Source organism: Nelumbo nucifera, chromosome 7, assembly GCF_055504915.1.
Source record: "Nelumbo nucifera cultivar China Antique chromosome 7, China Antique-T2T, whole genome shotgun sequence".
Lineage (NCBI taxonomy): Eukaryota > Viridiplantae > Streptophyta > Magnoliopsida > Proteales > Nelumbonaceae > Nelumbo > Nelumbo nucifera.
The window spans coordinates 58,900,833-59,045,011 of record NC_142655.1 but is presented as its reverse complement, the minus strand read 5'-3'; the positions used below and the strand labels follow the sequence as shown (position 1 = coordinate 59,045,011).

At 38.5% G+C, this 144,179-nt stretch overlaps 2 protein-coding genes, 1 long non-coding RNA gene and 1 pseudogene across 5 annotated transcripts; 2 read left to right on the top strand and 2 right to left on the bottom strand.

The window, feature by feature from the left end:
- Positions 1-8,035: 8,035 nt before the first annotated feature.
- On the top strand, positions 8,036-21,858 carry LOC148790527 (uncharacterized). Its single transcript, XR_016078483.1, has 2 exons — positions 8,036-8,652; positions 21,625-21,858. It is a non-coding gene; the product is annotated as an uncharacterized LOC148790527 (long non-coding RNA).
- A 13,080-nt stretch (positions 21,859-34,938) lies between these two features.
- Positions 34,939-47,812, top strand: LOC104599774 (peptidyl-prolyl cis-trans isomerase FKBP13, chloroplastic-like). 2 transcript variants are annotated; one of them, XM_010262474.3, is made up of 5 exons: positions 34,947-35,443; positions 35,792-35,884; positions 47,179-47,239; positions 47,351-47,419; positions 47,571-47,812. In XM_010262474.3, exons 1-5 carry the CDS (start codon positions 35,093-35,095, stop codon positions 47,633-47,635), a joined length of 639 nt encoding a protein of 212 aa, XP_010260776.1. In that variant the 5' UTR covers positions 34,947-35,092; the 3' UTR covers positions 47,636-47,812. The 2 variants fall into 2 exon arrangements, with proteins under 2 accessions (XP_010260777.1, XP_010260776.1); XM_010262475.3 differs by lacking the exon at positions 35,792-35,884 and having other exon boundaries at positions 34,939-35,443.
- A 3,291-nt stretch (positions 47,813-51,103) lies between these two features.
- Positions 51,104-112,559, bottom strand: PNG1 (peptide-N-glycanase 1). 2 transcript variants are annotated; one of them, XM_019198189.2, is made up of 17 exons: positions 112,471-112,559; positions 112,248-112,301; positions 111,975-112,145; positions 111,773-111,871; positions 111,575-111,661; positions 100,424-100,506; positions 94,849-94,962; positions 92,861-92,915; positions 92,666-92,752; positions 86,849-86,904; positions 86,652-86,711; positions 86,416-86,503; positions 85,549-86,280; positions 85,413-85,473; positions 63,768-63,870; positions 51,469-51,603; positions 51,104-51,377 (listed from the first exon to the last, which is right to left on the bottom strand). In XM_019198189.2, the coding sequence occupies exons 1-17, from the start codon at positions 112,471-112,473 to the stop codon at positions 51,293-51,295; spliced, it is 2,073 nt and encodes a 690-aa protein (XP_019053734.1). In that variant the 5' UTR covers positions 112,474-112,559; the 3' UTR covers positions 51,104-51,292. The 2 variants fall into 2 exon arrangements, with proteins under 2 accessions (XP_019053734.1, XP_010260774.1); XM_010262472.3 differs by having other exon boundaries at positions 112,396-112,555.
- A 1,159-nt stretch (positions 112,560-113,718) lies between these two features.
- LOC104599772 (ubiquitin-conjugating enzyme E2 28 pseudogene) lies at positions 113,719-114,156 on the bottom strand (annotated as a pseudogene).
- Between the last annotated feature and the right edge of the window lie 30,023 nt (positions 114,157-144,179).

Sequence of the window (144,179 nt, the reverse complement as noted above, 5' to 3'; positions counted from 1 at the left end):
AAGTCATTTTATTCAAATCTGACTGCTAGTTCGGCTCAGGCTTTTCCTTGAAAAGAGATTTGGCTTCCTCACATTCCTACTAAATCTCCTTCTTGGTCTGGACTGCAGTGCATGGTAAATGTCTCTCCAAGGAGCAGTTAATCAGGAGGGGTCTGGTGCTGCCCTCCACAAGTTGTGTGATGTGCAATGGAGAAGTTGAATCGGTGGATCACCTATTTATTCATTGTGAGGCTGCCCATCTGCTGCTCTGTCATTTCTGCTCCCTGCTAAATGTGAGGTGGTGCTGCCCCAAGTCTTTAGGTGAACTGCTTTTCTCTTAGAAGTTGAGAGGCTTAAGTAACAGGGGTAAGGTGTTATGGTGTATGATCCCTCATGTAGTGTGTTGGGTCCTGTGGAAAAAAAGAAATAGTAGGATTTTGGTCAAAGGTGCTCCTTAGATGAGTTAGTGGTTCGAGCATTGGGTACTTTACATTTCTGGCTGTCAGCAAAGGACTCGTTTAAGCATATCCCCCACCATCAATACTTTGATTTGGATTTTTTGTTTTAGTTGGGGTCTCTTGTATGTATTTGGGAGAGACTGGTTTTTTGGTAACTTTTTGTATAGTTGTTGGCTGTACATGGAGTTTTGTGGACCAAAGGTTGTAATATGTTACAATTATACGCATTAATACAATTACCTTACTTTTTCTCAAAAAAAAAATACCAATAATATCAAAATTATTAAAATGTGAAAAATAAATTTATATTTATTGAAATAAATTTTTCAATGAAAATTTACCAACAGTTTTTAATTAATAAATTTGTATTTATTAGTATTTTAATTAATTATCAAATTTTCAGTAATTATTGATTTCAATAATTAATTTTCAAAATTTCTGAAATTAAATTACCAAAATCAGTAATTTTCAGCATGTAATTTTTAGTAATTAAATTTTCCAATTTACCAAAATTATGAAAATTTATAGTTTATGTGTTGATATTTACTAAATAATATTCAATAATATCAAAAGTTATTAAAAATATCAAAAATATTTTACAATTTACCCAAATTAATTTAACCACGTTTTTCGGTTTTGAGATTGTTTATTGGGCATGTAATATAGATTAAGAGGTGTTTTATGAGGAATTTTAGGTGGGATAGATAGTTTAGGAGAAATTTTAGGAAGGGGTTGATTAAGTGTTTGGGAACATGAGAGAGAGAGAGAGAGTTGGAGTGGCACTCTAATGAAGAAGAGAAGGCTGCCACCACATGACTACATGGAAGGGCTGAGTTATAAGTAGGGGTGCAAGTCAGGCAGGTTGGGTTGGTTTATGGTCAACCTAGGCTCAGCCCTAAATTTGAACTTAAGGCTCAAGCCCGAGGTCAAGCCCAATTTTCTCAACCTGAGCCCAGCCCGCCCTGTAATTTGATGCACTCGGGTTGGGCTCGAGCCTGGGCCAGGCTCGGGTTGGTCAATGAACCCACTCTAAAATTATACATATATAAATATATTTATGCAAATATATATATATATATATACATATGTTTATAAATGTATGTAAATATGTATGCAAAATATCTATATAAATGTTATATATACAAATATGTATGTATGTATGTATGTATGTATGTATGTATGTATGTATGTATGTATGTATGTATGTATGTATGTATGTATGTATGTGTATATATATATAGTAAATATGTATGCAACATTTACATATATGCACATATATATGTATAAATGTATATAATTGGGTCGGGCTTGAGCCATGTTCAGGCTACCTAAGGGCTAGGCTCGAACTTGGCACCCTAGTTATAAGCAATGTTTTCAAAACTAGACTAGACCGGATGGTCGGACCAGAAAATCTAGGAATCGGACATGGCCAAAAGCCATTGATTTGGTCAATGAACCGCTAACCCGGGCGATTGGACCATTGAACCGTTCAACCTGGGAACGGTTTTTGGCCATTTTTTGGGTTTTTAAGAGCGAGTTGTCCGTTTGGACTGGACGATCAGACCGCTCGACCTAGGAATTGGACCTTAGAACAGTTCCCTATTCGGTCCGGTTTTAACACACACACGCACACTATCGGGGACTCGTGCGATGCATAGGATTTGTTAAGTTAAAGATAAATGATAAAAACATGTAAGATTATACAATTGTTTTATATAATAATTAATAATCATTTATATTTTATATACTACTTTTAATAATTTTTTTACAATAAAAAATAACAATAGTTAATTTTAGATAGGGTTGTTTATCAAACTTAGTGACAATAATTTTCTCCATTTCCCCAATCCCCGTGGGGATCCTACCCCATTCGGGGCGGGGATGGGGATGATTTTCCCCCCGTGGGGACGGAGATGAGAAAATTTTCATCCCCGTTGGCAGGGACGGCACGGGACAGGGAGAGAACTCCTTGCCCCACAGGGACCCCGATCCCCATCCCAAGGGATTCCTGTTAATATATGTATATATACGCATACGTTTATATATGTATATATGTATACATACGTCTATATGTTAATATTTTTAAAAATATGGTTGAATATGTTTGCATCTTTTCTAATAGGATTATAAACTTTAATTATTTTATTTTTATTTTTTAAATAAAATAAAAAACAAAAACATAATGGTTGACATTATAAAGAAACATGGGGAGTGGGGATCCCTGTGGAGATAGGGATGGGGAGAGGCTCCTCGCCCCCACCTTGCCTTGTTGCCATTCATAATCAAACAAATGAAACTGACCAACCCAATTTCTAGTATTTCCAATCGGCTTTGGTTCAACAATTTCCTAACACGAATGGTTTGGATTAGTTTCGCTTTGGCCATTTGTAAAATGACTAAAATCAAATGACCTAACCATAAATATATATTAATATTTTATGTTTTAAATATATTTGTTAATATAGGAAAGTGGGAGAATTCCAATATTTCCTAGGCTAAAATATTTTATATCATAAATTAAATTTTTAAATTTATATTTTTAATAATGCCATTGTAATTTTTTTAAAATTTAAATTTAATTTTTTAAGTTTAAATCTTTTGAACTGATCGACCAAACCGAAAATTGACCTAAACTGATATAACCTAAGCGACCAACTCCCTAACCTGACCAGGTCGATTTGGTTAGCCAAACAACTTACAACTAAATCGAACCAACCTGTGAACATTAATTTTAGTATATATAAATATATAATAAATATAGATTAAGGTTTAAAATTATTGTTAATAAACATTAATTTTTGAAATTTATTTTTCTAGAATTATTAATTGGTATAAATGAAACTAGTTATTTACAATATTATTTATTTATTGAAATAATATCATTATTTAAATTTTAAAATATTAATTACTTGTTGAATTTAATAATCCATAAAATTATATTACTATTTGATGATGCGCGATCTGGACTCTCCTAGCTAGATGGTAGATCGAACGTCAGACTATCACGTGGTCGGTCGAATTGCATGACAAGTAGATTAGAGGACCCGATGTGCTTTACCCCGTTGTGGCATTCCGATGCTTAAGTTAGCAAAGGGTTTGTAGCGAGCTGATTACTTGTAAGCGAGAGAGTTCTAAGAGCTAAATCGCGCGTACCTTCTGAGGTTGGAGGTAATGCCCTTATATAGGTGAGCTGCCATAAGCCTCGTGAAACATATCCGAGATCCCCGGGATGCGTTACCTGGAGTCCGTTTCACACCTAGAGATGGACTTCATGTGAGTTGATAAAGCTTATCAAGTCCGTCCGATCCGGGCGGGATAAGGATAAGGCTCACTAACATGCGGTGTGATCCCAGAAAGGTTGGAGATAGCCGGCTCGAGGTAGGCTATGTCGCACCTCGGTAGGTTGGAACACCACAAGTTGTTCGGACCTCGATCTTAGCCGAGGTGCTTAAGATGCCCGAGCTGACCTAGCCTGCTGAGGTGTCTGAAAATGTTGAGCTATCGTCCAATCATCAAGTCGCTCCACGTGTTTGCATGTTAACAGGTAGGGCCAAATTACCCCTCATCACTATTAATACATAATTTTGTTATTTTAACTATTTAATATCTAGTTATGTTAAATATTTCATTATTGAAAATATTTAGTTATTTAACTAAATATTTAAAATCTTAATCTATGTATTATAATTGAAAGTTATTCACTAACTATTTAAAATATATTATTAATTGATTTAATAATTATTGAAAATTTTCTATTAAATAACAAAACAAAAATAGATTTATACATAATTACTGAAAATATAATTATCACAAAAAATAAATAATTACTAAAATACAATAAATATTAGTTTAGTATATATAAATATATAATAAACATAGATTGAGTCTTTAAAATTATTATTAATAAACATTAATTTTTTTAAAAGCTATTTTCTAGAATTATTAATTCATATAAATGAAATTAGTTATTTACAATATTATTTATTTATTGAAATAATATTGTTATTTAAATTTTAAAATATTAATTACTTGTTGAATTTAATAATCAATAAAATTATATTACTATTAATAGATAATTCTGTTATTTTAACTATTTAAAATCTAGTTATTCATTATTTAAAATATATTATTAATTGATTTAAAATATTAATTTTAATATTTTGTTACTTAAGATATTTAGTTATTGAAATATTTAAATAATTTTTCATTTTTAGTGTTAGATTTCTATTATCTGAATAACATTTAGATTGAATAATCCAAAAAAGCATAATTTATATTGTTTGCACCTAATTTTGTGATGAATTTTGTAAAAATATATAATTATTAATAATATGAATATTATTAAATCAATTATAATTATTTTTTATCTTTTTAATAAATATTTTAAAGTTATTATATAATTTTGTTAGAATGTTTAAATAATTCTTAAATTTTTTAAGAATTAGAAATATTTTTTAGGAGAGAAACTCTCTACTAAATTAGATATAGTTTAGGAGAAAGTTGGGAATAGTGGGGGAGGTTGTTTAAAAGAAATTTTAGGAGAGAGAGAGAGATTTTAGGAAGATTTTTTTTGGGAAAAGTATAGTTTCTAATTGGTAGTTTCAAAAATGACATTGATTAAAAATTCAAAAAATTCAAAAAAAAAGAGAAAATTTGTAGACTTCCTTGTTTTAATATATACTAGCAGGGACCTTTGCGATGCACGGGATTTATTAAGCAAAACCTAAATAATAGAAAGTATCATTTACTAAAATACCCCTTACAGTTTCTTGGATTTATTAAAATCTATCCTATAGTTAAAATTTTACTAAAACACCATTTATAATTTGCAATGGATTTAATCAATCTTCTATTAGATGACAGTGTTGACCCTAATGTTCATTTAAATAAATTTAATCAAAAGAAAATAAAAAAAATACCATTTTTTCCCTCTATAAGACACGGACAACCACTCTATTGGCTATATTTGGTTAATTTTGTTTTCTGTACAAAAAAGTGTTAAGGGTACTTTTGGAATAAAAAGTCATGAGCCTAATGACAAAACAAACACTTCTTAATGAAAGGTTGATTAAGTAAATAAGTTGTAAAATATATGGGATGTTTTAATAAAATGAAAACTATAAGGTAAGTTTAAGTAAATATGTAAAACTATAAGATGTGTTCTAGTAAATGACCCTTAGGCTCTGTTTGGTTTGTGGGAAGATTTAGGTGGGATGGGATGAGAAAGTGTAAAAATTTAACTTTCCATTGTTTGGTTTTATATGGGAAAATAGTAGGAAAATTACCCAACACAAAAAAAGAGTCCACCCTGCCAGTCTCAAAGGACCTACCTCCTACAAAACTGGAATTGGCGGATTACTTGTTGGTGTTGGACACCCCAATTCTTCAAACTATCAATGGTTCTAAGAGCCGGTAAGCACATCAAGTGGTGAGCTGCATTAAAATGACCTTCCCATGAGTCGAGTATGGGGTCAACAAAAGGGGGACCGACATGGCATTGTTCACCTTCCTCTTTTGTCACAAAAATAATAAATACTTACTGAAATACAATAAATACTAATTTTATTATTAATAAATATTAATTTTTTTTGAAAGTTATTTTCTCGAATTATTACTTGACATAAGTGAAATTATTTATTTACGATATTATGTAAAAATATTAATTTACAATTAATTTTAATATTATGTTATATTTATTTTTGTACTTTTCAGATTTTTTTTCAAAATTTATTACATAATTCTTTATTTTAACTCTTTAAAATCTAGTTATTTTAATTATTTTGTTATTTAAAATACCCAGTTATTTAAATACTTAAATAATATATAAAATATTTAAATACTAGTTATTTATGGAATTTAATTATCCATAAAATAATAATTTATACTATTATTATATAATTTCATTATTAATTTTATAATATATTAAATTATTATTAATTTAAATATTATGTTATAATTATTTTTCTGCTTTAATTTTTTTTAATTTATTACATAATTTCGTTATTTTAACTATTTAAAAGATAGTTATGATAAATATCTAGTTATTTAAATATTTAAATTTTTTTATTTGAATTTTGTTTGTTTAAAGCTATTACATATTATTAAATGTTTGAAAAACATTTAAATTGATGATCTGAAAAAACATAACTTAAATTGTTAGTACATAATTGCGTGATATTTATTGTAAAAAAGTAAAATTATTTATTAGATAATTTGGATATTTTAACTATTTAAAATATAGTTGATAAATATTTAGTTATTTAAATATTTAAATAATCTATAAAATATTTATTTTTTTGTTACTTGAATTTTATTTATTTAAAGATATTACATATTATTAAATATTTGAAAAGCATTTAAATTGATAATCCAGAAACACATAATCTAAATTGTTTATACATAATTTTGTGATATATTTTATAAAAATATAAAATTAATTTTTATGTTTTTAATAAATATTTTAAAGTTATTATATAATTTTGTTAGAGTATTTAAATAATTCTTAAATTTTTTAATCCAAACTTTCTTTAGATAGATATAGATAAAAAGTAAGGGAGATAAACTCTCTACTAAATTAGAGATAATTGTGGAGATAAATAGGAAGTAGAGATAATTTAGAAGACAAATAAGAATTAGATATAATTCTGGAGAAAGTGGGGGAGGTAGTTTAGGATAAATTTTGTGGAAAGAGATTATTTAGGTTATTGGGAAAGTGCATCTTATTGATTGTTTAAAAAATGACCTAGAATAAAAAAAAACAAAAAAAGAAAAAAAAAGAATTTCTTGAGAGAGAGAATATAAGACAAAAAAGGGAAGATTGTCATGCCCAGTGACAATTCCATGGGCTTCTAGAGAGAATCTTGCATCTCCTTTAGAATTGCTCAGTTTAGGTAATGGGGCAAAGAGAAACCATCTGATGTGACAAGTTTTACTTATATATATATATATGGTGGTAATTCTATACTGATCCAATTGTACCGCATTATCTTGTGTTTGGTATCATTGCCATTTCAGTGGATGATATTTCATGTAAAAAAGTGTTTTGAGCAATATTGTGTTGGGTATTGTCATTGTTACCTAAAAGTTCAAATGAAATTATTTGTACTCAATGTGATACTATTAATTCTCATCCAATGGTCGAATTTAAAAATACCTTTTTCTTCATGATTGGCTCATTATTACAGATAAATTGTTTGTTTTGAAGGTAAGGTTAATGGGTATTGATGGTGTGATCTTTATCGGTGTTTTCAATTCATTGTTGATCTGAGTCTGGCTAAAACTCAGAATTTGGTAAAAAAAAATCCAATCCGAAACAGTTTAACTGCTGCCTCGTTCAACTTAATCACAAACTAACAGGTTGCACACTATATATGTCAACTTCTGGATGTCATGACTTTATGCTTGGATGTTTGATTAGGATGATGTTTTTTATTTTGGATAAATTTTCAAGATCTTGATCCATTTGAAATTTCTAGTTAACGTTATATATATACCCCACAAATGCAACAAGTCTGTTATTATGAAATTCACTCAGAGAATCCAAAGAAACATTAATCCCACATGGAGCATGGAAGATTAAAAATAGAAAGCTTACCAATGTTGTGATAAAGCATGAAGTAGACTCAGGATGCAATGAGGAAAGGAAGCCATCTAAATGATGATAAAGCCTTCCGAGGACGGCACCGGAGGTCGGAAACGCCGGCGCATCGAACACGAAAATCCCTCTTTGCCGGTGATTCAAAACTCATCGACCCAGCAGCCTGCAAACGAGTCGCCTCGCCAGCAGAACATCCCCATGCAACATGCACGTACGTGGCCTCACATGTACGCCACGTAATAAGCATGCAACACCGGCCCTTACGAACTTCAACCGCCCACCTCTTGTACAGCCTGATCCAATACCGCCACGTGCATTACATGCACCTCTCACCCGTCTACCTATACACAACCCTCATCAGTTCTGCCACGTTCGTCTCATCCCCCATCCAAGTTAAAAATCAGTATCAGCCCCATTAATCACCACGAAGGCACTCAAGATCATGAAGCTGTTCAACAAATAGACCTTCTTTCGGTTCCAATCATGAATTGGGGAATCTGGAGTCTGGACTTGACAAACCAAGTGATAGGTTTGTTATGGGTCAATACACTGCTGGTTGATCATCCTACTGAACCACACCAACTCTCTCTTTATCCAACCCTGGCCACCACCACTGAGGTATGCTTTAATTTATTAGTTCCATTTTCGTTGATCCTCATCCTCTTTTATATCATATTTACTCCGTCAATACCTTCAAAAAAAACAAGGAAAATTCTGGCTTGGAATATTAGAAAAGCACAGGATAAAAAAAAAAAAAAACGTGAGCTAGCTACTTGCTTAATCTATCCCGCCAAGAAAGGCCTGATATCGTCTGACAAATCAAAAATACTGCCCAGGCAACTTTGGCGCACAAACTATGTTTTCTGAGAAGCCTAAGGTCTATCAGGGGACTATATTGGATGGAATGATCACATAAACATCTCTGTCCCAATCAACGTACCATGGAACATTAGCCTTTTCTATGGACACCCACAAAGACATAAAACAAAGGGAAGCTTGGGATTCTCTAGAAACTTGGATCTTGATAGGAGACATCAATGATATCTACCTACTATAAGATCACAAAAATTATAACGGGAATTCACTCTCAACGTACATGAAATGGTTCATCCAGTGGTTTTCAAAATTGGATCGGACCAGAAAAACTGGTAAGTGTTCAGCCCCGGGTCCGGTTATAAAAACTGCTATCTGAGTGGTTGAACCGCAGCGGTTCGTGAGTTATATTTTTATTTTTGCTGATTCAAATAAAAAATAAAAATAAATAAATAAATAAAATGAACCCATATCCCCGATCCCACCTCTTACGTTTAGGGTGAGAATGCCCCCATTTTCGTTGTAACCCTTCCCTTCTCTTAGCCCTCACACCCAACCGATCACTTGTGGCAGCCACGACCTATGATGTCTGACGGCGACACATAATGATCGGTGGTGATTCATGGCAACCGGAAACGGCGGTGAGATTCATCTATAGCGATCAGTGTTGATTTTGCAACAGGTCCAGTAGTAATAGGTCTATCGACCAATTTGCAACAACGGCCAACGATTTTGTAGCGGTGGGTGGGGGTTTCTAGTGGCACTAATAGTTGCAACAACACTTGCAATGGCAACCACTTGCATCCAAGCCCGAGCCCACCGGCGGCGATTTTTGTAAGTTTAACACTATCACACCACCATTACCAGCAGTGAAACCGTAAAGGACCTGATGGTATAAAATGGTTACTTTGAATTTTTTTGTGAGTTTAATTGATTCTTTGAGTTTTTGCTTAATTATTTCTTTAATTAATCTTGCTTGATTCACATACTCACATTGGCTTAATTAATTTTGCTTAATTATTATTTTTTTTTTCAATTCGTCAAAGAGTGATAAAATTTCTTTTTTTTAGATTTTTTTTTGTATTTTCTACAAACATATGGTTTTTGTATTTTCTGCAAGCAATTCTCTGCAAAGAATATGATAAAATCATATTGGTTTTCTGTATTTGTTTGCAACTTTCTGTTTTATTTTTTTGTATTTATTTCCAATTTTTTGCTTTATTTTTTGTATTTATTTGTACTTTTCCGTATTTATTTTCACTTTTTTGTTTTATTTTTCTATATTTATTTGAAATTTTCTGTTTTATTTTTCTACACTTTCTATTTTATTTTTGTATTTTTTCAGTATTTATTTGTAATTTTTGTTTTATTTTTTTATATTTTTCTGTATTTATTTGCACTTTTATGTTCTATTTTTTTTGTATTTTTTAGAATGTTTCTGTACTTTTTTGTATTTTCTATTTGTTATGTACTTTGTTATTTTTTGTATTTAGATAGTTTTATTTTTCTGTTTTTTTTTTAATTTTTTTGTATTTTTTTTTTATATTTTTTATGTGTTTTGTATTGTATTATTTTTGTATTTAGATATTTTATTTTCTGTATTTTTTTCTTTTTATTTAATTTTATATTATTTTTTATTATTTATAAATATATTTTTTATTTTAATTTATTTATGACGTCTTAAGTCGAACCATTTGACCCGGATGATTGAACCGCTTAATTTCTGGTTCGTTTTTAAAAACCTTGGTTCATCCATAACCACCAACTCATTGACCTATGACTTCTCTGGACCCTCTTATCACATGGACAAATGGGCAACAAGGAGCCTATAAGGTACTTGAACGTTTCGACAGCTCTGGCCACTCATAGTTGGTTTCAGTTACAATTCATCTTATATCATTTAACCATTAACTCCTCGGACCATTGTCGAATAAAACTATTCACTACCCCACCATAAAGAAAAGAAAGAAAAACACAATTCCACTTTCAGATTTTCTTGTCCGAACACCTTGACCATAAGAAAATCATTATGGAGTCTTGGATTCTCCCCTCACAAAGCACCAATAATTCCTCTGTTCCAAAAAATAAATAGGGGAACTGTAAAAAATGTTGGCTAAAAAGATGACTTCTAAACATAAAAAAAAGTATCATAGGAGCATTCTAAGCTCTGAAACGAACTGAAATGAAGAACCACCGACTTTGAGCTATTGAGGTAAAGCTGGTGTCTATGGTTCTATTATTTGGTGTTAGAGACCTTCAGAAACACTTTTTTAGCCTTGTCACCTTCTCTTTTATTATTTTTTATAAGAAACTGAACCAGAGAACACTTTTTTCTGTATTGAACTGCAAAACCGGAAACAGAGCACAAGGAGACTCTTCTCTCTTGTCATGGTTGCTCTCAACCGATGGATGGTTAGTGTGTAATGGGGTTCTATTTATAAAGCTCAAATCACTTAGAGTAGGGCTTTCCTTCATGGTTAAGGAACTACAAAAACCAGAGGCTCCATCAACCTCTATTTTACAAACCATTAAATCGGAAACCATGCACTCCCTCTCTCAATGGGAGCCTTAGGTGGGCTTCTACAAATAATGTAACTTGCCCTTTCATCAGCTAGCTCCAGACACTATTGGGTCTCCAATGTCTAATTCACCTCAAGCCACTATGAACTCTTGGCTGAATGAGTCTCCAGACATTATACACTACACAGGTGTATCCTACCAATCGTGCATATCGGGTTCGATATGCCACCGTATCGGCGCGTATCACATAATATCAGTTGATATGCACCGAAGCATATTGATTAGCATCTCACTATAAAAAAAAAGAGGAGCGTGACTCGAATTTAAGTTGGTGAATGCCCATTTATATTAACCACAAAGCCATTTGGTATTTCATGTTAATATGTGCAATAAAATAATTTTTATTAAACTTAATGTTTACATGCAAATAAAAAACTATATTTATTTTTGAAAACATTAATTATAAATTAAAAAGAACAATATTCAAAATTAGTATTTTATAAATCAATGGAATAAATAATTTATAAAAACCACACACACAGGCATATTATATATATATATATATATCAAAAATGAATTTTAATTTAAAAATTTATACAAATATAATATTCATTACAAAATAATTATTTTAATACTTAAATTATATAAATTTGAATAAGGTATATATATCTTAAATTTTTATAAATTATTAATTAATATTTTAATTTGCATTAAATAATAATGTATTTCTTATTTACAAAAATAAAAGTATCATTTACAAAGTATTTGAAAATACAATATAAATTGAATCTATGAAATCCATTAATCTACATTTTATACAAAAAATAAATTTTAACTTCAAAATTTTATAAAAATAAAATATTAATAATGGATTAATTATTTTAGTAATTAAAATTTATGAATTTTCATATGATATGCATTTTCAAAATTTTAATAGATTTGATATATTTTAAGTTAAGATTGTATACTTTTATAAATTATTAATTAATATTTTAATTTATAATTTATAATAACATATTTATTGTTTACAAAAATATAAATATTATTTATCAAGCATTTAAAAATTAATGTTTTAGTTGAATTTTTTGTTAAAATAAAAAAATAAAAATAGTAAATACAAAAAAATGATATAATAATTCAAATATAATAGTTGCATATGCTTTATGCCTTACACTTTAATAGAAAATAAAATAATATTGACTTTTTGCATGTATTAATTTGTAAAAATCTATATTATATTTGCCTTGGACTCTTGATAGATGTATTATTAATAAAACTGTATAATATCCACATGTCTTGTTATATTAATTATAATATATTTTTTCATATTATATATATATATTATTTAAATATACAATTCCTATGTATTTATATTATTTATAGTTGTTTTGACATTAAATTAATGCTATTGATATATTTATGGAATTTGTGTGCATTTTCTTAGGGTATCCAAGCGTTTTTATGTTTTTACATTCGTATTCATGTGTTTCCCAAGCGTATCCATATCCAAGTTGTTCAATATGATACCCGATACCGATACATTAATCCTTGGTGTACCCACTAAAATTGAGAGAAAAGATAGAGATATATTTATCAGAATAAGTAACTTTATTGTGATCACATACCATGGTGTCAACAAGAACCATTACACTCAATATAAATCCAATTTATCAACAATGTCCACCAACCTAATGTGCGCTACATGCTCTAAAAAGAGCTTGGGTGGAAGTCCTTTCGTTAATGGATCAGCCAACATGAGTGTAGTACTAATATGTTCTATTGACACAATCTGATCTTGAATCCTTTCCCTTACAATGAGGTACTTGATGTCAATGTGCTTCGACCTTGTTCTTGTCTTATTATTCTTTGAGTAAAACACGACAACAACATTATCACAATAAATCCTCATCGATCTCTGAATGGAGTCCACTACACGAAGACTTGAGATAAAATTATGCAACCATATGGCATGATTGGTTGTTTCATAATAGGCTATGAATTCTGCTTCCATAGTGGATGAAGCAATCCTTGCAGTTTGTTTTGCACTTCTCCATAAAATTGACCCTTCCACCATCATGAAGATATAACCAGAGGTAGATGCATGAGTATCCTGACATCCAACAAAGTCAGAATCTATATACCCTATTACCTCTAAGTTTTCTGAGTGCTTATAAGTGAGTATATAATTCATAGTCCCTTGCAAATAGAGCATGACTTTCTTGGCTGCCTTCCACTTATCGATATCGAGATTCTTTTGGTATCTTCCAAGCATACCAACAATAAATAAATGCTATATCAGGATGGGTACATACATCTTCATACATAAGACTTCCCACAACCGATGCATAGCGAATGTTGTTCATTTGCTCTTGTTCTAACTGGTTCTTAGGGCATCAGAGCAAACTAAACTTATCTCCTTTTACTACAGGGGCTGTAGTGCTAGCACAATTTTGCATGTTAAACCTTTTAAGCACCTTTTCTATATATGCTTTCTGGGATAAACCTAGGATAATGCGGGACCGATCTCGAAAAATCTAAATGCCTAAAACATAAGAAGCTTTACCGAGATCCTTTGTATCAAAATTATTTGATAAAAACCTTTTGACCTCACGTAACATTGCAAGATTATTACTAGCAAGCAAGATATCATCAACATATACGGTTAAGATTATATAATTGCTCCCACTAGCCTTTAGGTATATACACCAGTCAACAATATTTTCCTTAAATCCATAATTAGACAACATATTATAGAATTTTAGGTACCACTGGAGAGATGCCTGCTTCAGACCATAAATGGATTTCTTTAATTTATAAATTAAACCTTTCTTCCAATCTACTTCAAAACCTTCTAGTTGTTGCATGTAGACTTTTCATGTAGATCTCCATTTAGAAAGGCTATTTTGACATCCATTTGAGTTCTAAATCAAAATGAGCAACTAGGGCCATGATTATCCTAAATGAGACATTTGATACTGGAGATAAGGTCTTTGTATAGTCTATTCCTTCTTTCTGAGTGTATCATTTCACAATGAGCCAGGCTTTATATCTTTCAATGTTCTCCTTAGGGTCTTGTTTGGTTTTAAAAACCCATTTACAGCATATTGGCTTGACTCCTTCAGGTAGAACAATGAGATCCCAGACATCATTGTTTTTCATGGATTCCAGCTTATACTTCATGATTGTTAACCAATGAGCTGATTCCTTTGAGTTGATGACCTCAGCAAATGATATAGGATCATTTTCCAAATTCAGCTCATGCTCACACTAACTTGTGTATCAGTCTCAAGAGTTTTATTGGTATGATCACCGAATTTTCCTGAACAGTGATATGCCTGGATCTAGAGCTCTCTCTAGAATTCCCAAATTCTATAAATTCGACTTGTCTAGATTCCACAATTTTGGTATTCAAAGTAGGGTAAAAGAATCTATAACACTTAGATTTTTTACGGTAACCAACAAAATAACCACTAATTGTTTTGGGATCCAGTTTACCTGATTGTAGCTTATGAATTTTTACCTCAGTTGGACAACCCCAAACACACAAATACCCTAATTTGGGTTTCCTACCAGTCCACAATTCATATGGGGTATTAGGGACTGCTTTAGTAGGAACCTTGTTAAGAATATGTACAACTGTTTTTAAGGCTTCTCCCTATAAATTCTCAGGTAAACTTGGATTACACAACATACTTCTTACCATGTCCATGAGAGTATGGTTTTGTCGCTCCGCTACTCCATTCTGCTCAAGTGTACATGGCATGGTGTAGTTTGCAACAATCCCATGTTCTCGTAGAAATAAGGCAAAGGCACTTGGATTATGGCCTGTTTTGGTGTATCTACCGTAATATTCACCTCCTCTATTAGATCATATATTTTTTATCTTCTTATTGAGCAGATTTTCAACTTCTGCCTTAAAGATCTTGAAAACATCAAGTGCCTCTGATTTCTCATGAATCAGATACACGTAACTGTATCTGGAGAAATTATTTATAAAGGTAATGAAGTATCTGTGTCCTCCCATAGTAGGAGTAGGGAATGGTCCACAAATATCGGTGTATTGTTTCTAGTAACTCTACACATCTTGTGTTTCCCCTTTTAATGGTCTTGGTGGATTTTTCCATTATGCAATTCATACACGTGTCAAAGTTAGAATAATCCAGTGAATTGAGGATTCCATCTTTTGTGAGACGTTCCATTCATACTCTAGAAATGTGGCCTAATTTTTTATGCCACAGAATGGATGAATTCTCATTCACTTGATTTGTTTTATATCTGACCATATAATTCTCATGCAAGTTATATGTGCTATAGGGAAAAATAGGTCCAAATTAATCTTGTAAAGATTTTCGATAACACACCACACCCAACTTGAATGGAATCATGGAATAGAGTGAAACTTTTGTTCTTAAACTTAAATTTAAAGCCAAAGGAAACAAGTTTAAGAACTGAAATAAGGTTTCTCTTAAATGTAGGTACATATAGTGTATATAATAAGTCTAGATGAAAGCCATTATCCAAAATGAGATGATATATCCCTACGGATTCAATCTATCTCTATTCCATTGCCAACAACTATGGTACATTCTCCCTTATGTTGTCATCAACTTGTGAAAAGGCCCTACAGAGAAACTGCGACATGAGTTGTAATGTCTGTATCCGCCCACCATGTATTAGGTTTGCTAACTAGATAAGATTCAGAAAACATAAAGATAGAATTCTTACCTTTTTTTGTCGAGCCATGTCACATATTTGGGGCATTCTTTCTTTACATGTCCCTTCCTTTTATAGAAGAAGTTGCATGCTTTATGATCCCCGCCTTCTGCAGCTGCAACTTTTTCTTTGCCCTTCCTTTGACCTTTCCTCCTAAAGTGTCTCTTATGTGGTTCATTGGTTAGGTATGCACTTTCAGGCATTTTACTTTTAAGCCTTTTCTCTTCTTGAACACACATGGTGGTTAGCTTGCTCAACTTCCATTTCTCTTTCTGCATATTATAGTTGATCTTAAATGGACTAAATTGTGCAGGAAAAGAAGCCATAATGAAATGCACAAGGAAACCTTCAGATATTTTAATATCCATTCCTTTTAATTAGTTCACCATGTCAATCATCTTCATAATGTGCTCACGTTCCCCACTATGATCATATTTCATGGTGATCATTTTGATCATGAGGGTACTCGCTAATGTTTTAGTGGAGCCAACAAAGTGTTCTTTTACTGCTCTTAAATGATCCATTGTACTTTCTTTCTTAGGAATTGCATCACGAATTGCGTTTAGAGTGTTTCCACTTTTCATAAAGTGCCTTTTGCTCACTAGTATTGGCACCAGTGATTTTAGTGGGTTTTTTCTATCCTAATTGCAAGGTCTAGATCCATACACCCTAGAACAATCATAATCTGGTCCTTCCACTTGTTAAAGTTTGTACCAATTAACATTTCAATGCTAGATAAGTAACCAATAACCATTGCTGGATTAACAACTGCAAGTTTCATAATAAATGCAGAAAAAAGTCATGCCACATAAAACATACACACATATGAATAATCTAATTCAAAATAGGGTAATTATCAATTAGATCTCATCAAAACCGTTACATTATCCTGATTAGGTCTTGACCCAAGATTGATGTAGGATATCGTTCCTCCGTTGGGCTGAACAATAATTCTACAAATGATCTCAATGGTCCAGACTAAGTAAGTGATTATGCCGGTTGGGTAAGCCCATCACCGTTGGTTATGAGTTTCCCCAAATAGAACTCCTTATTTATTTTTTCCATCGCACTCTAACTACTCAAAGTAGCATCCTTCCGTTGGGCCAATCCGTTACCCATCGTAGTTAAGTGCATCTTATTTATGGAGGAGAACCTCAATCATACCCCAAATAAAGACAATATAAGTCTTATATACGCATAGTAATCATTGCCACATGCCTTTTCAAGAGAGCAAATAGTAGACATTTTAAAAATTGATAAACAATTATGCAAAACTGCAAAAACCAGTAGAACAATCACTAAATTGTAATGAAATGTGCATATCTATAGGTTAGTTTTGAATGAAATTTTGAACAAAAATTGAAAATAGGGTCCTCTATGATCCCTCCAAATTTTAGTTCAATTCGAGGTCGAAACCCCCCTAAACCAGCCTCTAGAAGTTATCAGTATGATAGTAAAACAACAGATCAATCATAGAACCAGTCTAATATCTCCTTATCCAAAGGGAGTTTTTATCTAAAATTTCATACATAAGAGGGTCATAATGGAGGCCCACAAACTTTCAGTCAAATCAGAGTTCAAAAACCCCTTGAACCAGCCACACAAATGCAACCTTGTCATGGTCTATTGGGTTGAACCAAACCGGTTCTAATAGCACCAACCAAATCTGGGCAGAATCGAACCGATTCAAACCAAAACCCTAATCGATCGGGTTGGACCAGACTAGATTGGGTCAGACCAGATCGAATCGGAATGACATGGCATAAGTTAATCGGGTCAGGTTGGGTATCCAGGGCATCTGACCCTCAAACTTCATCTTCTTCACCTGAATCTGGGTGCTATAGTGTTCATTTGATTGAGTGAACAAAACAACACCGATCGGGTGTTGAATAATAGTTGTTATGTCACTGTCGACCACACAGGAGTCCTTTTCTGGCAAGAAACTGGCCGAAAATTGCTGGAATCCGGTGATTTTCAGATATGAAATTCTTTTCAAAATCAGGAAGAAAACAATAAAATTTCATCTGTTTTAGAGCTTAGAGTGGCTTTGGTACCAATTGTTAGTTAGAAAGATGACTTCTAAACATAAAAGAAGCATCATAGGAGCATTCTAAGCTCTAGAAACGAAGTGAAATGAAGAACCACCGACCTTGGGCTATTGAGGTAAAGTTGGTGTACATGGCTCTATTTCGGTGTTAGAGACTTGGCTCTATTCCAGTGTTAGAGACCTTCAGAAACACCTCTTTGCCTTTGACACCTTCTCTTCTACTCTTCTCTACAAGAAACCGAACTAGAGAACACCTTTCTCCTTTTTGAACTACAACACCAAAAATAGAGCTAAAGGGAGACTCTTCTCTCTAGTCACTGTTGCTCTCAACCAATGGATGGCTAGTGCGTGTATATGGGGTTCTATTTATAGAGCCCAAACCACCTAGAGAGGGGCCTTCCTTCATTGTTAAGGAACTGCAAAACCAGAGGCTCTGTCAACCTCTATTGTACAAACTATTAAACCTGAAACCATGCACTCCCTCTCTCAATGGGATCCTGAGGTAGGCTTCTAGAAACAACTTGCCATTTCAGCAGTTAGTTCCAAACACTACTGGGTCCCTAGTGTCTGGTTCACCTCGAGCCACTATGAAATCTTGCTAACTCTAAACGGAATGGATACCCTTAGGTTCACCATACTGGGTCATTGATGGCCATATTAAGTTAAATAGAAAGATTCATCTCAACCAAGTGGGGGATTGTTAGAATTCATTCAACCAAGAGTTCATAGTGGCTTGAGATGAATCAGACACTAGGACCCAGTAGTGTCTGAAGCTAGTTGCTGAAATTGCAATATGTTTCTAGAAGGCTCCCACTGAGAGAGAGAGAGAGTGCATGGTTTCAAGTTTAATGATTTGTAAAATAGAGGTTGATGGAGACTCTAGTTTTAGCTCCTAAACCATGAAGGAAGGCCCCTCTCTAGGCGGTTTGGGCTCTATAAATAGAATTCCATACATACACTAGCCATCCATTGGTTGAGAGCAACTGTGACTAGAGTGAAGAGTCTCCCTTGCGCTTTATTTTCAGTTTTGCAGTTCGTCAAGGAGAAAGGTGTTCTCTGGTTCAGTTTCTTGTAGAGAAGAGTAGAAGAGAAGGTGACAATGCCAAAGAGGTGTTTCTAAAGGTCTCTAACACCAGAATAGAGCCATGGATGCCATCTTTATCTCAATAGCTTAAGGTCTATGGTTCTTCATTTCAGTTTGTTTCTAAAGCTTAGAATGCTCCTATGATGCTTCTTTTATGTTTAGAAGTCATCTTTCTTGCTAACAATTGGTATCGGAGCCACTTTATGCTTTTTAAACAGCTAAAAATTTGTTGTTTTCTTCTCAGCTTTGAAAAGAACTTTATCTGAAAATTGCCGGATTCCAACAATTTCCAGCCGGTTTCATGCTGGAATATGACTCTTGGGTGGTCAGCGGCAACATATCGACCAATCACCGTTGACTATCCACCCTTCAACACCCGTTTGGTGCTGCTGTGTTCGCCAATCAAATGAACATTGTAGCACCCAGATTCGAGCGAAGAAGATGAAGCTTGAGGGTCGGGTGACTTAGATACCCAACCCGACTTGGTTAACTTATGCTACGCCATTATGGTCTGACTTGGCCTAGTCCAGTCCAATCCCAGTTTGGTATGGGTTTTGGTTTAAATCGATTTGAGTTCGCATGGCTTTGGCCAACGCTGTCATAACCGATTGGGTTTGGATCTGGTTCAGTTTGGTTCAACCCAATATACTATGACAAGGTCACATTTGTGTGGCCAGTTCAAGGGTTTTTTAACTCCAATTTTGTTGACATTTTGTGGGCCCCCCAGATCCTAGGACTCTCTTATGTATGAAATTTTAGATAAAAACTTCCTTTGGATACAGAGATATTGGACCGATTCAATGACTGATCCGTCGGTTCACTATAATATTGATAACTTTTGGAGGCTGGTTCAGGGGTTTCCAACCTCAGGTTGAACTGAAATTTGGAGGGATCATAGAGGACCGTATTTTCTATTCTTGTTCAAAATTTCTTTCAAAAATAACCTATAGATATGCATATTTCATTATGGTTAGTAATTATTCTACTAGTTTATGCAGTTTTGCATAATTGTTTATCAATTTTTGAAATGCTTGCTATTTGCTCACTTGAAAAGGCCTGTGATAATGATTATTGTGCATATATATATATATTGTCTTTATTTGGGGTATGACTGTGAGACTCTCCTCCATTAATAAGTCATGTATTTGCACCTAACTACAATGGTTAGCGGTCTAACACAACGAAATGATGCTACTTTGAATAGTTAGAGTGGGATGGAAAGACTAAATTAGGGGTTCTGTTTGGGAAAATTTGTGACCCAACGGTTATGAGATTACCCAACCGGAAGGATCACTTAATTACTTTGGGCCATTGAGATCATTGTGGAATTATAATTCAGCCCAACGGAGGAATGATATCCTACACCGATCTTGGGTCAAGACCTAATCAGGATTATGCAATGGTCTTGATGAGATCTAATTGATGATTACCTCATTTTGAGTTAGATTATTGATATGTGTGTGTGTTTTATGTGGCATGACATTTTTTTTGCGTTTATTATGAAACATGCAATTGTCAATCCAACAATGGTTACTGGTTACTTATCTGGCATTGAAATGCTAACTAGTATGAACTTTAACAAGTGGAAGCACCAGATTATGATTGTTCTAGGGTGCATGGATCTGGACTTGCAATTAGGACAGAAAAACCCACTGAAATCATTGATGCCAGTACTAGTGAGCAAAAGGCACTTTATGAAAAGTGGGAATGCCCTAATTGCATGAGTCTCATGATCATAAGGAGCACCATTTCCACTGTAATCCGTGATGCAATTCCTGAAAAGGAAAGGACAATGGATTGTTTAAGGGCAATAGAAGAACAGTTTGTTGGCTCCACTAAAGCATTAGTAAATACCCTCATGATCAAAATGATCACCGTGAAATATGATGGTCGTAGTGGGGTACGTGAGCACATTATGAAGATGATTGACATGGTGAACCATTTTAAAGGAATGGATATAGAAATATCCGAAGGTTTCCTTGTGCACTTCATTATGACTTCTCTTCCTACACAATTTGGTCCATTTAAGATGAACTATAATATGCAGAAAGAGAAATGGAAGATGAGTGAGCTGACCGCCATGTGTGTTCAAGAAGAAAAAATGCTTAAAAGTGAAATGTCTGAAAGTGCAGACCTAACGAATGGACCACATAAGTGACATTTCAAGAGGAAAGGTCAAAAGAAGGGCAAAGAAAAGGTCGTAGCTATAGAACGAGGGGATCATAAAGCATGCTACTTCTTATATAAAAAGATGGGACACATAAAGAAAGAATGCCCCAAATATGCGACATGGGTCGACAAAAAAGATAAAAATTTTATCTTTATGTTTTCTGAATCCTGTCTAGTTAGCAAACCATCTAATACATGGTGGGTGGATATAGGCACTACAACTCATGTCGTGGTTTCTTTGTAGGGCTTTCTGACAAGTTGACGACAACACAAGGGAGAATGCACCATAGTCATTGGCAATGGAATAGAGATAGGTATTGAAGCCGTAGGGACATATCGTCTCATTTTGGAAACCAACTTTCATCTAGACTTAGTAGATACGCTATATGTAAGTACATTTAAGATAAACCTTATTTCAGTTCCTGAACATGATTCCTTTGGCTTTGAATTGAAGTTTAAAAACAAAAATTTCACTCTATTCCATGATTCCATTGAAGTTGGGTGTGGTGTGTTATGCGAAAATCTTTACAAGATTAATTTGCACCCTATTTTTGCTTATGGCCCATATATAGCTTGTATGAGGATTATATGATCAAAAATAAAAGAAACCAAGTGAATGAGAATTCATCCATTTTGTGGCATAAAAGATTAGCCTACATTTCTAGAGTAAGAATAGAATGTCTCACAAAAGATGGCATCCTTAATTCATTGGATTATTCTGACTTTGACATGCGTGTAGATTGTATAAAGGGAAAATTCACCAAAACCACTAAAAGGGGAGCCATAAGATGTGTAGAGTTAATGGAAACAATACACGTAGATATTTGTGGATCATTCCCTACTCCTACTATGGGAGGACACAAATAATTCATTTCCTTTATAGAAGATTTCTCCAAATACAGTTTCGTGTATTTGATTCATGTGAAATCAGAGGCAATTGATGTTTTCAAGATCTTTGAAGGCAGAAGTTGAAAAACAACTCAATAAGAATATCAAAAGTATACAATTTGATAGAGGAGGTGAATATTATGGTAGATGCACCAAAACTAGAAAAAATCCAAGTGTCTTTGCCTTATTTTTATGAGAACATGGGATTGTTGCAAATTACACCATGCTAGGTACACCTGAGCAAATGGAGTAGAAGAGCAACAAAACCATACTCTCATGGACATGGTAAGAAGTATGCTATGTAATTCAAGTTTACCTGAGATTTATGGGGAGAAGCCTTACAAACAACTGTACATATTCTTAACAAGGTTCCTACTAAAGCAGCCCCTAATATCCCATATGAATTGTGGACTGGTAGAAAACCCAAATTATGGTATTTGTGTGTTTGGGGTTGTCCAATTAAGGTAAAAGTTCATAATCCGCAATCAGGTAAAGTAGATCCCAAAACAATTAATGGTTATTTGTTGGTTACCCTGAAAGATCTAAGGGTTACAGATTCTTCTGCCCTACTTTCAATACTAGAATTGTGAATCTAGGCAAGCCGAATTTTTAGAATTTGGGAATTCTAATGGGGAGCTTTGGATCCAAGAAGATCACCTTTCAAGAAAATTTGGTGATCATACATGTACTAGTCATACAGGAAAGAGTTGTACCAATTGAAACTCTTGAGATTGATGCGCAAGTTATCTAGAATAATGAAATCGCTGAAAATACAAAACCAGTAAAACAAATCCCATTAACATCTCAAAGAATTCGGAGATCGGCATTATCAAATGACTATGAAGTCTATTTAAATGAGTGTGAGCACGAGTTGAATTTGGAAAATGATTCTGTATCATTTGCTAAGGCCATTAACTCATGGAATCAGCTCATTGGTTATAAGCCATGAAGGATGATCTAGAATCCATGAAAAGCAATGATGTCTGGGATCTCGTTGTTCTACCTGAAGGAGTCAAGCCAATCGGCTCTAAACGGGTTTCTAAAACCAAACAGGATTCTAAGGGGAACACTGAAAGATATAAAGCCTGGCTCGTTGCAAAATGATACACTCAGAAAGAAGGAATAGACTGTACAGAGACATTCTTATGTACGTAGATGTATGCACCCGTCCTGATATAACATTTATTGTTGGCATGCTTGGAAGATACCAAAAGAATCCTAGTATCAACCAATGGATGGAAGCCAAGAAAGCCATGCGCTATTTGCAAGGGACTAGGAATTATATGCTCACTTATAAGCCCTCAGGAAACTTGGAGGTAATAGGGTATAAAGATTGCGACTTTGTTAGATGTCGGGATACTTGTGCATCTACCTATGGTTATATCTTCATGATGACGGGAGGACCTATTTCATGGAAAAGTGCAAAACAAACCGCAAGGCTGCTTCATCCACTATGGAAGTAGAATTCATAGCGTATTATGAAGCAACCAGTCATGTCACATAGTTGCGTAATTTTATCTCAGGTGTTCGAATAGTGGATTCAATTCAAAAACCGATGAGGATTTATTGTGATAATGTTGCTACCGTGTTTTTTCAAAGAATAAGACAAGAATAGGGTCGAAGCACATTGACATCGAATACCTCATCGTAAGGGAAATGATTCAGGATCATATTGTGTCAATAGAACTGTTAGACAGTTTTGTATGCCCTTAGTTTCAATCAGAATGATGTACATTATGAGTTTATTGTAAATAAATAAAGATACATATTTGATTCATGTTCCCTTGTAAATAAATAAACTGGACACTTAATGAGACTCGTGTTAGTTTAGAATGTTCACAGCCAGTGGGTCGGTCTGGGGAGACCTATCCTGACAAGGCTGACACTGTGGTGCCACCAAGTCGGTTGGGGTGGCCTGTCTCAGCTGCCAGGGTGAGACCCTAGGCACATACAGTGTAGGATTAATTGAATCTTTGAACTGGACCAGATTTCCAGTATTGCCCTGGACCTTGGAGATTGATGGGCAAAACTGGAAAGTTACACCCGACCCCTAGACTCGATTATGATACTGCACTAGGTGTCGGATTGGGCTATCTTTGATGTACCAATCAGTGAGATCCTTAGCGGGGGTCAAAACCTAGGTATGTTGGGACAGTCCGAGAATTCATCTGAGTGGGTGATCATAGTGACAGGATCAGCCCCTTTGTCGGACAAAGGTAATGATCGGGGATGCACTCTCACTGATGGAAACCAAGACTGCCGGCAACCGATTTCAATCATTGATATTTGTTTTGCAAAATATATTTTATATAAGATATAAAAGTATATATATGGTTTCTAAAATGTTTGCAAAAGGTTTTAATTCCCGGGATCCATATGAGTGGAGAGTGCAACACTGTTCTTTGCAGCCGATGGAGAGGTCCTCTCTTGTCGGGTAGTGTATGATCATTATGGGCTGAGAGGTTAAGTGTAAGACCATTGGGGATAATACTTGATGGGCTAATCTTGCATCTGCCCACAATCCCTGGGTGTTACAAGGTGGCTTGGCCCAGGGACCTCTTAGGGTAAGTGTTGGGCCCGTAGAGCCCATTTGATGGGTTTCAGGGGGTGTACTGTCTTTAACAGTGTATTCGGCCAGGCCTTGTAACAAAGGCTGGGCCGAACCCATGTGGCTGATGTGTAGATCAATGCTTGGGTCCCACGCCATACAAGGAAGCCCAACTGGGCAGCAGTTAAGAGGGTTAAGTGAGCACATAAGCTTAATGGGCCTAAAGCCCATTTCGAATGGGGCTGTTTATTTAGTTAATAAAGGGGCGAAATCTGAAGTGGATCAGCTAATAGGATTGGGCTTAGACCCTATCCACTTAGAGAGTCCAAGATCTAAATAAGATTTAGATCTGGAAACCTCCTAATCAGATTAGGAGATGGCTGATCTGATCTCCAGATAAGATAAGGATTATCCCTTATCAGATTTGGATTAGCAACTCCTAATCAGATTTGGATTAGCAACTCCTAATCTGATTAGGGGCTGATCCCTTTAAGATTATAAAAGAAGAAGGGGGCGGCAGCCTTTAGAGACAATAGACACACACAGATCATCAGGTTTTCTTTAGTGCCGAAATCAAGAAGAGAGAATTCTGCTCCCTGCAAATACTCTCTTGCCGCCTCCCTGTTCTTGCCGCCCTGTTTGCCAGTTCGATCTCCACTTGTGGGACAAGTCAAGATTGGATCTTGACATCAGTCCTTTGAGAAAGGATTGAAAGGAAGTTATGCTCACGTACCATCTTGCTGATTCTTGCGAATGACAGAGTTCTTGGAGAAGAACACTGCTGATTCTGCTCCACCTGCACTGCGCCATCTTTAGTGGGAGCAGTCTTTGGATCCTTCCTTGGGCGTGAACACCTTCGTTGGGAGATATTACTTCTCCATATCAGGTATAATCCTTCCCACTCCTTTTTGGTTCAGATCTGGTTCAGTTTATGGTTCAAGATTGATCCTTGAAAATATGATTTTCTAAATGGGGAATACGATTCCCAGTTGAAGGGAGAGAAAAATTTTTGAAATTCGCCCCTTATTCCGCAATCTTTTGGGCATCCATAGGATGGATCTCTCATCCCTTCAGTGGTATCAGAGCCATGGTTCAAATCTTGAACCAGTTTGTTTCAGATCTGAACCTGCGCAATTGGGCAGAAGGTGTTCTACCCAGTTTGCGCAGATATGGGTTTTGGGAAATTTGTTCCCAAAATTAATGGGCGAATAATCTGAAATTAATTTTATATAAATCTGATTATTATTTAGAATTGATCTTTATGATTTTCTTGATTTATGGGCTATTCGTACAAGAGGAGATCGAAATCTTGGTTTGCGCAGGGAACCTGCAAGATTTGCAGTTTCTTGATTTATTTATTACATTTGGTCTGTAAATAATTTTTTTTTTTATTTTCTAGACTCAATGTATAGGCATTCGATCTGATGTAATTATTAATAGAAATAGGATTTCTATTTATTTTAATTTTGGATCGAAGATGGCGGCGCACAAAGGGAGATTTCGCAGAGAAGAAGATTTCGCAGATGGGAGAATCGCTATCTGCGATTTGCAGTTTGTGAAACTGCATTCTGTGATCTAACCTCTGTTTTGCAGGATGGATTGTGCGAAAAGCCCTGATTTACTGATTGTTGTTTTTCTTTTATCAGTGATTAATTTCAAATTATTTTCTTGAATTAAAGATTTAATTAAAGATCAAACCCTAGACCCATTCGAACCAAGATTGGTTCAAACTATTTGGACCGAATCTAGGGTTCAATCAAGGCTGAAAGTCAGCCCTAATTTTCCCACTGATGGGCCTAAGGATTGATATTTAATTAAATGGTTAATTCGGCCCAACCTGTAAAGGCCCAGTTTTAAACAGTTAAAACTGCTAAAAGCCCACTTAACCCTTAAAGCTATATGGGTTGAACCGTTCGGCCCACATACCTGAATATTAATGGTTAATATTATGGATTTAAAATGGGCTTCAAATGGGCTTTACAGATAATTAATTGATTGGATCAATTTATCCCTGCATGTGATGTATGGATGTGTGATGTGCTACGTACATGGGCCATAAGTACTTGGCCCATGCTCAATCGACAGTGGCTCTTTCGCACACCATGGCTGAATGCACATCATTGCCATGGTGTCCCTTTTGGTCATTGGATGACCTCCCTCAGTGGTGGGCCCCACACCTCATCATGAGGTCTCGTGCGGAACCCTAGCCGATTTAGGCCCACCAAAATCTGACTTTATGAAAGTCAGTGGGAGCCACTTTGGTTTGACTTAAAGATAGAACTAGGGCGTAATTATCTGTTCCCTCCAGATGATATGAGTGCATGTGATAGGGAGATTCATATGATGAACTCTCTAAAGGCCTTCCATCATTAGCACGAGGATGGGTCCTTCAGTAATGAGGAAACGCACCAGAAAATGGGCTATCCATTTGCTGTTGGGCTTGTCTAAGTGTTTCATAAAATGATAGGGGCGTCATAGACCGATGTGGGAGGGGCTTCACCAGAAAATGGGAACTCTCTCACGGTACCTTGGCGTTCACGAATATGATGGGTAAGCACTCACTGAACGGAATGGTTTACCTGAAAACGGCTCTGAACCTTGTTTGACAGAGGCCAAAGGGAAAACTCATATGATGAGTGGATATGATCCTTCACAGAAAGGTGGTGGGGTTATGCAGCTGAAACAGTTGGTTTCATGCACCCTATGTGATTTCCCACATTTCCAGAGACAACCCGTAGTCTCCGTCACTGAGAAAGGAGGGAAATCTCAGAGACGAATAAATGGAAATGGATCGTAGATTAAAATCCATATCTATGAAATGAACATGAATCAAATTAGGTCGTGGACTGATGTTTGCTCTTTTATCAGAAAATGGCAAACGGATCATTTGCAAAGGTACTTGATGACAACAAGTTGAAGGGCCCAAACTATGCTGACTGGTATAGGAACCTTATGTTGGTCTTAACCTCTGAGAAATTGGACAAGGTAGCAAAGAATCCTGCCCCGGATCATCCGGGAGATAGGGCTTCTGAGGCCCGAAGAAGAGAATACCAAGAGTGGGAGGAGAAAAACTCCCTTGCCCGCTACTATATCATTGCCTCCTTAGACAATCCAATTCAGAGGCAGTTCGATCAGATCGAACTTGCTAAGGATGTATTGGACAGTCTTAGGACAATGTACGAAGAGTAGAATCGTTTACTCGGCAGAAGGTCTTGAAACAGTTCATGACCGCGCAGATGACCAAGGGCCAACAAGTTCACGACCATTGTCTCCGGATGATGGGCTATATCAACGAACTAGAGGCTCTTGGATCCGGGCTGGATCTGGTAACTCAGATCGATGCTATTCTCAACTCTCTGCCTCCATCCTTTAATCCATTCATCATGAACTACAACATGAACAAGCTGAACGTCAGCTTCCAGGAACTCAGCAATATGTTGCAGAGGGCCGAAGAATTGATTAAAAAGGATGAGCCCATTGCCATGCTTGTTGAAACTGGCAAATTGGGCAAGAAAAGGAAGGTGAAGAGAAAGCCCCAGAAAAAGGCTGCCAAACCCAAGAAACAGAGGAAGGACAAGGCATCAGATGCCTGTCATTTTTGCAAGAAGACCGGCCACTGGAAAAGGAATTGTCCTGCCTACCTGGAATCCAAGAAAGGTAATTTCAAAACTTGTGTTATAGAAACCAATTTGTTGGTAGCTTCTGCGTCCTGGTGTATTGACTTCGGGGCTTCAACTCATGCGTGTAACTCACTGCAGGGGTTCAAGGTAAGCAGAAGGCTGAGTGAAGGAGAAGTCACACTCTACTTGGGGACTACTGCAACTGTTGCAGCCGCGGCCATAGGAACCGTGGAATTATATTTTTGAGAAGGAATAATTGTACTGAAAGATTGTCTTTATGTACAAAATTTAAGAAGAAATTTGATTTCTGTCTCAAAACTGTGTGCAGATGGTTATTCTGTCTTCTTTAGTAATACGATTACTATTAAAAGAAATAACAGATTCATCGCATACGGGGAACTGGAGAACGGTCTCTATGTTCTACATCCTTCTCTAGAAACTAACATAACCAAAACTAAGTCGGTTGAAAACCCCAAGAAGAGAGCCCGTGATACAGTTAATCCCACGTGTCTGTGGCATTACCGACTTGGCCACATCGGTGTTGACCGAATCACAAGGTTGGTAAAGGATGGTCCTTTGGATTTTCTAGCTGTAGAAGATCTTCCCACCTGTGAGCCTTGCCTACAAGGCAAGATGACGAAACGGCCATTTAACGGTAAGCCTGAAAGATGTACGGGCACACTTGACATAATACATACTGATGTATGTGGTCCCCTGAGTGTTAGGACACGAAATCAACACGTGTATTTCATCACCTTCACAGATGATTTTTCACGATATGGTTACGTGTACTTAATGAGACACAAGTCTGAATCCTTTGAAAAGTTCAAAGAGTTTAGACAAGAGGTCGAGAAACAGTTAGGGAGAGAAATTAAAGCCCTTCGATCAGATCGAGGTGGCGAATATCTCTCTGACGAATTCAGGGACTACTTAAAGGACAATGGGATAGTATCACAATTAGCTCCTCCTGCTACACCACAACTTAACGGTGTTTCAGAGAGGAGGAATAAGACCTTATTAGATATGGTCCGGTCGCTTCTCATACACTCAGAGTTACCCACATCCTTTTGGGGTTACGCATTAGAGACTGCGATTTACGTGCTAAATCGGGTTCCAACCAAATCGGTTCCGAATACTCCATATGAACTTTGGACCGGAAAGAAACCAAGTGTCAGACACTTGAAGATTTGGGGTTGTCCAGCACACGTTAAAAGAACGAGTGCAGACAAGTTGGAATCTAAGACCAGCCGTTGCCTATTTGTAGGCTACCCAAAAGGCTCTGTAGGTTACCTTTTCTATGACCCAAGTGAGCAGAAAGTGTTCTGCAGTCGAAATGCACAATTCTTGGAAACCGACTATATCCTGGACACCCATCGTCAAGAAGTTGTTCTTGATGAGGAGAGCTCAGGAGCAGTAGGAGATGTCCCACAAGTTCCAGGTAGTGACCAACTTAGAAGATCCACTCGGGCATCCAGGCCACCAGTCCGTTATGGTTATGATCAGGATAGTTACCTGGTGGAAACCTTGACTAGTGAGGAGGATCCCGTGACTTACGCGGAAGCTATGTTGGACATAGATTCCCAGAAGTTGGTGGAGGCCATGAGAGCAGAGATGGACTCAATGGAGGCCAATGGAGTCTGGACTCTAGTAGATCCACCCTCCGGGGTAAAAGCAATCGGTTGCAAATGGATTTACAAGAGGAAGAAGGGCCCCGATGGCAGGATTGAGATCTTCAACGCTCGTCTAGTGGCGAAAGGGTACACTCAGAAAGAAGGCATCGATTATGAGGAAACCTTTTCGCCTGTGGCCATGCTTAAGTCCATTAGGATCTTGCTAGCTGTAGCAGCATACCATGATTATGAGATTTGGCAGATGGATGTCAAAACTGCATTCCTGAATGGAGATCTTACTGAAGATATCTATATGCAGCAGCCGCAAGGCTTCATTGCTACGGGTCAGGAAAACATGGTATGTAAACTTAATAGATCCATTTATGGACTTAAGCAAGCTTCTAGAAGTTGGAACATCCGTTTTGACTCTGCTGTCAAATCGTTTGACTTCGAGTAGAATCCGGATGAACCCTGTGTCTACAGGAAGTTCAGTGGAGATAAGGTTACCTTCTTGGTTCTATATGTAGATGACATTCTACTCATTGGGAATGATGTAGGAATGTTAAATACAGTGAAAGTATGGCTTTCGCAGCAATTCTCCATGAAAGATCTTGGAGAAGCCTCCTATATACTGGGTCTTCGACTCTATAGAGATAGATCGAAGCGGATAATTGGATTATCCCAATCTGCTTATATTAACAAAATAGTCAAAAGATACAGCATGGAAAACTCCAAGAAAGGAAATGTTACTTTCAGGCACGGAGTCACTCTCTCCAAGAAGATGTCTCCCAAGACTTCTGAGGAGATTGATGGCATGAAAGATGTTCCCTATGCCTCTGCTGTAGGGAGCATCATGTATGCCATGTTGTGCACTCATCCTGACATTGCTCAGGCAGTGAGTGTAGTAAGCAGATTTTAGGCCAACCCAGGGCAGGAGCATTGGACTGCTGTGCAAAACATACTTAAGTACCTTCGAAAGACAAAAGAGTTTTGTCTGGTGTTCAACGGTAGCTCACTACAGATCCTGGGGTTTACAGATGCCGACTTCCAGTCAGACTCAGATGATAGAAAGTCTACATCTGGATATGGTTTCACGATAGGATCGTGTGTTGTTTCATGAATGTCAGCAAACAGGGGTCCTAAGTAGCAAATTAATAGTCCACAACCCAAGCCGAAAGCATTGCCGTAAGTGAGGCTGCCTTATGAATGAAGGTGTTCATTCCTGAATTTGGAATTCAGCACATCACCCATTCCACTGTTGTATGACAACGCTGGACCTACGGGAGGATAGTGTAAAGAGGTAGCATCAGCGGAGAATGTGGTAGACCCATTGACTAAGCCACTATCACAGAAAGTGTTTGAGAAACACGTGGAAAGCATGAGACTACGACTAGTACCTGATTGGACCTAAGTGCAAGTGGGAGCTGTTAGACAGTTTTGTATGCCCTTAGTTTCAATCAGAATGATGTACATTATGAGTTTATTGTAAATAAATAAAGATACATATTTGATTCATGTTCCCTTGTAAATAAATAAACTGGACACTTAATGAGACTCGTGTTAGTTTAGAATGTTCACAGCCAGTGGGTCGGTCTGGGGAGACCTATCCTGACAAGGCTGACACTGTGGTGCCACCAAGTCGGTTGGGGTGGCCTGTCTCAGCTGCCAGGGTGAGACCCTAGGCACATACAGTGTAGGATTAATTGAATCTTTGAACTGGACCAGATTTCCAGTATTGCCCTGGACCTTGGAGATTGATGGGCAAAACTGGAAAGTTACACCCGACCCCTAGACTCGATTATGATACTGCACTAGGTGTCGGATTGGGCTATCTTTGATGTACCAATCAGTGAGATCCTTAGCGGGGGTCAAAACCTAGGTATGTTGGGACAGTCCGAGAATTCATCTGAGTGGGTGATCATAGTGACAGGATCAGCCCCTTTGTCGGACAAAGGTAATGATCGGGGATGCACTCTCACTGATGGAAACCAAGACTGCCGGCAACCGATTTCAATCATTGATATTTGTTTTGCAAAATATATTTTATATAAGATATAAAAGTATATATATGGTTTCTAAAATGTTTGCAAAAGGTTTTAATTCCCGGGATCCATATGAGTGGAGAGTGCAACACTGTTCTTTGCAGCCGATGGAGAGGTCCTCTCTTGTCGGGTAGTGTATGATCATTATGGGCTGAGAGGTTAAGTGTAAGACCATTGGGGATAATACTTGATGGGCTAATCTTGCATCTGCCCACAATCCCTGGGTGTTACAAGGTGGCTTGGCCCAGGGACCTCTTAGGGTAAGTGTTGGGCCCGTAGAGCCCATTTGATGGGTTTCAGGGGGTGTACTGTCTTTAACAGTGTATTCGGCCAGGCCTTGTAACAAAGGCTGGGCCGAACCCATGTGGCTGATGTGTAGATCAATGCTTGGGTCCCACGCCATACAAGGAAGCCCAACTGGGCAGCAGTTAAGAGGGTTAAGTGAGCACATAAGCTTAATGGGCCTAAAGCCCATTTCGAATGGGGCTGTTTATTTAGTTAATAAAGGGGCGAAATCTGAAGTGGATCAGCTAATAGGATTGGGCTTAGACCCTATCCACTTAGAGCGTCCAAGATCTAAATAAGATTTAGATCTGGAAACCTCCTAATCAGATTAGGAGATGGCTGATCTGATTTCCTGATAAGATAAGGATTATCCCTTATCACTTAAAGGGACTTCATGCTCATAAAGAAGAAATAGACAATCTGAATCAAATCCCTTTTAAATTTCAGGCAACCTCTGGTCAATTGATTAATATGGAGGAATCTGGTGTTTATTGTAGTAAAAATATTCATCTGAAACATCAGCGTATGAACAGACAACAACTTCACATAGGCCCTCTTAATAAAAACTCTAAATATTTAGGACTTCCTCTAATCTCAGGGCTAAACTTAACAATTGGAGGGCCTCTGCAATTAGCCAAGCAGGAAAGAAAATTCTAATTCAATCTATTGTCCAAGCCATTCCTCTCCATGCCATGACTCTTGTCAAGATTCCTAAAAAAACCATTGATCGTATGGAAAAAATAATTAGAGATTTCTGGTGGAGCATGTCTAGCACTTGAAAACACCCTTATTGTTGGTGTTCCTAGCAAAAACTTATGTTACCCAAAGCTTTTGGAGGACTAGGATTTATAAATTTAAATCTAGTAAATCATGCCCTCCTTATGGGCTCAAATTTGGAAGACAAAATTCCTTAAAAACCAGAGTCATATACCCTATTCAATGGCTTCCTCAGGTTCTATCCATTGGAAAGTTATTTGCCCAAAGCTCATTGAACTGACCTTAGAAAGCGGATATCTAGTAAATGAGAATTCTTCCTTCCTTGTGCATCAGGTCCCCTGGGTTCAGTCTAACAACGATTTTTTTTTTTTTAGATTTCCTTCCCCCTAGATCCTCAGATGAGGAACATGAATATTTCACATCTTCTTACCTTAGATTAGTGGAATATCAATCTAATTAGGTCTCTGTTTTCAACAGATGAAGCTTCAAAAATTTTGAGAACACCTATCTTTCCTTCAAACAATGAAATCTCTTGGCTCTGGACAAGTCATAAATCTGGCAAATATACAGTGAAAGAGGAATACAAGAAAAAACAACTAAACTCCCTTCCAAATATCTCCTCTGATCTTAAATTCTGCCTATTTAAAATCTGGAAACTTTCTGTTCCTTCTCGATATCAATTATTTTTTTTTTTGAGAGTAGTTAATGATTTTATCCTAGTAAAAGATTTACTCTGTGGAAATTCTGGATAAACTCTGCAATAATGATATGGAATCTTCAACCCACCTTTTTATTAATTGTCAATTTTCTCAAGCTATTCTCTTTGGAAATCCTTGGAACTTATATTTGCATAATATATTTCAAGGTTCTTGGATCTCGTGTATAAAGAATTTATATAATCTAATTTCTGATAATCAACTTTTTCTGAGAATATTATGGTGGATAGCCATCGCCTGCTATCATATTTGATATGCTCGAAATGAGAAATGTTTCATGAATAGACAAATCTTGCCACAAATAATCATCAATATTGTTAACCAAACTTTACAGCAAACCATGGATTCATTAAATGAACCCACAACATACTACTGATTTAATTATCTTTTTCTGATGCAGGGAAAATTTTCAATTCCTTATTTAGTTTTGGTATTATTATCCTATCTAAAAATTTATCCTGCCTAAAAATTATTGGAGGCCAAACTAATCAAACTACTTCTGTTGGCCAAGCTGAATTATTTGCGATTATGCAAGCTTTAATGGAGCTTCACAATTGGAATTACGAAGAAATATGTATAAGTTCGGATGCTCAACAAATCGTAAAGGCTTTGAAGAAAAAAGCAGATCTCCCCTGATCCTGCCAATTGCTTTTGTCTAGAACCAGGAATTTAATTTCGAACTCTGTTAATGTTAAGTTTTATAATGTAAATAGAAACTTTAACTGCCCTGCCCATAAGGTTTCCGAGCTAGCTAAAACTCACTCCCAGTCGTTTTTTGTCTTAAATGATTATTTTGCTAGGATCCGTAGGATATAATTATTTTATCTTCCAAAAAAAATCTAAATAAATAAAGTTAGTTTCCTTTCAAAAAAAAAAAAAAAAAGAAGCTTTTATGCTTGAGTCATTTAAATTAGTGGGGAGTCTAGGTAATGGGGAAGGGGTCCACCCTATACGTGTAGTATGTGATATCAACCATTGGATGAATGTAATCATCCACTAATGGATATTTTGATTTTTGGACAGGGCGATTTTTCTGACATGCCCGCCCATTGGATGGGCGGAATTGCTCCGGGTCATATCCTAGCCTGACTTCGTGGCATCATGGACCTCACATTATTAACGACTCTCTCTCTCTCTCTCTTTCCACTCCATGACTCCAGAACCAAGGCCCCGTCAGGATTTGTTGCCTTTCCTTTCCTGCTTCTCCCGCTCTATTTATATAATTATATCTAACAAAATAACAATATATTGAGGCCTATCTCAAAGGAAATTTTTGGTTGGAGGAGATGAGCGCGTCAGCGTTTGCACCCTGGTCTTGCTGTCTCAAGAAGCTAGGCACACCCAGAAGAAGAAGAGACCTCGACACGACAGAACCAACAACAGTAACAATCTCAACCCATCGCCGCCATGACAGACCCCCTCGCCCTCTGCAACAGAAAGAAAGCTCCAGGTTGTCAAGAAGACTAGTAATCGAACTCGGCTTCTGCTTGGGACTAGTCGATGCTTTTATTCAGCAACCACGAGAAGGGTTCGCAGCAGAATCACAGTGCGAACTCACACTTGCTCCTTCGGGCCTCGCCTATTGCGATAGAGTAGTTGGGACTGGTCCAGAAGCCACCAAAGGCCAGCTCATCAAGGTAACTCTGTTTCTAATTATTTCATGTTTCTCCTAACCAGAATAACATTCCCGCTCTCACTGCAAAATTTTCTTGCCCAGTTTGCCATTTGTTTGATGTAATGTCGTCCAGATAGTTAAAATTAATGATTACCAGACGGGCATTATTCCACCTTCCAGCAGAATTGCAATGTTGTATGCAGACAAGTGAAAACTCCGATTTCTTTGAAGATGAATGCTTTATTATTATCATTTACTATTTAGATTCATTTTAAATCATCATATCATGTAGTTTGGTTCTGGAATGTGATTAAAACTATGCACTTTTGTTGGCTTCATGATTTCTAAATTCGACCGATGCTGTATATAGGCACATTACGTAGGAAAATTGGAAAATGGGAAGGTTTTTGATAGCAGCTATAACCGTGGGAAGCCGCTTACTTTTCGAGTAGGTGTTGGTGAGGTATACCTCTCTCTCTCTCTCTCTCAAAGAATCAAACCATTGCTTTAAAAGCGCGTGAGGTTTCGTGATTCTAAAATCCTTCTGTTGTTTAATTTTACATTAACTGCTTCTATAATGTATACGGAAGACAGTACCTGAAACAGAATGTTTCACCTGGTTTGGTGGCGCAGAGGTGGGTGGGTGGTGGTAGACTAAATCTAAATGAATTCACTAGATGAAGTGATGAACACCTAGCATACAACATGAAGGTGGTTCGGTTATATAATAATTGCTTAAGAATCATATCATTATTTATTAGAGATAAATAATTGCTTTAATCAACCATTTGAATGGCTCCTACAAGAGCTAGTAACTAGTAATTAATGCAAAAAAAAAGATAATAAATTGAGCATATATAAATGAAAATTTCTTTTTGAAAAAAAGCACTTGTTATGAACAATTATTCTTAATAGAAAGATCATCAAATGAAATTAAGAACATCATAAGAAAAATACTAAATCAATCAATATCATATGATAAATTCTAATAAATACAAGCATCAAGACTGCTATCAACTTTGAACCCTAACAGATTTCAGGTTCGAAAAAGGAGAAAAAAGGTATAGAGGAGAGAGGAGAGAGGAGAAAGAGTAGAGAGAGAGAGCAGTAGAACACAAGATTTGAAAGGAATGGCATAATCTGAATGTTCTGCCGCCGCCACTTCTATTTAGTGTTTATAGGTTATGCTAGTTACATGAAAGGACAAATCTGCCCTTGGTATTTACATAACACATAAAACAATATAAAATTGAAATATAAATAACAACTGGAGTAACAGATTGACCATTAGCTAACCCTAGGATGACTAGGGCACATTCTACCCTATGGGCAGAGTGGGACCACGACTGTGGGGCCCACATCAGTGTTCTCTACACTCCCCCTCAAGTAGGGAATAAATGTTTATCATTCCCAACTTGGATAGATCCATCTCTAACTTCTTTCTTGAAACGGCTTTAGTGAGGATATCTGCTAGTTGCATATTGGATGTGATGTAAGGAAGGCATACTTCTTGAGATGAGACCCTCTCTCGTACAAAATGTCGGTCAACTTCAATGTGTTTGGTTCTGTCATGCTGCACTGGATTATGCGCTATATTAATAGCTGCTTAATTATCACAATACAGCATCAGGGGCTTCTCATACTCAATACCCAACTCCTCAAGTAGAGATCTCAGCCACTCCGTTAGCCATTGACCTATATTCTACTTCAACACTAGATCGGGAGACAACACTTTGTTTCTTATTTCTCCAAGAGACAAGATTACCTCCCACAAGAGCACAATATCCTGAGGTAGCCCTTCTGTCATCAACACTCCCAGCCCAATCGGCATCCGTATAGACCTCCACCTTCATGTGGTTATTGTTCTTGAACAATATACCCCTACCCGAGCATCTCTTCAAGTATGATAATATTCTTTCTGCCGCAAGAAGATGTGTGGTTCTAGGAGAATGCATGTACTGGCTGACAACACTAACAACATAAGTAATATCTGGCCGAGTGAGGCAGAGATATAGGAGCTTTCCTACCAATCGTTGGAACATAACCTTGTCTTCAAGAGGCTCCCCACTCTCTGCACTAATCCTGTGGTTCTGTTCAATGGGTGTATCCGCAGGCTTGACACCTAACTTTCTAGTTTCTGCCAGCAGATCTAGGACATATTTCCTCTAAGAGATAAAGATCCCCTGTTTGGATCTAGCAACCTCAATACCCAAAAAATACCGAAGTACACTAAGGTCCTTCACCTCAAATTCTTGATGAATGAGCTGTTTAAGGGACTCAACCTCATGGCTATCATTCCTTGTCACCACAATATCATCAACATATACTGCAAGTAGTGTCAAGGAGGACTCTACCCTCTTGATGAATAGAGTATGATCTGATTGGGCCTATACGTAACCGAACTTCACAAGGGATAGTCTGAATCTATCGAACCAAGCCCTAGGTGACTGCTTCAAACCATACAAAGCCTTGTTGAGCCGGCAAACCTTCTTACCTGTTTCTGCATCATAGAATCCAGGAGGCAAACACATGTAAACCTCTTCATGTAGGTCTCCATTCAGAAAAGCATTTTTCACGTCCATTTGGTATAAAGGCCAAGTGTGACTTGTTGCAAGGGATAATAGGACTCGAATGGTGGTCATCTTGGCTACCGGGGCAAAGGTCTCCAAGTAATATATACCATAAGTCTGGGTGAACCCTTTTGCAACTAACCGAGCTTTATACCTCTCAATGGATCCATTTGCATTGTGCTTCACGGTAAATACCCATCTGCAGCCAACTGGTTTCTTTCCTTTGGGCAGATCAACTAGCTCCCAGGTGTTATTTTTCAACAGGGCATCCATCTCAACCTGCATTGCATCTTTCCATTTTGGGACGGATAGGGATTCTTGCATTGTTCTTGGAATAGGGACATTGGCAACGGAACTAAGGTAGGACCTGTAGGTAGGAGATAAGTGATCATAGGATAAAAACTGGGAAATACAATGGGCTGTAGATGTGGTACAATGTCGTTTCCCTTTACGGACGACAATCAGAAGGTCAAGGTCATCTGCAGGAGGTGAAATAAAAACAATAGAGGAAGTCTCTGTGGGCCCTGGGACTGTAATACCTGGACTTGGAGCTGCATATGAGATTGGAGCTGGCCTGGACTGCTAATGATCGGGATCAACCTGCCTACATCGCCTGTGATAGACCCTCAACTCCTGATCCCTCTGACCACCCTCACCATTGCAGCTCTCATCGGCTAATGGAATAGGTAAAGGAACTCCCCACTCTCACTGCTCTCCCCTTGAAGAAAAGGACTCAAACCCCCACTCTCACTGCTCTCCCCCTGAGGAGAAACCCGAGGATAATAGGGTGTCTCCTCAAAGAAAGTGACATCCATGGAGACAAACTTCCTCCCTAAGACAGAATCATTGCAACAATAACCCTTTTGAGTTTGTGCATAACCAAGGAAAATGCATTTGCAGGCCTTGGGTTTGAACTTGGAGTGATGGGGTCCGAGAAGCTGAACAAAGCAGGTACAACTTAATGTTTTAAGGGGAATAGAAAACAACTCCTCACTTGGGTATAGAAGGGAAAAAGGAGTTCTCATATCAAGGACCCGAGAAGGAACCCGATTAATAAGATATACCGCCGTGAGGATAGCATCACCCTAGAAGCGAATAGGGACATTGGAGGTAAACATAAGACTTCTAGCCACCCCCAAGATGTGCCTATTCTTCTTTTCTGCAACTCCATTCTACTGAGGTGTATGAGGGCAAGAGCTCTGGTGTATAACCCCATGATTAAGAAGGTAAGATGCCAATGGTTTAGCAAAGTATTCCTTTGCGTTATCGGATCTAAGAACTTTGATCTTGGCATCAAATTAGGTTAGGATCATTTGGTGAAAGTTTTGGGTCAGGGCAGGAACCTCATCTCGTGAACGCATGAGATAAACCCAAGAAAAACGGGTATGGTCATCAACATATAACAAGAAATATCTGTACCCACCCATGGAAGGGATGTGATAAGGCCCCCAAACATCAATATGCATAATATCAAAAGAATTATTACTCAATAAATAAGACTTTCTACAATGTTTAGCAAACTCACAACTTTCACACTGCAACTGAGACAACTCAATAGACTCAAATAAAGCAGGAAACAGACTCTTTAGAGACCGAAATGACAAATGACCCAATTGGTTATGCCAAAGCATAACCGGACTCACACTCTGAGAAACAAATGACATCTTCTCTATTGACTCTTCCTGACGAGACCTCTCCCCGAGCAGATAGATCCCATGTCTCACGGCCAGTCCCAATCACCTTCTTCGTCTCCAAGTCTAGAAAAACACATCGGTCAGGGAAGAAGGTTACTGAGCAGTTCATATGCTTGGTAATACTACTGACTGAAAGAAGATTAGTATCAAGCTTAGGAACGTGCAAAACAGATGACAGGGAGATAGTATCTGATAACTTGATGTCACCCTTCCCAGAAATAGGAACCAGGGAGCCATCAGCAATAGATACTTCATCCTTACCAGAAAACAAATGGTAAGTGGTAAACAGTGAAGGCAAGCTAGTCATGTGGCCGGATGCACCTGAATCTATTACCCAACAAGGTTCAGTAGTACCTGGAGCTGAGGCATGGTAGGCTGAAGCTCGAGTACCTGAATGTGCGAAGGCAGATGTGGTAGGAGCTGATGGTGACTGCGGTGGCTGAGCTGAATTTCCAACTTCCTTTTCTAACTGTATTAGGGCAGCCCGAACTGCAGCTAAGGTCTCTAAAGGTGTTCCTCTTGTGCCAGATGAGGATGCTGAATTAGTGTTCACGGCCACATGAGCATTGCCCTTCTTGCTTCTCAACTTTGCCGAAACCAAGTGAGGATGCAGTTTCCAACATGTTTCTTTTGTATGTTTGGGTTTCTTACAATGTTCACATACCACATCCTTTTTGTCTTCCTTCCTCCTGTCCTTCTTTGAATCACCCCCTGATTTGGGTTTGACAGCTACAAAGGCTGGTGTGAGAGGCTGAGGTTGCATCATAACTTTCCTTCTGGTCTCTTCACTATGTATTAAGGAGTATGCCTGAGAGAGAGTCACACTATCTCTAGTCAAAATTTGTTGCCGTACAATATCATACTCTGAATTTAGGCCTGCCAGAAACTCAAACACCCGGTTTGTCTCGACCTACTTTCTATATATCTGTGCATCTTTGGGACCCTCTCACTCAAGAGTCTTGCAAGGTAGAGAAGTATACTGAAATCGGTTTATCTCCTTGTTTAAGGTTTTTCACTTCAAATTTCAATTCATATGCTCTGGCAAAATTAAGGGGTTGGGAATAAGTTTCTTTCATAACATCCCATATCTCTTTAGCTGTCTTTGCCCACAAGTAATTTCAGCTAATATGATGTTGCATTACACAGCCATGTCATAACCAAGTAGTTTTCTTGGATCCACTTGGTATACGTAGGGTCTCCCTTGAGGGGCTCTTTCACATCTTCCAAGAGGTACCCTAATTTACCTCTTCCCCCAATAGCCATCACGGCTGATTGGGCCCATTCCAAATAGTTTGATCCATCAAACATTACAGTTGTAATCTAACCACCTGTCTCAGAAACACTACCATAACTGTTGTTCCCAAAACTGCCTTCTACCTGATTTTTAAACTCCATCTCGGTCAAGTCTCAAAAAACAGCACTTGGACTACCAATCACAATCAAAACAGTGTAGGACCAATCTGTATTCACAGTGTATGTGCACAAAACAGGTATAAATCTGATCTGAAACCAACTAGCAAACACAACAGCAGCAGTTCGTACAGTTCTCACCTCTTAAGAGAGTTCAAAAACCCCAAAAGGATCTGAAAAATCAGCTTAGAAGCAGGTCTGATATGCTTGGCAGAATTAGGGTTTTAATCAGTCCTTAAAGAAAACATTTCTGTTGCACATTCCAAGCAGTACCGTACAGATAGACTTGCAGTAGAGTTAATATGAAACCCTAAAAGCTGATCAATGCTAACAAAACTTGATGACAGTTCTAGGTAAATCGCAAGATTCATTCTAACATTAGGGCTTGCCACAAGCTTATTAGGGTTTGCCGCAGGAACACTTTCAAACCCTAGAGTAGAAGAAAAGAACCCTAAGGTAGTTCGTCCCAACAGTAGGGTTTGCTGTAAAACCCTAGAGAATAGAAGGGAGAAAACCCTATAATGGTTCAGCTACCCTTTCTAGATAGGTCCAACCTATCCTCTCTGATAGTACTTCTCTTGGAAAATAAATAACTTACAAGAAAAGAAATGTCCGTTGCCTTCCAAGGTTACCCGAACCGTAGTCTTCTTTGATTCTTCCTGATCACCAACACTCTACAACCATGACAAGTCTTCAACAACTGCTAAACTCTCTGGCGATCTCCAAGAATTAGTCCACGAACTCCACTTTCTCAGCTTCCAGCCCTAGGGGATTCTCATGTGGTCGGCTAGACTAAACTCACATGAGAAACCCTAACCTTGTTCTGATACCAAGTAGATGTTCAAGACTGCTATCAGCCTTGAACCCTAATAGATTTTAGGTTCGAAAAAGGAGAAAAAAGGTAGAGGAGATAGGAGAAAGAGTAGAGAAAGAGCAGTAGAACACAAAAATTGAAATGGAGGACATAATCTGAATGTTCTGCCGCCGCCACTTCTATTTAGTATTTATAGGTTATGCTAGTTACATGAAAGGACAAATCTGCCCTTGGTATTTACATAACACATAAAACAATATAAAACTGAAATATAAATAACAACTGGAATAACGCCCCTATAGAGAGTATATTGGGGTTTTGACCGGTTTAGGGGGTGGAGGAACATTAAACCAACCGGCCTCTTGAATTGAATTTGAAAAAAATAAAAAAAGTACCGATGTCCAATATGCCCCCTACCAACGTATCGGGCATATCAATATTTAAAACCTTGCGTGAATTAGAAATTCAACATCTCGGACTCGGATTTGGTTATGGTTAAACCTCAACTCGGTTTACACCCCCTCACTTTAGGTTGGTGTTTTCTAAAGTTTAAACCTCAACCTAACGTTTAATTCGATCGGATCCAACTTTTTTTTGGTTTTGCGTTGACCGTGGTCCGACAAAAGTTGCATTTCAGTTTACTTCAAGTCCGGATCTCCTCTTTACAAAACACTCCCAACACCCTATCAACATGCACTATGAGACTGAGACTCATCATAAAAATAGGGGGCTGGATCTGCTCATAACAAAAAACTGTTGCAACACATTCCAACATAATATATGTCCACACATCACATGCATGGTGGATCATAGTCTCATGATGGGTGCTAGTTTTATGGTGAAATGTGTGAATATAAATCATGTTGGGACCATGTTGAGATAGCTTTTATTGTGAACAGAATCAGAACGGAAATCCCTCAGAATCCAAATTAGAATGAGAATCTTTCAGAATCTGAATCCAATGGTCTATTCTTATAGTCTATTTGGTTTAGATAGATGGGAATTGGAATCAGTTAGGATGAGATCTCATTCCTAAGAGAGGGGAGGGAATTGACCATTCCCTCTAATTGAAGAATGCCATTCCACAAGGAATGAGAATGAGATTTAGATGGGAATTGGAATTAATTGGGATGAGATCTCATTCCTTACATTCTACCCTACGGACAGAGTGGGATCACAGCTGTGGGGCCCACATCAGTGTTCTCTACATTTTTCAAATGCGATGTTCTTAATCTTTTATGCTAAGAGATAATGCCTATCTTAGTATTGCTTTAATCAACCATTTGAATGGCTCCTACAAGAGCTAGTAACTAGTAATTAATGCAAAAAAAAAAAAGATAATAAATTGAGCATATATAAATGAAAATTTCTTTTTGAAAAAAAGCACTTGTTATGAACAATTATTCTTAATAGAAAGATCATCAAATGAAATTAAGAACATCATAAGAAAAATACTAAATCAATCAATATCATATGATAAATTCTAATAAATACAAGCACTAAACATCTTTGATGGAGAATTATGAATAGAACCAAAAGCTTTGATTCATGGTCTTAATATTTCAAATGGAGACTGGTAGCGTGTGAGAAATGGGGATGTGCCATGTTCTTATTCTTATAGAACAAGAACATGAGTTTGTACAATCCATGGGGGGGGTAGCATAGGTGGGGATTTGGGACAATACCTTTAGAAAACCAATAAAAATTTCTGAGGGGAGTGAACCATCAACTTCCCTAGAAAAAATGGCCCTGTGATATAATGGTAACTTACTAGTCTTTTGTTTTTCTATTATTCTACTAATTTATTTGTAGGCCTGCCTATTTGTATTATGCAGAGAGATTAGTAAATCTCCTAGTTTTATTGAGCCTCTTAAATGTTAAATCTTCTATTGGTGATCTATATTTTGGGGAAGATTGGAAGGAGCAGGTCATATATTTCTGTCACTCAACTAAGATAGTGATAGTAAGATCATAGGTGGGGTTGATTCTATAGTTTCCCTAAGATTTTCAAGGATTGACTATAGCATATCTAAGTTCTTTTCTTTTCTTTTCTTTTTTCTTTTTGGTGAAAGTAGTGTATTTATTATTTAATTCTACACTTGATCTTAGCTAAAAGGCTGAGAAAGGTTTATGTAGTATATTTAATTCAAACTCAGCTTATATGCCTTATTCTTTAAAAAAAAAACATGCTATTCTGTCCTTTTTGTTTAACGATGCTATATCTATCCTTGCTCACAACAACAAAGTCATAAATTTATTTTGAGTTTTCTAAGAAAGAGTTAATGTAGGACTGCAGGCCAACAGGAAGACCCTTTTTTTTCAAATCTTTTTTTTTTTTTTTTTTAATTTTGGGGGATGGAGGAGAAGATGGATCCCTTGCCTTGGGGGAAGAGTTTTGCATTTCTGTTTTCTTCATGATTTATTTACAGCCTTCTATTACAATTAAAATTGAAGGTTCCTTTATAATTTCCATTACAAACCAATTGGTTGATTTTGCTACTCTTCAAAGAGAAAAAGGTCAATTTAAATTGAGGCAATCTTGCAGCTTAAACTTTATTTGTTTATACTTTCTTTGTACACCGAAAAAAGAAAAACCTTTGTTTTTTACATGGATGATCAGAATAATTATAATTTCTTTATATATGAAACTAGAGTCCTTTTATAGAGGTTTCTTCATCTTTTTGTGTTCATCTTAGAAAAATTTGACTTTCCTGATGGTCCAAAACCTCATGCATCCAGAGGCCTTGAGACCTCACCTCATGTTTTCTCTTTAAACACTAACCTGAATCAATAGTCTTAATGGATACTAATGGATAATCCCCTTCCTTATCCCTTATGCTATATTGAAAAAATGGTAGGATCTATCGTATGGACGCCAAAAAGGTTGCGGAATGGGTGGATGAATTTCAAAAATTTCCTACATTTCTTCCAACTGGAAATCATATTCCCTAAATTTAGAATACAATATTCAAGGATCCTACTTGAACCATAACCGAAACAGATCTAAACCAAAAGACAAGGGAGGGATTATACCAGATCCAGAGAAATAATATCTCCCAAAGTTGGTGTTCACGCCTAGAGAAGACACCAAGATCCGCTCCTGCTGAAGATGGCACAACAACTGTGGAACGGAACCAGCAGAGTGCGTCTTACACACCGAATTCTTCAGAAGAATCCTCTGGAAACAATGAGCACCGAACTTGATCAGTTTCTTTTGGAAAACTGATATCAAGAACTGATATCTTGATTTCCTCTTCTCAAAGATCGAATCTTGTAGTGAATGGCGGCGACTGGAGGAGAACTCTTGAGATGAAGATGGCGAATGCTGATTCTCTTCTCTTTGGAGTGTATGAGATCCTTATCTCAATTCGCAGGAGAATTTTCTGCTTAAACCCTAGGTTTGAATTCTGTTAATCATCCTTAGGGTTTCTCCTCTATCTTCTTGATTAAGAAATCTCCTAATCCCATTAGGAGTTATCCTAATCCAAATCTGTATTTGGATGTGGATAATCTTAATCCTATCTGTAGATTAGGTTAGCCTACTCCTAATCTTATCAAGAGGTTACCAGATTCAAATCTGATTTGAATTTGGTCTTCAAGAGTGGATTAGGTTAAAAGCCCAATCCTTTTGCTAACCTTAATCTTAGATCCGCCCCATAAGTGGGTGATCACATCAGCTCAGTTTGAAATGGGCTTTTGGCCCATTAAGTAATCAATGCTCAATTAGTTTTCAATCTGCTGCCTAGTTGGGCTTCTTTGTATGGCGTGGGACCCAAGCATTGATCTACACACCAGCCACATGGGTTCGGCCCAGCCTTTATTGCAAGGCCTAGCCGAATTCACTGGAAAGCCCAACGAACCCCTAAGCCCATCATATGGACCCTATGAGCCCAACACTTACATTAAGTGGTCCCTGGGCCAAGCCATCTTATAAAAACCCAGGGACTGTGGGTAGGTGCAAGATTAGCCCATCAGGTATTATCCCAAATGGACTTACACTTAACCTCTCAGCCCATAATGATCAAACACTGCCCGACAAGAGAGGACATCTCTCTCGGCTGCAAGGAACAATGCTGCACTCTCTACTCACATGGATTCCAGGAATTAAAACCATTTGCAAACATTTTGAAACCATACTTAAATATATATCATATATATAAATTTTGCAAAACAAAATTCCAACGATTGAAATCAACTGCCGCCAGTTTGGTTTCCATCAGAGAGAGTGCATCCCCGATCATTACCTTTGTCCAACAAAGGGGCTGATCCCGTCACTATGATCATCCACTCAGATGAATTCTCAAATTATCCCAACATATCCAGGTTTTGACCCCCGCTAAGGATCTCACTGATTGGCATATCAAAGACAGCCTAATCCGACACCTAGTGCAGTACCATAATCGGGTCTAGGGGTCGGGTGTAACTTTCCATTTTTGCTCATCTATCTCCAAGGTCTAGGGCAATACTGGAAATCTGGTCCAGTTCAAGGGTTCAATTATCCTACACTGCATGTGCCTTGGGTCTCACCCTAGTGGCTGAGACAAGCCACCCCAACAATTGGCAGCACACCAGTGTCAGCTTTGGTAGGATAAATCTCCCCAAACTTATCCAATGGCTGTGAACATTCAAAACCAACACAAGCCTCATTAAGTGTTCAGTTTTAGGGTTTTACACAGAAGCATACCACTGAACATGAATCAAACATGTACTTCATTTATTTACATTAAATATCACGAGTACATCAGAATTGATTGAAGCTAAGGGCATACAAAAACTGTCCAACATAGTTTCTGTCCTTGTACACGAGGCTGATGGGAGTTGTTTTAGTAATTATACACTTTTGCATAAACATGTAAAAAGTGAATGACACGAGTAGATTTTACCATCTCTATTTATTTATTTTAGGAAGAACCACTTCCCTACTTAAATTGTATGTAAATACACACGCACAGAATGAATCATGAAGTCATGAAGCTGTAGTTTAATTGAATCATTGCAGGCAGCAAAAACCATGGATTCCTTGGTCTCTCTTTTATCAATATATATATATATATATAAACTCCTGAAACTCAAGCATATTGTTGATATATATGCACAGAATTTGGCATCATATTTCAGATAGAAGTATGTAAGAAGTTTTTATTTATTTGTTTTATGTAATTTGGAGACTAGTAGCAACGCTCTTGCTGTTTTTATATTTGATCAAGCTCTCTCCTGTCTGAGAACCAGTTGTTTGTATCTTTTGCACCAAAAAAAAAAATGTTTACAGGTCATCAAGGGGTGGGACCAAGGCATTCTAGGTGGTGATGGAATTCCTCCCATGTTTGCAGGTTTGATAATTTGAGATAGTTGAGAAGGCATTACCTTTCCAGTGTAATACTGTAATGTTATCTCAGGTACCACGAATTCTCAACTTTCGTCCATGTCCACTAATATTTCAGGAGGGAAACGCACGTTAAAACTTCCTCCAGAACTTGGATATGGCATGAGAGGAGCAGGGTGCAAAGGAGGTGAGCTTTCTCTTTAGTTTCAGAACTGTTATGATTACCAGTGCCTACGTGTAGGTACATCTACTGTTGATTTTTGAGATATGTTAAATGTATGAAGGGCAGTGTAAAGAAGTTTTGGTATGTCTCTAATATGATGTCTTTCATGGTACAGGTTCCTGTATCATTCCTCCAGACTCAATTCTTTTGTTTGATGTGGAATTCATTGGCAAGGCATGAAAGGAGATTATCTGGATCCAGGATTCTTGGATTGACCTAGTTATTCCAAAACAGCCCCCTTCCCTGTGTTTGTGTAACAAACGTATAGAACTTTACATACAAGTTGATAGCTTGTATTGCTACAACGTTATATTAAGGAAAAAGGCGTAAAAATAAGACCGGAAATTAAGTGGAAAGCAATGGAAAAATAGCCTCTACAATGCTACTCAATTAGCAGTTAGCACAAGTAATATTTGAAAACCTGGTCCAATGCCTGAATTTATTCTCAGCAATCGATCAATGCGAAAAACAAGGGAATAGGGGACACAGGACCTTGTGGGCACATGGGCAAAATGTAGCAGTTAAAGGAAAAGTTATGCAGGATCTGAAGAAGTGAAAAGAAAATTTAATATTTGACCAGTTAGATCGATGAACTCAGCCAACAAAGAGAGGCTACTTGGATTCTATGTATGGATTCTAAAAATTACTGAGGAGAGATATGGCTCATTCCCCAAACTTCATTAGTGTATGTATTCTATGTAATGGTTTATTTCAGAAGCTAATCTCAAATGTTTTATCATTCAAAATATCCTGCACAAAAGAGAAACTACTTGGATGTGCTTGCTGGAAAAAATGGTCTTTAATTTCCTATTTGCACTTGATCTATAATGGAGGTACAGGGGAAGGCATGAGTATTTTTCATTCATTCAAGAAAAAAAAATCAATTAAAATAGGGAAAACTCTAAAACTATAGAGGAAATGACCATATTTTTAGATGTTTAGTTCAAGACTATTAGAAAGTTTGTAATGTAAAACAAAACCTCAAATTTGTGTTAAAAATCCTAATTGTTTAAATGAATAAGAAATGTGCAAAGAAGTCTCTCACCCTTGTGATCACCCGTACAAAAACATTTGATGTATCAAATAGGAGATCTTGACAAAAGGCATCTTAAGGCGTCAGCCATGTCTCTTGCAGCTTTCCTGAGAGCCTTTTCCTTCGCTGTTGTAGCCAAGGATGGGTAGGGCAACAAAGTAAATGTGCTTCTTTTAACCGAGGCCGATGTGTCCAATCCTGTGAGCAAGAGACCAACACGTTAGAGGCCTTGGGTGTTATCCTAGGGTGGAGACTCCGACAGTCAAGTTAATCAAGTACGTGAGAGAATTTGGATGAGGTCCGAGGTGAGAGATTAGATGAAGTCACTCGAGAGAAAGAGAGTTGGAATGAACAATGTGGTTTACCTGGAGAGTGGCACCTCTATTTATACTTGACTTTGCCTTAGGAGTGGTTGGCAACGGACGACCAGAATTGCATCCGGCCGATGCCACGTGGCACCATCCTAGGCCCTGCCACATGCACCTACATCATTTGCCCCCACTCTCAATGCCATAACGGACAAGGTTTGGCGGAGAACTAAGTGGAGACCTCGACTTTGACTGAAGAGAGTGCAACGATACCACTGGGAGGCGTTGGATGGCGTGTTAGGCAAGGACCTCAGCTTGGCCGAAGGGATCATCGTCTAGGAGCATGGAGGCGTCGGCCTCGGCTCCTAAGGGCTTCCCTTGGTTGTCTAGTGGTTGCTGCTTCGTAGTTGACTCCGCCTATTAGGAGGGTTATGGAGGGCTAAGGGCTAGGTACTGTGCCTCGTACGGGTGTGAGATGCTTGCGCTCCTCGGCCGTGTGCTTCATGGGTGTCATGGTGGACCCGTGTGCAGGACAGGCATCGACAACAACTGATTGTTGCCGTATACGGGACGGGCGATGGATTGGTCTGTCGTGGCCGTGTGCGAGACGGGTGTCGGCGTCGATTGGTCGTGACCGTACGCGAGACAGGCATCGGGTCGCCCAGGTTGAGTCACTTCAAACCTGGGGTCAACGGGCAGACCGGACGACTCGCTCAACATCGTTTCGCATTCCCGAGGTTGATGCCATGTGTCATACGTCAGTTCGGGCTGTCAGGTCAACTGCTCCGCAGCTATTGGATCAAATCGATCTGGACTGTCCATTCTTCTTTAAATAGGGACACCGGTGCGGTGGCTATCATTTGCTTGCTACCACTCAAGCTTCCCAAGACCTTGACCACCTTCTTAGCCAAACCCTTAGCCTACTTCCTTGGCTTCAGCTACTAGGTAAAGGACTTTTTCCCTTAGCCATGTCGTACTCAAACTCTAGTCCCGAGTGCTTTGAGTTTCCTGATCTCTCAGGCGCTAGCTCGTCTCGTTCCACCTCATCTAGTAATAGTAGTGAGAGTCATGATAGTGAGTCCGAGGTCCAAGTACTGAGGGAGAGGACTGCTCCTGGAGGCGTCGAGTGTGAGCGGAGGGGCGGTGAATCTCACAATGAGAGTACTAGGTCTACGAGGCCGAGGGGCGGTGTAGCTACCGATGCCTTAATGTCACCTGAAGTGGTGGAGGGCGATGAGGCCGAAGAGTCGAGCCCTAAGGACGTAGCCAAGGCCAAGGCCTGAGGCGTAACACTGATGTGCTTAGAAATGGCAATGAGTAGGGTAACTGTGCAAATTGCCCTACCCATTCCCAAACTTAAACCCCTTGACCAAATGTTTTCTACTAAAAAAAAATCTTAATGCTTATAGTGTGACTTGAACCTGAATTGATTAATGATAGCACTGAATCTGTTAACACTACTTTAAGCCACTAAGCCATCTCGCCTTTTGTGTTATTTAATGAAATAAAATAGATTTTATTAACTTTTGCATTCATCAAAACAATCAATACATGTATATGATTAACAATTCCAACTAAAAATTAAAAGAAATAATATTTAAAATTAGCATTTTATAACTAAATGAAATAAACTATCAAAATCCAAATTTACATCAAATGATGATTTTAATTCCAAAAAGTTTATACAAATAAAATATTAAGAATAGAATAATTATCTTAGTACTTAAAATTCATAAATTTGTGCATGATATATAATATAATAGGTTCATATTTATGCATCCCGGGTATCGGGTATCGGATACCCTAAAGTCAAAACCCAAATCCGTCCCAAACCCTATAGAGTTTTTATCTAAAATCCCAAACCCTATAGGGTTTTGATAAACTAGTCCTATTAGGGTCGAGACGTGTCAGATACCCGAAAATTCCTACGAAATTGCCATCCATAGATGTGCTATCCGCGCTTTGACTTGGATTGCGAACTTAGCATAGAGAAAGTGAAATCTCTTGCTAAGTTGTACCATATTCCAAGGGGATATAGGCTTAGAGTCCCTAATGTAGGTGATAGGCCCTGGTTGCTGGATGAGGGGGAGATGTGCGTACACGAGCACTACCTCCACTTCGGCCTTAGGTTCCCCATGCCCTCTCTTGTCTCTGAGCTCCTAAACTGTTACAACATCTCCCTTAGTCAGCTTGCCCTCAATGCCGTTAGGACCATTATTGTTGTGCTGGTGATGGCCTGGCTCCGAGGTGTCCATGTGACAGTATATAATGATATATTGGACAATATCATTATACAATCAGAATACATTTGAGGAATCTGGAATTTTATTTAATAAGCCAATGTTCAACCAGAACTCTACCAATAGAACTTTCGTCAGCATTTATGACTGATAGAAAACAGTAAGACAGCCACTATGAAATACTGGAAACATTACTTAAAATAATTTTACATGTACAAGAGAAACACCAACTTTTTTCTGGTACTAAAGAGAAACACTAACTGGTTCTAGCAAAGAGGTCAATGCTGCCAATTTGCAATCGTGTTGTTTGTTGAGCATTACGAACTGCCAGAAACCTGAACCTGCAAATTCTCATTATGATATAATTCTAAGACTATACCATGCCAAGAATATAAAAGATTATATGTGGATTGGTTTTGAGTATATATTTACCTAAATGCATTAGAAAGGCGGTGTGTCGATCCAATCTTAAACGTTTTACGTTGGAAGCGCTTTGTAAATATCTGAGACATTTGTTTATCCAAAACATACCAGCTGGAGCCCCCATCGTCGCTTCCCTCAACCACCCTGGGATGAAAAAAATTGAAATTTCAAAATAAGAAAGAATTGGTATAATGAAATGTGAAATAAACCATTGCCCTGGAAAGCTGAGAGATCTCTAGGAAATGTAAATCTAATACAACAGAAATAAATTAATAGAAACCTAAAGAGTTAAGTGTTTTACTATATAAATTAAAAAGAAGGGAAAAGAAAAAGAAGGAAACATGTTAAAATGGATTATGCCATGGAGATCATCCTCTAGTATTCATTTTTGGTGGTGGAGGTACTGAATAGGTTCTTTGTGAGATTTAGAGAAATTGCATTTCATCATGAATTTTAAGTGAAAATGTCTAGCTCCATTTATATCTCATTTACATTTTGCTGAAAAAAAGAACGATTTTGTGCCCTTGATCATATTTCAATCGTAACAGCATTCTTGGGCTCTTTGAAGCAGTGTTAAGAGTGCTTAAGATCTGGTATTGGCAGTAAGAACAAAGGTTGTAAATTTTATAAAAGAACGTGCAAGGAGGCTTGTGGGATTGGATACTTCCTTTCACTCATCTTGGACCTCTCATTAGGGGAAACTATATTTGCTATTTGAGTAGTAGGATTACTTTAACCATAAGTGCCTGTCAAGCCTTCTGATTTCCCCTATGTCATTGTTGCAGGATTCTAGGCTTCCAGAAATAGTAGAAAATCAGATGGAGAACTAATTATGACTATGCATGTGAAGGTCATAGTTTTCAAGGCGCCAAGGTGAGGCTAGGCGACAGGGGGGCGCCTTGTCGCCTAGTTGCCTAGGCAATGGATTTTTTTTAAGTAAAAACATGTATCCTAAGGTAGTTCTCTAGGTTCCATAATCATATTTTCTTAATAAATATCCATAATTTTCATAACTGTAAACTTCATGTTGAAGTATAGAAAATCAACATAATCCAACATATTCATGAAAAGAAAAAGAAGAAATAAAAGAAAATTAAAAAAATATAGGGGCTGAACCCCTATTTCTGTTATAGGAAAAGAAGAAAAGAAAAGGTGGAAGAGGAAAAAGAAGAAAATGTGTTGACTGGACAACATTTTATGTTCTTCCTTACTTATTGTTCAGGTTTTGAAGTCTTTGAGGGTTCAATACAGCATTTAGCAATGTTTGTGTTGATTAAACCCTAACAAATAAGAAAATAATAAAAAGAAATTAGTATATAAACACACAAAATGAATATTTTAGTTTAAAAATGTCTATTTTATAATTATAACCTCAAAAAATTAAGAATATAAAGGTTTTTTAAAACACGCTATAGAAAACTTCTTGGCGATTATGCGAGGCGGGCCTCCAAGGGCACCTTACCACCTAGGTGTTGCCTTGACAACTATGGCGAAGGTAGGGAATTGAAATGAAAGTTCAATCTAGTCAAATAGAAAGGAGGGGGTTATAGGGTTGTAGAATGTGCATCTATTGAACAGAGTTTTGTTGGGGCAGTTCCTTTGGCAGTTTGGGAATGATGAGCTAGTCTGTGTATGGGATGTGTAATTTCAGGTGGGAGTCAAAACATTGCATCACACCCTCTATAAACTCTAGCAAAACCTAGAACTCACTCAATGAGAAAACGTCCAACTCTGGTTTTCTCCATTTAGATCAATTCAATATTGATTCTAGTAATGCCCATCCATAAGCCTAATCTTGTAGGCCATGCCCATCCTACATCAAAGAACCACTATAAGTGAAAGGGAATTTATTTATTTATTTATTGGTTAGGGATCAAGAATCCACAAAAAGGTCTGTGAAGTTTTGCTAATACATCAAACTGTATTTGCGGATTTAATAAGGAGCAATGTTTTGTTACAGAATTGTGCCTAGAGATAATAACAAGATGCACTATTTACTAGCAAAATGGAGTATAATCTATAAAGGAAGTTCAACATAGTGTTCTAAAAGAAAAGTGCAACTAAGGTGAAGAGGATTCCTAGAGCCTGAGGCATGGGCACAAGACAAAGCATAAGTGTGAACAAAGTGAGACATCATCTCTGAGAACAATAAGCAAATCTAAGCCTGAGGCATGGGCACAATATGAAAATCTAAGCATTTAAAGAAATAAAATTTGTTAGCTCAATTAAAATGAAAGTTATAGTTTTGTAGGTTAGTAGAAAAGCTGATAGTTGTTTTTTAATATAAACTTTCTGAAGAAAAGAAGGTGGTGCTGAAAGGTTTCAGCTAGAAAGAAAGAGAAGAAGTAGAAGAGAATGAGAGGTAGCCAAAAAGAATTAGTGCTGGCCGCCCCCTTCCTTTGATTTATATACTTTATAAAAAGAGTGTACAAATACAAGAATACCCTTAGTAGGTCGGCTACTAGTAACTAGTTGAAAAGACATAACTTAACATAAACTGATGGGCCTAAGGCCCAATAACTTCTTAACTAAATAAAGTAAATAAAAATAAAACAAAGCTGGGCCAAATAACTTAACATCAGCCCGATAACTCAACACTCCCCCTCAAGTTGGGAATAAATGTCACACATTCCCAACTTACATAAATCATGCTCCAGCTTGTTTCTTGCAACACCCTTTGTAACAACATCAGCAAGCTGCAAATCAAATGCAACATATGGTAAGAAAACTTCCCCTGAAGTCACCCTTTCTCTTATAAAATGTCTGTCCACTTCAATGTGCTTCGTCCTATCATGCTGAACCGGGTTGAGTGCAATGTTAATTGCTGCTTGACTATCATAGTATAGCATCATAGGTTCTTCTGCCTCAATCCCAATTTCTCCTAACAAGGAACAGATCCAGAGGAGCTCTGAAACTCCATGTGCCATGACTCTGTATTCAGCTTCTGCACTTGACCTTTCCACGACTGTCTGTTTCATACTTTTCCATGAAACTAGATTACCTCCAACAAGAGTGCAAACTCCTGATGTAGATCTCCTGTCATCTAGGCATCCTGCCCAATCAGCATCAGTGTAAGCCTCTAGCTTCAACTGTCCATGGTCAGCAAACAGTATGCCTCTACCTGTGTGTCCCTTCAGATAAGCAAGTATCCTGTCAATGGCCTCTCAATGCTGAACTCGTGGGGCATGCATGTATTGACTCACCATACTCACTGCATAAGAGATGTCTGGTCTTGTCATACATAAATATAACAATCGCCCCACTAGTCTCTGATATCTCTCAACATCCTTCACCAGTTTACCTTCTGAAGCATTTATCCTGTGGTTCTAATCAATAGGTGTATTAGTTGCCTTTGTCCCAAGTTTCCCTATCTCTTGTAAAAGATCTAGAACATACTTCCTCTGTGAGATGAAGATTCCATGCTTTGATCTTGCCACCTCAATGCCCAAGAAATACCTCAGCTCCCCAAGATCCTTAATTTCAAACTCTCTGTGTAGATTCTTCTTCAAGCTATCAATCTCTCTTAGATCATTTCCTGTAACTACAATATTATCCACATATACTATCAGAACTAACACCAGGGACCCCCTCCGCTTCACAAACAAAGTATGATCAGATTGAGTCTGAGTATAGCCAAATGCAACCAAGGCATTTCTAAACCTGTGAGTGATTGTTTCAAACTGTTAGTGTTCGGTCTACCTGTTAGACTGATAACAGTCAAGGAAGGGAGAGAAAAGAGAGAAGGAGAGAAAGAGAAAAAGAGAGAAAGGAGAAGAGCATAAGAGAAAAAAAGGAGAAAAGATTCTGGTTCGAATGAGAGAAAAAATTTACTCTCCCATTTGGCCATATGTATTTTATATTACTAAAATAATGTGGAAAAGTCACATATGCCCCTGCTTAAGTTAGGGACTAAATCTAACATAAACTTACACATCAGCACCTTCACACAAGCACAAAGATAGAATTACCCCTACATACTCGACACTAACACTCCCCCTCAAGCTGGAGAGTATATATCATATAATCCTAGCTTGTTACATATGTAGTCCACTCTCCCCCCGGCTCAACCCTTTAGTAAACAAATCTGCCCATTGGTTCCTTGTGTTGACATATGCAATGTCTATCACTCCACTCAGCACCTTCTCTCTAACAAAGTGACAGTCAACCTCTATGTGTTTGGTTCTCTCATGAAACACCGGATTAGAGGAAATGTGAACTGTAGCCTAATTGTCACAGTAGAGCTTCATTGGAGAATCAACAGTGTATCCCATCTCCTGTAGAAGGTTCCTGTTTGAAATGGTAGAAAACTGATCTGCTTCATTCCATTGCCAATCAGCATATTTATACAGTAAGCTGCTGCAATAAATAGAAAAAAAACTTTCTAAGTCAATCCCTATAATTAAGGGAATCAATCCCTATAATTAAGGGACTAACCCTTTTAATCCCCATATTTAAGGGATTATATTTTTCCACGATCCTAGGAATACATATTCACATAATTATATTTTTACACAATTACCAAATATAAATGCTAACTACCAAATATACATCTACACCAGTAATCCCACGTTTTCCAACACTCCCCCTCAAGCTGGTGAATAGAGATCCTCCATTCCCAGCTTGGCTATAATTCTTCTAAAGTCTGTACTATTGAGCCCTTTAGTAAGTACATCGGCCAGTTGTCCTTTCGTAGATACATAGGGAGTGCAAATCAACCTGCTGTCCAGATTCTCTTTTATAAAGCGTCGGTCAATTTCGATGTACTTCGTCCTGTCATGTTGAACAGGATTGTGAGCAATATTGATGGTTGACTTGTTGTCACAATATAGATTCATAGGCTCTTCTCATGGAATCTTCAAGTTTTCTAAAATTATCTTCAACCAGAGTAATTCACACACTCCTTGTGCCATAGCCCTGAACTCTACCTCTGCACTTAACCGAGCCACTACATTTTGCTTCTTACTCCTCCAAGTTACTAAGTTTCCTCCCAAGAAGGTACAGTAACTAGAAGTGGACCGTCTATCTACTAGAGATCCTACATAATCGGCATCTGTATATGATTCAAGAGCTAGTCCCCCATTTCTTCTTAATAAAATTCCTTTCCCTGGATTGGCTTTCAAATAGTGCAGAATTCGATGAACAGCCTGCAGATGAACTTCTTTAGGATTTTGCATAAACTGACTTATTACACTTACAGTGTATGCAATATCTGGCCGTGTATGTGCAAGATAAATGAGTTTTCCAACCAGTCTTTGGAACATCTCCTTGTCTACACTTGCATTCTCGCTGGCTTCTCCAAGTTTATGATTGGGATCTATAGGCGTGGAAGCTGGTTTACATGCCATATTTCCTGTTTCTCTCAAAAGATCAACAACATACTTTTGTTGAGAGATAAAGATGCCTTGTTTAGAATGTACAACTTCAATTCCAAGAAAATACTTTAGTCTCCCCAAGTCTTTTATCTCAAATTCTCTGGAAAGGCAGTTTTTCAATGCTTCATTCTCCTTTTTATCATTCCCAGAAACGATTATATCGTCCACATAGACTAATAGTGCAATAACCCCCCCTGAGGCTGTGTGTTTGATAAGCAATGTGTGGTCACCTTGACTTTGCTTGTAACCTTTACTAAGCATCACCTTTGTAAACCTTCCAAACCATGCTCTCGGAGATTGTTTGAGGCCGTATAGTGCTTTCTTCAACCTACAAACTTTGTTCCCCTTAATGCCTTCTCCAAAACCCAGTGGAATGTCCATATATATCTCCTCTTCTAGATCACCATGGAGAAATGCATTCTTTACATCAAACTGTTGCAAATCCCAATTATAGTTAGTAGCCAAAGACAACAACACCCTTACTGTATTCATTTTAGCTACTGGGGCAAAAGTTTCCTAATAATCTACCCCATAAGTCTGTGTATATCCCTTGGCTACCAGTCGTGCTTTGTACCTTTCTAACGACCCATCAGATTTGTACTTAATTGTGTATACCCCTCCAGAGGCTTCCAAAACAGGTGGGACTTGAATCGCCCCCTTCAGAAAACTTCAAGGAACTCAAAAAAAAAAAACTAGGGCGCCACTTCCTAGCTCAAAAATGAAGAGTCCTACAAAAACGTCTCTCTCCCTTTCTCCAGTTTTTCCTGATTTTGGTGAAAAACCCTAGACCAGCTACAAGGAAAAGCAAATCCACTAAAAATTCCAAAAACTAGGCTTACCTGAGGTCTTCGATCAGCCTCTCACCTCACGATACGATTGGCCGATCTAGGGCTGCATGATGGAGCAGCTCAAGTAGTCTTCGGTTTACTCTGATACCAAGTAGAAAAGCTGATAGTTGTTTTTTAATATAAACTTTCTGAAAAAAAAAAGGAGCTGAAAGGTTTCAATTAGAAAGAAATAGTAGAAGAGAATAAGAGGTAGCCTAAAAGAATTAGTGTCGGCTGCCCCCTTCCTTTGATTTATATACATTATAAAAAGAATGTACAAATACAAGAATACCGTTAGTAGGTCGGCTACTAGTAAGTAGCTGAAAAGGCATAACTTAACTTAACATAAACTGATGGGCCTAAGGCCCAATAACTTCCTAACTGTTATAATTCAGCCTGCCTCTGAATTTTGTTTGTCTGTTAGCAGTCAAGAAGAATGAGAAAGAAAGAGGAAAGAAAGAGAGAAAGAAGAGGAGAAAAGTCTGGTTCGAATTAGGGAAAATCAAACCCTACCATTCGGCCAGACATGTTTTTATACTATTAATATAATGGAAAAGACACAAGTGCCCTTATTTAAGTAAGAGACACTAGTTCTAACATAATAATACAGATCAACAACCTCAACAAGTATAAAGACAGAAATACCCCTACGCTAACACTCCCCCTCAAACTGGTGAGTATATATCATATATTCTCAGCTTGTTACATATGTAGTCTACTCTTCCCCGACTCAACCCTTTTGTAAATAAGTCTGCCCACTGGTTTCCCGTATTAACGTATACACTGTCTATCACTCCATTTAGCACCTTCTCTCTCACAAAGTGACAGTCAACCTCAATGTGCTTGGTTCTTTCTTGAAACACCGGATTAGAAGAAATATGAACTACAGCCTGATTGTCACAATAGAGCTTCATTGGAGTACTAATGTCGTACCCTATCTCCTGTAGAAGGTTCCTTAGCCACACTAATTCACAAGCAGTATGTGCCATAGCCCTATATTTTGCCTCTGCATTGCTTCTTGCCACGACTGTTTGCTTCTTACTTTTCCAAGTCACTAGATTACCCCCCAGAAAGGTGCAATAGCCTGTGGTAGACCGCCTATCAGACATAGAACCGGCCCAGTCAGCATCAGTGTACCCTTCTATTTCTAGTTTTCCACCACTTTTGTATATCAAACCACGACCAGGAGCTCATTTCAAATACCGCACAATTCTTAGAACCGCATTCCAATGAGGAACCAAAGGTTTCTGCATGAACTGACTCACCACACTAACTGCAAATGAAATGTTTGGCCCAGTAATGGTTAGGTAGTTCAGTTTACCTACAAGTCGCCTATATCTGCCGGGGTCTTCAAACACTTCACCCATATCACTGCTCAACCTAGTATTTGTTTCCATAGGTGTCTCAGTTGGTTTAGCACCTAACAAACCTGTTTCTTCCAGCAAATCAAGCACATATTTCCTCTGACACAAATTAATACCATGCTTAGATCTTGCTACCTCTATGCCCAAGAAATATTTCAATTTACCAAGGTCCTTTGTCTGAAAGTGTTCCTGTAGAAAGGTCTTCAACCTGTCAATGCCCAATTTATCATTCCCGGTAATAACGATATCATCTACATACACCACCAGTAGTATTTTTCTTGCTGGAGAGTCATGACTGAAGACGGAATGATCAACTTGGCACTGTTTCATACCAAACTTCTTGACCACCTCACTGAACCTACCAAACCATGCTCGAGGAGATTGTTTAAGCCCATATATAGCCTTCTTGAGTCTGCATACCTTACCATCCTCCCCCTGAGCAACAAACCCTGGTGGTTGCTCCATGTAGACCTCCTCGAGCAAATCACCATGCAAAAAGGCATTTTTGATATCAAGTTGATATAGGGGCCAGTCATACATAGCTGCAAGAGAGATGACAACGCGAACCGACCCTATCTTAGCAACCGGGGAGGTCTCTGTGTAGTCAATACCATAGGTTTGGGAGTACCTTTTGGCAACCAATCGTGCTTTCAGGCGCTCAACACTACCATAAGGCAAATACTTAACGGTATAAACCCACTTACAACCGACAGCCTGCTTCCCAGGAGGAAGAGCGGTGAAGTCCCAAGTATGATTATGATGTAAAGCGGAGCACTCTTCTTCCATAGCACGGCACCACCGTGGAGAGGCAAGGGCTTCCTGGACATCCTTAGGGACAACCACTGCGGATAACAAAGAGATAAACTGGCGATGGAAGGCAGAAAGGTGAGTAAGTGAAACATGATTAGAAATAGGATGAAGGGTGCAAGTGCGTTTACCTTTCCGCAAGGCAATGGGAAGATCAAGATCAGAAACCAGTGGCGGATCCGGAGCTGGATCTGTCGATGGTGATGAAGCCGGAGGAAGAGCAGCCGGTACACGTGGGCGATGTGTATACACTTGACGAATAGGTGGACGTTCAACGGGTGGTGGCACTGGAGGCAAGGACATAGGCACGGATGGAACAAGGGGAAGAGGATCGGCAACTGGAAGTGGAAGCAAAGGAGGCGATAAGGAGGAAGAAGCATCACCGGACCCCAAGAAGAACGGAGTAGACTCAAAGAAGGTGACATCAGCACACACCAAGGAGCGGTGAGATTAAGGGATCGTGCATCTAACTTGTCATTCCCGAGGCCCAGATTATGGACGAAGCAGACACACCCAAATACCCGAGGAGAAAGCGGAAACGTAAACACGGTGGGAAACAAGACATTAAATGGGGAAAGACCATCAAGGATAGACATGGGCATCCGATTAATTAAGAAGCAAGAGGTAAGCATCGCATCACTCCAAAAGGGTTTGGGAACATTCATGTGATGCATGAGGGAGCGTGCTGTTTCTAAGAGATGCCGATTCTTTCTCTCAACCACCCCATTTTGTTGTGGGGTGTAGGTACATGAGGTCTGATGTATAATGCCATGTTGGTCCAAGTATTCCTGAAATGATGAAGACAAATATTCACAGCCATTATCAGAACGAAAGATTTTAATGTGAACACCAAATTGATTGCGAATCTCAACATAAAATTTCTGGAAGATGGTAAACAATTCATTTCTTTCTTTCATTAAATAGAGGCACGTCATCCTTGAAAAGTCATCAACAAAAATAACAAAATATCTATATCCATTGTATGACATCACTTTATAAGGACCTCAAACATCTGAATGAATCAAAGAAAAAGGACTCGACACACGGTTATCAACCCTAGAACTAAAGGGAACATGATGGTGTTTCCCAAACTGACACGACTCACAATCTAAAACAGAAAGTTGACTCAATGAAGGAACCAAAGATTTCAAAACTTTTAGCGAAGGATGACCAAATCGACAATGCCACTGGAGAGGAGAGATGGATGACTAAAGAGCTATTGATGTTCTTCCACCACCGTCAAGATAATACAGTCCATTGGCTTCATGCCCTCCACCAATCTTCATCCCCGTCTTGAGATCCTGAAAAACACAGATAGAAGGGTAAAATGTAATGGAGCAATTAAGTGACTTGGTCAGCTTACTAACATACATAAGATTAAACGGAAGTTTAGAAACATACAAAACTGAGGACAGGGGTACAGGGTCCAGGTCAACATTACCGACACCACAAATAGATGATGTGGAACTATTAGCAAAAGTAACAGATTGTGATGTTGAGCAATGAGAGAGGGAAGAAAACACACCTGGAGTTCCAGTCATGTGATCGGAGGCTCCAGAGTCAATAATCCAGGGATTGGGTGTGGATGCCAAACAAGCCATACCTGAGTGTGCAAAAGTAGTTGTGTTCTGCTGAGACGTGGATTGAACAAACCTCTCATACTCATCACGGGGAACACTCACCATCTCCTTCCCTGGACCATCTGAAGAGGTAGGAGGCATCTGATCAGCTGAACGATTCTCCTGTCTAAAACTGGAACTGGTGTCACTAGTCATGGCATGATTGGCCCAGGTTGAGGGTGGACCATGCAAGTCATAGTAATAATTAATGGTATGGCCATCCATACCACAATGAGTACACCTCCGCGGACCCGAGCCACGTCCTCTACCACGGGCTCCCCCTGAATCTCTGCCTCCAGGTACGACCACCACCACAGGTATATGTAGATCCACCACTACCACTCCGACCATATACCGGACCATTGCTACCACCACGGCCAGATTGGGCTCCTTGAGCCCCACCTCTAACACCACGGCCTCTCGACACTACAAATGCTTATTTATTTGAGACATTAGAGTTCTTCGTAGATCCAATAGAAGTCCACTGAAGTCGAGCAAACACCTCCTCTAAAGACGGAAGAGTTTATCCACCTAGTATCTGGGCTCGTACTGATTCATACTCAAATTTCAGCCCCACCAAAAAACGAGTCACATCAAACTGTTCTCTCTGTTGTTGCTGAATCTTGACATCAGAAGTGAGGGTGTGATAAACATTCAACTCATTACGGATGTTTCTCATACTGGCATAGTACTCCTCAAGACTCTGATTGCCCTGTTGCAGATTAAAGTATTCCTAATACAGCTGATATACCCTGGTTGTATTGTCTTGACTAGAATACAATTTCTTAGCATGGTCCCACACATCTTTGGCAGTGTCAAGAAACATGAAGTTTACACTAATCCTGGGTTCCATACTATTCCATAACCACGTGCTAATCTATGCATCCTCTTGTTCCCAATCTTCGTATTCATGAGAATCAGTGGAGGGTTTCTCCTCTCTTATGTGCTTCACCTTCTTCTTTGCCTTCAGAAAAACTTCTACAGATTTAGCCCAAGGGACATAATTCTCCCCATTCAGTTTAATGGAGGTCATTTGAACATTCAGGTAGTCAGTAGGTATCATCACATTTGATTTGCTATCACTGTTATCTCCCATTGCTGAATTCTGTTACCACTAAATTCTGCACACTTGCTGAATTCTTTTATCACTAAATTCTGCACATTGCACACGACTTGATCACACTGATCACACTGGTTTCAGCACTTAGTATTGCTGAAAGTTGCACTCATTACACCACAAACCCTACCCTACGGCTACCTGAAATCTCACCACTATATGAACACCACTTCTCCTTCGAATCACACAAAAAACAGTATAAACCCTAGCACACTACAGTCTGAAATCCCACCATACGATCTGCAACATACTTCCTATATGATTCATAACAGAAAATATGCATAGAAATCCCTTACCTCATCTCCTGAAGGACAACCACACAAGAAGAAAATCAGTCCACACAAGACACCCACTGCTCCACACGAACCAGCCCTACATTGATTAGGGGAGGGCTTAGAAACCACAGCAACTGACCACACAAGCTCCAAGGGAAGAGGGCGATCACTCCTTTTCAGCCCTTTCCCTGATCTCCAATTGATGGCAGAGAATTCAAGGGAAAACCCTAGATTGAGTGCGCAGAGAACAGAAATCTAGGCAGATTCGATTTGCCTAGTTCAGCTCTGATACCATGTTATAATTCGGCCTGCCTTTGAATTCTGTTTGTCTGTTAGCAATCAAGAAGAATGAGAAAGAAAAAGGAAAGAAAGAGAGAGAAAAGGAGGAGAAAAGTCTGGTTCGAATTAGGGAAAATCAAACCCTACCATTCGGCCAGACATGTTTTTATATTATTAATTGAAATGGAAAAGACACAAGTGCCCTTATTTAAGTAAGAGACACTAGTCCTAACATAATAATACAGATCAGCAACCTCAACAAGTATAAAGACAGAAATTCCCCTACGCTAACACTAACTAAATAAAGTAAATAAAAATAAAACAAAGCTGGGCCTAATAACTTAACATCGGCACAATAACTCAACAAGGTTCAATGCCCACATAGGCTAAAGTGTATAAACTCTAAATCATAGATACAACCTATGATATAGTAAATTACATATGTAAACACCAAATCCAAGGTTACTTCATCAATACATATCACTAATCCAGGTCAGACACACCTTGGTTCAGGTGAAGCACACCTCACAAAATGGGCCTCGCCCTATCAGTCTAGACACACCTGAGGTATGACTTTAAAACATTGGTTTAACATCTAGTGGATTACTTTGTTATTACATGGTTATACATTTAATTAAAGAATCTTACCAATCCATTGGATCCCTCTCTGGAGCATCATTTGCTGACATCAATTCATAGGCCTCTAGATTGTGCATCTTTCCATCCATTATCTTGTATATTATCCAACTACCTACATTGATTAAAACAGTTACTAATATATATGGAACCAAGAATTTCAGAATCAAAGATATTTCTGCACAGAACAACCTAAGAAGAAAAGTAAAAAAAAATGCAGTGTAGATAAACATCATACAAATTAGAAACTCTCCGTGGAATCTAAATATGTTTCAATACTGGGTTTTCATTACTAGTTGGGACCCGTGCAATGCACAGGCTTTGTTAAGTAAAATTGAAACAGATGGATCCCTATGACATTTCCAATTGGGCCAAAACAGTCTAACTCCAACTCAAAGTCTCAAACACTATTTTTGGTGACTTAACCTGTTCATGATAATTTTTATTAATTAAATATAAACTTCAAATTGTAATTTAATTAATTTTAAATTAATATAACTATTTTAAATAATTCCATTTTATTTAATTGTACTTTCATTTTATCAATTCAGATAATATTATATAGATATAGATTAGTGCATTCGCTAACATATTTTTGTAGAAAGACTGTTTTACCCATTTAAGACAAATAGTTTATCTTTATTATTGAAGATTGAAACAAACCACCCATGTCACAACATTACCTACTCATGATTCTATAAAGTATTTATTTTTGGGAGTATTCTGTATTTTTTATTCAAAATGTGAAATAAATAAAGAATCAAAAATATTGGGTGAAACTAGGGGTTCACATATTGTAAATTTAGACATACACAAGGAATGGAAATCAAGATGAATTGGGTTACGAGGGATGCCAACTGTATGGTTGATGCTTTAGCAAAACAAGGAATTGGGAAGAAACACTGATTTTTGGGCTATATTGTAATCTTTTTCTTGCATCTATCTGGGGGAGTTAAGAGAGTTTATCTCCTCCTTTTCTTGTATCTTCCATTTTTCTATTTTTTAATGAATTTTAGCTATTGATAAAAAAACTAGGGGTGCTCAAAAAGTTGAAAAACTGAACTGAACCAAGAAAACCGGTTAACCAAACTGATCGGTTCAGTTTCAGTTCGGTATTTTTGAAAAACTGGAGGACTGTTTTGTAGACATAAAAAACCAATGGTCAAAAATTGAAACCAGTCAACCAGTTAATCAGTTGACTGGTAGTACCGGTTCGGTTTCAAAAACTAGCCCAAGGATCGGTTAACCAAACCATGAGAACCCCTAGGTGAAACTTTTTTCACTAAAACTTGTTCTTTATAAATATTTTTTTTTATATTTTATACTAATCTTATATTTATATTATTTATTTTATAGAACTTATAAATCTTATGTAAAAATTAGAAAATTTGGACAAAATAATAAAATTCCAAAATTTTAATGGAAATAAGTTATCCAAAATTTTAGAAACTTTGTTTTGTTTAACAAAATTTCACTTGAATTTAAACCCATGATTGTTCACTACATGCCCTATAATATTATCACATTATTTTCTTAACCAAGGCTCACCTTGCCATTTCCACATTGCAAATCAACTTGTTTGGGTTAACAGTAAATGTTTCACCTTAGATTTTCTATAAATTTAAAAATAGGTTTTCCTCTCATCTAATATTGTCTATATTGAGAAGATATCAACAGATTTTAGACTTTGGCACACTTAACTCAACCAACCATAAAAGAGAAAGGACTAAGAAAAGAAAGATGAGAAAAACAGAAAAACCAAGGAAGCAGTTTCTCTCTAAAACACACACACACTTTCATCTTGGTGCCAGGGCTGCAAAGTTCCATTAATTGAATCATCAAATCTCATGTTCTTCTAAATTCTGAGCCACCATCGACACCCAGGATATGAAAAGCAAATAGAAGACAATCAAAAGATAAATACGAAAGAATAATTCACTGTTCAAAATCAATTTCATTGTAGACAAATCTAAGAATTTCTCCACCTGCATCACTCCCACTCCTCTGTCAAGGTTGCGACATAATTCTTGTGCACATAACCATTGCTGGGGCTTACCTAGAGTACTAATGTGCCACCTTAGGCAACTTTGTTGACATCACCCAGACATTCCAGGATCTGGTCAAGAGAGTGGAACATAAGTTCACTAAAGTTAGGGACATGCAGCCATATGGGCATAGACAGTACACCTATTTTCACAAGGTCTTTAAGGCTTACATGAAGCTTTGGAAGTTTCAACAGGAGAAGTGAAACTTGTCAAGGTGAGTTTGTAGAGATGGGAAATAGGAGAATTTTCTATCAAATTGACACATGTTCTCTAAGAAGACCTAATAAATGTCTCTTCATGTGTGCATTCTTTGGAAAGCAAGTGTTGAGACCATTCTCCATTTACTAATCTGTTGTCCTTTTGTGCTTTGTGTTTGAGAGTACTTTTACTCTCTTTGGTTGCAGGTGGGTTCCTCCTCAAGATGTTGCGAGCCTCTTCAGTCCAAGCTTCCTAAGGCATCCAAGGAAGAGAGGGAGAATTAGGTGGAGGGAATTTTTGCAACAATGGTGTGGATTTGTATGGGAATAAAGGAATTGGAGAACATTTAATGAGAAAAGTAGGTCTAAGGTGGAGATAATAGAGTATAAAGGTTAAAGCTGCACATTGGGTAAAAGTTCTGGAAATCTTTCAAATATTTTTAGTAGATGACACGATAAGAAATGGGCTAAAGTGGTGCAAAAGACAGGGTGATCATGGAATGGAATCTCCAGCAAATAATACAATAAAAGTGAATTTTGATGGAAGTTCCTTGGGAAATCCAGGGCTGCCAGGCATAGAGGGTGTATTTAGAGATTCTTCAAACGAGGTGGTTGCCATGTACTCAGGAGTCAGGACCAATTGGAGTTGGAGACTCATTGAGAGCTGAACTTTTGGCATTGCTACAAGGACTAAGATTAGCAAAGTAATTTGAATTCCAACATTTGAAAGTAGAAGGGGTTTTGAAACTGGTCATATCTTGGACACGGTGTAGCTAGCAATCCAGCTCCTAGGGTCTACAGGCATGCCTTCAGGGAGATAGGATGCTGTTAGAGTCAGCTGTAGAAGGGTAGTTTGGTCTTTTTGTTTTATGTTAAGAATATGATGTAATGTCTGTGTAGGTTTTCAAGACTGCTATTCAGTCTTGATCACTAAGAGATTTTAGGTTCGATGAGAAGAGAAAGTGAAGAAGATGTAGAAGAAAGAGTGATGGAAGAGCAATAGAACATAGATTTTGAGGAGAAGAACAGAATGTCAATATTCTGCCGCCACCACTTTAAGTTAATATATATAGGTTATGCTAGTTACATGAAAGGACATATCTGCCCTTGGTGTTTACATCATAACTGCTAACAAATAACAACCAATATAAAACTGAAACTAGAAATAACAGAACAACAAAATAACCACAGCTGTGACTAGATACATTCTACCCTACGGACAGAGTGGTACCACAGCTGTGGGGCCCACATCAATGTTCTCTACACTCCCCCTCAAGTTGGGAGTATATTTTCATCATTCCCAACTTGGATAGATCCGCCTCTAGCTTCTTTCTTGATATGGCTTTAGTAAGAATGTCGGCTAGTTGCATACTGGATGTGATGTAAGGGAGGCATACTTCTTGAGATGAGACCCTCTCTCACACAAAATGGCAGTCAACTTCAATGTGTTTGGTTCTGTCATGCTGTACTGGATTATGTGCTATATTAATGGCGGCTTGATTATCACAGTACAGCATCAGGGGCTTCTCATATTCAATACCCAACTCCTCAAGTAGAGATCTTAGCCATAGAATTTCAGCCACTCCATTGGCCATGGGCCTATATTCTGCTTCAGCACTTGACCGGGAGACCACACTTTGTTTCTTACTTCTCCAGGAGACAAGGTTTCCTCCCACAAGGGCACAATATCCCGAGGTAGACCTTCTGTCATCAACACTCCCAGCCCAATCTGCATCAGTATAAACCTCCACCTTCATGTGATTGTTGTTCTTGAAAAGTATACCCCTACCTGGGCATCTCTTCAAGTAGGCTAAGATCCTTTCTGCCGCAAGAAGATGTGTGGTTCTAGGAGAATGCATGTACTGGCTGACAACACTAACAGCATAAGTAATATCTAGCCGAGTGAGGCAGAGATAATAGGAGCTTTCCTACCAGTTGCTGGAACATAACTTTGTCTTCAAGAAGCTCCCCACTCTCGACACTAATCCTGTGATTTTGTTCAATTGGTGTATCTGCAGGCTTGACACCTAACTTTCCAGTTTCTGCCAACAGGTCTAGGACATATTTCCTCTGAGATATAAAGATCCCCTGTTTGGATCTAGCAACCTCAATACCCAAAAAATACCGGAATACACCAAGGTCCTTCACCTCAAATTCTTGGTGAAGAAGCTATTTAAGAGACTCAATCTCATGGCTATCATTCCCTGTGACCACAATATCATCAACATATACTGCCAACAGTGTCAAAGAGGACTCCACCCTCTTGATGAATAGGGTATGATCTAACTGGGCCTGTACATATCCAAACTTCACAAGTGCTAGTCTGAATCTATCGAACCAAGCCCTAGGTGACTATTTCAAACCATACAAAGCCTTGTTGAGCCGGTAGAACTTCTTACCAACTTCTGCATCATAGAAGCCAGGAGGCAAACGCATGTAAACTTCTTCCTATAGATCTCCATTCAGAAAGGCATTTTTCACATCCATTTGGTATAAAGGCCAAGTGTGACTTGCTGCAAGGGACAATAGAACTTGAATAGTAGTCATCTTGGCTACCGGTGCAAATGTCTCCAAGTAATCTATGCCATAAGTCTGTGTAAACCCTCTTGCAACTAACCGAGCTTTATACCTCTCAATAGATCCATCTGCATTATGCTTCACCGTAAATACCCATCTACATCCAACTGGTTTCTTTCCTTTTGGCAAATCAACTACCTCCCAGGTGTTGTTCTTCAACAGAGCATCCATCTCAACTTGCATTGCATCTTTCCATTCAGGGACGGATAGGGCTTCTTGCACTGTTCTTGGAATAGGGACATTGGAAATGGAGCTATAGGACCTGTAGGTAGGAGATAGGCAATCATAGGATAAAAAATGGGAAATACAGTGGGTTGTGGATGTGGTACAATGTCGTTTCCCTTTACGGACTGCAATTGGAAGGTCAAGATCATCTGTTGGGGAAGTCTCTGTGGGCTCTGGGATTGAAGTATCTGGACCTGGAGCTGCAGATGAGATTGGAGCTGGTCTGGACTGCTGATGATTAGGATCAACCTGCCTGCACCGCCTGTGATAAACCCTCAACTCCTGATCCCTCTGACCACCCTCACCATTGCAGTTCTCATCACCTAATGGAATAGGTAAAGGAACTACCCCACTCTCACTACTCTCCCCCTGAAGACAAGAACTCAAACCCCCACTCTCACTACTCTCCCCCTGAGGGGCAACCCGAGGATAATAGGGTGTCCCCTCAACGAAAGTGACATCCATGGAGACAAACTTCCTCCCGGAGACAGGATCATAACAACAATAACCCTTTTGAGTTTGTGCATAACCAAGGAAGATGCATTTGGAGGCTTTGGGTTCGAACTTGGAGGGATGGGGTCCGAGAAGTTGAACAAAGCAAGTGCAACCGAATGTCTTAAGGGGAATAGAAAACAAGTCCTCACATGGGTGTAGAAGCGAAAAAGGAGATCACATATCAAGGACCCTGGAAGGGACCCGATTAATAAGGTATACCGCCGTGAGGATAGCATCCCCCCAGAAGCGAATAGGGACATTGGAAGTAAACATGAGGCTTCTAGCCACTTCCAAAATGTGCCTATTCTTCCTCTTGGCAACTCCATTCTGCTGAGGTGTATAAGGGCAAGAGCTCTAGTGGATAACCCCATGATGAAGAAGATAAGATGTCAATGATTTAGCAAAGTATTCCTCTGCGTTATCAGATCGAAGAACTTTGATCTTGGCATCAAACTGGGTTAGGATCATTTGGTGAAAATTTTGGGTCAGGGAAGGTACCTCATCTCGTGAATGCATGAGATAAACCCAAGAAAAGCGGGTATGGTCATCAACAAATAACAAAAAATATCTGTACCCACCCATGGAAGGGATATGATAAGGCCCCCAAACGTCAGTATGCACAATATCAAAAGAATTATCACTCCTTTTATTACTCAATAAATAAGGCTTTCTACAATGCTTAGCAAACTCACAACTTTCACACTGTAGCTGAGACAAATCAATAGACTCAAATAAAGTAGGAAACAGACTCTGTAAAGATCGAAAAGACAAATGACCTAATCGGTTATGCCAAAGCATAACCGGATTCACACTCTTAGAAACAAAAGACAACTTCTCTACTGACTCTCCCTGACGGAACCGCTCCCCGAGCAGATAGATCCCATTCGTCTCACGGCCAGTCCCAATCACCTTCTGCGTCTCCAAGTCCTGAAAAACACATCGGTCAGGGAAGAAGATTACTGAGCAGTTCATATGCTTGGTAATACTACTGACTGAAAGAAGGTTAGTATCAAGCTTAGGCACATGCAAAATAGATGATAAGGAGATAGTATCTGAAAGCTTGATGTCACCCTTCCCAGAAATAGGAACTAGGGAGCCATCAGCAATAGATACCTTATCCCTACCAGAAGACAAATGGTAAGTAGTAAACAGTGAAGGCAAGCTAGTCATGTGATCAGATGCACCTGAGTCTATTACCCAACAAGGTTCAGTAGTACCTGGAGCTGAGGCATGATAGGCTGAAGCTCGAGTACCTGAATGGGCGAAAGCAGATGTGACAGGGGCTGATGGAGGCTATGGCGGCTGAGCTGAATTTCCAACCTCCTTTTCTAGCTGTATTAGGGCAGCCCGAACTGCAGCTAAGGTCTCCAAAGATGTTCCTTTTGTGCCAGATGAGGATGTTGAATCAGTGTTCATGGCTACATGAGCAGTGCCCTTCTTGTTTCTTAACTTCGCAGGAACCAAGTGAGGATGCAGTTTCCAACATGTCTCTTTTGTATGTTTGGGTTTCTTACAATGTTCACATACTACATCCTTCTTGTCTTCCTTCCTCCTGTCCTTCTCTGAATCACCCCCTGATTTGGGTGTAGCCGCTACAAAGGCTGATATGGGTTGCATCATAACCTTCCTTCTGGTTTCTTCACTGTGTACAAATGAGTAAGCCTGAGAGAGAGTCACACTGTCTCTAGTCAAAATTTTCTGCCTCACAATATCATATTCTGAGTTCAATCCCGCCAGGAACTCAAACACTCTGTTTGTCTCGATGTGCTTTCTATGGGTCTAAGCATCTTTGGGACTCTCCCACTCAAGAGTCTCTAAGTGATCAATCTCATGCCACAGGGACTTCAAGGTAGAGAAGTAGACCGATACCGGTTTCTCTCCTTGTTTAAGGGTGTTCACTTCACATTTCAATTCATATGCTCTGGCAACATTAAGGGGTTGGGAGTAAGTTTCTTTCATAACATCCCATATCTCCTTAGCTGTCTTTGCCCACAAATAATTCTGGCTAATATGAGGCTGCATAGAATTACACAGCCATGTCATAACCAAGTAGTTTTCTTGCATCCACTTGGTATATGTCGGGTCTCCCTTGGAAGGTTCTTTCATATCTCCCAGGAGGTACCCTAATTTACCTCTTCCACCAATAGCCATCATGACTGATTGGGCCCATTCCAAATAGTTTAATCCATCAAACTTTACGGTCGTAATCTGACCACCCATCTCAGAAATACCACCATAACTGATGTTCCCAAGACTGCCTTCTGCCTGAATTTTAGACTCCATTTCTGTCAAGTCTCAAAACAGTACTTGAATCACCAATCACAATCAAAACAATATAGGCCTGATCTGTATTCTTAGTGTATGTGCACAAAACCGAAGTAATTCCGATCTGAAACCAACTAGCCAACACAGCAGTAGCTGTCCGTAGATCTCTAACCCCCTTAGAACTTTGAGAACAGCTTTAAAACAAAACTGATATGCTAGGGAAAGTTAGGGTTTTAATCAGTCCTGAAAGGAAGCAATTCAGTCACACAGTCCAAACTATATAGATGAGCTTTCAGTAGGGTTTTAATCAGTCCTGAAAGGAAGCAATTCAGTCGCACAGTCCAAACTGTATAGATGAGCTTGCAGTAGGGTTAATAAGAAACCCTAGAATCTGATCGGACCTACCAATCAACTTAAGAGTAGCTCTAAGTAGATCACAGAGTTCAGTCAACCACTAGGGCTTGCCATAGATCACTTTCAAACCCTAGAGTAGAGAGAAACACAGTTCGGTCCAGGGTTTGATGTAAAACCCTAGGAAATCGAAGAGAGAAAGAGCTAGAATGGTTCAGCCTTCCCCTCCAGATAGGTCCAACCTATCTTCTCTAAAAGAACTTTTAAAAAGTAACAACTTACAAGGAAAAATAGTTCGCTGCCTTCTAGGGTTACCTGAACCCTAGTCTTTTCTGATCCTTCCTAACCACCAACACTCTGCAACCCTAGCAAATTTCCAACAGCTGCTAGTACCTCTGGCGATCTCCAAGAATCAGTCTGCGAACCCCTCCTTTTCATCTTTCAGTCCTAGGAGATTCTCATGTGGTCGGCTGGTATTAGACTCACATGAAAAACCCTAACTTGGCTCTGATACCATGTAGGTTTTCAAGACTGCTATTCAGTCTTGATCACTAAGAGATTTTAGGTTCGATGAGAAGAGAGTGAGGATGTAGAAAAAAGAGTGATGGAAGAGCAATAGAACACAGATTTTGAGGAGAAGAACAAAATGTCAATATTCTGCCGCCGCCACTTTAAATTAATATATATAGGTTATGCTAGTTACATGAAAGGACATATTTGCCCTTGGTGTTTACATCATAACTGCTAACAAATAACAACCAATATAAAACTGAAACTAGAAATAACAGAACAACAAAATAACCACAGCTGTGACTAGATACATTCTACCCTACGGACAGAGTGGTACCACAGCTGTGGGGCCCACATCAATGTTCTCTACAGTCTGATTAAGTGATGTGTCCCATACTTAAGTTGGGGTACAACAGGCTTTACATTTTAATTAGAAACCTATAAATAACAATCTAGTCGTACAACAGGCTTTACGTTTTAATTAGAAACCTATAAATAACAATCTGGTCGACTAGAGAGAAAAATCTTTTCTAGTTTGAACCAGTCTTTCATATTCTCTTTTCTTCTCTTCTCTCTTTTCTCTTTTATTCTGGAACTAAAACTAATACAGATCTGAATACTATCATGGTATCAGAGCCATTATAATCAGTTCAGATCTACTCAGATTTTTTTCTTGTTTCAGTGCCCTTTATCCTAGGTTTTTGCAGATTTTTCATTGATCACTTGGAGATTAGCACAAGGACTGAAAAGGAGTGATCATTTTCTTCCTCTAGAGGTTTTCATGCCTCTAGTTGGTGGTGTAGTGGTCATTTCAGGTGGTTGGTAGAAAACCCTCTAATCAATGGATTGAAGAGGGCTGTTTTCAGTAGTGTAGTGGACTGTTAAGTGCAAGTCTGATTTGTGTGGTTCAAATAGGGGCTGCATGGGTATTACAGTGAGAAACAGGTATCGATGTGTTGCAGAAGTAGTGCTATGTATGTGAGGTGTATTTGGGTGGTTTTGTAGTGTTGGAAGTGAAGAACAGTAGTGATTACTATTGCTGAAACCTGTGACAGTAGATGTTTCAGTAACAATCAGCTTTTAGTGTGCATTGTGGTGACTCGTTAGTGAGGTGGTGTGACATACTAGTGAGTGAAAGTTATTATTACTTTTTTTATGGCAGCCATGGGACAGCAGTGAACATAAGTATAGTGTTATGACCCCCCTGATTACCTGAATGTGCAGATAACCTCTATTAAACTGAATGGTGAGAATTATGTTCCTTGGGTTAAATCTGTCAAAGTATTTTTAGGAGCTAAGAAGAAGGTGAAGCATGAGAAAGAAGAAAAACCCTTAGTTCTTTCTCAGGGGTACAATGAGTTGGAACAAGAAGATGCACAGATTATGACATGGTTATGGAATAGCATGTAATCCAAGGTTCGTGTGAACCTTATGTTTTTAGATATAGACAAGGAGATTTGGGACCATGCATAAAAGCTTTACTCAAGACAAGACAATACTACTAGAGTATACCAGCTTTACCAAGAGTATTTTAATCTGCAGCAGTAGCAGGGAAATCAAAGTCTTGAGGAGTATTATGCTAGTATGAGGAATCTTCGGAATGAGTTGAATGTGTATCATCCCCTACATTTGATGTCAAAATTCAGCAACAATAGAGAGAGCAGCTTGATGTAACCAGATTTTTACTAAGTGAGTCTGCCCTTCCCTCTCTTGAAGAGGTGTTTGCTTGTCTCCAAAGGATTTCTGTTGAACTCTACCATATCTGATAGGCCTGCTTTTGCAGTGACCAGAGGGGGAGGTCATGAAGGTAGAGGAGGAGCTTGGGGAGTTTAGCCAGGTCGTGGTGGTGGTAGTGATCCATGTATAACTGTGGTGGTGGGCGTATTAAAGGTCAAGATTCAAGGGGAGCTCGTGGTAGAGGACGTAGTAGTGGTCGGAAGAAATGTACATACTGTGGAATGGAGGGACACACTATCAACTTTTGTTATGATCTACATGGACCACCTTTAACCTAGGCAAATCATGTGGTGGCCAGTGGTGGTGGTACGAGATGATGAGTGTTCCACGTGATGAGTATGAGCGTTTCCTCCAAACTACTTCTCAACAAAATACAACTACTTTTGTCCACTCAAGTATGGCTTGTCTGGCATCCAAACCCTCCTATTGGATTATTGACTCTGGAGCTTCCGATCATATGACTGAGACTCTAGGTGTGTTTTCTTTACTCTCTCAGTCTTCTACATCACACACACTCATAAAAAAAACCATCTTCTACATCAAAATTCCCTTTTAACCTTATGTCTGTTAGTAAATTGAGCAAATCTCTTAATTGCTCTATCACCTTTTATCCTTCTTCATGTGTTTTTTAGGATCTCAAGACAGTGATGAAGATTGGTGGAGGGCATGAAACTAGTGGACTCTATTACCTTGAGAGCTATTTGTCAATAGCTCTTCAGTCATCTCTTTCTCCTCTATGGTGGCACTGTAGGCTTGGTCATCCGTCTCTCAAGGCACTTAAGTTACTTGTCCCGTCATTGAGTCATCTTTCTACTTTGGATTGTGAGTTGTGTCAATATGGGAAACACCATCTTATTCCCTTTAATCCTAAGGTTGATAGTCGTATGCCGAGTCCTTTTTCTTTGGTCTATTGGAACATTTGGGGTCCAAATAAAATACTGCAATACAATGGTTACTGTTGAAGATTAATTAGTTTTATGATGTTTTTCTGAGTAGATGTTTTATGTTAGTTCTTAGAAAGGAGGTGGGGACCATAGTAGTTATGTGAGTCCAAATTTTATTATGTTTTTTAAGTGTTATATATGCTGTTTTAAGTTTTGCCGCCCTATAAGGGCATAGTTGTCTTTGTACTATTCTATAATTTTAGTATAAATAATAAGTGAAGGGGGCGGCCAGATTATTGCTCTCTTTTCTTTCAACTTCTATTCTTCTCTTCTTCTCCTTCTCTCTTCCTTCTCTCTTCAAGAAACTACTTTCTTTCATATTTTTTAATTCAGCAGATTTCTACTTGGTATCAGAGCATCGGCTAGGGTTTCTTGAAGCATTCTCATGCAGCCCTAGATCAGCCAACTGCATGAAGTAGTAAAGGGCTGATCAATCTGCTATAGATTGCCCAGTTCTTGGAGCTTTTGGTGGGATCTAGACATCAAAAAGGTAATCCACTGTTCGGCATCAAAATCAGGAAGAACTAGAGTACGGGGAAGAGTCCCAAAAAAGTTGGACTGTTTGTTTTTTATCTGATCTTGGGTGCCCAGGTATTGTTAATTTTCTTTTGATTTTCTAAAGAGGGCGGTTTGGTTTCTGAAATTTTCTAGGCCTCCCGGAGTGATCGATTCACTTTTCTCTCCGTTAGGAGGCGTGGGGAGGAGAGAGATTTCTCTCCAGCTAGAATTTTCTTCTTCCGGAAGGGTTGGTTTCTGTGTGTGTGGTATTAAATTATTTTTTGAAGGTCTCCAATCTATTTTTTTCTTATTGTTGAACTATTTGAAGTAAAATGGAGAGTTGGAATACCGAGATGAAATCTACTGGTATTGTGGGACTGGGTGTTGGAGGTAGTAGTGATATTTTTGGGTCTGGGATCATTACTACAATAAAACTTGATGGTACAAATTATTTGGAGTGGACACAATCAGCTAAGATGGCTATTGGTGCCCGTGGAAAATTAGGGTATCTCACTGGGGAGGAGAAGAAACCTGCTACAGACTCTTCCCGATGGGTGCAAGAGAATTACATGGTAATATCTCGGCTGTGTAATTCTATGTTACCTCATATTGCAAAAAATTTACTATGGGCTAATACTTCTAAGGATATTTGAGATGGAGTGACTGAAACCTACTCTCATAAGCAAAATGAAGCCAGAGCCTATCAGTTAAGAAATCAGGTGATGATAAGTATGAAACAGGGAGAAAAACCTCTTGCTGTGTATTTCTCCAAGCTGAAAACCCTATGGCAGGAAATAGATCACTTAGAAATTGTGGTAAGGGAATGTGTAAATGATGCAGCAACTTATCACAAACTGGTGAAGAGGAATAGGGTTTTTGAGTTCTTGGTAGGGCTGAACCCTAAATTTGATATTGCTAAGCAGCAGATTCTTTCTAGGGAGGGTGTGACTCTCTCAGGCCTATGCTTTTGTCTCTGGAGAGGAGAGTGGGAGGAATGTAATGTTGAGATAGCCTGGGATTGACCAGTCAACTATGGTCGGTACAACAAAACCTAAGCCGAATGGAGATAGGGGGAGTAGTGAGACTAGAAGGGAAGATAAGAAGGACTTGGTGTGTGATTATTGCAAGAAGCCTAAGCATACCAGGGACACTTGTTGGAAGCTTCATCCAAATCTTATGCCTGCTCGGATAAGAAACAAGAAGGGAAATGCAAATGTAGCCACTACAGGAGACTCTTCGACCCCTCTCTCCCAAATTGATTAGGAATCCATTGTAGTAGCAGCAGTGAGAACAGAATTAGAGAGGTTTAGACAGCTTATGAGTAAGAAAAATTCACCCAGCTCTAGCCTTCCAGATGGACAGCAGAATGCAGGAGCCAACTACAGCATTTCCTTTGCACATACAGGTAGTTCATATGCAACTACTAATCTTGCATTCACTTTAGGTAAGGAGGGACCTCCCTGGATTATAGACTCAGGAGCATCTGAGCATATGACTAATGCCCTTACCATTTTTAGTTCCTATCAGTTGTGCTCTGGTAGATATAGAGTCTCTACAGCAAATGGCTCACATATGCCCATTGCTGGGAAGGGGACATTTAGACTAACCAATGATATAACTCTGTCCTCTGTTTTACATGTCCCTGGACTTCATACCAACCTACTATCTGTTAGTTCTTTGACAAAAAATTTGAATTGTTTTGTGACCTTTCTTCCTGGTAATTGTGTTTTGTAGGATCTGGAGTCAAAGAAGATGATTGGGAGTGATCGTGAAGTGAATGGAGTCTACCTTCTGGATGAGATTCCGAGACATCAGGGCCATCATGTTAGCAGCAGCAGTAGTAGTGGGTCAGAGTCAGTAAACCAGATTATGCTTTGGCACAATCACTTGGGACAACTTTCTTTTAGTTCTTTGAAATGTTTTTTCCCAAAATTGTTTGAGTCTGTTCAATTATCTACTTTGGACTGTGAGAGTTGTCAGTTAGGAAAGCATTGTAGACAGTCTTTTAAACCAAATAATAAAAGAAGTACTTCTGCTTTTAATATTGTTCACACTGATGTATGGGGGTCATATCAAATCCCTTCCATGGGAGGATTCCGTTACTTTCTCTTGTTTGTGGATGATTATACACGATATTCTTGGATATATTTGATGAGATCACGTGATGAGGTTCCTAACTTAGTACGACAATTCCACCAGATGGTTCTCACACAATTTGGAGTGAGAACTAAGGTTTTTAGATCAGATAATGCCAGGGAGTACTTTGAGAAGGACCTAACCACGTATCTCTTAGAACATGGTATAGTTCATCAGAGCAGTTGTGCATATACACCGCAACAGAATGGAGTTGCTAAGAGGAAAAACAGACACATTGTGGAGGTGGCAAGGAGTCTTATGGTGTGTGCTTCAGTTGTGCAGTTCTGGGGAGATGCAGTTCTTACAGCCGTACATGTGATTAACCGTGTTCCTTCACGGACTTTGGGGTTTAAGGTGCCATTTAGCCTCCTTTTTCCAGATAGAGAGATATTTCATATACCTCTGAGGGTTTTTGGTTGTGTTTCTTTTGTTCACATTCTTGGCCCTCATCGCAAGAAATTGAATCCTAAGGCCATGAAATGTGTTTTTCTTGGGTATGCTCAGAACCAAAAGGGGTATTGCTGTTATGACCCAGTGTCGATGAGCAAATTTGTCACTATGGAAGTTACCTTTTTTGAATCCACATTCTTCTTCTAGAGTGGTTCTCCTCATGGGGAGAGTTTTGGGGAGGAGAACTCACAATCAGTTCCTCTTCCTGTTTTTGTGGTGTCTCCATCAGTTCAGCCAGCATTTACATCAGCCACCACCTACACATCAGTTCAGCCACCACCTGCACCTCCAGTTTCATTACCTGAGCCACTACGGGCAGCCTCACAGCAATATCAGCGCTAGCAGATGATGGTTGACTCCACACATCCTCGACCCACACCACTCTCTGTCAGTCCTTCTGAAACTCCAGATTCAACAGATACAGTTCCAGGTATTCCTCTTGAGCCTGTTATGTTTTCTGATGATAATGTTTTTGTCCCTAACACCATTGTTGCAACTGATCCCACTGACCTTGATCTTCCCATTGCACTTCATAAGGGGAAGAGAAAGTGTACAGTCCACTGCATTTCACACCATCTTTCCTATAGTGCCTTATCACCCTCCTACCGTGCTTTTCTTTCTTCCCTGGATTCTGTGTCTATACCCAGGAATGTTACTGAGGCTCTCTCCAAACCTGAGTGGAAAACAACCATGCAAGATGAGATGGATGCTTTGGTCAAAAACCAAACTTGGGAAATAGTTTATCTCCCCCCAGACAAGGAGATAGTCGGATGTCGATGGGTATTCACAGTGAAGTATAAGGCCGATGGCAAGATAGAGAGGTACAAAGCAAGGTTGGTAGCAAAAGGGTATACTCAGACCTATGGTGTTGATTATCTGGAAACCTTTGCACCAGTAGCTAAGATGAGTTCAGTTCGTATTCTTTTATCTCTAGCAGCCACCTATTCATGGCCCTTGTTCCAGCTTGATGTCAAAAATGCTTTCCTCAATGGTGACTTATAGGAGGTATATATGGACATTCCAACAGACTTTTATGAAAATGTTGGTAAAGGAAAGGTGTGCAGACTCAGAAAATCTCTGTATGGATTGAAACAGTCACCTAGGGCTTGGTTTGACAGGTTCAGAGGGGCACTCATCCGTTTTGGATACACACAAACACAGTCTGATCACACCCTCTTTGTGAAGAGGAGAGATGCTTTGGTGTCAATTCCGATTGTGTATGTGGATGATATAGTGGTGACAGGAAATGATTTGGAGGAGATTGATGATCTCAAAAAATCATTGCAGCAAGAAGTTGAGATCAAAGATCTTGGTGAGCTCAAATACTTCTTAGGGATTGAAGTTGCAAGATCCAAGCATGGGATCTTCATTTCACAGAGAAAGTATGTACTTGATCTACTATGAGAGACTGGGAAACTGGGGGACAAACCAGCAGACACTCCTATTGATTCAAATCACAGAATTAATGGTGTGGATGGTGAATTGGTAAAGGATGTGGGGAGATATCAAAGAATGGTGGGCCGACTGTTGTATTTGTGTATGACACGACCAGATATTTCTTATGCTGTCAGTGTTGTGAGTCAGTACATGCATGCACCTCGGGTCCAGCACTGGGAAGATATTGAGAGAATACTTGCATATCTGAAAAAGCACCCTGGCAGAGGCATTCTTTTCTCAAATCATGAGAATCTGAAGCTAGAATCCTATACAGATGCAGATTGGGCAAGATGCTTAGATGACAAGAGGTCTACATCAGGAGTGTGTACCTTTGTAGGTGGAAACTTGATCTCCTGGAAGAGTAAGAAGCAAGCAGTTGTGGCAAGGTCAAGTGCAGAGGCTAAGTATAGATCCATGGCTCATGGTGTCTCAGAACTTCTTTGGGTTAGATATCTTTTGAGTGAGATTGGGGTGAAAGCAAAGGAACCTATGATGTTATACTGTGACAATCAGGCTGCAATCAATATTGCCCACAATCCAATTCAGCACGATAGGACAAAACACATTGAAGTTGATAGACACTTTATAAGAGAAAGGGTAACAACCAGAGAAGTTTGTTTGCCTTATGTCTCTTCAGAGTTGCAGCTGGCTGATGTTTTCACTAAAGGGGTGGCAAGGAACAAGTTTGAACATGATCTACGCAAGTTGGGAATGCGTAACATTTACTCCCAACTTGAGGGGGAGTGTTGAAGATTAATTAGTTTTATGATGTTTTTCTGAGTAGATGTTTTATGTTAGTTATTATAAAGGAGGTGGGGACCATAGTAGTTATGTGAGTCCAAATTTTATTATGTTTTTTGAATGTTATATATGCTGTTTTATGTTTTGTCGCCCTATAAAGGCATAGTTGTCTTTGTACTGTTATATTATTTTAGTATAAATAATAAGTGAAGGGGGCAGCCAGATTATTGCTCTCTTTTCTTTCAACTTCTCTTCTTCTCTTCTTCTCCTTCTCTCTTCAAGAAACTACTTTCTTTCATATTTTTTAATTCAGCAGATTTCTACTGTTACAAGTACTTTGTAATTTTTGTCGATGACTATTTAAGGATGACATGGCTTTACCTTATGAAAGAAAGGAGTGAGTTGTTTTCTATTTTCCAAAAAAGTTTCATGCCAAAAATCTGCACTTAGTTTGGTATACACATTAATCTGATAATGGCCACGAATATTTTTATACCCCGTTTCAGGAATATTTGGAACATGGCATTATTCATTAAACCTCGTGTACTTACACCCCTCAACAAAATGGGGTGGTCGAGAGAAAGAACCGCCATCTTTTAGAGGTTACCCAGTCCCTTTTGCACCATATGAGTGTACCTAAACGTTTTTGGAGTGATGTGCTTACATCTTACTTCCTTAATAATCGAATGCCCATGTCTATTCTTGAAGGTCATTCTCCCTTCTCTATTTTGTGTCCTACCTTATCTCCTTTTCCTCTTACTCTCAGGGTTTTTGGGTGTGTGCTTTGTCCATAATCTTGGACCTAGAATGGACAAACTAGATGCACGGTCTACTAAGTGTGTCTTCCTTGGCCATTGTAGGACGTAGAAAGAGTATAAGTGTTATAACCCCAGTTCTAACGTTCTTTGGTGTGTCATGGTGTTATGTTCTTTGAGTCTGTTCTGTTTTTCTCTAGGTCGGATGTCTCTCCTACTCTACCTCCACTTCTAGTTCCGATTGAAGACCCCATTACTCTTGTTCCAGTTGTGACCAAGTCTTCGCCTCTGGTGCAACTTCCTATTGAACGACCACCCTTTTGGTAAGTGTATACACATTGACATGCATCGACTCCTCCTTTAGTTTCTTCACCATTGGAAAATTCAACAGTTGTTCTCGCACCAACATCACCCCTACTCTTGGCCTCGATCTTCCTATTGCCTTGCGGAAAGGTAAACACAATTGCACTTTTCATCCTATCTCGAATTATGTTTTTGTATCTCATCTTTCTGTATCCCATCGACAGTTTGTTTCTCTTCTATCCTTTGTTTTTGTTCCTAAGGATGTCTAAGAAGCCCTTACCTCTCCAGGATGGCGCCAAGCAATGGAAGAATAACTCTCAACTCTGGCTCATAATCATATGTGGGATCTCACCACTCTCCCTCCTAGTAAGCATGTTGTAGGGTGTAAGTGGGTATACACTACCAAGTATTTACCAGATGGTAGTGTCGAGCCATTGAAAGCTCGGTTGGCTACCAAAGGTTATTCACATTTGTATGGCATTGACTACACAGAGACCTCCCTTGTTGCTAAGATTGACCCAATTCGTGTTTTGAACTTTCTAGCTGCTATGTATGATTGGCCTTTGTTTCAACTTGACATCAAGAATGCTTTTTTACATGGTGATCTTCTTGAGGAGGTCTATATGGAGCAACCACCAGAGTTTGTTTCTCGGGAGGAGGATGGTAAGGTGTGTAGACTTAAGAAAGCCATTTATGGACTTAAAACAGTCTCCTCGTGCATGGTTTGGTAGATTCAGTGAAGTGGGAAAAAAAGTTGGCATGAAACAGTGTCAAGTTGATCATTCAGTATTCAGCTATGATTCAGGTACAGGAAAGATTTTATTGGTGGTATATGTAGATGAAATTTTTATTACTAGTAGTAATAAGTTGGGGATTGATAGGTTGAAAACCTTTTTACATGATCACTTCCAAACAAAGGACCTTGGTAAATTAAAATATTTCTTGGTGATAGAGGTAGCAAGGTCCAAATATGGTATTAATTTGTGTCAAAGGAAGTATGTTCTTGATCTGTTAGAGGAGACAGGATTATTGGGTGCCAAACCAGTTAGAACACCCATGGAACCAAATGTCAAGTTGAGTAGTGGTGCAAGCGAGGAGTTTGAAGACCCTGGAAGGTATAAGAGGTTGGTGGGTAGGTTGAACTACCTAACCATTAATCGACTAGATATCTCATTTGCAGTTAGTGTGATGAGTCAGTTTATGCAAAATCCTTGGGTTCCGCATTGGGATGCAGTTCTAAGGATTGTATAGTACTTGAAGGGAGCTCCATGTCGTGCCTTGTTATACAAGAGTGGAGGAAGCCTTGAGATAGAGGGATGCACTGATGCTGATTAGACCGGTTCTATATCTGACAGGAGGTCCACTACAGTAGTAGCAAGAAGCAGTGTAGTAGTTGAATATATAGCCGTGGCACATATAACATGTGAACTAGTGTGGTTGAGAAACCTCTTACAGGAGATGGGGTACTCGATCGATACCCCTATAAAGCTATATTGTGAGAACCAAGCTGCAGTCCACATTTCTTCCAATTTAGTTTTTCATAAGAGAACAAAACATATAGAAGTTGATTGTCCCTTTGTGAGAGAGAAGGTGCTTAGTGGAGTGATAAGTACTACATATGTAAACACAGGAAGCCAATGGGCAGACTTGTTCACCAAAGGGTTGAGTCGGGGAAGAGTAAATTACATATGTAACAAGTTGGGACTATATGACAATTACTCACCAGCATGAGGGGGAGTGTTAGACTCGATTGTAGAGGGGTAGTTTGGTCTTTTTGTTTTATGTTGAGAGTGTGATGTAATGTCCGATTTAAGTGATGTCTCCCATACTTATGTAGGGACACAACAGTCTTTATGTTTTAACTAGAAACCTATAAATAACAATCTGGTCAACTAGAGAGAAAAATCTTCACTAGTTTGAACCAATCTTTCTTCTATTCTTTTCTCTTCTCCTCCTATTCTTTTTCTCTTCTCTCTTTTCTTTGTTATTCTGGAACTAAAACTAATACAGATCTGAACTTTATCAGATGGTTATCAAGGGAGTTGAATATCACCTTTATCTGGATTAGAAGAATTGAAAATGGGATGGCAGATTCACTAGCAAAAATGGGGGTTAATAGACAACACTTGCTTTGGGCAAAAGTGTGATTTATATTGTAGTCTTGGGTTGTTGGAATAATCCAACCAGTTGGTACTAAATTTTAATTACATCATCTGCTAACATTTTCTTTGCCAATCAACCAAAAAAAAAAGCGGAACAGAACATAAAAATATTCCAATAACATAATAGCAAATGAAAAGATTTAAATACCCTAGTCTCATGCCCCTTAACAATGGTAAACTAGAAATGAGAATGAGCTTAAAGAGAAGTGCATCATGCTGGAACAAATTATTTGGATGACATCTATGTACATGTAAATTAAAAATCAAAACTTGACATAAATAACTAAGTAAAATTCGTTAAAAATAATATTGAAGGTTTCAAATCATTGGAGAATACATCAAGATATATTCTAGTACTTTTTTGTTTGCTAACCATGAAAATGAAAATGAAATGTTAGGAACATGTCATTTTTTGAACTATTGTTTTTTGCTCAAAAACTTTCATAGTTATTACCATCGCAAGGAGATCAAGTGTTAATAAATTCAAGCCCAATACATTTTCTCTTGCAATGAAATTTTATATCTCCAGTATAGCTATTAGAACAGTCCTAAATAGATTAGAATGGTGAAACAGGACTTATTTAGATGATCACAATGGTGGGCACATGGTCTGGACAAAATGTTGATTGCAAGGCATTAAAGCAAGAGATCATAGATTTAAGCTTGAATCATGGTGCAGCTATGGAAGCAAGGATAGAATGCATGGAGAAATAAACCAGTTGTCTTATTCCTACACCAAGTTCAGAATTTTGGGGTGACAGGGATGTTGATATTTTTTTGGGTTTTTAAATATATTTCCTAGTTTGTTGATGTCTTAGGAATAGGATCAAGTTTTAGTCTTATATAAGTTTACTATTCTTAGTGGAACAATCAATATTGCTATTTATAGTATTTAGTTAGTTTGAGTGTCCCTATGGATTAGTCTTAGCTTGAAAGCAATTAGATGTTTTGCATCAGCTTTTAGTCTAGATTGAAGTCCATAAGGGAGATTCAAATTCTTATCCTATGTGACTCAAGTCTATGAATAGAGTCATTGTAATTGCAAAAAATGAGTTATCTCCTTGTTGTTTGCAATAATAGTAAGAGTTCTTTTTTTAAATCTCTTTTAAAGTTGTCAGGGAAGGTGGAGAGGAGTTTGCTAAAAGGGCTTTTGAAGACTTTGAAAGAAGCAAGAGAGAAGACAGTTGTCGGGGAAGGTGGAGAGGTGTAGAATGAGGATGGAAATGGGTAAGACAAAGCTTTTAAAGTTGAAGATTAAGCTTGCTGGGGCCTTGTATTGTTTTTGTTTTGTAATTGTATATCTGCTATGTTGTTCTGTTGTTGGGGTGTTACCTTAACACCCTGTTGTTGCTTGTACTCTATTCCTTTTTCCTTTCAATTAATTTTACTTTTACCTTTTAAATATATATATACATATATATATATTATATATCTTGCTCATTATTTGGTGGACAGAAAGCTGTCCACATACTTTTCTGCCTATATTCTTCATCCTTAATCACTCAAATATTCTTTCTTCATTCTAAAGGCCCAGCACCAGATACGAAAGTTGTGAGACCACCCACCTATCCTACACCAATCATGCATCAACTCTTTCTTTGCAAATTGAACAAGACATGACAAATTAAACCCTTTATCAATGATAAGGCAGTATATTGATCAATAACTAATAACTACTGCAAGAAAGAACCACCATTTATGACAGATCTCATCAAGAAATGCACCACTTCTTATTCTTTCAGTATTTGGTTCTATTCCTTCTATTTTGCTGGATAGTTCTAGGACTGAAAAGAATCATCTTCTGTGTTTTTATGATAAGGTAATAGTACCTTTTGCACCATTTGGCTCTCCCCATTTAGACATACGAATACCATCGAACGCTGAGGTAACCTGAAATTTGTTGGGAATATTAGAATAGCACATTTAATTAAATGAACTAATTAGAACCATCAGCTAGATGCTTACTATTTCCAAAGGAAGCTCTTCACCACTTGCTAGGACGGAACCAGAAGATATTCTGTTTAGCTTCCAAATAGGTAAAGAATTTTTATCAATGTTGTGATTACTTTTAAGATCATCAACAATATCATCAATAGTATCCAATGCCACTGGCAAAGCTATAGAGGTTTTGACAGGATCACCAGCCAAACTAATAGTTAACTTCCCATCTTTTTCTAGTTCACTCTTCAGGGAAAGTGCAGTAAGTAATCCATCCATAGAGGGCATAATTTGTGAGACATTGGAATCTAAATCAATTGAAGCTCTCCTTGATCGAAAGGATGTATTCTTAAGATTCAATAATACCCTTTTAACCATCTTAAGGATTTCAACAATTTCAGATGTAGGAAGACCATTGTCAACTAACTGTAACAGGAGAGAATAAAAAGCAGTGTAAATGCTTGAAACATGCCCATCAAAACAAATACGGACAGGGCACAAAGAACTACTCAAAGAGTCTGAGCCTATCTCTGATCTTGCTATGCGCCATTCCTTGGCCCCACTCTGTCTTCCTGGTAATGAGATTGAAGTATCATCTTGTGAATGGAGGCCTCTTTCAAGTGCATTTGCTTCTTTTCTGTCACGATCTTCAAGTATAACAAGTTCCTGAGAGCTAAGACCTTTTCGACATTCTTTAGTTATATCAGAGAGAACAGCAGAGACAACAGGCTCTGTGGCAATGTTCCGCCTTGATAGAACCTGGAAGATGAAATATACACTTGGTGCATAAATTAGCTAAAGATAAATGTGGAAAGAATACTGTGAATTGGCTTTCTAAAAACTGGACTTCAGAAAAAAGTAGATTTTTTAGTACAAGAACTAATATGCAACTACCTCATGCCACTTCCTTGTGTAGCGTTTAGTGATGTCGTGAACTCCATCTTTAGCAATAGCAATTGCATAGCTGAGGTTCTTTTTCCAGCTTTAGAAGAATATTAAATACAACAATTAAAAGAAATAAATTAAAAGAAATAAACTAAAATAAAAAATCAAAGAAACATTCTAGGGCATAGATACAATTGAAGGCATAAATAAGGCCATAATAATTAGATGTGTGGAAAAGAGAGTACCCCTTTTCATATAACAATGGATTGTCATAGACTCCGTCACAAGGATCAAGATGCATCCATCTGTATATACATGTTAGAAAATGACTATGGAAACTACTATCATAAAGTGACAAGTTTGGTTGCATTCATCACACTCAAAATAAATTAGAAAAATCATGAACATAAAAAACAATAGCAGTTTGGTGAATAACATTTACCTTCCCAGAAGATGTGAGAAGCACTCCGTCCAAACATGGTCAGTGAAATCTAAGATCTGGAAATGAAGAACAAGTAGCATTTGATATCACATTTACATATAACGATATTTAAACTTTTGATGGTGAAAAGGCTGGTTAATCCATTTTGGTCTACCCTATCCAGTCTATATTATTAATGTATACTTCCAAGTTTTTTGGCATATTACATGTTTGGCAATGGAAGAACTTATTAAGAGTCAAAGGCATATAATTTTGTAGTTTTTCCTCCTTATTTATTTCTTTCCCACTATTCTACTCTTCTTCCTTTCTTTTCTATACTTTCACTACTTGGTAATTGGTACTAGAGCTGTTACATCAAGGGAGAAGATTCAAATTTTATTTACCGAACAATCTACAATCTGCTGATGTTGTCACACCAAACAGAGTGCTATTATCTGTATGATTGACTATCTCAGTTAATAGTAACTGAGTATTATACCATCTTAGCCCATTTCTAAATAGTTTACCAAGGGTAAAGGTATACAATTCTTTAGTTTTTTTCCCGAATTCCTTGCTCTCCTTTCCATTATCCTACTGTTTCTTCTTTTTTTTCCTATGTTTTGAATCTTTTACTACATGGTAGTAGAGAGCAGGTACATCAGGAGATAATGGTATTTACTGGTTCATCTACCTGCTAATTTTGTCACTTGTCACACTAAACAGTAGTACAATCATCTTTGCTTGACTTTCACACTTGAAATTGATAGAGGACCACATAGGAAGAGGAAGGTACAGATGGGAATGAGTTAAGAAACAGATAATGAACACCCTAGTCATGTGGACTCTTTTCTGGCTTTGTCTAATGCATTGTTACACCTGACAAGATGGACTTGTAATTGAGCTGTGTTTGGATTACTTGTTTCTTCTTTATTGACCCCTTGGTATTATTGGGCTTTGGACTTGATTTCTTGCTTTTATTGCTGCCTCTCTATCATGGGTATACTTGTAATTCACTCTTTTATTTCAGCAGTTACTGCATAAGACAGTGGGACAGCATATAGGCTCCCACAATTGGGTATTTTCACCCAACTATTTTCCTCTCTCCCCTCCTCTCTTCTCTTCTTCCGTATTTTGTGTTCTTTTATTTCATGTTTATTGCTGAATTTTTTTTGTTAAGTATTTTTTGCTGGTTTATTAGACAAGTTGGCATATGATTACTTGTTAGTGTTCTCAGTGTGAAACTCATGGAGTACTTGGATCCAATGTTGTAACACTCGGCCCAGACCAGACGGCCAGACTGTGAAAAATGGGTTAACCACCTGGTTAACTAGAAAAATGGGACATATGGAGCATTCTGGTTTTTAGTCCAGTAAATGTCTCTTTTTTAGAGGTTTTTTGGAGATTGTTTGACTTATTTCTGCTGCCTGAGAAGCAGTCTCAGATATCCTCCCTAAAAATCACAGAAAAATTAAATTGGAAGGTTCAGCTGAAGGCCTGGAAGACATTTTGATTGTGGTGCTTGGGAATCTAACTCTTAACATATTCTTGTAGAGGACAGTTGCAGTTGTAGAGTGAGTAGAGTGTCCTGGAGCAAGCATCCTGGTGTCCTCTTCCATTTTGGCATCAGGGTTGATTCTATCATACATAAGTTTGTGAGGCTTGTAAGCTTGTTTATGTTCTAGTATTTGATTCATCCTAGATCCTTTTCACAGTTAATTTATATTTATTGGAAGCACTTGTGATTGATGGAGGCTTCTAGCGAAGATTCCAACATACCCATGGATCATAATTTCATTACAAAAAGTCTTCGGGAGATCCCTAGTGTATTCATTACCTCTATAAAGTTGGGCAGCACCGACTATTTGGAGTAGGTATAGTATGCCAAAATCTATATTTGGGTTGTGGGAAGCTAGGGTACATCATTGAAAAATCTGCAGAGCTGGTCCCCACTGTTCCACTTCACACACCAAATGGGTCCAAGAGAACTATATGGTGATGTTGTGGCTGGTGAGTTCAACATAACCACACATCACTTGAAATTAGTTTTTGCTGCAAATCAGTTGGAATTATTTGTGGGCTAAAACATCAAAAGAAATCTGGAATCGTGTGGCTGAGACCTATTCTTGGGCATTAAATGTGGCTAAAGCATATCAGCTGAGCGAGATCAATAATCTGAAGGAAGGAGAGAAATCACAGGCATTGTATTTCTCCACACTGAAGTCTGTTTGACAAGAAGTAGAGCACCTGGAGACTGTATAACGAGAAAGCCTCAGAGATGAAATGACTTATAGGAAGTTAGGCTCAGTTTGGAAGCAGTACAAATGCAAATATGTACAGCATAAATACATACAAAATAATACAAAATATAAAGTTCTGCACTCTACATATTTGCATTTGTACTCCTTCCAAACTCAGCCCTAGTATAATGTAACTGGGTGTTTGAATTTCTAGATGAGCTGAATCAAGAAGAGGACATCACCAGACAGTACATTCTCACTAGTGATGGCATCATCCTTTTGCAGGCCTATTTGATTGTAAATGATGACGAGAGCAAAAGTATAACGTTATAGACACCATCTCCTGAATATTCCGCCCATGTTTCCATGAAGCCCAAGGGTTTACTAGCAGCACTACATCTCCTGATTATGCAGCCCATGTTTCTATGATGTTACTGGCACCACCACTAGATTGTGGAGGTGAGGAGAGGAAGGAGGTTCTGTATTACTGTAAAACGCCCAAAACACATGAGGGATATGTGCTAGAAGTGGTGCTACATGGATACTCCAAAACATATGAAGTATCCATGTTGGATACACATCCCACATTGGACACTGACACTCCATGGTACTTCAGGGACACTTCTATGTCATATTTTTCCTTCTCCCATTGCTTATTTGATGGAAATTAATGGTTAATATACACACTAAATGCCATTTTGCCTACAAACTACAAAGTAACAGAGTGGCCCATTGACTACAAACTTTGTACTCCTTTTCTACTGTCTCAGTGAATGACATCATTTCAAACTAGAAGGAAGTGGCAAATTCTGCCCCAGTTAAGAATTTCAGTATTCCTACTTGGTCTCCACCAGATAGGGGATTTAAACTCAACTTTGATGGAAGCAGTTTGGGTAAGCCAGGCATGTCAGGAATAGAAGTATTTAGGGATGAAGAGAGCAAAATGCTGACATTTTATTCTGCCCAATTGGAGTAGGAGATTCCCTAAGAGATGAAACTTTGGCTTTAATTGATGGAGTAAAGAAGGCAAGATCTCTGAACATTGGAAATTTAGTTATTTAAGGGGATTCCAAATTGGTTGTGGGATGGCTACAAAGTGAAGAGGCAAATTTGAGAGTTATGACAGTGGAAGGAAGAAATTCAAATGATTCACACAAAATATGGAAGTGAGAGTTTGATGGGTCAAAAGGAGTGCAAATTCCTTTTCTGATGCTCTTGCTAAACAAGGGGCGGGTAGAGATCAGTTGTTTTGGGCATGGTTGCAAAAAGAAGAAAAGTTGTTTTGGGGAGAGATAAGAGAGTTTATCTCTCTCTGCTTCTGTATCTTTCTTGTACTCTTGAGCTTCATTTCTAATATTAATGACTTTTACAGGTATCAATCAAAAAATAAAAACAGAGATGCCAAAGTGGATAAATTTTATCAAATCTTGGGAGGAAATGTGGTCTGGTCTCCCCAATTTTGAAGGAATTTTCATGACTGGGAAATGGTTAGCGTTATGGGCCTACTACAGATGCTAAGAAACCAGGCTGTTAGAGGTAACCAAGATGATCAATGGACCTAGAAGTGAAATAGAAATGGTGAGTTTTCAGTTAGATCCTTTGCAAGTGACCTAAGATCCCCCAAATAAATGACATTCCCATTTAAGTCAGTGTGGAAAGACAATGTTCCTGTGAAGAGTGATCTGCAGCCTTCCAGGACCTCAATTGCAAAGTGCTTCAAAAAAAAAAGGCACAAGAATTAACAAAGGTGTGCACCTTAGCCAAGCGCAAAGTGCACCAGGAGCACTAGGCACGCACATGTTCAAAGGGGCTATGCCTGGGCCTAGGCAAGGAATCACTGGATACAATTGAATGAATCCTCTGATCCACAATCACCATCTATCTCCAAACTCACTTCTAAGCAATTAGAATTTAACATATGATCTGCCTTCCATGAATGAAAGCCCTTTGGTTTTCTGAAATCAGATTTGGGAGTGCCTCAATCCTCAAAGAGAGAACCTCTGCAATTATTTTATAAAGACTTCCTAGTTCCCACCAAGCTTATGGGCCTAAGGTCTCTTGGATGCGATGAATCTATTGTGTTTGGTATAAGAGCTATAAAGTAGCATTCCCTAGATTTATCTTCCCTCTTTGATAGGACTCCTCAAAGGCCTCCAAAAGTTCCTCCTTTATTATGTCCCAGCACTCTTAAAAGAAAGTCATAGAATAACCATCCATCTACCCATGGGGAATACAAATTTAATTTTATCCAACTAGAATGGTTTCTACAAGAATACAGCTTTGACACTCAATAGACAAGGCCAATCTAGTGTCTCCATTAGGTATTTGGGGCGGGGTGGGGGTTGAATATTGTAAATCAACTTAAGTGGTCCACAAAAATCCTGTTAATCTCCTTTTCTTGTTCAATCACATCATCATTAAACACGAAGTTAGATATCAGATTCTTCTTTTTCTTCCCATTTTCCAGAATGTGAAAGAATTTTGAATTGCCATTTTTTTTATATTCTTGAATTGTCATCCCCTTGTTTAAGCCATTTACATCTCAACATTTGCCTCCAACTCATTTCCCCCCTTTTCAAAATAAGGTCAAATTCATCTTTACCTTTTCTCAAAAAATCTTTCAACCTCCATCTCAAACTACTCTCTTTAGCTGATGCTTGCTTTGAGACCTTCTTCTTGTCAAGTTCCTTTGCACAATAATCTCTACTTTTCTTTCCTCCACTCTCCTAAACACTTCTTTATTCCATTCCTTAATCTTACTTTTAGCTTGGAATGTTTTTATGAAATTTATATCCCTTCCACCTCCCCTCCACCATCTGTTCACACTGCCAAGAGAAATGATATGAGCTACCCACATATTCTCAAGTCAATACAGAAAGGGTCCACAAAAAATACTTCGGTCATCTGACATGATAGCAGTGGTTTAAGATTGGACTAGGCAAAGATTTACAAATAACTCAGACCAATGATCCTCCAATCAGCTGAGAATAAAAAACTGTCTAACTTGGATAAAATGTGATGTTCTTGGAAATTAGACCATGTGAAGTTAGATGGGAAAAGTTCCTTAAGCTCAATATGTAAGCAAGCTGGTTATAGTTAACATCTATGCTTAGTTTGAGGGGGAGTGTTGACAAGATATGCTTGTAATTGAGTTAGGTATTTGGGTTATTTGTTTCTTCTTTATTGATTGCTCAACATTTTTAGGTTTTGGGCCTTTATTTCTTTTTCTTATTTCAGCTGTTCTATCATGGCTATACTTGTAATTCTCTTTTTTATTTCAGCAGTGACTATATAAGACAGTGGAAGAGCACAGCAATTAGGTGTTTTCACCCAACTAATTTCTTCTTTCCTCTTCTCCGTCCATATTTTTTGTTAGTTCATTTCCGGATTATTGCTGAATTTAGCTCAGTCTATTAAGTATTTGTTGCTTGTTTATAAGACAAGGTGCATAAAACCCACTACATTTTAATAAGCCACTTAAAATACACAGAAACACACACACACACAGAGTAAAAGAGTTCTGAGCTTAGATAAGGGAGGTAATAATAAAAGAATAAGCTAAGGCTTTATAAAGTAAAGGTAAAAGAATAAATTGACCTACCAGACGAGCCTCATAACCAAAAGCTCGACAATAGAGTGTAAAGCAATTAGCCCACTCTCCACATCGTCCTCTCCTTGTTTCTACAAGCTGTATAATAGGACAGAAATGATGTGGATCATGAAATAAAGCTTCTCTACCAAAAAAAGTAGACATAAATAACTTCATTGCGTCCACCAGAAAACAAAAACAAAGTACCTTCAGTGGATCATTATACCGTGGAAAACGAGTGACTCTTGAGCAGTTAGTGCACCTGGTTGTTGTCATAAAACTAAACTAAGACATATGGCATAAAAAAAAGCAAAAAAAAAAAGAGCCAGGTAAAATAATAAATGGGGAGAAAGGAATCAGCATTCCAATGCATAATGATAATTGTTTAAACCTACTCAGAAAATAAACAGGAAAAACAAGAAGAGAGAAGAAAAAAGAAAGGAAAAGGTGAAATTTCCCTGCTGATTCACATAGTTGTTTTTGTTATGCATCTTCTTTATCTCTACTCTCCCCCCCCCCCACCCCACCCCAATCACAAAATGTAGATTTCCCTGTAAAATATATTTGACTAGGCCCTGATCCTCCAAAAGAATAAATTTATGATATTTGGAAATTGTAAAAAGTCAGGAAATTTTTCTAAAAACATGGAATTAGTTAATAAACCTTCCTTCAAGGAATCATTAGAAAAGTATAATTGCACATTTAAGGCTCAAAAAACCATAGCAAGCAACTTATGAATAAAATAACGGCAGCCCAGTGCATGAGGCTCCCGCCAATGTGGGGTCTGGGGAAGGACAGATATCACAGCCTTACCCCTGCACATACAGAGAGGCTGTTTCCAAGATTTGAACCCTTGTCACCAAGGTCGCAATGGAGCAACCTAACCCGCGCCAAGGCCCAACCTCTTACAAATCAAATAAAGGAAAAGATTTAATAGGTATCTCTCTCTGTCTCCCTTTTGGTCTTTTAGCCATCTTCTCTTCATTACATTTGTTATTTACTTTTGTCTTTTAGTTAGTATACACTTTGATTAGTTTTTTTATAGTAAAATAAAATTTATTAAAAGAAAAAATAGAGTACAAGAAAGGTGACCAGAAGTACACTTTGATTAGTTTGAGAAGTCTCTTTTTCAGTCATGTGCCTTCTTTTTCTTTTGAATTATAGTGAACTTTTAATTGAATTTCATCAAAATAGTAAGCCAATCATCCAATCACCAAACCTATATCTGTTCTTCTAGGAAAAGATTTTTTAAAAAGTTATAATGGTTTTAATGAAATATCAAAAAGCTTCTAATAATATTCTAAAACTTTAAACCTTAAATATATACTCTATTAGGGATGATCATGGGCCAAGCCTGAGCTGGGTCTGGGCCGAGCCAGGCCTGAGAAATATGGCTGCATGGGCCCAAAAATTTCCAGGCCAGGTCAATGCAGGCATAGGCTGAGATAATCAACCCTATAGTCTATCAATGAAATCTGAAATATCAACAAAATATTGGCACCATATTGGAGATATTAGGGAAAAAAGATTCTTGGAAAATTCCGTATTGCCACCTACCAAAATGGGGAAATTCCACCAAATCTTGCCGATACTGCAACAAAGGGTGATGCCCCTTTGGCTCTCTCACTCCAACACACCCAACAAAAATTCCATAAACTCCAGTTGACTGATCCAAAAAATCCTATCTGAAACTGGGCTCTAATGCCATTTTACCGAGACTAAAACTCCTCCAAGGTTCAGAGCATCCAACCTGAAACCATGAAGCTCAAAGGAGAAAACAATGGACCAGACTTAGAGGAATGTCTAGAATGATCAACCCCCACCTCCAAAGCGTTTTATGTTTATCAAGGAGAGGTTTGCATGCATGACTACAGAAATGACCCTCTGAGATATGGGAAAAAAAGAAAGATGCATATGATAGTGTTATATCTGTACAGCCCCTCTTTTCACAAGATAACCCTTCCCAAACCTTCTATAGTCAAATCTATCAATTGAGTGAAAGAAACCATACACAAAACCTTCATTTTTCTAACAATTTGTGCAAATGATCAAATGGACAGCTTCATAAAAAACAAGGATACACAACAAGGAAACTCAAAGAAGGCAAGCAATTGATCATTCCCAAGTAGAGGAAGGAAATACATGTTTCAACAAGACTATCAAAAGGATGAAATTAACATGTCATTTAATCATACCCATAAATCTCAACTCGAGATGCTCCAAATCGAAGCTCTAAAGGAAGTGGGTCACCCATGCCTCGGGTTGTTGTTTCACTACCACAACCATCACAAGAAGGTGAATTAACCCATCTGCAATATAATAGCAAAAAAGGACATAGAGAGACAAGATTCAGTTCACTAACAAGATGAGATAGAAAAGTACTTATTTTCTAGCAAATGCATAAATGAATAAATCAAGCATGGGAAAGTAGATAAAACAATTCTCTTAATATAATTCCAGTCTAGAACTGACATCAGATGCCACCTGCCACAATAGACAACTATTTTAGAAGTTGGAACCTAGACAATTGATTAATATAAAAGGGACTAAATCACCAGTAAACAGCATAACCATGGGCAGTATCGGCAATCTGTAATCCAAGATATTATACGTCTAAGGAACACAAACAATACAAAATCAAATAAGTAAAGAAAATATTGAAAATCTACAGGCCCATTTGGCACGTCTTTCCGCACGGTCTTTCGGCTGTTTACAAGCCGGGAAGACCGATTTTCGGTCTATTCCCGTTTGGCTCGCAGAAGATCTAGCCGCCAAAAGACGGAGTGCCGAAAAGACGCAAGAAGCCCATTTTGGGCTGATTTCGGGAAGCTTCAAATGAAGCTTTCCGCGTCTTTCACGTTTTATTCTCACACAAAGACATGGAAAGACACACGGAAAGACGTGTGTCTGGCAAACGTGCTTCGGGCTGCTCAGATCTTCATGCAAAAGCTCAATGTGCCTTTTGCATGTCAGAGCTACCAGAAGATCTTCCCAAAAAGACGTGCCAAACGGGCCCTACATCAGTTAGAAAAATGTATCTTTAACGATAATTAAGTGTTCTCATGTCCCTGATTTGATCATTCTTTTTTTTGTTGTAACTGATAAGAATTATTAATTATGAGTAAAAGAATAAAAATGGTATTAGTTATTAATTACAAGCACTTGACCAGCAACCAAAATGCAGTTTTCCCTCACAAGGAAGTCTGGTTAACCAAATCCCTTCCAAAGTTGCATTTCTGATGTGGTCTGTGGTGCTAGACATATGTCTCACTAGATATACTCTCACTAAGTGGGAAACAAAGGAAATTAGGGAGTATTGTACCTGCAGCAGCCACTTGAAACATCTGGAAGGAGAGGAATCAGAGAATATTTCAGGTGCAATGTTGTTCAGTCGATGAGTTACTCAAGAAGATTATAGAAACTATTCACTCTTGATTTGCTGAAATGGATCATTTCAGTAACATATGGCTACCACTACACCCCTTGCATCCCTGAAAACACCTCCAACCCCTGATATTCCCAGGTTACCGGAAGAGCCCCCATCAAAGTTTAACTTCATTCTATTATTTGGAGGAGGTTTCCATTCTATAGAAATTTTGTTTTTCACCATGGCGGAGTATGCTACTTCTTTCCAATTTCTTAAAATACCATTTACTGAGACCAATTGGAAAAGATTCCACTGTTTTTACCTGTTTGTCCTATAGCTATAGTAGTTCGAACCAGGAGAAGAGCATAAGAAGAAGAAGAAGAAGAGAACAGTCGAATCTGATAGCCTAAACCCTATCAGTCAACCCTAATATGGATTAGCCTCTAATTAGTACAAAGACTAAACTACCCCCACTTAACTATGGAACAGGAAGTCTCTATTAAAACTGCCACATAAGCACATAACTTAATAGAAATAAAATGACTAATCTACCCTTATTCGGCTAGCTCTAACACTCCCCCTCAAGCTAGAGAATATATGTCATATAATCCCAGCTTGTTACATATATAGTTCACTCTCCCTGAGCTTAAGCCTTTTGTAAACAAATCTGCCCATTGATCACCTGAGCCCACATGTTCTGTGCTTATCTCTCCAGTAAGGACCTTCTCCCTCACAAAGTGGCAATCAATCTCTATGTGCTTTGTTCTCTCATGAAAAACAGAGTTAGATGAGATGTGGAGTGTAGCTTGATTGCCACAGTACAATTTCATAGGTCTATCCATGGAGAACCCAATTTCTTGTACGAGATTCCTCATCCATACTAATTCACATGTAGTGTGTGCCATGGCTCTCTATTCGGCTTCAGCACTGCTCCTTTCCACAACCGTCTGCTTCTTACTCTTCCATGTCATCCTTGAACAATCATCAATAAAAGTGACAAAATACTTGTAACCATTATAAGACTTTATTTTAATCGGACCCCAAACATTTGAATGAACCAAAGCAAAAGAACTCAACATACGACTATCAACTCCAGGACTAAAGGGAACCCGACGATGTTTCCCATACTAACACGACTCACACTATAAAGACAACAAATGATTCAAAGACAGAACCAATATCTTGAATGCCTTAAGAGATGGATGTCCTATTCGACAATGCCACTATAGAGGAGTGAGTGAAGTCTGAAGTGCAACTGACGATCCACCAGCATCAAGGTAATTCAATCCACTAGCCTCATGCCCCCCACCAATCTTCTTCCCCGTCTTGAGATCCTGAAAAACACAAAAGGAAGGGAAAAATGTAATAGAGCAATTAAGAGTCTTGGTTAATTTACTAACAGACATAAGATTGAATGGAAACTTAGGGACATATAGAACAGGTGATAAAGAAAGAGAAGCCGTGTCAACATTACCAACACCACAGATGGGAGAAGAGGAACCATTGGCAAGGGTAACAGTTTGAGATGTGGAAGTTTCAGAGAGGGAAGAGAACACACCTGGAGTCCCAGTCATGTGATCAGAGGCTCCAGAGTCAATAATCCAGGGAGAGGGTTTGGATGCCAGACAAGCTATACCTGAGTGGGAAAGGGTGGCTGTAGTATGCTGTGAAGTAGCCTGGAGGAACCTCTCATACTCATCACGTGATACACTCACCATCTCCTTCCCAAAAACAAATGTAGATGTGGAAGGTGTTAGATCTGCCTATTGGTTATCACTGACATCAACCCCACCAGCTACTGCATGATTGGCCCATGTAGAAGGAGGGCCATGGAGATCATAACAGAAATTCACCGAATGTCCGTCCCTGCCACAATGGGTACACTTCCTTGTAGAGTTACTTTTTCCTTTACCACGGCCTCCCCTTGAGTCACGACTACCACCACGGCCAAATACGAAACCACCCACGACCTCCTCGGGAGGCATGTCCTCCCCCTCTAAGACCACGTCCACCTACTATGGCTATCACAAATGCTGATCTGTCAGACTGTGTGGGATTCTTTGTAGGTCCCAAAGAAATCCTACGAAGCTGTGCAAAAACTTCCTCAAGTGTAGAAAGAGTAGAGCCTCCCAATATTTGGGCCCTAACTAGTTCATATTCCGATTTCAACCCCACTAAGAACCTAGTGGCATCTAGTTGTTCCCTCTGTTGTTGCTGAACCTTAACATCTGGAGTGAGGGGATGATAGACATTGAGTTCATTTCTGAGGTTCTTCATACTGGCATAGTACTCTTCTAGGGTTTTATTCCCTTGCTGCAAATCGAAATACTCCTGATAGAGCTTATATACCCTTGTAGTATTATCCTGCCCAAAATAAGGCTTCTTGGCATGTTCCCATATGTCCTTAGCTATATCTAAGAACATAAAGTTGGCACTTATTTTGGGTTCCATACTATTCCATAACCATGTCATGATTTGGGCATCTTCCTGTTCCCAGTCATCAAACCCTGAAGAGTCAGCTAGTGGTTTATCTTTCTTCACATGCTTCACTTTCCTCTTTGCCTTGAGAAAAACTTCCACTGACTTGGCTCATGGTACATAGTTCTCACCATTAAGTTTAATTGAAGTCATCTGCACACCCAAATGGTCAGAGGAATCACCACACTAGGTTTCTGATCACTACAACCATCTCCAGTTGCTGCCATGATGCTCTTCCAATGCTACCTCTAATCTGAATTCCCAGTCGCCAACTAAGTACTGCTGTCAAGAGTTTGATGTTCCAGACACTACAGCAGTCCCCAAACATAGATGATAGGCTCACAACCAGTCACAATCAATCAGTCCCCAAACACAGATGATAGGTACACAAACTTTTGTCCTTGTTCACACAACTACTGATTTCACAAAACCATGAATCACTGACATTAACTCAGCAACTCACTGACCACATACAAGCCCTCTTGAAGCTGCTCAATAGAGATTGAGCATCACAAGCACCACCACACAACCATAGCTGTCACACATGGTATAGATCTGTCTGACCTTTTCAGAGGGCACTACAAGTCCGAAGAAAACATCAACTACTGCCATTCAATTCAGGTCACTTGTGACCAACAAAGGCTTCAAAACAACTACAGACCCACATAAAAGGGTCAAACATACCCTTACACCATTCGGCCACTGTAAACATAGCCTGTTCTTGGACCTTTTTCCAAGAACCAAGGCTACAAACAACCTAGTTCTCTAGGTTCTGATCAGTCCAAGCAGATTTTGAAGGCTTTCAACCCAGAAATACCAACAGCACAAAAAAAAAAAAGGTAACCAACCTCCGATGGAGAGCTCCAGTCGACCATCCACTTCTGAAGTTGTTTTTTTTTCTTGAAAAACAGTCAAGTTCTGCGCAGAGGAAGAAGGACTGAAGTGTTCTCAGGCCTAGGTCGAATCTGTGTTCTCCATTTTCAACCCAGAAAGAAGAAAGAAAAAAAAATGAGGTCACGAATAGAGAGGAGCAGGGGAGGAGATTTAGAAAGAAACGTCCTGCTCTGATACCATGTTTGTCCTATAGCTACAGTAGTTCGAACCAGAAGAAGAAGAAGAAGAAGAAAAAGAAGAAGAAGAGAACAGTCGAATCTGATAGCCTAAACCCTATCAGTCAACCCTATTAGCCTCTAATTAGTAGTACAAAGACTAAACTGCCCCCACTTAAGTATGGGCCAGGAAGTCTCTATTAAAACTGCCACATAAGCACATAACCTAATAGAAAGAAAATGACTAATCTACCCTTATTCGGCTAGCTCTAACATTACCCAATGAGCAACCTTAACTTTTATGCTATCCACAATGCCTTCCTTGGATCTACAGCTTTCATTGATTATCCTTTCATTTCTTTCCGCCCACATTGCCCAATGCACATATGAGGGGAGAGATTATTGGGCCTTCTTTTTTGGAGCATATCACAAGCATTAATCTTTCCAAGGAAGACTTCCTAGCAAAAGGCTTCAATTTTGGATGGGGGGTCTGTAAACACATATATTTTGGTTGGAACATGGTAGGGGTCTGCAAACACATATAAAGATATTTTGGTTCTAATTTATGGTCAATGCTGAAATTTGGTTTTAAAGATACATAAAATGCACTTTTTTAAATGTTATATATAGTATAGGTGTGAGAGTAGCTGAACTTCTGTCAAGGTGTTTATCAGAAATTCTTATTTTCATTGATAAAGTTCTCTTTTAAGATTTAATTTATTATTAAAAAAGGAAAACACATAAGAATGCTAGTAGAATAAAAGTATAACATTATCCATGAAGAATAAAAATGCATTTTCATTGGAAGACAAATACATAATATTTAGTCCAGCTAACAAATTCGTAATAGGAAAATACTCAAATAATGAACAGCACCTGAAAGATTGTTTAAACCAAAACAGCAATTGCAGCAGGAAGGCATGATCTTGTTCAATTTTGGAAGGTTTAAAGTTCCCCTCCTAAAAAACATCAAAGTAGATTTTAGAAAATTCACTTAAAAAGACAAGTCAGAAAAAGAAATTCCAAAAGAGAAACCATTTTTTACATAATTTCTGGTTCAAGCTCATTGGCATAATTTGACAAAAAGATGGTATACATCCTTTAATAATTGAATCAACATAATCGGAATAATTACATGTAAGGTACAGTCCACACAAACAAGAACTCTGTGAAGGTCCACAAAAAGAGTAGAAGAATGAGATGTGTATTGGAAATAATGCAACCAAGGAAGATAAAGGAGTCGAACCTTGCAGAACTACCCTAACAACCTAAGTAATCTCCATGAGGTTTTCCAGAGCTGAATATTGGTAAAATTGTTACTACATACAAATCCAGTAACTCGTATAACAAAATGAATCCTTCAGCTAAGTTATGATCCATAAGAAGGCCCATACTTGTAGTAGAATAAGATTTTTTTTGGTCTATTTCCAGATTGCTATGGAAATGGAATTGGGAGGTGGAATTGATAAACCAGTTCCATCAGTTCCCACTGGCCCAGATACTGCCATTTGGGTCCATTTCTGAAGTAGAGCAGAATTAGATAATGTAGAACCTTTCAATTTTGAATTTTTGAGGAAATGGAAAAATGTGGAATAAAAAATATCACTGGGGATTAGTCATTTTGAGTTCTAATTGAGTGAATGTGGAAGAGGTGATTGACTTCAGCAATAAAAAGGCTTAAAAATAGTGGCTGTTAATGGAAATTTAAGATGGAAGAAACTATTGTAGAGAGGAGGAAGAAAGAAGAAGAAAAAAGAACACATGAATGGAGAGAAACTACTCGAATCATAGGGCTGTAGAGATTCATCACTATCTTTTATATTAACTAAATCACCATCATCATCAATCATCCAAGCCTTATCCCAACTATATGGGGTCAACTACATGAATCCTGTTTTTCTATTCTGTGTTGTTTAATGCCATATCCATTGTTAAATTGTGAGCGCTTAAATTGTTTCTTACTGCTTCAACCCATTTCCTTCTTGGTCTACCCCTAGCCTTTCTACCCCCTTCAACTCAAGAGAGAAGGACTTGTTTGCAAATTGGACTAAGAAAAGGCTTATGATCTGGTGGACTGGAACTTTTTAATAGAGGTGATGCAAAAACGTGGTTTTGGGGAGAGATGGTGCAATTGGGTGTTTGGCTGTATTCGGTCTTCCCACTATTCTATTCTTGTTAATGAAGTGGTGAAAGACTTCTTCCTAGCTTGTAGAGGGTTAAGGCAATGTGATCCTCTCTCACCTTTTCTTTTTACCTTACTAGCAGATGTTTTTAGTAGACTCCTCTCTAAGGCTGATAGGGAAGATGAGATTAGGGGTTGGAGAGTTGGGGGAAATAATGTTCTAATTACGGACCTTCAGTTTGCAGATGATATCATAATTTTTTTGTGAAGGGGGAGATACTAAGAAGATGAGGAATTTAAAAGAACTTATCAAGAAATTTGAAAGGATCTCAAATTTGAAAATAAATTTAGACAAGAGTTGCCTAGCAGGGATTAATTTGGAGGGGAATGCCTTAAGTGTGCTAGCAGAGTGCTTAGAGTGTCCTATCACCCCTTGGCCTTTAACCTACTTGGGTCTTCCTTTAGGAGCCAACTCTAAGGAGAGCAGATTCTAGAACCCAATTTTAGAGAGATGTGAAAGGAGACTGGCTGCTTGGAGGAGAAACTATATTTCCTTAGGAGGTAGGATTACTCTAATAAGACTGGTCTTGGATAACCTACCAATTTACTTCCTCTCTGTCTTTAGAATTCCGCCAAGGGAAGAAAATAAATTAGAGAAAATCATGAGGAACTTCCTTTGGAAACCAGGTGAGGCTAGAAGAAACCACCTAATCAAATGGGAGATTGTATGTAGAAGTATGAAAGCCAGTGATTTAGGTATTGGGAATGTGAGAAAGAAGAATATGGCTCTTTTGGGGAAGTGGTTATGGAGATGGCCTTTAGAGAGGGAGAATTTGTGGCACAAGGTGGTGGATAGTATTCATAGGAAGTTGGAGAATGGCTTGGATGCTGATGTACAAATTGGACTACTTTGGAAGCACCTTGGAAGGCAATCCATAGCTTTCGCCATCAATTCCTCAGGTTTGTCAGGTATGATGCTTGTTCAAGGACTCAAATCCGGTTTTGGGAAGACTTGTGGGTTGGTGACCGGCCTTTAAGGGACTTATTTTCTTCTTTGTATTCCTCTTCCTTATATAAAAATGAGATGATCTCAAAGTTTTTAACACCTCCTATTTTGCCTTTGGATCATTATTGGGATTTTGGGTTTCGAAGGGGATTGAGGGATGAAGATATCATTTTCTTGTCAGAGATTTTACTTCTTGATAAAGTCTGCCTAGAGCCTTCTAAACCAGATAAGAGTTTGGTGTCCAAGTTCTAAAGGTTTATTTTCTTGTGCCTCTTTTCCAGTCCCCTACCCTTTCATTCTTTCCTTATTAAGGAAGTTTGGTGTCAGTCGGTTCCCCCCAAAATTATGGCTTTTTGTTGGAAAGTGGCTTATGGGGTGAAAAACTGAATCAATCAACCCCACCCCAAGAGCTAGGAAATATATATATATATAAAATATAAGATATTTACAGAGAAGTCTTTACATGACTAAAGAAGAAAATAACAAGAAGGAAAATACAATACAATAGGGACTACAGAATATGATACATAATTGGGACTCTTCACAATTTGGACCCTATGGGAAGAACGAAATGCAAGAATCTTTCTAGAGAAGGAAAGAAGCAAACAACAGATTTTGGACTGTGTAATGACCAAGGTTACACACTGTCTACTAACTCTGGATTTATTTATATAGTTCTCCTTTGATGATATTTGGAGGAATTGGGTTTCAGTGGCATCTAGTTCAGTGTAGAAGATTAAAACAAGGTTGGTGTGGACACCTCCTCTTGAAGGTTTTCTGGAATTAAACTTTAATGGCAGCAATCAAGGCAACCCAGGTCCTTCGGGAATTGGAGGAGTTATAAGAAATAAAGAAGGGAATACTAGCACTTTACTCAAGACTGGAGGGATTGAAGACTCTTTAAAGCTTGAACTGTTTGCAGTCTTAGAAGGTGTTCAGATTGCAAAAGACTTGAACTTGGAGAACTTGGTAATTGAAGGGGACTCCAAGGTGGTGGTAGGTTGGATAAGAGATCCAAACTCAGTGATTTGGTGTTATAGAAATGAAATGAAAAAGTTTTAGTGGTTAACACAGCAGATGAGTCTAAGTATACAGTGGGTGGGAAGGGAGGCTAATGCACTGGTTGATTCATTAGCTAAGCAAGGGGTAATTAGGGATCAGTTGTATTGGGCACAATTGTAAATTGTAATTCTGTACTAGCTCTGATCTAACAGTGAGGCTGCATCTAATGCCTCCCTTTGGGATGCTTGTAACAATGCCTATCATTATGAATTTCCATGAAATTTAATGATCTTTTACTTATCAATAAAAAAAAAATGATTGCTTCTTCTAATGGATGCTGTCAGTGATCTTCTATGCACGACACTTTCGTATTAACTAAATAATAAAAAATAAAATTACATTACCCTTAGTTGGGAGACTGCAAAAAAACAATAATGAAGGATGCCTATGGGCCTACTTGAATAAGATTAAATCAGAAAATAGTTGTTTTCTGGTTCAACTCAGTGGAAAAGTGAAGAAAGAAAGGTCATGAATAGAAGAAGAGAGAGAAGAGAAGAAGAAAGAGAGAAGAAAGGGTTCGGCTGAATTAATTTTCTAGCCACCCACTAAATCTTATTTATATTGTGATCTTTACAATGACTGTAGTTACTTTAATACCCTTACTTAAAAATAAAAGAAAACAAACAAGGCCCAACCGGCCCAACTACCATAACTGAAAAGTAAATAAATAAACAGAAAATATAAAGTGTCGGGCTGGAACCCCACACACACTAATAGTCTATCAGCTATCTCTACACTCCCCCCTCAAGTTGGGAGTAGATATTTGTCATACCCAACTTGCATAAATCTGTCTCCAACCTGATTTTTGTGACTGCTTTAGTAAAGAGATCTGCAAGCTGCATGTCGGAGGTATCATAGGGAAGACACACTTGAGATGCAACTCTCTCTCGGATAAAAATGTCTGTCCACCTCGATATGTTTAGTCCTGTAATGCTGTATTGGGTTGTGGGCAATGTTAATTGCTGCTTGATTATCACAATACAGCATCAGAGGTTTCTCATAGTCAATTCCTAGTTCATCAAGCAAGGATTTCAGCCATAGCACTTCTGCAACACCATTGGCCATAGACCTGAATTCAGCTTCTGCACTAGAGCGAGCAACAGCATTTTGTTTCTTGCTTCTCCAAGAAACAAGGTTCCCCCCTACAAATGCACAATACCCAGAGGTAGATCTTCTGTCATCAATGGATCCAGCTCAATCAGCATCTGCATATACCTCTATCTTCATGTGATCACTATTCTTGAAAAGTATGCCTCTCCTTGGGCATCACTTCAAGTAAGCAAGTATCCTTTCCACCGCAAGAAGGTGAGTGGTCCTAGGAGAATGCATGTACTGACTGACAACACTAACAGCATATGAAATGTCTGGTCGTGTTAGGTACAGGTAAAGAAGTTTCCCAACCAACCTTTGATACATAGTCATGTCCTCAAGAGGTTCTCCACCTTCTGCACTTATTTTATGGTTCAACTCAATGGGTGTGTCAGTAAGCTTTACTCCTAACTTTCCAGTTTCTTCCAATAAATCAAGGACATACTTTCTTTGAGAGATAAAAATGTCATGCTTAGATCGAGCTACCTCAATTCCCAAGAAATAGCGCAGTTCTCCCAAGTCCTTCACTTCAAATTCTTTGTGAAGATTCTACTTAAGAGAGTCTATCTCACTAATATCACTTCTCGTCACCACAATGTCATCCACATAGACAGCAAGTAAGGTCAAGGAGGAGTCTGTCTTCTTAAAAAAGAGAGTGTGATCTGACTGAGCCTGCATGTAATCGAACTTTTCCAAGGCCAGTCTAAACCTATCAAACCAAGCTCTTGGAGATTGTTCCAGCCCATACAAAGCCTTCTTTAGTCAACAAACTTTCTTTTCTGCTTCTATATTGTAAAAACCGAGGGGTAACTCCATGTACACCTCTTCCCGCAAACCTCCATTTAGAAAAGCATTCTTGATGTCCATCTGAAGCAATGGCAAAGAGAAGTTTAAAGCCATAGATAGTAGGACTCTGATAGTGTTCATCTTGGCAACAGGTGCAAAGGTTTCCATATAGTCTATGCCATAAGTTTGTGTGAATCCCTTTGCAACCAATCTGGCCTTATATCTCTCTACAGAACCATCAGCATTATATTTCACTGTAAACATCCATCTGCATCCAACAGGTTTCTTCCTCTCAAGATGGTCAACTAGTTCCCATGTATTGTTCTTAACAAGTGCATCCATCTCTACTTTCATTGCTTCCTTCCACTCAGGTATCAAAAGAACTTCTTGCACTATTCCGGGTATAGGAATGGTAGCAATAGATGCCAGGAAGGATTTGTAGGATTCTGAGAGACGATCATAAGAGAGAAATTGGAAGATACAATGAGCAATAGATGAAGTACAACAGCACTTCCCTTTACGAATTGCAATTGGGAGATCAAGGTCATCTGAAGGAGGAGGCTGAGGCTCAATAGTGTTAGGCAAAGTATCTGCAACAGTGGGCTCAATAGTGGGAGTAGTGCCTGGATCTGAAGTTGTAGAAGGTGTTGGGATCGGCTTGGACTGTTGAGGACAAGAATCAACCTGCCTCCACCACTGTCTGTGATACACTCTCAACTCCCTGCACTTCTGACAACCCTCTTCACGGCACTCCCCCTCAATAACTGGGATAGGTAATGGAACTTCTAGGGCTGAAATCCCTTCCTCACAACTCTCCCCCTAAGGAGAAACCCTATGATAGTAGGGCATATCCTCAAAAAAGGTGACATCCATGGACACAAAACGCCTCCTCGAAACAGGCTCATAACAACAATACCCCTTTTGATTTTGTGCATACCCAAGGAAAATACATTTAGCAGCTTTAGGACCAAATTTGGAGCAATGAGGTCCAAGGATTTGAACAAAAAAAGTACACCTAAAAGTTTTAAGGGGAATAGTGAATAAGTCATTTTCTGGAGGTTGAATGGTGTTTTCATGTCTAGAACCCGTGAAGGAATTCGATTAATAAGGTAAACAACAGTACGGATTGCATCCCCCCAGAAGCATACAGGAACATTAGAGTTGAGCATGATGCTTCTGGCTACTTCCAAAATATGTTTGTTTTTTCTCTCAGCAACCCCATTCTGCTAAGGTGTACGGGGACAAGTGCTATGATGAATAACTCCATGATGTAGGAGATATGATGCCAAGGGTTTTGCAAAGTATTCCTTGGTATTACCAAATCTGAGAGTTTTGATCTTGATTTCAAATTGGGTCAGTACCATCTGATGGAAAGCTTGGGTTAGAGAAGGGACCTCATCTCGAGAGTGCATAAGGTAAACCCACGAGAAATGGGTATAATCATCAACAAATAACAAGAAGTATTTGTAACCCCCCATAGCAGGAATATGATATGGCCCCCAAACATCTGTATGCACAATTTCAAAAGGAATATTGCTTCTTTTATTGTTCAAAGAATAAGTTGATCTATAATGTTTTGCAAGTTCACAGCTTTCACACCTCAAACTAGACACTTGGACTGACTCAAACAAATTTGGAAATAGACTCTTCAAAAACCCAAAAGACAAATGACTTAATATGTTATGCCAAAGCATAATCTGACCCAAAGACTGAGAAACAAACAATCTCCCAACTTCACTCTCCTTCCCCTATGGATGCTCAAGCAGGTAGACTCCATTCGTCTCACGGCCAATCCCAATCACCTTCCTCGTTTCCAGATCCTAAAAAACACAACGGTCAGGAAAAAAGGTCACTGAATAGTTTTGATTCTTAGTAATACTACTAACTGAAAGCAAGCTAGCACTAAGCTTAGGGACATGCAAAACCTAGGGCAAGGAGATGGCATCAGACAGTCTGATGTCTCCCTTGCCAGAAATAGGTACAAGAAAGCCATCAACAATAGATACTTTGTCTCTGCCAAAGGATAAACAATAGGTGGTAAAAAATGTGGACAAACTAGTCATAGGGTCAGAAGCACCTGAATCTATTACCCAAAAGGGTCTAGTGTTACCTGGGGCTAAAGTATGATATGTTGTAGCTCTTGTACCCGAGGAAGCAAAGGCTGAAGTAGGATTGGTAGGAGTAGTAGTTGAAGGCTGAGATGATGACCCAAAAATACCAGTTTCATTCTCTAATTGTGTCAAAGCAGCCCGGACAGCAGCTAAGGCATCTAGAGATGTGGTTCTTGTATTGAAAGACGATGCATTGTCAGTGGTGGCTGCCACATTAGCATTTCCCCTCTTATTTTTTAGTCTAGTTGGAACAAGATGAGGGTGCAACTTCCAACAAGTGTCCCTAGTATGTTTCGGCTTCTTACAATGATCACAAAATATCTCCTTTTTATCTTCCTTCTTTATTTCCAGCTTCATTTCCTTTTCCTTATCTCTCCCAAATTTTTGTTTTGTTGCTACTAGGGTTGATTCCATGGGCTGAAACTGTAACATCACCTTTCTCCTACTCTCTTCACTGTACACTAGTGAATAGGCCTGAGACAATGTCACACTCTCCCTGGTAAGTAGTTGTTGTCTTACAATGTCAAATTATTAATTCAGACCTGCTAGGAACTCAAAAACTCTGTTTGTTTCAATCAGCTTGCTATAAGTAGTTGCATCTCTTTGACTCTCCCATTCAATGGTTTCCAAATGGTCAATTTCATGCCAGAGAGATTTCAAAGTGGCAAAGTAAACGGAGACTGGCTTCTCCCCCTACTTGAGATTACTCACTTCACACTTCAGTTCATAAGCCCTAGCAACATTAAGGGGTTGGGAGTAGGTCTCTCATATTATCCCAAATTTCCTTAACTGTTTTTGCCCATAAATAATTTCAGCTAATGTGGGACTACATTGAATTGCACAGCCATGTCATCACCAAATAGTTCTCTTGAACCCATTTGGCATGTGATGTGTCTTCCTTGGCTGGTTTCTCTATATCCCCAGTCACATAGCCTAATTTGCCTCTACCTCCAATAGCCATCACGGCTGATTGGGCCCACTCCAAGTAATTTGTTCCATAAACCTAACAGTTGTAATCTGAAAAGAACTTTTAGTCAAGCTTCCAGCCCCCAACAGACCTTCCCCTTGAGTCTTTAATTCACTTCCAACCTTCTCCATTTTAAAGAAAATGTTAACAGTCACTACTTCAAACAAAATGGGCTTGAACTCCTTTTATGCAAAAGAAACTTCCTTTTATGCAAAAAGGACTCTTCTGATTCAGAAATCACTCACAGTGAGGACTTCTCATTTAGAAATCAGTCACAGCCGAGAATCACCACCAAGAAACACTTCTCAGTCAAGAATAATCACCCAGAAACCAATTTCAGATTACTAATCACTTCCAAGAAACACTCCTCAGTCGAGAATAATCACCCAGAAACCAAATTCAGATTACTATAGTTGTCCAAGAATCAACCACAGTCACAGAACAATTCTGGGAGCAAGAACTGACCATGGGGTTTCAAAAAACCTAGAGAAAATAACAAGGATAACAGAGATCTGTCAAAAAACCCTAAAGAAACAAGCAAGGGAGACAGAAATCTGTTAACCACAGCTTCCAAAGAGGTTTAAACTGTTCTTTTTAAAGGTCGGTCTTAATAAAGATAAGTTCTTTTGCAAAAAAAAGGTTGATCGCCACCTTCGATCTCCAGTTTAAACCCTAATCTTTGACTTACCTAACTTCTCTGATCCTTCCTGGTCACCAGGCACTCTCCAAAGGTCATGCAATCCCTTGGGCACAACTCAAGACTCCAGTGATCCTCCAAGAATCAGGCGATGATGCAAAGCTTCAGATTCAGTAAGTTCTCATGTTGCCAACTGGATTAGGCTCACATGAGAGCCCTAAACTGTCCAAGTTTTGGCTCTGATACCAACTTGAATACAATAAAATCAGAAAATAGTTGTTTTCTGGTTCAATTTAGTAGAAAAGTGAAAAAAGAAAGGTCACGAATAGAAGAAGAGAGAGAAGAGAAGAAGAGAAGAAGAAAGAGAGAAGAAAGGGTTCAGCTGAATTAATTTTCTAGCTGCCCACTAAATCTTATTTAAATTGTGATGTTTACAATGACTGTAGTTACTTTAATACCCTTACTTAAAAATAAAAGAAAACAAACAAGGCCCAACTGGCCCAACTACCATAACTGAAAAGTAAATAAATAAACAGCAAATATAAAGTGTGGAGCTGGAACCCCACACATACTAATAGTCTATCAGCTATCTCTACAGACCTCAATAACAAGACACCCTAACAGTCCACTAACGAAAACATAATTAACTAGTAAAATAATAAAATAACAGGCCCAGTAAACACGATAGAATATAAGCCAACATATTAAGAGGAATTAAATTCCATTTCTACCTCCACAATCCAAATTCATTCCTAAGGAAATGTCACAAGAAACAAAGATGAAGGAATATCATAGCATAGAACCATATTCTAATGACCAAACTAACGAGGCACAGGCATCTTGTGGCCAGAAAATAAAGAGATAAACTAAAAGCCTAAAAAATAAGAAAGGATGTGCAAAAAGAGGAATTCCTACCATGTTTTACCATATCTTGTAAAAATTTTAAGAAAGTGGGCTACTATTGTCCACGATTCCATTATGCACTTGATCATGAGAATGTGGAAAAGGTTTTAATGCCAGCTGCCAACCTGATGCAACTCCCTCCTTTATTTGGGCTTGGGACCAGTGGTGTAAGACAAGCTCACATTGGTAGAGTTAAATTATGTACTTGACCAATACATCAAAAGCCTTTAAGACTGTTGGAAGGTGTCAGGATGAGCTGTTTAACCTTTAGGATCATAACATACCATCATGCTTCCAGAACCAAAATCTTGGTGGTTCTCACTTTGGAGGCAGGTAGCTCTTTCCCTCTTGCAGCTCTCACTCTGTTCCAGGTGGCCCTTCTCCCAAGTAACCATTTCTATGATTCAAACCTAGGACATGGGGTAGGCTCTAATACCAATTGTTACATACTTGACCAATATGCTAAAGGCCTCAAGATTATTGGGGGACAATTTAAGCCATTCCAGTGGTTTAGGATTAAATCTCATAAAAATTAATAGAATAATTTTTTTCCAGTTTTTTATGGGGAACAATGATGTCCCAGGGCATACTGTTACACTTCCTGAGTCCTTACCAATAACATGAAATTGAACTGATAAATTTTACAAACCTAGCCTAAACAAATATTCTTGGCACAGTCACCTAGTGAATTCTAGAAATCCTCATCTTCCCAAATTGCTCTCTGCGGCACGAAAAGAATTTAGCTGGAGTTGCAGGGACAATCCAAAATGGGTTCTGTGTCCATGTAAAGCTTTCAATCATAATTGTATACTCCTAGTTCTGACTAACCATATATTGGACTTATTGGATAGCACCATTCATAGGAAACCAAATTTTACATGAAACAATACAACAGTCCAACTTCAGTACTCCTTTTAATGGTAAAATTCACCCCCCCCCCTCCCCCCAAAAAAAGGAAAGAAAGAAAGAAAGGTTTCCCCTAACATCTGTAGAGGTTATAATACCTCCAAACTGTTTATCACATAGGATCTATATTTGGCTAACATTTCTCTTATGTCATGTCGCTTCTTCTTCATCGAAGTGCTCAGTCTATTTATCACATTACATCATGATTAAAATTTAAGATCTATATTTGGCTAACACTTCTCTTATTTCATGTTGCTTCTTCTTCATTGAATTAATCAGTTTATTTATCACATTACATCATGTCTACTTCAAGACATTTATTATATCAAAATAGAATTTTATTTCAAATATGTGTGTTTGATATGGTTCTCTACCGCATAACCAAAGCAACTAGGAGAATTCAGAAATTATCACAGCGAAGCAATCAGTGCGCACTACCTTCGCTAAGGAAAGCAATGCTTTCTCCTCGAGTTCATCAATTGGAACACTCTTACGAGCCGCCTCCTGACGAATTGGATCTTCATACTACATCAATCATACCCACATGGCCACATAAAGGCCGTTAAATTCTCAGAAGAAAAATATAACATAAAAAAATAAGAATCAAATTCATAGGCACCATGAAATTAAGATTACCATAAGAACTTGCGTCAAGTGAGGCCGAATCCTCTCCTCGAACTCTTTCCCACTATTGCCGGCACGAAATTGCTGGTAAAAGAGGGCTTCCTCCTCCGCCTAACAACAAGAAAAATCCAAAATCATCAAATTGACCTATAACCAAACACCCTTTCCTCAATGATTCTATCTTATTCTAAGAGCTCCATCACAATGTACTTGCCTGCAACATCCGAGCCAATTCCTCATCTGATTTCGTTAATGAATTGCCCTCCGTCACAGCCGGTGCCGATGAACTTTCTTCCCGTTCAGTGATCGATACTACTCGAAGCTTATCAGTAACTGAATTGAGATCGGAATCTCCAATTATGAGCAAATTCTCGCCTCCATAGATCTTTTCGGGATTCAGAAACAATTGTCATGATCATCAATGAAGAACAAAACCACGGTGAGAGATGAGAGAAGGGAAGTTTCAAATAAAAATAAAATTTTAAACCTTTTGTTCGTCGGGTGGTATTGAGGTAAGAGAGAAAATCTGGAATTTGAAAACCTACAAAAAAAAAAAAAAAAAAAACAGAACAAAGTGAGTTTCAGAGAGAGGGAGAAAGAGGCTACAGAGAATGAGAGAATTGTAAGACAGAGACTTCGAAGCCATCGTCAGTATCGTAGTCGACGTCGAAGTCAGAGCCATCATGTTGAACAAGGAACTTGCGAGCTACCATTTTTCTTGCGTGTTGTTTGGTTTGGTCGGAGTCGGATTCTTGGGCGTTTCATTCCTTTCATTTGCCGCTTCTTATGTACGTTGACGTCTAGTCTCCGACGACTTTTGTAAAAGAAAGATCAAATTACATTTTGCCACCCATCTTTCAAAATATTACATATTACCGCTCTACTTTGGGGCTAAAGACAGTTAGCCCCGGAATTTTTGCTTGTGACAATGACTCGCTGCTTTTAGATTCCAACACTTCTGTCACTACCGTGTAAACAATAAAGGTAAAATTACTAAGCATGTTAAAGCATGGCATCTCTTGTTATATTTTAGTTTTTTCTGAAATTTTAATGTTTCCGTTTTACTCTTTTCTCTTTATTTTTCTCTAATACTTTATTGTATTTTCAGTATTTTTCTTTTTTATATGTTTTTTATTTCTTATTTTTCTTCATTTTTGTTGTATTTCCTATGTATTTTACAATTTCCTGTTCTTCTTTTATTTTTCATTTTTATTGTATTTTATCATTTTTTACAAATTGGTTTCATAAGATGATATAAGAGCAGTTACGGGGTTTTAAAAACTTTTAAATGCACACACGTGATAGTCGTATGAAAATCTTTGGAGGGCACGGAGGCGAGTCAGAATCCGCTCGTTCACAAAGAATGTCTCAGAATGACCTCACAGCCTGTCCTAACCGCACATCAGAACATCTCGGATATTTGTATTTAGAGAAAATTCTAGATTATTACCTTTACTTTGGCTCGAGAGATCATTTGATCCCCGAGCTTTAAAATGTAACAATCCAATACTCAAATTTTCACAATGTAATAATGTAGTGCCTACCGTTAACCACAAATTAAGTAGCATATCAAAATACACAAATGTCCTTCGGATGTTATCTAATTTTCTTCATCAACTATCCGTTCAAATCAGAACCAAGTGTCAAACTTTTTATCCCTTTTAATTTTTCCATCTAAAATCAAATCTTGGCCTCCACCATCAAATTTTGTATCTCCTCTTAGCAGTTTCTTCACCTTTGTCTCATCTTTAATACTACTTGAGTTAGCCTGAAGAGTCCTCTTCATCGATTGATCTCTTTGGACGATCATCACTCCCTTCTTAATATGTCAACAAACGGATTCTTTTTTAGATCCTGCAACATAGAATGATTACCAAATTCCAAGAATACAAAGTTGATTCGCATAAGGTTTTGTTTACTTATTTAATAGTGAGATAGACCACCATAATTTGAAGCTCCTATCCCATGGCATATTTCTGTGTCCAAGAACGGGCAGTTGCCTCATACTTTGCTCTACTACTCTCGTACATGTGGGCAATCTCAGGAACCATGGGATCGTCTGAGTTTGAATCAGTTAGCAGAGTGCAAATTGACAACAACATTGTGGAAATTGTGAGGGCAAGATTCCATTGCTCTTTCAGAATGTCAATACAAATTCTCTCATTATTGTTGATGTTAGGATGGAAAACTTTGGTGCAGAAAGAAACCTTTGGCGGCTTGAACGAGTAATCTGGTGGAAAATGAATGGTTACTAGAAACACACCACAGCAAAGGGATTGTCCAATGATTGTTGTTTGCTAGTGGAACATGTCTTCTGCCACAAGACCAGCACTGCAAGCGATGGGAGGATCTTTCCGCAGATCCTTCAGCCCCTTTTGAATATGTTTTGAAGCCATTGATGATTATAAAATCTCCAAAGAAAGAAACAAGGTTAACACTAAGTGGAGACAATTTTAGCGTACACTAGGGCTCTTCCCCTTTTTCTGTTTATCAGTCCTTTGTTCTTCTCATGAGGGTTTATAGGGAGAGAACAAGTGCATTGCACATTTGCACTGCTAGGGTTTTCATGGAGAGATCAAGTGGAGTATCCGATAGTTTTCCAGAACTTAGATTAAGAGCTGCTCCAGGAATCCACCTTGATCTCATAAGGGAGGGAGTAGAAATCTATGCAAGTATGGACATTTGTTTGGAATTTACACGGTTTTCTTTTTCTTCTCCACTTTTTCATTTGAATGTTCTAGATGCACAAAACTTACCTCTTTTTCATCTTTTTGAAGAAGAAGATGATGAACAGTATTTTATTTTCAAGGGGTAATTTTGACATTTTCAAAAGTCTTAAGTAGCACATGATATCATGTGATACACATAACTGATGGTTGGTTAACGGTAGGTACTAAATTGTCACGTTTCAAAAGTTTGGGTACTAGATTGTCGCATTTTAAAGTTTGGGGACCAAATTGTTACTCGAGGCAAAGTACAGGGTACTAATCTAGAATTTTCCCTTGTATTTATTAATCATAGCAGATATTCTCAATTCATAGTGGGATGTGGGTGTGAGGTTGGTGTGAGGCGTGCTCAATGAGAACAGATCCCAATTCCACAGAGGCCTAAAACTTCAAAATGGGTTTTATTACAAATAAATCTATAATTCTAAGGGGCAATATCCAAAACAAGAGTTCATCTTATCTGAATTTGAAGGTCTCAAGAGAGTTCACATTAGTGCCCCACACGGAGGCGCCCCACAATGTCCACAATATATCTTGACCTTGTATTGGGAACATCTCCCGATGACAAGTATGGGAGATGTGAAACATCAATAGGAAATGTTCCCAATACAAGGTCAAGATGTACGGTGGGGCACTGTGGGGCGCTGATGTGAAGGAACAGATTTGCTCCTCACACATGGGCGCCTTACAGGCATATCCACCGTGCATTGGGAACATCTCCCATGAATAATAACTTATAAGTATAGGAAATGTTCTCAATGCATGATAGGATGTGCGTATGAGACACCCTGTGTGAGGAGCAAATTCGGTCTCCTGATGTGAACTAGTCTCGAAAATAGGCTTCCAACAAGGAAGTAGTATTGGAATGTGCATATTCAATTTTGCTCTTTTGCAATTAAAGTAAAAAAAAAAAAGAGAGTTTTACCAATCAGGAAGTCCATACAGAGAATATACAACCTTGTGATATGATATGTCATATGTGTTTTCTAAGGAGTCCCACTCCATGGAAGATTGGAGCTTCTTCTTGGTGAAATAACGTTACCAAATAAAAGAATTATGGTGAGATATGTTTTATTTCTTTTGATGATAAAATAAATATCACTAACCATCAAAAATTATATAAAAGGTTCAAACCCATAAAAAGACCATTCCATATCTACTACCCACAAATTGCACAAATTGTTCCCATATCCCAACCCACAAAACACTAATACCGTGTATTGGGATCATTTCCCCATGAAAGACAAGAAAGATATTTCCAATACGCAGCTATAATGTCTAGTGGGTAGAGATTTGGGAAAAACTCACGAGTAGAAGATTCAAGCCCTGAAAAGGCATAACACTTATTTATTTAACTTTTTCAGCTATGGCATTTAAGGTACAAAGTATCAAAAACGTCAAGTGTATCGCAAAGGCAATTCTAAGAGATGTATCGGGATATGCCTTAAATACATACACGTATTGGAGAAAAATTAAGATACGCATATATATGCATTGAAACACTATAAACGTTTCAATAAATCATAAATAATACTAAGTATAAGGCTTTAATGAAGTGTAAATACATTAAATTAATATATTTTAATGGTTTAATGAAGAAACCCATTGTAGTCAATTATAATTTCATGAAAAAACCATATGCTTAGCTATAATTTATAAATTATAATTCTTAATTTTTAAGGGATGGGAAAACCCAATAATCCTATCCAACCACAAAACATGCATTGGCACAACTTCTAAGTGAAAATATAATTAATAATTATTTCTTACTTAAATAATTACTATTTATTTTAATTTTCAAAAATTGCAAAAAGAAAAATAAATAAATATTGTAAAATATATTCAAAAAATAATTATTGGAGAAGAAATTTCAATTGCTTTATGGATATGGTTGATCATCCATAAATCTATAATATATTAAATCCTTGTAATTAGATCATAAAATATAATTAATTATTAATTGTTTTTTAATTCTAAAAATATAAAAAAATCAAAAAAAATATTGAAGAAGAAATTTCAATTGCTCTATGGATTTGATATATAATCCATAGATCTAAAACACATTAAATCTTTATAGGCAGATAAAAAAAATACATTTTCATTTTTTTTGTTATTTTATATTTTTCTAAAATCTTCGTCATAAAATTTCCATAGATCTACTCATAATACAAAAAATGTGATTTTGAATATAAAAATGTAGATCAACATAGATTTAAACATTTTCAAGCATTCAAGTAAAAAATTACAAGATATTATGAAAAATCGAAAAAACTTACCTATTTTTCAATGTTTTTGAAAACTTGAAAAAAACTTCCAAAATATTGATTATTCACACTTATTTTTTGCGTTTTTTTTTCATATCCAGCATTATGAATGAGTTTTGGAGTTTTAGAATCATTTGGAGTGAAAGAAGTCTTATTTTTGGCAAAAGAAACTTCCTCCCCGCCTCCATTTTTTTTGTTTTTTGTCTGTATCTTTTTTTCATAGCGTATTGACCGATACACCCCTGATATGGCTCCATATGGATCCAACATGGTGGGAAAATATGATATCACAAAGTTTTTCACTGTATCTCATATCAAACATTAAAAGATATGATACAATACGCCCTGTATTGGATGTATTGTATCGAAATTTGAAACATTGATGGCATGGACTGCCATGAAATAAGGAAGCAGTATATAAGCAAAGTGAACAAAATTAAAGGAATTCTTAGCACCATTAACCATTTCGACCGATGTACTCAAGACCCAACGAATAGACCCTTTTCATTGATGATGTTTTAGTCTAAAGATAGAAACCATTTACAATGGGCACACTATTTTTCATAAAACTAAGATAACTAAACCTCATCATCTCTCACATTACACAATTCAAAATTAACCCAAGCAAAAATGTCCCCCTAAACTCTAAACTATAGTTTACATTACCAGTTGTGTATGCATGGCTTTACAAGAAATAAAAAGCCCATATAATTGATGAATTCTTAGTTTAATAAAGTATTTATAAACCATTACTCCTAAAATTGATTTAGCTAAACCTCATCTATACAAGCTACGGGTATACATGGCTTAACAAGAAAAAACTCATGTCATTTCCACCCCTTTGGTTGAACCTTGTCCACAAGGTTAGCATCTAGAAACTTTTCTTCAGGCTGCATTTGGAAATGATGCAAATAAGTGTGAATGCAAATATGTAGAATGTAAAGCGGTTCACATAAATTGCAAAATTGAGTTATTTTTCGCTGACAAATTTGCTTTCTTACCAAATAGACTTTTAGTTGTAATGGATGCAAACATGAATTCCAATAAAGCATATGCTTTTTTTTTTATAAAAATCCCACTTGAATGCAAATTTACTTCTTTTTTATTGATGTACTTTTACATCTTATTATCAATATAAATATGCACTGGTCTGTCATTTGTCAATGCATAAATGTAATGTTTCCAAACACAAGCAAAAGTGAACCAGAGTGCAAATTTACCATGAACCAGGATTTACGCTCCATTTGCATCATTTCCAAACGCAGCCTCAATTAATTCACCTAAATCATTCCTTGGTGGCATATGTTGTGTCAATACCTTGCCATTGGATTATCATTTTGTTATTGGTAACATTCCCTCTTTCACCATCCTCCAGCCCAATGCAGCCTTTGGATATGGATGCAAAGCCCCATGTTCACTAAGAAGAGGGAGTTTCAAATTTGACATTATCTCTTCTCCTCATTTCTACTTCGATTTAGAGACCCCATTTTCAATAAGAGTGAGGTTTGAATTTGGCTAAAAGACTTTAATATCGGATATGAAGAGGAGATAACAGGATAATCTTTTTTTGTAGAAAAAATAATAGGATAATTGAGATAGATCTGATGAGTGGCTTATCATTCCCTCAAGTTATATGTGGTTGTTTGATGTTTAACATGGACTGCATAGAAATGTGAAGTGTGCATGAGAGAGTGATTTGGTGAGGCCATCAGCAAGCTAACCATCAGAGCCAATGAACCAAACTGCAAATACTCCCTTTTTGAACATAATTGCATATAAAGTGTACACCAATTTCATTATGTTTAGAATGAGAGTGTAGAACGGGGTTTGCCACAAGAAAGGTGGCACTCATGTTGTCACACACCAGTGCAGGAGGTCCATAAAGAGACAAAACCAAGTTTACTAGTTTGGAAGGAGTACAAATGCAAATATGTACAATATAAATACAAGCAAAATAATACAAAGTACAAGGTTTTGCACTCCACATATTTGCATTTGTACTCCTTCCAAATTGAGCCTAAGCAATTGTTGAATCCATAGAAACTCTGAAGTAGCACAAGCTCGTGCCCAATATTCGCTCTCACTACTAGAGCGAGAAACAATCATTTACTTGTAAGATGACCAAGAGATTAAGGTGGTGTTTGGCATCGATACCGTTTTATGAGAAAGCGGCATCACATCAGAAAAAGCGGTGCTTCAGAAAATGACCTTTTGTTTGGTACCGTTTTTCCAAAAAAATGTTGCTCCAGACTATGCTTTGAAAATCGGGAAAGTGTGGTCTAAAGAAACACCAAATTCAATGTTTTCTCAAGAAACAACTCATTGTTGCCAGTGGTGCAATGATGTGGCATCATCTTGGATGTTGGATAATATAGACTAGTGCTGAAAACGGTTCTACAACACTGGTACCAAACAAAAACAGTCTTGACCTATTTTTGTTTCAAATTCTAGTTTATTTTGTTTGATTGCAGTACAAATGAAGTAAATTAAGACACAAAGCAAAATAAAGTAAAATCCAAAGCAAAATTAAACAATAATTTGCATTTTTTACATTTGCACTCCCATGCATTTGTACTAGTGCAAATAAAATTGCATTGCAACCAAACACAGCCTTAACTACAAATTTTGAACTTAGAGACACAATTATAGAAGACACATGCTTGGAGCTGGACTCCGTAATCAAAATATCACTGACGTATATAAGAACAAAGAGAGAAATTGCTATGAGACTTCTTGAAGAAAAGAGAGTGATCCGACTTGGTGATCAAAGTGAAAACCACATATTTGTAGGAAATCAACCAGCCTATTATACCATGTTTGTGGCGCTTGTTTAAGACTATAGAGGGAACAATTTAGAAAGCAAACATGGTCAAGATATAAGGATTCCTTACATCCTAGTAACGGATGCATGTAAACAGTTTCATGTAAGTCCCTATGCAGGAATGTACTCTGCACATCAATTTGGTGTTTAGGCCAACCACTAGAAATAGCAATTAAGCAACAGTCTTAATAGTAATAGGCTTTACAATAGGACTAAACATTTGACGATAGCCCATGCCTTGTTTTTGGGAGAAACCTTTGGTAACTACCCCTATCTCTTCTAGCCCCTTCAACTGGTTATAAATCATTTCTTCTAACGCCGTTTCCGGCTGTCTTTGCCATATCTGGGTAACATAGTGTGGGCTATGGAATACACATTTTTTTTCTCTTGGGATACCATCCTTGCTGATTTTGAAAAACTAAACTTATATTCTTTTTGTAATCACTGGAAGGAGTGGATTGATGTATATATTGTACATGAAGTTGAATGCTTATAATAGTATACTTTATCTATTTAAAAAAAAATGCTTATAATAGTACCTTTTTGTGTCAGGTCCAGGGATATAGTATGTGTTTGGTTCCGTTTATGTTTATTGAATAAACGTTTGTACTTTATACGTTATTTGCTGGTAAAACTGAGAAATGCAATAATTACAACAGTTTATGATAACTAGGCTCCACATGAGCGTAACAGTGAAAAAACGCCTGGCCGTTTGTGGAAGTTTAAAAAAATAACTTCCACAAACGGCTGGCATGCACAAAAACCAAAGTTGACTTTTTTAATTTTCGATGCATACAGAAGAGCAAGAGAGAGAAAATGCTGAAGTGGCACCTATGTGGCACTGTCAATAAATGTTTACTGAATAAACTTAAATAGAACCAAACACCCTTATAATAGTAACAAAGTTGAAATTATGTATATATAATATAGACTAGCTATAGGCTGTTTTTTGTACTTTCTTCAACTCTATTTGTTTAGATGAGTTCTTTTCACACTATAATAATAAAATCTAAAGCTCTGTTACTGTACAGAGGACAGCTATAGAGGAAGATGTAAGAGATATATAATGCCTTTCCATGTCATAAGAAGCCTGTTATCAGAAGTCTTGCAAGAAACTTTATCATATTTATATCATGAATCAATTAATAAAATCAACAAATAGATAATCACTCAAAAGTAAGCAAAACTTCGTCAAATAGACTAAAGAACACTGTAACATTAGCATAAAATCCCTACTATTAACCCAAATGTCTGAAATTTCTTAGTTGAAGATCATTCAGACCTTCAACTTCAAAAGGTCAATCAACTTTTTCTGGAGACTTCAAGGTAATCTCATGATATTGTTTTTAATTCCCAACATGTGGAAAGTTGGTCCATGATTCTGAATTACCTTTCGGATATGCTCAAACCAATATCATGAATCAATTAATAAAATCAACAAATAGATAATCACTCAAAAGTAAGCAAAACTTTGTCAAATAGACTAAAGAACATTGAATAACATTAGCATAAAATCCCTACTATTAACCCAAATGTCTGAAATTTCTTAGTTGAAGATCACTCAGACCTTCAACTTCAAAAGGTCAATCAACTTTTTCTGGAGACTTCAAGGTAATCTCATGATATTGTTTTTAATTCCCAACATGTGGAAAGTTGGTCCATGATTCTGAATTACCTTTCGGATATGCTCAAACCAAAGATTCCACATAAGAAACAATAGTTTTTCTCGATATTTAGTTAATTAGGTTAAACAAAAAGCAACATAGGATACCAAACCAAACAAAAATGCTTTGGGAAAGTCATTTTAGAGGGAGTATTCAGTGGACTTTTACTTTCTATTGGTCCATGCTTTGTTAAGAATATGCCTAAAGCTGAAGTTAATGCTTTATTGCTTGGCCTAACGATTGCAAAATCATTATAGATATATCTATATAGATATAGATATATGTATCTATGACCATGATGAGAAACAAGAGGAGCTGGTCCCCAAACATCAATAAAAATCAATTCTAGGAAGCAAAAAAGACATACTAATAGTAGAAAAGGGAAGTTTATGACTTTTTCCCAAATGACATAAAGTGCAAAATAACATATGGTTATTCAAACTAACAAGAATTTTATTCATGGAGACCATTATATGGACCAAGTTTGGACTAGGGTGACCAAAATGTTGGTGCCATGTATTAATAGTATTGTGCTCCCCTATTTGGCATTTGTAGTTGATAAAGACCATTGTTATTCGGCCCTTCAAAAGTACTTTTTTCATTTGCTAATCCATTACAATAAAAAAAGGGTAATAAACTCAAAAAACACATCATTGTTAGTAGAAAATTGAGCAATCGGTAGAAGATTCTTAATAATCTTAGGAACATGCAATATAACTTTGAGAGCAAAGGATCTAAGGCCCTGTTTGGTTTATGGAAATAGGGGTTTGGAATCAGAATCAAAATGGGTTATTCTGATTCTAACTATTTGGTCGAGCGGAATCAAAATTCCATTCCCATTCCTGCTAGAATGGCATTCCCCCATATGAAGGAATGGTCATTCATTGCCCATCCCTTGTGAATGAAATCCCATTCCTTCTTATTCCAATTCCCATTCTCATTCCTTGACCATTATGATTCTGATTCCAAATGATTTCGATTCCAATTCTGACTGTAAACCAAATGGACCCTAAATGGAGTGTGTAGAATAGATGCACCAATATTTTTTATTTGCAAACATGCACCCTTTGCAACCCGAATCTAATTCATACCGGTATACTTAAGAGTGAAGTTTTAGATTAGCAAGGTCTGAAGTAAGATGTTTCATTACTCCTGAGTTTGGATACCGATTTCCATCATCGACAGAGGATGTAATGCTGGTTGAGTTGTCTAATTTTTCACCATCTCAACCGTGGTATCTAGAATAACAGTCTATGGCAATGTGATTTCATTTCATACAAATTTGGCATGGACAAGATTATTTGACTACTTATCGTTGCCATCAAACTGAGTTTCAGAACTATCTCTATAATGGCGTACAACATGCAATTCAATAGAAACTTGTCTTGCTTCCTCCATTGATTATAATCTAGATTAGATGATGACCTACCTTCGTTCTCAATGGTTTAAGGGGGTGAGGGAATTGATCCATCTACACAACCAATGACTTCTAGATTGATGAGTGTAGGGAGAACTTGTGATCCCTAGAGCAGATGGTACTAATAGCGGCTCAGCTTGACCGTGACTAGTTGACTGAAGTTCATGGAGGATGTAGTTATGAATATTAGCACAAGAATAGATATTAAAGCTTGTGTGGAGTTTGTTGTTGAATAGGACGATCGAGTGTTGGAGGTATTACCAGCTATGGATTTCTACTCTGATTACCATAAAAGACTTTAGTATTATATATGAAGAGGAGAATGAACACACATTTGATTTGCCACTGTTGTTGTTAAGGATGGGTCGAGGGCAACAAGGTAAATTTGCTTCCTTAGCCAATGCTGATTTGTCCAACCTAAGAGCAAGAGATCATACGTCAAAGGCCCCGAGTATTATCCCAAGGGTGGAGACTCCGACAATCAAGTTAGTCAAGTGTGTAAGAGGGGTTGGACGAGGTCTAAGGTGAGGGCTCAAACAAGGTCGCTCGAGAGCAAGAGAGCTAAAGAACATGAATGAGCAAGGTGCTTTACCTGGAGAGGACACCCCTATTTATACTTGACCTTGCCTTGGGAGTAGTTGGAGGTAGTTGGTAGTGGGCGGCCAGGATTGCATCTGGCCGATGCCATGTGGCGCATCCTAGGCTTTGCCACATGCGCCTACATAAGCCATTGTTGGTGTGTAAATACACATTTTGTTCTAAATGTGAACAAAGAAAATATAAAGACCAAGTAGAAGTAGATAAATAACAAGAGAATCAAGATAGATTTGGTGGTGTGGCTTATCATTGGCAATAACCCCCTTCTCATATAAGTATGTATATCTATCTTACCCTAATATTCCAATCTAAGGTTAAGATGCGATATACATGTCATATTTAACTATTTAACATTTGAACCGTTTGACTAAGACGGTCATATTGCTAACCCAAAAACTAGTAGCCAAAACAGTTTCATTTCCGGGTCAATTCTTAAAACCTTGCTACAAAGTCGTAATGACCCTCATGGGTTCTAAATGTGTATTTGGAAAGCTCTATTTATTGACCCTAATTTGACAATTACCCATATTTAAATATAATTTTGAAAATATTTTAGACTCATGTAGCTCATTTACCAATTGGTTAATAATAGGTATGGGGAATTTATCTTGCATAATAGGTATGGGGAGTTAGTGCTGAAAATGGGAATATACTAGGCTATATGACACCCGAATGTAGTTCCTTAACAACTTTTTCAAATTTTAGTTTTTGAAAACAAAGGTACCCATATGATCTAATTGTTAGGGCTATACCTCAGCCAGTCGAACTTGTTACGTGGACATTGCCATGTCCCAAGCACAACCGACATCTTTGAGCCACATTAACGAATTAACACGCCACATACCGGGGTTAGCGGATAATCCTACAAGTGAGAACCTTAAGGCTGTGTTTGTTTTGAAGGAAAAAGTAGGGAAAGGAAAGGAAAGGTAGGGAAACCCATACAAGGTTTGTAAAGGTTTCCCTACCTTTCCCTATTTTTTCCTTTAAACCAAACATAGCCTAAATGAAGCACAATCTCTCATGAATAAGCACCCCCGCTGGGGAGAGCGAAGTCTCCCAAAGAACTTGGCAGCAAGTCTTTTCCCTTGAACCCTGCAGGGAATGTGTTTGAGTGCACCACGACACTCTTTCCCCCCAAGGTTTGATCTATCCAAGCTCTCTAATTATCATTCTCATTTCAACACTCTTGCATTCATACACCTCTCCTTGGCTCAGACTAGCTTGACTTGATTGATCTCATCACTCATTACTGACTTAAGCATCGAAGCACCTTCCTCGGGGACCACATACTCAGGCCTCTGACAATTGCTTTGATTGCAGATTTGCTCGGTGCACCACTTTGTCCTTCCATCTCAGCTTGTCCAAGTTGGTAGGATCATCTGCTGCATGTCTGCCTTGGCTCTAGCTCGGATCGAACAACATCACTAATGTTGATGGGCATGATGCACTTATTATCTTATGGTCTACTTGGTGAAAATCCCTTTTGGGTTGTTGAAGACATTTTCAAGTTTATCCAACACCCTAGTATTTACATACATATGCACATGCATGCATATATATATATATATATATATATATATATATATATATATATATATATGTGCATGGATCGAATCAAATCGAATGTAGGTATATCCAAATTTGATTTATTTATATTTGAACTTGAAGATCCGATTGGACATATTTATATTGTATTCAAGTTGAATTTGAATTGCAAAATATTGAATAATATAAATAAGTTAAACTAAAAATGATCAAAATATTATATATTATTATTAAAATGAACTAGAAATGGCTATGATAGTGTATTTAATGAAGATAATGAATTGAAAATTACTTGCATGAAACTTGGTCCTTAGTAAAAACGTAATGCTCAAACCAACTTTATTAATACACAATAAAAATTTTAAGTATATATATATATATATATATATATATATATTTATTTATATATTTACGCCTATGTTTGGTGATTAAGTGGTTTAAGAAATAAGCATTTATTGCACAAGTGCTAATTCTAAATACTTATTTTAAAAACCACATAATGTTATTTGGTAATCTATTTGCCAAATCACTTATTGGGTTTTTTAAGCACTTATTATGATGGGGATGTTTGGTGAGCTACTTTATTTTCCCCACAAGTGCTTATTTTAGCATAAATGATCATTTTAGCCCTTATTTCACCCACACATATAAATAATGGTTTTTACATATTATATTATACATTTCAAGGAAACTTGTCATATCACCACATCATGACACATGAGAATCCACGTGGGCACACACGCTGAGTACCACGTGGACCCACAAGTGTCATTAATAAAAAAATAATGAACAATAACAATAAAATAACAATAGTAATAATAATAACAACAACAACAAAACAACAAATATTGAAGAGTTCCATTTAATCACAAAAGTAGAAAAACATCACAAATATGCAATGAAAATTTAAAAAAAAAAATGATAACACTTATGCAATTATTCCTCAATTCGGACTATAGGAAATGTTATCACAAATCAAGAAAAAATGATAACATTTAACCAATTATTTATATTAAAAATCAAGAAAAAATTCAATAACCGCATATTTCAGCATATTATTAGCATAATCTTCAACAAAAAAGCCCAAAAAAGTCTTACTTATTCATAAGAATCATCACACAAGCAATGCACAAAAAATACTCATAATATTTCGGATTTTATCTATGAAAAAAAAAATCGATTTCAGCACTATATTCGTCCAAAAAAATGAAAATACACTAGCAACGATGGAGGGTGTTCATTTGGGCTAACTTACCTTCGATCACTGGCGCCTGGACAGTGGTTTCTTGCCATTAAACACCTTCCAAAACAGATATGGGAACAAAAAAACAAAAGGAAATTTCTAGGTGTTAAAAACTTTCCAAAAACCAGTTCAAATCAAGAGTAAAGAGGATAAAATGGTTAAAAACATCAAACCGACCTGATCATCGGCCGGTTTCTTGGCCTTATCGGTGGTCGTTGGTCTCCAACAATACTGGTGTGCCACCCCTTTGTCTTCTTCTATTTGAATGGAAGGAAGGTTTTCTCCTCATAGGGGTATAATGGAAAATAAATGAAATATTTAGGGATTGCATCGTCCCATAATGGTCAAATAAAAAAAGCCACTGCCAAGTGACTTTTTTAACTGTTTTTTTAGAATAAGCACTTATTCTTGACTCTTTATTACTAAACAAGAATAAGTGCTTATTTAGCACTTAATGTGTAGTCCCAACATGTTGGCTGTTTGGAAAAAATAGCTTGGGCTGTTTTGGGAGTCTCTACACATGACACCTTAGTTAATTCAGGTCCTCATTTGTCTTTCCAACTAAAAAATATTGAGTGTAAATACTATTTTACCCACACTAATTATGAAATATCATTCACAATACTTTTTTTAAGTGCTTATTCTAAGTGAAATCAAACAAGGCCTAATTCAAATTGAACCAATCTTAAACGATGAATCCATATTTGATCCACTTATAAACAGATTGAACTTGGATCACCCTTAATGGGATCAAATTCAAATAATCGGATATTGTTTGTGTATTTAGGGCAACTTTTCAATTCATTAGTGTTTGAGCTTGATTGACCAATTAGAGCCTGGTCTAGGATTGAGTCAAACATGAATGTGTCAATTTTCAATTCGGGTTGGACCAAGTTGGACAAATCGTGTTTGACCTCAGGCTTAGGCCTTATGCCCAATTCTTAGGATTGGACAATGGTTCTAAGTTAATCTGATGTCAAATGAATGTAATGGAAGAATAGGAGAGGGAAGAAATGGAGAAACACTCAGGTGTTTGAGATGAGAGCCATTTTGGTGGTTGGATAACAACCACCCACTAGCTCTCCTTACTCCTTAGTCCCTACTTTTACCAAATATTTTTTTCCAACATTTCATGTCTCGAAATCCATTAAAGCTGAAGAATAGCAACAGGATAGCCCTCCCAAATGAGTATTTTTGGAGTTTTATACATAGGGTGAGGTGAAGACAAGGTAGTTGATTCATTCTCAACATGGTTTTCAAAATCGGACTGACCGGATGGTCGGATTGAAAAAACCGAGAACTGGTCAGGTGGCCATTTCTATTTTACCCCAGAACTGTTAATTTGGTCAATAAACCATCAATCTGGGCAATTGAACCGTCCAAACCGTTTTAATCATTCAGCAATTTTGACCATTTTTAATTTTTTTAATTTTTTATCAAAATAACGGGCCATTTGTTCAGTTCGAACGATCAGACCATTCAGCCCAAAAACCAGACCCTTGACTGATTTGTTATCCAAACCTCGATTCTCATTGCTTCTTTACCAAGAAAAGGATCTACTATACATATGAGACCACATATATAATGCGACAATACTTGTTGCAGACTAAATAGAAGTGCACAACAAGTGCTACAGATCTCGACCCTATCATTGCATGCATACGTCTTGGTGCTCAAAAAGTGTTAATTTTCATCTTCTAAAGCATTTATTATATAGGACAAAGAATGCCAAAATCAAAATGTGAAAGGGAGAGTTTCACTAAGGGACACCTTAAATTTATTTTATTTTAAATGTTTGTTTTCGCAAATTTCTTCAGCTTAGCCTCCCAAATGGGGCCAAATTCTCCTAAGTTAAAGGGCCCGTTTGGGAGGGCTTTGGTTGAGCCACTTTGAAGAAGTTATCGAAAAAAATAATCATTGAAAAGTTGGTTTCTCAGCTCCTGTAACTTTATTTTCGTCTTTCAGGGGTTTTCACCAAATACAATTTCATAACTTTCCATCTAGGGCCCATCTTGCAACGTTAGATGCTGCTGCGTTAAAGTTAGGGGTGAATCATGGGCCAGACTGGGTAGAGCTTTCCACCTATGATAAAGGATTATATCTTAAGCACGGACATGGGTCTACATGAGCTTAATTCTAGGCCTATATTTTTAACATAAATAGATAAATAGATATTTTATGTACAGCATACATATAACTAAATATATGGGCTGGGTGGGGCCTGAATACAAAACCTAAGCCCAACTTAGGTGGTAACATTTTCAAGCAGAGGCCGGAGAGGGTCATTATCCTCCTAGTACTAAATATTAATTATGGAAATAAAACATTTTACTTCCATAAAGCATAATTTTGTTGGGATCAATCCAAACCCTTGCATACTCTCTCCCGCATTTGATTTTTACTCCCTACTTCACACCCAACCCCATTAATGACAATAGCTAAGAAAGTGACAAGGAAAACCAATCAAGTTGACTTAAGGAAATCAAAACTTCAAGCTACACTAAACTATCAACCAAGATCCTAAGTAAATGTAGCTACAAGATACATATGCATATCAAAGAGGGCTCAATTCATCGCATTGCAGTATGAAGAAAATGAAGAAGATGGATGAATTAAAATTATTATAATTCTATTTGGTGGTACACTTTAACCGATTCCTCTTCTAAGTTTTGGAATTAAATTTTGCTTCAAAGTAGACAGTTCTTTAAGAGGGTGTTGACTAATGTGAATGCTTGATGGCATTATATAATGTCAATGCTTGTAAGTAATCTGTCCAAATATAAGAAAACTTTGAACCCCCCTCCCCCCCCCCCCAAAAAAAAGATGGTGAATACTGTCTCATTATATAAAATTGTAGTTGCCTAAAAATGGTTTGTTTGGTTCGCAGTTAGAATTGAAATCGGAATTGGAATCGAAATCCTTTGGAATGGTCCATTCCCATAATCTGTTTAGTTCAGATAGGAATGGAAATGGGAATTAAAATCAGTAGGAGTGGGATTTCATTCCCAAGGGAGGGGCAGGGAATGGCCATTCCCTCAAATGGGAGAATGCCATTCTAACAGGAATGAGAATGAGATTTCGATTCCGCCCAACCAAACAGTTGAAATCAAAATAGTCCATTCCGATTCCGATTCCAGACCCCTATTTGAACCAAACGGGAGCTTAATTTCTAAAATCCAATCAAAGAGTGTTGATAAAAAAAATTCCATTTGAATAATGAATAAAGCAATTAAAGAATTATTAGAAGAGACCTATGCATATGCAATGCATGGTCTAGTATTAAGAGGTGCTAGAGTGGTTATATTTAATTTTCTAATAAAAAGTAATCTGAATTAGTTGTAGGCAAGGTTTTTAAAACCGAATTGGACAACAAATCAGTTGGGGTCCGGTTTTTGGGTCAAATGGTTTGACCATCGAACTGAACGGACAACCTGCTCTCACAAAAAATAAATAAAAATGATCAAAATTGTTAGATAGTTCGAACGGTTCAACCATCCGGATCAACAGTTTACTGACCAAATCAACGATTTTTAACGAAATAACAATTATGGGATAAAACGGAACTGGTCACCTAACCGGTTCCCGGTTTTTCCGGTCGGGTCCGGTTTTGAAAACCATTATTGTAGGTAAATTTTAACGGACTGACTTATGATACTAGAAAAACATATACTGAAAAAAAAAATTATATCCAATCTAACTTATACCATAAAAGTAGTAAATAATAACCAATAAGCAAGCGTACGTCCAAACCCAATTAATATGCCCAGCTCTCCATGTTATCAGATTCCTAAAGCCGGTGCTTCAAGTTCATCTGTAAGCTTCCAATCCCTCCGAGATATCAACTATTTTATCTGGAGATTGATTAAAAATTACATTCTTTTTAAACACAATCTTTTCTCAAACCGACAAGATCAGGAATGTGGCCTTTGCAATGGGAGCTTGAAATCTATTAGGCACCTGTTCTTTGATTGTCCATTTGCTCAAACTCTTCTATTTGTGGCCCCATGGAATATTAACATGATAACATCCAATCTATATTTCAGGATTCTTGGCTTAACTGTCTAAATTACTTGCTAAATTCTTTGCCTGACAGAAATCTGGCTCAGGAAGTGATTAGTTGGTATGCAATTGGGATGAATTATATTTGGTTTGTTATGAAAAAAAAAATGTTTAAGGCTGCGTTTGTTTGGGGTGGAAATGCAAATTTACACCGATGGAAAAATGTAAACCGGTTCGGTGATACATGTAAATTGGAACCGGTTGAAATAAAATATTTACTCCGATTGTGTTTGGTTGTCGATGTGTGAAATTTGATGAAATTTTTGTTGGTGTTTGGAATACACATCGGTGTAAATTTTACATGGATATCTCTTGCGTTAATTTGGACTGCAGTATCTTATTTCCAATGGTTCATAGGACATTTGAATTTGGACTACAATATTTCATAGCCCCTACCCACGTGGGATAAGCAGACCACAGGTGCATCCCTCCAACATTTTCACCATGGTGCTCATAAGAGAACTGGTTTGAGGGGAGCTTTGAACACGCCATAGCAGAGGCCAAAAATTTAGATGCTATTGCATCCAACAGAAAGCTTAGCTCTGCTCATCTTGCAGCCACAATACAGTTCCAACAAGAGCTTCTAAACTGGATTTCAAATTTTTCCAAGTGGATTAGTGAACAGAAGGGTTTTGTTAATTCCTTGAATGGTTGGCTCCTGAAATGTCTTTTCTATGAGCTGGAAGTGACCCCTGATGGAATAGTTCCATTTTCTCCTGGTAGAATCGATGCACCCCCTGTTTTTGGAATTTGTTATCAGTGGTCTCAAGCTTTGGAGAGAATCTCAGAGAGGGAGGTGATTGAAGCCATGTCTACTTTTACCGTGAACTGCTCTTCAACTCTCTTGTCAAAAATTCTGTGTGCAATGGTTTGAAGTCAGGTCTGCAATCCTTTGTAATGTAAACAAATTGACTTTGAAGTTTGATCCACTACTCACCCAAAGAAATGAATGTACTAATGTAGTCAAAGATGTGATCAGTGGAACAAGTCATTGGATGGTACCAAACTGGCCAACAGCATCTGACTTTACTTATAATAGCTAATGAGTAGGTACAAAACCAGACAACAGTGTTAGTTACTATAAAGTCAATCGTTTTCTTTTCTTCTTCTTTTTTTTTTTTTTTTGCTTTTGAATGTGCAAATCATTCAACCATATTCTAGTAGAAAAAAAAGGAAAGAAATGACAAAATTTGAGTCTTTCAGAAGAAGAATTGACAAAATTTTGAGTTTCAACTGTTGGATTTTTCATCTGTATTTGATCAACTTCTATAGATTTCTTGCTAGGCTTCTCTTGAATTTTACCTTCCTCTGGTTCAGCAGTTATCTGTATCTCCTCTTCCACAGTTTCATTCAACTTTTCAGCAGACTTCTCTTTGTTTTCATCAGGTCCAATGACTTAGACCCCAACAACTGTAGATGATTCATTTGCTACTCCTTTTCGAACAAGTTATGGAGCGATCTGTCAAAACAGTAAGCATGAACTCAATACCAAGTTTTATTTCTAATTACTAAATTCCAATGGTGCCTGTTATCCTACGCAGTCATGATCTGAGTTTGACAAACTCAATCTTCCATAGGATAAAACCTTGGAATTAGTTATAAGTCAGGGTCCATTTGGGTTCAAGTTGACATTTTCCCAAGTCTAAATGACTAGCAAGAGTTGAGGGAGGGGTTCTCCTCATCCCCACCACACCCCTCATTTAGTCATTTCCATCTCAGTAGCAAACGCCATGGTCCACTCTCCATCATCATCATCCAATCTTATCAACACCCTCCTATGATCAATACCTCTTACCCAGGCTTCTAAACTGCCACCTCTACTCCCCCTCTGCTACAAATCTAGTCAAATCAAACCCAAAAATATTCTGATATATCTCATAAATCCCCTTCTAAATACTATCATAAAAGTGGAAAAGAAACGAATTTATTTTGAATATAGGCATGTGATCAAAATCCCTTAAGAATTCCACTCAAGACATTAGATTAGATACTTCTCCAACTTCAAGTGCTTTCAAGACATTATAGAAGATACTCTCAAGCCTCAACTTGCATGAACGCGAAGGAAAAAAAAAAGAACAGTACTATAAGATGACTATAAACTGAAATTCCTTGCATTGGGTTAATTTCTCTGTCAAATCTATAGCCTCTTGCTTGTCCTGAGTCCCGAGTCTCCTGACATGGGATTTTGATTGTTTTAATATCCAAACTAGTTTTTGTTAGGTTTTAATCTCTGTTAAGTGGTCTTACATATTCAGTGAAACAATTGCATTGATGGGCTATCTTGTAAGTGGGCTAAATCAAGTGATTCATTTATGCAAAGCCCGTAGACTTCAACAAAAGGGTATGGGGCTTAATGAGTGGATACCACATTTTGGCCCATATAGGCTTAATGGGATCCTATTAGGTCAAAATATAAAGGCTCCTAGGTTATGGTTCCCAATATGTTAAATCATCTAGCCGCCCTCCTTTCTCTACCCCATTAGAGTCAAAGAGCTGAAAAAACCTAAGGAAGAAGGAAGATTTAACTGAGGAAAACCACACCAGTCGACAAAACCATTGATTCATCACTCATTCCGCAAGGGTTTCAACTACTGCGATGGATACAGGTATGTACGTTTAAACCTCCTTGATAACTGCAGCATGATATTCTTTAAGGTGCAACATGGCTTCTTGTTCTTCGTACATGAATGGTATTGATATGATTCTGCAAGTTTAGGATTGCTTGCTCCCCCTTTATTTATTCTTACAGTTTTTGGAAGGTTTGATCAGATTTCATCAACAACTTAAAACCTTTTATTGGACCCATTAAGTGAAACAAATATATATAAATAAATAAAAGAACACCCATGAAGGGAGATTGGCCTAGCCCAGGTGATGACAACTTGGACCATGGAAGTGAGTGTAAATTCTTGATGAGCTTCACGAGTAAACAGATTTGCTACAAAATCCAAAAGGGTATTCCCACTTCCCAACACATAAATGACCATGAATTTAGAGTTAAGGAGATACATATTCCCTTCACAATCACATAAATGACCATGAACTATTTGAATTTCTCGACTAATTAAAACCATAAATACAACACTCAATGACCTCATTGAAACATGTTTTGACAATGTGATTTTATTATATTTTTTATTTGGTAAAAATTAACTTATTGAAATAGTCAAATAATACAGTGACTTTCATACAATAATTTAGGTGAAACAAAACATAGTTCAAAGTCGCAGATCTAAGAAAAATAAGCTGTAGATCTAAGAACTATACAAAAATCGTAGACCATAAACATAAAAATAAATCACAGAGGGAGAGAGAGGGAGGGAGGGCATTTGAACCTGTGAGAAAAATGTAAACTGATTAGAAGACGAGGGCATTCAAACCTGTGAAAAAAGTGTAAACTGATCAGAACCAAGTTGCAGATCTGAAGGCATCCTCTGTGTTCTGAGAGATGAGGGTGTTCGAACTTGTGAGAAAAAGAGAGTATACGGTGAAAAAAAAAGAGAGAAATAGCGAGAGAGAGGGAGGGAGTGGAAGGGAAGGGGGTGAGTAGCAGAACAGCGGTGAGGTGCTGGCGAGGTGCTCGACGGTGAGAGAGAGGATCGGCGAAGTGCTGAAACTTCAAGTATTGGTAGTGTTTCTTTGGGAAGTGTCTATGTGAATGAGATCCAGAGAGCTTTAGCACAGAACAATTGTTTTTAGAGGAAGAAGATGATGGATCAATGAATCACACGTTTGTTCCTTCAAACTCTGTTGCTGAACTGGTAGATTGAAGGGGAGAAGAGAGTTCCTCCCTAGGAATGATAGAACACAGAAATCAACAGGGAGGAAGAAGAAAATAAAATAATATTAATATTAATATCTGATGCAGCTCAGGTTGTGAAGCACTCCGAGAACTGTTGGATTATCCTACAGGTATGGTTATCACAAGAAAACCACACGAACAGAGATAATGAAGGAAAGAAGCCAGAAAAGAAAGAAGGGAATGAGAGAATGTAGATGTATATTTTTGTCTCTATTCAACTCAGTACAAGAGCTTTATAACAACTCAACTCATGCCAACTAATATAACAAACATAATTGTCTAACATCCCAACTAATATAACAAACATAACTGCCAGCTCAACTCATGCCAACTAATATAACTGTCTAACATCCCAACTAATATAACAAACATAACTGTCAGCTCAACTAACTGCTAGCCACTTTCTATGCTACATCAAATCCTCCCCCTTAAGAACCTTTGTCCTCAAAGGTCAAAACCAGGATACTTCTTGCAGAGGTCATAATAGAACTCCCAAGTGGCAGCTTCAGGAGGGCAATTCTGCCATTTGACCAGGACCTTTGCAACAGCCCTCTTCCCTCGCTTGACCATCTGACGATCAAGAATAGCTTCAGCGACTCTTGGGGCATTGGAAGGAACCCTGAAAGGAGACAAATCGGACGCAGCAACAGCCGAATAATCCTTCTTCAACTGGGATACATGAAACACATTATGAATCTGAGCTCCAGCAGGCAATTCAAGCTTGTAGGCAACAACACCTATCTTGTCAAGGATTTTATAGGGGCCATAATACTTGGGATTGAGTTTATGATTCAAGCGATCAGCAACGGTGCTTTGGCGATATGGTTGCAACTTAAGGAATACCATATCCCCAATATTGAAGCTCCTTTCACTCCGGTGTCGGTTTGCCAACTGTGTCATCCTATTTTGAACTCTCTGCAGATGAAATTTAAGAGATTTCATCATGTTCTCTCGCTGGAGGAGACTGCGATCAACCTCAACACTTTTTGACTCCCCTGGCAAATAAGGCAGATGAAGAGGAGGGGGCTGCCCATATAAGATCTCATATGGAGTCGTACCAGCAGAGGTATGGAAGGTGGTATTATACCACCACTCAGCAAGAGTAAGCCATTTACTCCATGCAGCAGGTTGATCATGACACATACAACGAAGATATGTTTCGAGACAGCGATTGACAACTTCCGTTTGGTCGTCCGTTTAAGGATGATACGTCGATGAATGGAGTAATTCAACACCTTGCAATTTAAACAACTCAGTCCAAACTTCAGAGAGGAACACCGGATCCCTATCAGAGACAATGGTATCCGGCAACCCATGGAGCTTAAAGACCTCATTAAGATAAAGTTGAGCTACCTGCAGGGTTGTATATGGATGCCGTAAAGCCATAAAGTGGGCAGCTTTGCTTAAGCAATCAACTACCACAAAAATAACATCCTTCCCAAAAGAAGTAGGCAACCCCTCAATAAAGTCCATCGATATTGCAGACCAAACTTTATCAGGGATAGGTAAGGGCTGCAGTAGACTAGGATAGGCTGAGGAATCATATTTGCAAGTTTGACATGTACTACAAGACCGGATGTATCGGTGAACATCCTTAGACATTCCCTTCCAATAAAACAGTGACTTAATCCTCTGCAAAGTTGTTGTACGACCAGAGTGACCTCCAAATGGTGAATCATGCATCCATTTAAGAATAGACTGCTTAAGAGCAGCAGAAGACCCCACAACCAATTTCCTTTTTCTGCGTAACTGGCCATTATTCCAAGTATAATGAGGGTGAGCTGTTGAATTTTGTTGAAGCTCAAGGATTAGTTTCTGTAAAGCTGAGTCAGTATGCCAAGCCTGCTGCAACTGTTGATACAAGTCTGCATCCAGTGTACTCAAGGCCAATAACAGAAGCTCTGAAGATTGCAGCTTGGAAAGAGCATCTGCTGCCTTATTTTCCTGCCCCTTTTTGTACAGAATTTCAAAGTCATAGCCCATCAGTTTTGCCATTATCTCCTGCTATGCTGGAGTAGAAATTTTCTGCTCCAACAAATATTTGATGCTCTTCTGATCTGTCCTTATAATAAAATGTCTATTCAGTAAGTATGTACTCCATTTTTTTACTGCAAACAAGACAGCTAGCAACTCTCTTTCATATACTAATTTTGCTTGATGCAAAGGACTGAGGATGCGACTTATATAAGAAATAGGATGATTATCCTGCATAAGAACTGCACCAATACCCACACCTGAAGCATCAGTCTCAATGACAAAAGTCTTGGAAGGGGTAGAGCAGAGAGCTTCCTTCAATTGATCAAAAGCCACTTGGGCATGCCATTCCATGAGAATTGATCTTTCTTGAGAAGATCAGTGAGAGGTTTAGCAATATGACCATAATGCTGCACAAACCTCCTATAATATCCTGATAATCCCAAGAATCCCTTCAATTGTTTCAAGTTAGTAGGTAGAGGCCAATTCCGGACTGCTGAAATTTTAGTAGGGTCAGTAGCAACCCCCTGGGACGAAATAAAGTGCCCCAAGTACTCCACTCTAGAAGCAGCAAAGGAACATTTGCTTCTCTTGACATACAAAGAAATGCAGTGGCAGTAACTCAAAAACAAATTCTAAATGATGTAGATGAATCTGCAAATCTAGACTATACACTAGAATATCATCAAAAAAGACTAAGACAAATCTTCTAAGATATTGCTTAAAGACATGATTCATCAAATTCTGAAATGAAGATGGGGCATTTGTGAGGCCAAAGGGCATCACCAAAAATTCATAATGCCCTTCATGTGTCTTAAAAGCTGTCTTGAATACATCTTTCTTATGCATTCAAAGTTGGTGGTAACCAGATCTTAAATCCACTTTAGTAAATACACTAGCACCAGATAGCTCATCCAAAAGTGGGATAGGGAACCTATCCTTCACAGTTCTATTGTTTAATTCCCTGTAATCTATACAAAGGCGTCATGAACCATCTTTCTTTCCCACTAGAACAACAGGAGAAGCATAAGGACTTACACTAGGTTGTATAATACCTTTCTCCAACATTTCATTTACCAACTTCTCAATAATATTTTTCTGTAAAGATGGGTACCTGTATGGCCTCTTATTGACAGGGAGTGCCCCAGGTTCAATTGGGATCTTGTGATCAAAGCCTTCTCTGTAAGGGGGCAGGTCCACCGGTTCTTCAAATACAGCAGAGTACTTGTCCAAGAGCTTGCATACTGCTTCAGGTATGGCTGCATTATTTAGAGTAATAGAGAATAGAGAAACAGTAGCATCAACATCATCTTCAATACTGCAGAGTTGCAACAAGGCTAATTGTCCTCCTTGCAGCAGTGATTTAGATATTCTTTTCCCATCAACCCTAAATTCCATTCTCAATTGTTGGAAGTCCTAAATTATAGGTCCTAAGGTTGACAGCCACTGAATTCCTAGTACCACATCACAAAATCCTAAAGGTAAGACCATGCAATCTGTTGCAAAAGTGGTGCCTTGTATCTGCCAACTAAATCCTTTACAAACTGCTGTTGTATACACTTTATTACCATCAGCTACTGATACAACCATTAGCTTAGTGGTCTCCACTTTACACCCCAACTTCTTCACAACTTGCTCATCCACAAAGTTATGTGTACTACCACTATCAATCAAGATTTGTAGAGGTCATTTCTTGTGATACCCAGTCACCCTCATAGTTTGAAAATGTGAGTTTCCTGTAATTGCATTCACCGATATGCAAGGCTCAATGGGGGGTTCTTCTTCCTTACATTCTTCTACAGTGTCATCTTCATCCTCATCATCATTTAGTTCCACAACATATAGTTGGGCTCTCTTGTGTTTCAGTTGATGTCCGGGTGTAAAGGGTTCATCACAGAACATACACAACCCTTTAGCTCTCCTATCAGCCATTTCCGCAGCTGAATACACCGTAGGTGGCTTGTCCAAGATAGGTGTTCCCTGAATCTTGAGAGGAATAGATGGTGGGGTTTTAATAGTACCTTGTTTAGATGTCAAATATTACTCACAGCCTTCGGATACACATTCTTGATTTGAGAATTATACTTCGACTGCTTGTACTTTTGCGCAGATTCAAATAACTTTGCTAAGTTGGCAGCATGCTGAATAGTCATGGGATGAAACATTCTCACATGCATCTGTGTTTCATATTCTAACCCGGTAATGAAGCAACTGATTTTATATTCTTCAGTCAATTCTACCCTGGTCAAGATGTTCTCAAACTACTCCATATACTCAACAACAGAGCTTGATTGTTTGAGCGACATTAATTCTGACATCGGATCATCAAAAGCAGAACCGAACCTACTCGCGATGGCCTTAGCATAATCCTCCCAATTCATGGGGTCATTAGTGAGTTTAGACTTCATCAAAGCATGATGCCATTGCAGTGCTTTACCTTCCAAATGGATTGCTACCAATTTGACTTTAGCAGTAGACGAAGTGTTATCCAAAGAGAAGAATTGGTCACATTTGTAAAGCCAATCCTTCACATGGTCTCCATTGAATTTTGGGAAATCTACCTTTGTAAGCCTCATGGAGAAGGAGAAATCAGAAAAAGAATTACCATCTCCACCATTTCTTGGGTGTTCTCTCCCTGACGTCTCCCCTGTCTGCTCATGCCTTGCTTGTTGATTAACCAGTGCCATTATCATATCCTTTAGTCCAACGATGGATTGATCCAATCGAGCATTAGTTTCATTCAACTTCCTTGTTAAAGCTACCTCTACCTCTCGAATGGAGGTTTGTTATCGTGTCGATTCCGCCATTATCTAGAATCAGAACAAGCTCTGATACCAATGATGCAGCTCAGGTTGTGAAGCACTCCAAGAACTGCTGGATTATCCTGCATGTATGGTTATCACAAGAAAACCACACGAACAGAGATAATGAAGGAAAGAAGCCAGAAAAGAAAGAAGGGAATGAGAGAATGTAGATGTATATTTCTGTCTCTATTCAACTCAGTACAAGAGCTTTATAACAACTCAACTCATGCCAACTAATATAACAAACATAACTGTTTAACATCCCAACTAATATAACAAACATAACTGCCAGCTCAACTCATGCCAACTAATATAACTGTCTAACATCCCAACTAATATAACAAACATAACTGCCAGCTCAACTAACTACCAGCCACTTTCTATGCTACATCAATATCTTTCTGGTTCTTCCGATGAAGACGATACCTGCACCGTGCACTGCAATATGTAGGAGAGGGGGTGAGAGAGATGGGATTGATTTTGAGACCAGTTCCAGATCCACGTGCAGATTGTATTCCTCCCCTTTACATGGAGGGGGCATCCCTATTTATACTTTAGCTACCTGTGGTTAGCCATACGAGGGTAGTCACATAGCTCTACGGGGACGCGTGGGTGCTCGGCGATTGGCTTCATACGAGGGGAGCAGAATAACCCCTGCTATAGTGAATCTCATTCTCGGATCTAATGCTCGTGGGCTAGGTCTCCCAGCCTCGAAGGGACTGGGTTGGATTACCCCACATCACTTGCCCCCCACTCCTGAGGTCGAGGAGAAAAATTCGGCTTTGGCTTATAGGAGTAGTAATGGTGAGTGCCAGTGGGCCCGGTAGCTAAGGTGTACCCTGTAGTGGCATCCTCTTTCACATCTCTGCCTAGTTCGTCTTCGTAAGTTGGGCCAAAGCTGCGACTATGGCATTGCTGCTTCAGAAAAGTGACTTAGGAGGCGCGCTCAATGCGGATGCTCTAGTGTCATCATTTGGGCCAAGGACCTAGGGGGTTGTGAGATGTTTAGGTCGAGGACCTGTGATGCTGAGGGGCCCGTGAGGCCCGAGAGTCCGTGTGTAGGATGACTTTCTGGTTGAACTAGTGTGCGTGCTCAAGGGAACGGGTCGCTCGGACCGGCGGATCTCTTTGGGCAGATGCGCTGGTTCGTTTTGGGCGTCGTTTAGTCTTCCGAGGGTGAGCGCTCAGGGGTGTGGCACGACTGGATCGCAGGTGCCCCCTGAGCGTCGTTTCGCCTTCCGAGGACAGGCGTTTAGGGGTGTGGTGCGACTGGATCACATGTGCGGAGACGTTTCGCATCCGTTGGATCAGGGGCGATCTGAGCCATCGCTAACACATCGTTTCGCCTTTCGAGGCTAAGTGTCACGTGACGCACCATGATTGAGTTGTGGAGGTGATGGCTTCTCGGCCGTTGGATCTCGAGAAATCCAGGCTGTTTGTTCTCCTTTAAATAGGGCCCTTAGCGGCAGCACTCCTGTCATTTTCCTCTAAGCGCCTTTGCCTCCGAGTGAATTCAGATTCCAAACTCTCCAACCTTCAACACTTCATTCTCACTCTTTCTTCCTCCACATTTCTTAGGTAACTTTAAACAATGTCTTTTTCAGATTCTAGACCTAAGTGCTATGATCTTCCGAATGAATCGGAGGGGAGCTCTTCCTGTACCCTGCCTCCCATTTCTCCTTTGAGTCATTCTGTTCTTGCCCCCCTTCGGTAGGAGGTTGAGGTGCTTCGGGGGAAGGTGGCCTCTAAAGGTGCCGAAGGTAGCCGTTGAGGCGATGACCCTCCCTGCGAGAGTGCCACCTCCGTGACATCGAGGAAGGCCGAGGGGTCCTACCCAGTCAAGGGGGAGGAAACCTTAGACCTTGTTCCTAGGACGAGGGCTGCCCAGGCAGTAGCCGAGACCAATGTCCTCTGCATGGGTTTCGAGAATTCTCTAGATGGCGACCAGGTCAAAGCTCTAGCAAGGTAGTACTTCATTCCCTCGTCCTATGGTATGAGGGTGCCTGAAGTGGGCGAAAGGCCATGGACTCCTAAGGAGAGGGAGATCTATGTCTACCAACATTTTCTCCAGTTCGGTCTTCGGTTTCCCCTTCATCCGCTAATTTCCAAACTATTGAGGGCGTAGGGAATTACTCTTAGCCAGCTGGTGCCCAATGCCATTTGGACTATAGTGGCCATGCTGGTGGTGGCTTGGTTCCAGGGAGCGGAACTGATGCCAAGACTCTTTTGAGCGTTGTTTGTGTTGAGGAAGCATTCTTCCGAAAACGGCATGTACTACCTCCAACCCCGTAGGACCAAGCCGATAGACAACACTTCTTCCATGCATAACTATGGAGAAGAGTGTCCCTATGCTCATGAGTGAGGAGAACGATGATCTCGCACGGTTGCTCGACCTGGGGAGAGTCTGAGCCCAGCCTTTGGTGGAGGAGCAAGTCCCACTAGTTTTTGTGGGGCTCAGTCTTGCTCCCCTCAGTAGGAGAGGCCATGCAGTCCCTTAACACGTCCTTTTCCCTTTTTTTTTTTGCTGCATTACTGATGGGTTTTCTTTGTTTGCAAAGGTGCCGATGGATGCCCGCAAGGCTGTGTTGGAACGTGCTTGCGCCATGTAGAAGGAGCGGGCTAAGACACCTCAAAGGCCTTCTAAGGGGCAGAAGGAGAAGGTCTCCACCCCTGCAAAGGGAGGGTCCTCTCGTCAGGTCCCTGCTAAAAGGACCACTCTAGCAGCTCCCACGAAGGGAGCAACTTTACAAGTCCCTACCAAGGGGAAGAAGCTCGCCAAGGAGGTGCTGTCGAGGTGGGAGCAGCCCGTGCCGCCGAAGCCGACCATCGGGTCACAGAAGCCCGCCCAGGAGACCGAGGCGAGACAGAAGAGGCCGCTTGAGGGAACCGCAGGGGATCAGCAGCCCCCACAGAAGGTGGCCCGTTCTGGGGCTCGACGAGGGACGTCTTGAGGGGGTCCCACAAAGAACGAATGGGGTCATTTTCTGTCCCCACACCCTTAGAGGAGCTTGTCGAGCGGTTCAACCAGATCTTTTGTCCACAATTGAACGTCCGCGAAGGGGACTCTATCCGAGAGGAGGGGGTTGGTCAATCCCTGGTGATTGGGGCCCTCCTCTTGAGGGACCACTTTCAGATGCTGGGGAGCACGCCCGAGAGAGTCTACACCCAGGGCCTGGGAAGCCTGGCCGAGGTAATGCTTGTCCTTTTTTCCTTCATGCCTTTTTGTTTCTCTATGGAATATTGATTATTTCTTTGCTACAGGTCTGCCTTCACTATGTTGGTCTCGGGGACCGGCTGAAGCTGACCTTGGCCCAGATGGATAAGCTGGAGGAGGAGAAGGGAAAGCTCTAGTAGATTGTCGCCGTTGTCGAGGAAAAGTACCATAAATTTTGGCAGAGCCTCATCGATGAACAGAAGTTCCGGATGGAGGCTCAAGCGCAGCTGAAGGAGGTGCAGGAGAGCCTCTCCAAGGAGCAGATGGAGAGGGCCCGCATCGGGAGCCTTCTTTTCGAGGTCGAGGGAAATGCTACCGAGGCAGAGAAGAAGGCCGAGGGGGCAACAAAGCGTGATGCAGAGGCCAAGCAGAAGGCCACTAAGGCCAAGAAGAGGGCCTAGGAGGCAGAGAAACGGGCCAAGGAACTAGCCGGTCTTGCCTCCAGGGCTTACCTAGACGGGATTGAGGATACTAAGAAAGAGCTCGTGGTGGCTCTGCTTGACTTCGACGCCGAATCATTGAAGGTGATCCCTGATTCTCCCGAGGAGGCTACCAACTTTGTTCTTACCCCTCCTACAGGAGGTAAGGCTTAAGTTGGGCTTTTTCTGTTTTCTTCTTCTCCTTTCCTTTTTTTTACAATGTACATGTGTTCGGCCTAAGGGGTCGTGAAACAATTTTGTAAAGCCAAAAAAATTTGTGCATAATGAAAATCAGTGGCATTTTTTTATTTTTGCCTCAACTATTGCATTTGTTGTGTTTTTCCTTGTATTTTTTGCACTTATTATTTTGCTGCCGAAGGGGTGGCCGAGGCGAAGCATGGCGAAGGGGTAGCCGAGGCGAAGCCTGCGCGATTAGGTCGGGGCTTGCCGGGCCTGACGCCCTTCTAAGTGTTCACTTAGGCAAGGTCGAAGAGGCCTGTGATGGGGGGAGGCTGAAGTAGAGCGTACGGTTCTCCTGACTCTCTTCCCCATACTTGTACTTGGGTAAATAGTAAGATGACCTGTTGACGTGAGGGTGGGGGCCGAGGCTGAGTTGAGGCTCGCCTGTCTCCCACTCTTCTAAGTGTTGGCTTCGGCGAGGCTGAAGAGGCCTGCCACATTGAGAGGTGGCCGAGACAAAGCTGAGGCCCATTTGACTCCATGGGGCCTAGGCAGAGCCGAGGCTCGCCTGGCTCCCGTATACCCGCGCATTAGCTTTGGCGAGGCCGAGATGGCCTGCCCAATTGGGGGGTGGCCGAGACAGAGCTGAGTCTCATCTGGATCCATGGGGCCTAGGCAGAGCCGATGCTCGCCTGGCTCCCATGTCCCCGCACATATGTTTCAACGAGGTCAAGCGCAAAGCTCTGAGGAGGCTGACTTCCTTTGCAAGTAGCGCTAAGTGTGAAAGTTCAGGAGGCTAGCTGTCATTGAGGTGGGGCATTGAGATCGTCCTGGTGTACTCTGACGCATTAAGTCTTTACCTAGGTTGTTCGCTACTTATTCGTTAAGTCTTGGCGTCGGTCTAGCGAGGGGGTATAGCCCTCGGAGGGGGTCATGCGCCCCTGCCAGTTGCGAGGCCAAAGAGTTGTAAGAACTTAGTAGGACCTTGTTGGTTTTGGTGTCGCAAAGGACCTTGCTGGCATAGTAAACTGATTTCTGCATGCCATCTTCCTTGATGAGGACTGAACTGACTGCTTTATCTCCGGCCAAGAGGTATAGGTACAGGTACAGGGTTTCCCCTTCGGCTGGCCGGGCGGGGAAGGGAGGTGAAGTAAGGTATGCCTTGAGCTCGTTAAAGATGCACTAGAACTCCTCCGTTCACTAGAACTCTTTCAACTTCTTGATGGCACGAAAGAAGGGTAGGCAGCGGTCGACTGACTTTGACATGAAGCGATTGAGGGCTACTATTCGGTCAGTGAGTTTTTTGGTCTCCTTCACCATCCGTGGTGGTACCATGTCTAGTATGGCCTGTATCTTCTCAGGATTAGCCTCAATGCCTCTCTGAGTGATGACAAAACCTATGAATTTGCCTGATGCAACGCCGAAGGCACACTTGCTGGGGTTGAGCTTCATGTTGTACTTCCACAAGGTGTGAAGGTCTTGACTAGGTCTGAGACGTGCGTCTTGACTTTCAAGCTCTTCACTACCATGTCATCCACATAGGCTTTGATGTTCCTCCCCATCTGTTCTTTAAACACCTTGTCGACAAGGCGTTGGTAGGTGGCCCTAGCATTCTTAAGGCCGAAGGGCATCACACGGTAGCAGTATGTGCCATGTTCAGTGATGAATGAGGTATTCTCTTCATCATCTG

What these genes read in the sequence shown, in the direction of transcription:
- LOC104599774 (XM_010262474.3), top strand. Translation starts at nt 35,093, where the DNA reads ATGAGCGCGTCAGCGTTTGCACCCTGGTCTTGCTGTCTCAAGAAGCTA. An exon ending in CCAAAGGCCAGCTCATCAAG is followed by an intron (nt 35,444 to 35,791) that starts GTAACTCTGTTT and finishes TGCTGTATATAG; the next exon opens with GCACATTACGTAGGAAAATT. An exon ending in AATTCCTCCCATGTTTGCAG is followed by an intron (nt 47,240 to 47,350) that starts GTTTGATAATTT and finishes CTAATATTTCAG; the next exon opens with GAGGGAAACGCACGTTAAAA.
- PNG1 (XM_010262472.3), bottom strand. Translation starts at nt 112,473, where the DNA reads ATGGTAGCTCGCAAGTTCCTTGTTCAACATGATGGCTCTGACTTCGAC. An exon ending in ATACTGACGATGGCTTCGAA is followed by an intron (nt 112,302 to 112,395) that starts GTCTCTGTCTTA and finishes TTTTTTTTGTAG; the next exon opens with GTTTTCAAATTCCAGATTTT. An exon ending in ACTTGACGCAAGTTCTTATG is followed by an intron (nt 111,662 to 111,772) that starts GTAATCTTAATT and finishes TGATTGATGTAG; the next exon opens with TATGAAGATCCAATTCGTCA.